This window comes from Meles meles, chromosome 3 (assembly GCF_922984935.1).
Source record: "Meles meles chromosome 3, mMelMel3.1 paternal haplotype, whole genome shotgun sequence".
Taxonomy (NCBI): domain Eukaryota; kingdom Metazoa; phylum Chordata; class Mammalia; order Carnivora; family Mustelidae; genus Meles; species Meles meles.
In genome coordinates, this window is record NC_060068.1 from 142,358,984 (window position 1) to 142,502,325 (window position 143,342).

General features: G+C 46.1%; 1 protein-coding gene across 7 annotated transcripts; it reads left to right on the forward strand.

Annotated features, from left to right (window-relative positions):
- Window positions 1-17,354: 17,354 nt before the first annotated feature.
- CSNK1A1 (casein kinase 1 alpha 1) lies at window positions 17,355-63,119 on the forward strand. 7 transcript variants are annotated; one of them, XR_006817666.1, is made up of 12 exons: window positions 17,355-18,277; window positions 18,904-19,010; window positions 38,270-38,396; window positions 41,333-41,431; window positions 43,834-43,917; window positions 47,988-48,127; window positions 49,869-49,947; window positions 51,146-51,220; window positions 53,700-53,806; window positions 55,036-55,184; window positions 58,911-59,172; window positions 59,913-62,272. XR_006817666.1 is itself a non-coding variant. In XM_045999036.1 (11 exons), the coding sequence occupies exons 1-11, from the start codon at window positions 18,155-18,157 to the stop codon at window positions 59,000-59,002; spliced, it is 1,182 nt and encodes a 393-aa protein (XP_045854992.1). In that variant the 5' UTR covers window positions 17,355-18,154; the 3' UTR covers window positions 59,003-59,173. The 7 variants fall into 7 exon arrangements, 5 of the variants coding, with proteins under 5 accessions (XP_045854992.1, XP_045854993.1, XP_045854995.1 ...); XM_045999036.1 differs by lacking the exon at window positions 59,913-62,272 and having other exon boundaries at window positions 58,911-59,173; XM_045999037.1 differs by lacking the exons at window positions 58,911-59,172; window positions 59,913-62,272 and adding an exon at window positions 58,773-58,892 and having other exon boundaries at window positions 17,356-18,277.
- The last annotated feature ends 80,223 nt before the right edge of the window (window positions 63,120-143,342 follow it).

Below are 143,342 nucleotides of genomic sequence, written 5' to 3' on the forward strand. Positions count from 1 at the left end.
TCTGTCTTCCTCTGACAAATAAATAAATAATCTTAAAAAAAAAATTTTTTTTTAAGTCAGCATTCAAGCAGAGAGGCTTCTCAGAAATGCTTCAAAGAGGGGCGCCTGGGTAGCTCAGTGGGTTAAGCATCTGCCTTCAGCTCAGATCATGATCTCAGGGTCCCGCATTCGGCTCCCTGCTCAGCAGAGAGTCTGCTTCTCCTCCTGCCAACCCCTACTCATGCTCACACTCACGCTCTCAATCTCAAATTAAAAAAAAAATAATAATAATAATAGGGGGCACCTGGGTGGCTCAGCGGGTTAAGCCTCTGCCTTCGGCTAAGGTCATGATCCCAGGGTCCTGGGATCGAGCCCCATATCAGGCTCTCTGCTCGGCGGGGAGCCTGCTCCCCCCAACCCCCGCCTGCCTCTCTGACTACTTGTGATCTCTGTCTGTAAATAAATAAATAAAATTTTAAAAAATAAAAATAAAAATATCCCTAGGTTTCTTTCCCATTCTGTAGGAATTCTAAAGAGAAATGGAATCCTAGAGTGGCTAAGTGACCTATCCAAAGCCCCCTAGGGGATGAAGACCTGATCCCAAAGCCAGGCTGACTTCTTTTTTTTTTTTTTTTTTAAAGATTTATTTATTTGACAGAGAGAGATCACGAGTAAGCAGAGAGGCAGGCAGAGAGAGAGGAGGAAGCAGGCTCCCCGCTGAGCAGAGAGCCCGATGTGGGGCTTGATCCCAGGACCCTGAGATCATGACCCGAGCTGAAGGCAAAGGTTTAACCCACTGAGCCACCCTGGTGCCCCCAGGCTGACTTCTAAATCGATTTCCTTTTTGTGGGAAGGGTCTTGAGTGTTCAGCGTCAGCACCTCAGTTCTGCTCCTGCAAAGTGTTTGTGGGGGGGTGGGAGGTGACCAGCATTTTCTCCGGAGTATGGAGTCATCTGCTCTGCTTGTTTCACTTTATATTACTGATGTGTGCCCTTCTTCCTTGCTTGTGTTGAGTAGTCTGTGATTTCAGACCCAGGTGCCAACAATCCCTGGGCAATTGTTGTATTACTGGGGTCCCAGAGGTAGCAGGGTTCCATAGCCCCAAGAAGTATTTGTTTGTTAACTTAAGGAAAAGGAGACAAGCTGGCTAGTGTTTTCATTTGAAACAGATGTTTCTTAGATTCTGTTTGAGGGCTCTGGGTTATCTTGAATTAAATTCCTAAAGTACTCACTCTAGTGCATCACCTCTTATCCTAGTCATAAATATTTTGATGGGCAGCAATTTAATGGCCAACTTCAAAAGAGTCATTCTTTTCTCAACTCCGGAGAGCTACTTGTTTGTTTTCAACTGGAAACTGTTGTGTAACAAAGCAAACCAATTATTTTGGGGGGGACTGATTTCTAGAACATGTGCAAAGAAATGGACTTACCCTTGCCCCCAGTGACACTAACTCAAAGGCAGAGTTCCTCTTCACTTCTACCCTCCACAGAGTGGATCAAGTTTTAAATTTCTTTTTTGAGGGCGCCTGGGTGGCTCAGTGGGTTAAGCCGCTGCCTTCCGCTCAGGTCATGATCTCAGGGTCCTGGGATCGAGTCCCACATCAGGCTCTCTGCTTGGCGGGGAGCCTGCTTCCCTCTCTCTCTCTCTCTGCCTGCCTCTCTGCCTACTTGTGATCTCTCTCTCTCGCTGTCAAATAAATAAATAAATAAAATCTTTAAAAAAAAAATTTCTTTTTTGAAAAGAAACTACATTTACCTGGTTCAAAATTCTAAAATATACTGTGAGGACTACAGCTTATTGACCTTTGGGTGCTTTTAAGTGTCGGGCATCCTGCCTTGTATACAGTAGGGACTGTATACGTTTTTATGGACTGGGTGGGTGAGTGAGTGTGAATTAAGAAGTTGTGGGAGACACAGGAAGAAGGGGCTTAGAATGGGGCAGCAGACATTGTGCCTGAGATGTATGGACTTCAGGGGAGCCCAGATGAAACTCCCAGGCCAGTTTCAAATTTGACCACGACTTTATCTAGAGATCTGGACTAAAAGCAGTGACATCAGGGGCACTTGGCTGGCTCCGTTGGAAGAGCTTATAACTCTTGATCTTCGGGGTCATGAGTTTGAGCCCCACATTGGGTATAGAGATGAGTTAAATAAATAAAAACTGAAAAAAAACTAAAAAAAAAAAAAAGCAGCAGCAGACTCTTGAGTTAAGCTTTACCTAAAGACTTTGTGCCCCTCACCCCCCCCAAAAAGATTATGTACCAGCCTGAGTCTTGGGGATGCAAACAATAAAAACTAATTTTGATTGACTGAAACAAAGAAAGGAATTCATTGAAACAGTCTTGAGCTCAAAGAATCCATGGACAGGCTAGACAACCAGGCTAGAAATACAGGCAGACATGAAGGGAGACTGGGGGGCCAGACCCCCCAGAGGACACCACACCACGGGAAAAGTGCTGCTGCTGGACACTGGCAACATATGGAGGATGGGGGCCGTGGCTGCCCCAGCTGCCCCAGCCGCGGCCACATACCGCCTGCCACCGTTCCCAGGGTAATTTTTGCACATTGCCTGCTTCTCTGGCCTCCTGTCTCCTGATCACGATCCAGATGGGACTGACTGGGTCCCAAGTAGTCAGTAATGAGGGAAAACTGCTACTTGTGCCTTCTGGCTTCCAGAAGTGAAATGCAGGCCCTGCCTCACACGGTGGCCTGTTCTCCAAACTGATAAAGGCAATTTAGAGGCTGAGTAATTGGGAAAAGGAGAAATATCCATGATGCAGTTGTCTACTAATAATCTGTAGGCCTTGAACAGAAAGAATTAAAGAGTAGAATCTGTATAAAGTACTGTATAACACAGCATGGGAGCGGAACTCTCCCACCAGAAGAGGTAGCTCTTACACTTGCTATCCAGTGTCTGCTGCAGGAGGAAATGGGCCATTTACAGGGAAGATGGGGAGCCATCTCACTTTCTTCTGAGTCTTTATTTTTTTTTTAAAGATTTTATTTATTTATTTATTTTTATTTTTTTTTTTTTAAGATTTTATTTATTTATTTGACAGAGAGAGAGAGATCACAAGTAGGCAGAGAGGCAGGCAGAGAGAGAGGAGGAAGCAGGCTCCCTGCTGAGCAGAGAGCCCGATGCGGGACTCGATCCCAGGACCCTGAGATCATGACCTGAGCCGAAGGCAGAGGCTTTAACCCACTGAGCCACCCAGGCGCCCCTCTTCTGAGTCTTTAAAGAGAGAATTCTTACCGAGCAGATAGGCATGGAAAGCTATGCTAGGTAGAAAGGACTATGTGCGCATCAAGACGCAACTACCTTGCGTTTTCAGAAAACATGATCACTTCATTGTAGCTGGATTGAATGCTACACGTTGGGCTGTGCTGTGACAGCTGCTGGCAGGCACCACATTGAGGAAGGCACGCATGCTATGCTAAGGAATTTAAACCACTTCTATAGGCAATGGGGAAGTCATGGAGGAATGTGGATTGTGGGAGATTATTTGAATTTTTAAAACATCATCTAGTAGGGGTGCCTGGGTGGCTCAGTGGGTTAAGCCTCTGCCTTTGGCTCAGGTAATAATCCCAGGGTCCTGGGATCGAGCCCCGCATCAGGCTTTCTGCTCGGCGGGGAGCCTGCTTCCCTCCTCTCTCTCTCTCTGCCTACTTGTGATTTCTCTCTCTCTGTCAAATAAATAAATAAAATCTTAAAAAAAAAATCATCTAGTAGTAAATGGATCCCAGAACAATATAAGGATGAAGGCTGGGAGACTAGTTAGAACGTAGTATTCAGCCAGGGGAGAGGTAATAAGGCCTCAGGTGAAGGCTGCAGTAATAGGGAAGTAGAAGAGGAAAAGATAAGAATAAAACGTTGAAGGAATATCTGATGACCTTCAGGATGTAAGGGGATGGAGGGTCTAGGCCAACTCAGAGATTTTTGTCTTGGGCGACTAGGTGCATGGTGGGATCTTCACTAAAGAAAGGGCATCCTAGGGGTGCCTAGGTGGCCCAGTGGGTTAAAGCCTCTGCCTTCGGCTCAGGTCATGATCCCAGGGTCCTAGGATTGAGTCCCGCATCGAGCTCTCTGCTCAGCAGGGAGCCTGTTTCCCCACCCCACCCCCACCTGCCTCTCTGCCTACTTGTGATCTGTCAGTCAAATAAATAAATAAAATCTTTTAAAGGGAGGGGGGGAATTCCTAGAGAAGGAACAGGTTTGGGGCAAAGCTTTGGGGAAAAGTAATGAGATCACTTTTAAACTAGATGACACCTGGAGCAGATCCAAATGAAGGTGTCCAGTGGGGAGATGGATATAAGGTTCTGGGAGGGGGAAGTTGGGATGGGTAACCCAGATTTGGAAGTCACTGGGAAACCTGCTGTACATGAAGCTGTAAGAGTGAATGAGGTCGACCGGGGAAAACAGGAAGGACATGAAGAGAAAAAGGCCAAGGGCAAAGACCTGTGAGCACAAGCAAGGGGCAGGCAGAAGAAGGGGAGCTGGCCAAAAAGACGGGGCCGGGGCAGGCAGATAGAGTGGGGAGGTGAGCCGGCCTCTTACTAAACTTCCCTGTGAACAATTTCTTTCGATTCTTGTGCTTCAGTCTGGTCCCACACCAAGTCAAACCACGGTTAAAATATTTGGCCAGTACCTTTTCATTCAAGTATTGTTTGAGTTATTTTAATATCTGATTTTTATCTATTGTTTTCTAGTTGGACGTTCCCTCGGTCATTGCAATGCTTCCCTGGAAACTGCCTGAGGGAAAAAAAAAAACCTTTTAAGGATCTGCAATTGTGTGCACAAGTGTGTAAATAACTTGTAAGGCCGACTGGAAGTTGATAAAAACCTTTGTGAATTTCACTTCTGTTCATTTATGTTATAGAAATCCATACATAAGTGTACAAAGACACGTGCATAAAATTGTTTATTGTGACTTTAAAAAAAAAAATCAAAGAACTAGAAATAGCCCAAATAACAGTCAGCAGGAGATAGTTAACTCAATTCCAGTGTGTCTACACCATGGACTACTATGCAGCCAAGAAAAAGAATAAGGTTTATCTATAGGCACCAATATGTAAAGATGTCCATGTTACGGATATTGTTATAGGTGCCTTATATCGACCGGGGAGGGGCAGGTTTCAGAGCCATGCACTTCACATGTACAAAGGTAAATCTATGTAATGCATTTATGTAATCCATTAGTCATTCAAGCGATACTGTTGAGTCAGGCACTATGCTGGGGATTCACTAGTGAATAAGACAGAAAACATTCCTGTCTCAGTGAGGGACTTTTCTAGTGAAGGGGGTCAGGTCAAAAGAGTAAAACAATAAATATATAAATTCACACTTTAATCAGTGTTATGAAGAAAATAAAGCAGGGTTAAGACCTGAAAAGCAGCTAGGTATGTTGAGGGGATGTGGGTAAGAGGTTATTTTATTATTTTTTTTATTTTATTTTTTTTTAAAGATTTTATTTATTTATTTGACAGAGAGTGATCACAAGTAGGCAGAGAGGCAGGCAGAGAGAGAGGAGGAAGCAGGCTCCCCGCTGAGCAGAGAGCCCGATGCGGGACTCGATCCCAGGACCCTGAGATCATGACCTGAGCCGAAGGCAGCGGCTTAACCCACTGAGCCACCCAGGCGCCCAAGAGGTTATTTTAAATAATTTAGTCAGGAAGAGAGTGTTTCTCAGGAGAGAACATCTCAGCCGTGATCTGAGTGTCCTAGAGTGTCCTAGACTTCCCCAGAGCAACAGAACCAATAGGGATGTGTGTATGTGTGGAAACGGGGAGAAAGAGAGAATGAGAGAGAGACATCTATTTTAAGGACTTGACTTATGTGATTGTGGAAGCTTAGTAAGTCCAAAATCTGCAGGTTAGGCAGCAGAGTTGCAGTTAGAGACCAAAGGCTGTCTGCTGGCAGAATTCCTTCTTGCTTGGGGGAGATCAGTCTTTTTTCTAGTAAGGCCTTTAGTTGTTTGGATGAGAACCACCCACATTGTGGAGCACATTCAGCTTTACTTAAAGTTCACCCATTTAAATGTTAATCTTATCCAAAAAATCACCTTCACAGAAACATTCAGAATAATGCTTGACCCAATCTCTGGTCAAACCACGACCCAGCCAAGTTGGTACCTAAAAGTAATCATCACGAGTCCATCCCTTGTCAACTTGTTACCCACCTGCATCTTCTTAAACCATACTGAGTCTCTGAATAGACAATAACAAGGGTCATTCTTCCATCTAACAGGACACAACTATCCTGTGTATAAAACCACAAAAGGATACAAAGTTAATAATAATGCAGGGTTTGATCTTGTTCAGAAAGCACCATAGGTTCACGTACCCTTGACACTTGCCTAGGCCCTCAAATGTCATCCTAACCTACCTGATTCCAGCCCTTTCCGGGGCACTTTACATTTGACTGTTCAGATTCTGCTGGGTAATTCTGGCCATGCATTATGCTAGGCCACAGAAGTTGGCTAAAGTATTAGAAAATGACTCCATCCACAAGGTGGCAGTATTGTATAACTGTTGAAAACCATGACACAGCAAGGGCTCTTGACCATCCCCTTCTGTGACTTATTCTGTGATCTATTAAGTGAATGTCTGTTTTTATATCTTCTCTTAATCTGGAAATAAATAAGCAGTTTCCTTCCCAGGGTGTTTTAAAGCTCTGAGATGCACTGACTGGAGATATAAAAAAGCAGGGTTTTCTGGACTCAGGAAAGTCTGAGTTCAAATGCAAGGGACATCCTGGCTTATTGCACTTGGTCGAGTTAACTGAGAGCTCAGGTTTACAGATCTGCCTCAGCTGCCCTATCTAAAAATTCAGAACAGTTGGGGGCAACTGGCTGCCTCAGTCGGTAGAACATGCAACTCTTGATCCTTAGTTCAAGCCCCATGCTGGTGTAGAGCTTATTTAAAAAAAAATAAAAATAAAAAAGTAAAACAATGAAGGGGTACCTAGGTGGCACAGTCAGTTAAGCATCTGTCTCTTGATTTCGGCTCTGGTCCTGATATCAGGGTCAGGATCTCTGAGGTCATGAGATTGAGCCCTCTACCAGGCCCCTCATTCAGCGAAGACTCAGTTTGGTTGAGATTCTCTCTCTCCTTCTCCCTCTGCCCCTCCACTCCCTCAAATAAATAAATAAATAAATAAATAAATCCTTTAAAAAAATAAAACAATGAAATTATTTCCTCTGTGAAGTCTTTTTTTTAATGACATGAGATAACATAGGTAAGAATACTACTATATAAAATGCCGTATAAATGTTAAAAGTAATTATCTTAGCATTGGAAAATCAATCAGGGTAGATGTCATCTGAAAGCTCAGTATCTTCAAGTTGATTCAAAGCAAGTTTCTGAGGCCTTTAGATTAGCCTAGAATATTTCATTTCTCTTTCCTGTGACACGTCTTAGCCGGTGATAACCTTGTCAAAAGTTATCTTCTACATGAAGAGATCAGTTTTGTTACCGTAATTATTACACTTCTCTTATTTCTGGCTTTGGACAAGAATTGTGAAGTACCTATTTCAGCTGACAACATATCTCCTTCCACGGGGAAGGTTAGCAAAAGTCACCTCTGGCTTGAATTACCTAATATAATAGCAGCAGAGTATATTTGTATGAGGTTAATGACTTAAACGAAGTGCTTTTACATATCCTATTTCAACTAGGGCAGAAGCTATGGCAATCAATGATACAGTGGGAGATGAGAAAATATAGGCTAAGAAGGTCAATAGGATTTGAAATTCTAAGCAGCAACAGAAAATATAAAAATAATTGAGTCTTGGGGCACCTTGCTGTAGGTTAGAAGGAGCCAGAAGTTAAGTAGAAAGGGTCTTAGGTCTATCAATCGCCTAGCATAGAGAACACGGAAAAGAAACAGTCATGGGAGCTCAGATCAGGTTCAGGGAACAGCAGGAAGTAAGGAGGGGCTGGAAAGACTGGTAGATAGCTAAGATTAAGTAAGTTAGTTGGCTTGAGAAACTGAAAGGGAAAGAGGCAGAAGAAATTAACACAGGAATTAGGCAGAAATAAACTGTGGTTTAAGAGGGATGGCTGGTGGGGATAGGCGGATGGAGGTAAATAGCTGAATTCAGGTATCACCAGGTAGAGAGCCAGGGATTACTGGGCATGGAGGAGATGGGTGTCAGCCTGCAAAAGTGTGGGAGCTGAGGCTCAGCTGAAAGTCAGAAACCCCACCTATAGAGCACTCGAGTTGCAAGTTGCTGAACTTCAACACTGAGAGGTCCATTGATGGGCTGGGCCCACCTGCTGGAGGGGGACGGTTTCAGTCAAATGTGGGTCTACTGAGGTACCTAAGGCTAGTTGCTGCCTATTCAGATGCAGAGCAGACTCTGGGGTTTGGACCCGTCATGCTAACTGTGAAAGTGAACAGGCATTCATCCTAGAACAGTGGTTTGGATTGTGGGCGGTTCTCAAAGGCTGGTGGTGTTGGGTAAAAGGCCAGAGCTTCACCTTCCTCACAAGATAAATATAACAATGAATGCTCTGATATGGATCATGAAAAGCTCAAGTTAGTGCATCACAAAATACTTTATAAACTGTAAATGCTATATAAATATAATTTGACTTGCTCTGCCCTACAATCCAGAGTTCTTTTTTTGTCCAATCACGCACCTGGCTCTGCTTACTGCAGGAAGTCCTTTTGCAGAGGTCTTGGGCTTCACCAGGATGAAATGTAGCAGCTAAGCCATTTTCTATGATCGGTATCAGTACTTCCTGGCATTAGCACGGGGAGTTGAGAGTTAACAGGATATGTTTTAGGACCCGCTCTCCTCAGGAATGGCAACTCAAGCATCTTCCAAATTTAGTCTCACAAAGGAGAGTAGATTACTATAGTGAGTAATAATGAGTCACTGGGAGCACAGTTTCTCGTGCCCTTGCCAATGAACAATGCAGAGGAAGAGAGCAGGGGCTGAGAAAAGGAAGGGACAAAGAAATGGCAGAAACTCCAAGCACAAAATTCTTCCCAATAAAAATAGCCAACACAAATATCCCCAAAGGTGGTGCATGACAGCCCATTTCCAGGAATGACTTGTGTGATTAAAAGAGAAATTTTGAAATATAATTTGATTTCCAAAATATTGCCAGGTCAGACCCACTTGACCAGAATGAGATAACTCTGGTGGAATGGGGAACTTGAGGGAAACTCAGACATTTCATCTCTTCCAAGTCCTGCCCTTAGTATGGTTTCCAAAGAGTACATGGAACATCAGTGATTTGAATTTCCTCCCTGTTGGACATATCCCTTGCATTTAATGACACTGCAGAACGTTCATTGCAGACAAATGAGTTACAGCCTCAGGCATTATTTCAAATCTACTAGGGGAAGAAGGGGTGGGACTAGTGAAAACAGTATTTTAAGAAGACAGGAAACAAGCTTTGCTTGATTTTCACTGTTGAATCTTATTCCTTGCCAAGAATAAGACTGTGTTGAAGAGTAAAATCATTTCATGATTTTCTTCTATGAGAATCTAAGTAAGGATTTTTTTAGGTCCAAAAAAAAAAAACCCACCAAAAAACCCCAGCACTTACAGAGGTCCTTCACTGAGGCCCTTCCCCTACCACTAGTGAGAGCTATACCTAAAACTAAGATTCAGTTTTTGCCTTTCTTAAATACCTTAAAAAGAAGATTATTTCCCAATGAAACAAGATGGCACCAGGGAAGGAAACAAACCATAAGAGACTCTTAATCTCAGGAAACAAATTTAGGATTGCTGGAGGGGAGCGGGGTGGGAGGGAGGCAGAAGCTGGGTGATGGACATTGGGGAGGGTAGGTGCTATGGTGAGTGCTGTGAATTGTGTAAGACTGATGTATCACAGACCTGTACCCCTGAAACAAAAAATACATTAGTGTTTTTAAAAAAATTATAAATTAAAAAAAAATTTTTAATTTTAAAAAATTTGAAAAAACAAAAAAAAGATTATTTCCCAATCTTTTTTATTTGGGAGCCTCCTCTAATTTCCATCCACGTATCTATAGCTATGTCTCATTGTTAGAGAATCTGATTTTCCTGACACGGGTTAAGGAGCACAGGTAAGGACCTACCCATCCAAATTTTATGTATTATCTGAATTTTAAGAAGCTTTAAAAGAAAAAGAACAAGCAAATTTCCTTCTCCTTTAAAATATAGGAGTCATTTCAGTAAATAGCACAATACATTTAAAGCTAGGAAGAACCTTGGAATCTGACTTCTTTTTTTTAAAGATTTTATTTATTTATTTGACAGGCAGAGATTCAAGTAGGCAGAGAGGCAGGCAGAGAGAGAGGAGGAAGCAGGCTCCCTGCTGAGCGGAGAGCCCGATGCTGGGGCTCCATGCGGGGCTCCATGCGGGGCTCCATGCGGGGCTCCATGCGGGGCTCCATGCGGGGCTCCTTGCGGGGCTCCTTGCGGGGCTCCATGCGGGGCTCCTTGCGGGGCTCCATGCGGGGCTCCTTGCGGGGCTCCATGCGGGGCTCCATGCGGGGCTCGATCCCAGGACCCTGGGATCATGACCTGAGCCGAAGGCAGAGGCTTTAACCCACTGAGCCACCCAGGCACCCCAGAATCTGACTTTTCTTTTAAAAGATTATAACATTGAATAAATAAATAAAATCTTAAAAAAAAAAAAAAAAAAAAAAAAAGAAGGGCACCTGAATGGCTCAGTTGGTTAAGCCACTGCCTCCAGTTCAGGTCATGATCCCAAAGTTCTGGGATCCAGTCCTATGATCCCAAAGTTCTGGGATCCAGTCCTACCTCTCTGGCTCCTTGTTCGGCGGGGAGCTGTTTCTCTCTCCTCCTCTGCCTGCCACTCTGCCTGCTTGTACCCTCTCTCTCTCTCTTTCTTTCTCTCTCAATCTGACAAATAAATAAATAAATAAAATCTTAAAAAAAGATTTAACCTAGGCCTAAAACACCCTACTCTTTTTTCTCCTCTCCCACACCAACTACTTTTTGAGAATAAAATTATAGAGTAATTCCATTACTCTATTATTGCTTCCATGGGCTTTTGCTTAAAGTTAGGGAAACTTCCGGGTCCTCTACTACTCTAAACGTAGATGGCAATGATTTACCTACATAGATGAAGAAGGACACATTCTCATTTAACCAGTTACACTGAAATGCCTAATTTAAGCATTTAAAAGGTATCTGTAGTAAATTTCAGATTAATCTTTAAGTTATAGAACACCGATGACTTGAATTCTTCCCCATCTCTAAGACTTTGTGCACTTATTTTTGTGGGAATACTTGAGCTTATGCAAAATATGAGAGATGTGAAAACATATGAGATTATTCTGTTTTTCCTATTTGGTCAACTCCAGTCTTGATTTTGAGAGGCCTTTGACCTCATTCTCTCTTACTGGAAACTAATCTTTCCCTCTCTTCAACTAAATCTAAATATCTGTAGAATACAATTGGCTTCACTAATGGCCAACAAATGTGTCTTGTTAGCTATGTCCATAATAGAACCATTTTCAATTGTATGAGCACATCCTTGTAAACCACAGACTTGCAAAATTCTTGACATTTTGTAATGGGTGGAGAAGGGAGCTAGAGAGCTGCAATGAAAAGATATCTTCTAATTCAATTTATTAGGTTTTACGACAACAGGTGGTCAAAAAAGAAAACCTAACAAACTTTTAAGGACCAGTTGAAAAAAATTAAGGTTGAAATTTGTAAAGATAAATATAAGAAATCAGAGGATAGCTCATGATTATGGGTTTCATCATCACAAACTGTACCAAGACAGACAATTTTATGATATAAGGGGTTTTAAGACTCCCCATAGCATTTCTAGAAATATATCATAACCAATTAATTTTAGATGTGAGCAAGGATTTAGCTATATAAATATTCATTAAAGCATTGTTTATACTAGCAGAAGTTGGGAAGCAACCAGAAAACTCAACTGGGATTGGACAAATGTTGGTCCATCAATACAATACATATTTGTAAGTTTACATTAAAAATTATTCTTTGGGGCACCTGGGTGGCTCAGTTGGTTGAGCGACTCTCTTCGACTCAGGTCATGATCCCGGACTCCCAGGATCGAGTCCCGCATCGGGCTCCCAGCTCCTTGGGGAGTCTGCTGCTCCCTCTGACCCTTCCCCGTCTCGTGCTCTCTCTTACTCATTCTCTCCCCCCCCAAAAAAAAATCTTAAAAAAAAATTATTCTTTGGGGGAACCTGGGTGGCTCAGTCGGTTAAGTGTCCTAAGTGTCCAGACACTCGGTTCTCGGTGTTGTCAGTTCAAACCTTACGTTGGATTCCACCCTGGCTGGATATGAGCCTACTTAAAAAATCATGATAAATAAATTTAAAAAAAAACGAGTCTTTGGAATATTATTTATTTATATGTGTTAAAAAACAAAATTCGGGGCGCCTGGGTGGCTCAGTGGGTTAAAGCCTCTGCCTTCAGCTCAGGTCATGATCCCAGGGTCCTGGGATGGAGCCCCATATCGGGCTCTCTACTCAGCAAGGAGCCTGCTTCTCCCTTTCTCTCTCTCTCTCTGCCTGCCTCTTTGCCTGCTTTGTGATCTCAGTCTGTCAAATAAATAAATAAAATCTTAAAAACAAAACAAAAAAACAAACAAAATTCAACCCAGTGAATGAAGATCTAATTGGCTTTATTAAATGACTCACGAATTGGGCGGCATCGCATCTAGCAAGCAGAGGGCAGCTCCAGCAGTTGTACAAAATGGAAGGTTTTTATAGGAACAAGGGTGGGGCAAGAAAATTACAAGCAAAAGAAAAGAAAGGATTGTTTCAGAAGGGATCACCTTCCTTGAGTGGGGAGGGCAAGGGGTCTTATTATACAGATTACCTCATTACCTCACCTTCCTTTGGGAGATAGAGGAGGTCCAAGAGACAGTTTATCTCCTTAGCGGTGATCAGAAAATTCCTGACTGACGGGTTCAGACTTAATTTCTGAGGGAGGTTGAAACTACAATTAGATTAGGTATTAAGCCTTGGTTTATTGACTTGGGGACTTAACTCAAGAGAGGCTATTTTGAGTCTGTGGTTTTCCTTTTAATCTATGGAATTGTGTCCAATAATTTATTAAGTGGGGGGAAAAAAAAGAAAGCAGGTTGCAAAACTGAATGTGCATTATGACTACTTGTAAATTTTAAGAAATTAAATATATGTATACACATATTTGATATATATATACATACACCTAACACACACATACAATATGCATAGAAAAGACTGGATATTTATACATAGCAAAATGTTAACATTTGGTGATTATCTCTTAAGAGATTTTGGATTTTTTTTATGATTTATCTAAACTTTCTAAGTTTTTCAAATGAGTATCTGTCATTTATTAAAGTTTTTTGGGGCGCCTGGGTGGCTCAGCTGGTTAAGAGTCTGCCTTTGGCTTGGGTCATGATCCCATGATCTTGGGATCCAGTCCCACATTGGGCACCTTGCTCAGCGGGGGGCCTGCTTTTCCTGCCTCTGTACCTCTCGCCACTTGTCTGTGTGTGTGCTTGTGCGTGCTCTCTCTCTCAAGTAAATATATAAAATCCTTTTAAAGGTTTAAATTTTTAAAGATTTTTTTTTTTAAAGATTTTATTTATTTATTTATTAGACAGACAGGGAGAGGGAGAGAGCACAAGCAGGGGGAGGGAGAAGCAGGCTCTCCACTGAGCAGGGAGCAGATATGGGTTTGATCCCAGGGCCCTGGGATCACGACCTGAGCCGAAGGCAGACTTTTACTGACTGAGCCACCCAGGCGCCTCTATTTATTTATTTAGAGAGCACCCGTAGGGGTAGAGGCAGAGGAAGAATGAGAGAGAGACAGAGACAGAGGCAGAGACAGAGACAGAGAATGAATTCTCAGCAGGCTTCAATCTCAGCACAAAGCCTGATACGGGCTAGATTTCATGAAGCTGAGATCATGACCTGATCTGAAATCAAGAATCAGAGGTTTAACTAACTGAGCCACCCAGGTGCCCCAAATATTTGTCACTTATAAGAAAAAGAACACAGTCATTGGGTAGAATACAATGGAACTTACAATCTTCAGAATCTTCAAGTCACATGGGTGAAAAGCATAAATAAGTTCAAAGAATGAAATTAATTGAAATAAACTTATGGCTAATGACCCCATTGAAAGTAAGAAATGTTCACAGACTGCCTCAAATGTGGCTGAAGTAGCTATGGTAGGTAGCTATCATAGATAGCTACTTCATAGGTATCATAGGTGCAGCAACCCCCTTTTATAAAACCTCATGAACAGTGCAGAGGGAGAAAAGAGGAGTTGAGACAAGAAAGGGACACAGAAATTGCTGTCACTGTCAAAGACTGGAAAAGAGACTAAATGAATTATCACTCTGATCCAACAGGACATTTCTGATGGTCTTGTTTTAAAGTACTTCACTCACTCACTTACCTGATCCCGATTGTGCACAAGGCAATATAACAATGGAACAACACCTAAGAACCTAACACAGTATTTGACATCATCTAAGACATTCCATTTTTTCTATTTATTTGTACCAAACAACTCTGAGATGGGCAGACCATCCTTGTTTTCATTTTCCTCCTTACAGCATCTGTCTATAATTGTTGTGCTTGTCTTTACGATCTTACTCAAAATGCACTCTGGTTACCAGTGAACTTTCCTTGGGTAAATACTGTGGCTTTACAAAAATGTTTTCAATTCATCTTGACCTCCCTATGAACATAGATGTAATCACTAAGGCGTGATTGCCCCAGTCTCCATTCTACTCCCTTTTCTAATTCCTTTGGTTACAGGTTGGGGTTCTAGTTCTTTTTTTGCTATGAAGACTGGTGTGATCTTGGACAAGCCTCTTGTGTCCTAGTGGACACAACTGATATGTGTGAAGCCACTCTGTACATTGCAAAGCATTTCAAAATATGATCATTGAAGCAGATGATCTCTAAGTTTCCCTCAAGGTCTAAAATTTTTAGTCTATATTTTTGGTTATATTTTTAGTGAATTCATGTGATCCAAGAATTGCATTTTGGCACATTTTAGAAGACTCCTTCCATTACACCAAAGCTGCTGCTGATTCAATAAGTACAGAATGATTTGTAACTTTAATAGTAACACCAAAAACAGGTAATTCTTCAATTGCTGAGGTTGAAAATTACCAGAAATGATGCATGATTTTAAGAAAAAGGTAGAAAAATGCACACAGTCTGTGCCTAAAAACTTTATTTTCTATGTTAACCACCCTTCAACTTTTGCCCTTCTAAAATCTGATAAATTTAAATCTTTTTTTGGGGGGAGGGGGACAAATTTTAAATCTTAACATGGAGACAACCGAAATCACATTTGAAAAGGGTATGACTACTCATGCAGAATTTTGGAGCATTTTGCTGGATATTGTCAGTGTTGGAATAGTGACTACAACAGGCAGGAAAAAAATGAGGAGGCTCACCCCATATACACATAGAATCATCATCAAATCTCAGAGGTGGAAGGACTTCTAAAAGTCATTTAGACTGGTGGGTCCCAGAGGGTTTGATTTCAAAAGCTTATAAAAGTTCAAAGCAAACAGCAACAACAAAAAAGGAGGGCAAACATAAAAATGTCAGTTTTTAATTTGACAAATAAGTATACCAACAGAAGAATAAAGTAACCATCTATCATCAGTGCCATCTTATAAAAAAGGTCGCTTTAATGACATGTGTAGGACGATAAACTCTCAGAAGACAGTACGATTTGAAATTAAATAAATGAAGTCTCACCTGGGTAGCTCAGTCCTAAAGCATCTGCCTTCTACTCGTCATGATCCTGGGATTGAATCCCAGGTCCAGCTCCCTGCTCACTGGAGAGCCTGCTTCTCCCTCTGCCCCCACTCCCTTGTGCGCTCAATCTCTCTCTCTCTCTGTCCCTGTCGAATAAATAAAATCTAAAAATAAATAAATTAATTAATTAAATAAATGAAGAAAAATGCATTATATGGCTCATAGTTTTCTAAATCTTTATGTAAAACTGTTAGACTTGCTCCTCTGTACACATACCTTTGAGAATCCCTAATCTAGTCCATTCTATGCATACCTCTACCTCCCCACCCCATCCTATCTCCCACAATGGAGCAACTGTATCCTCACTACACCAAAAAAATCCCTTTAAATGTATACCCCACCCACTGTGGGGAACTCCTCAAGCTTTGTAGTCAATGCATTAAGTTTTGGAGTCTGTGGCAGAAAATCAGCATAAGAGCTGCTATCCCTGGGAACTTCAAGATGCTTACACTTGGCTTTTTTTTTTTTTTTAAGCCCAGACTCTAACAGCAGAGAATTTTAAGTAGGACAAATGTGCCTTAGAGTCACTAAACGAAAATGTCTAATAGTGCTGATTTGGGAGTCAGGCAGCCTGGGTTTTGGTAGTGCATCAAAACTCCATTCTAAACCTTAGGGGATCCGTTTTCACATTCAACACATTTGGATTAGAGAGAGCTTTATGAATTAGAAGTATTTAAGTCGGCATTAGAGTAACATGGAGGAATTTCTCAGGATGAACTCCACTAATTATTCGATAAGCTTTCAAAATTGCAGTTAAGTCTACATTTTTTTCCACTTCCATTTTAATTAAAGTATTTTGAGAGATTCGTTTAAATTTTTACAACCGAGGTTTGATTCATTCACCGGGGTTTGATTCATATTACAGACGACAGCATCAACTACAGAGCTTTCTTTTGTTATCATTACGACCAGGCCGTTTCCTCAGGTCAAATTTTGTAAAGCAAAATGTGGTCAAGATTAATTTTTTTTATCGATCTTTAGCAAAAAAAAATTACCGTATAGAGGCTTTTAACGTTTACTGCTTCAAACGTTATCAATTTTATTTTGTAATAGTTCCTTCCACCCTGTTTTTTGGATCAGTACTGCAGTTTTCAACATGACCAAGATATGATTATTATAGAGGTTTTTTTGCGGGGGGTGGGGTGGGTGGGAATAATTTCCATTACGGCTTTTTCAGGGTTGTAAATTTTATTCTGTTGAGACATCTGCTACTAAAATAATGGATCGGGCATTAGGGTTTTTTTTTCCCCCTTGGGGACCAAATTTATCAGTGGAACAACAACACAAAGGCATAGAATAATCCCTGCTTTCCCTCTTTTCCCTTCCGGTAAAACGATTCTCCTACACTCTGTGGAGCGCGGAATCCTAATGCTTAAGACTTCAACTGCTCTCTGCTAAAACCGGGAGCCAAGACTAAACCGAGCCCGGCCAGGGATGCTTTTCTCTTCCTCTCCACCAGAGGCGATAGCCTCTCGCAAAACAGAATTGGGCTGGAACAAGCTGGTCTGAGGGAGTGGCCCAGAAAAAGATCAAAGGTTAAAAATCGCCTTAAAGAGCAAAGGTCAAAACTCCCAAGGAAGCCAGAAGTTCCCATCCTCCACGAAGAATGAAGGTGAGTCCTCCCTAACGTGCTCTCCGGCCCGAAGACGCGCGGCCTTGCAGAGACCAGGCGGGTCCGACTTGACTAACAGGTAGCTGGAACCGAACAGCCAACAACCGGAAGTGGAAGTGAGCCCCGGGCGGGGGAGAGGAGAGGCTACCTCACGCCTGCGCAATCAGCAGGTTTGCAGTACGCCTGCGTGGTTGGGCGGTGACGGGGTGACGCTCGGAGCGTGGGCCGCGACTCTCACGGATCCGGTTCCGCCCTCCCTCTCGTTGCCGACCCTCCGGGGCTAGCGTCCGAGATCCCTTTCCCAGAGTGCTCTGCGCCGTGAAGAAGCGGCTCCCGGGGACTGGGGGCATTTTGTGTTGGCTGGAGCCGGAGGAACAAGATGGCGGCGTCGGCGGAGTGACAGGGGTCCTCCGGGCGGGAGCCGGCGGCAGTGGTGGCAGCGGTATCGCCGCCCTAAACCACCGCGCCCCTTTTCCAGCCCGCGACGTCGCCGTGAAAGCGAGCCAGCGGCGGCCGCCCAGAAACAAGTGGCCCAGGCTGGTAACCGCGAGAACCCCCTCACAAACTGCGGCCTGGCGAAAAGAAGCCCGAGTGAGCGGCGGTGATCAGGTTCCCCTCGGCCGATTCTGGGCCTTGTAACGCCTTGAAAGAGCCAACGTTTTCCGTTTCCTGCCGCCCTCCTCCGCAGCCTTGTTCCGCGGACGAGCCCCAGAGGCCTCCGTCCCCCCCTCAGAGGTGTCGGGGCTTGGCCCCAGCCTCCATCTTCATCTCTCAGGATGGCGAGCAGCAGCGGCTCCAAGGCCGAATTCATTGTCGGAGGGAAATATAAACTGGTACGGAAGATCGGGTCTGGCTCCTTCGGGGACATTTACCTGGCGATCAACATTACCAACGGCGAGGTAATCACTCGGGGTGGGGTTCACGACCACGCTGCGCCAGTCCTCACCCCCCACCCCAACCCCCGAAGTGCTCGAGCTTTTCCCCATCACACGCACGTACTGGGGAGGGGAGTCCAGAGAGAGGGAGCCAGTTTTCTTGGCTTTAGGAGCCTCCCCCGCTCTCTTTCCCTAAAAGGCAAAGAACCCGACAGAAGGGTTGGGAGAACCCCTGAAGTTTCCCAGCTTGTTAAAAATGGACCTTAGTCGAACTTTTTAAGCTGTCGTTTAAGGTGAGATCGGCAAAATCATATTTCTCTAATCCCCATGTTTCCCCACTGTATGGATTTATTTCATTGGGGTTCTTGATTTCGATCGTCAGTTTCCTTCAAAACCTCTCATTACGTTTTCTGGGTGAATCATTTTCCTGCACCTTGGAGGACGTGCCGATTTCGTCACTACCCCCTGAAGAGGCCTTTGAGGTTGGTTGCCTCGTTTTACAATTACAAAGAGAGTTTCTCTTCTGAGCCTCTTATTTCTTCTCCTAGTCTCGAGTTTGAGCTTTGCTAATGTCTCCCCTCCTCCCAAGTGACATTGAATCATTGAATCCTTAGGGATGTTGATGCCATCATCCCCTTTCTCCCCTGCAGGAAGTGGCAGTGAAGCTAGAATCTCAGAAGGCCAGGCATCCCCAGTTGCTGTACGAGAGCAAACTCTATAAGATTCTTCAAGGTGGGGTGGGCATCCCCCACATACGGTAAGAACCCGTGAGCACACAGGCGGTGCACCGAGGGAAGTACGGCCTGGGGGAAATGGGTAGAGGCAAGCAATAGCACCAGCCGAATCCGGACCTTGGTATCTTAATTACCTGGGTTTACTAGCTCTGGTGGTTTTCTGAGAACCGAAAGACACCACAGTCACTGAGTCAATTTTTAGTTTGGCAACTTCGTTTAGAATTTCAGTTGGTTACACTCTGCTCCTTGTAGCTTCCGTCATTCTTCTCGAGGCTTTCATTTGCAGTTAAGTATGCGGGTCATCTTTGATCTCTGCGCGGCAGGGTTGTCTGCTGCTTTCTTTACGCCGGCACCTCTGATGTTCTTAGGTTTATCCAGTGAAGTGGATTTGAGGGTGCCAAGTGACCGGGTTCGGCCAGTTCGGGTTGCTATTGGAGGTAGCTTGGGAAATGGCTGCTCTTTTGTTGTGTTTTTGTTCCAACATGTCTTCCTCCTCCGCTTAGAAAATGGCGGAACGACGTGACTCAACCGCATATTCCTGCCCTTTTCTAGGCTTGGGTTCACAAGTTAGTCTTCCTTGATTGGCCCTTTAGCAGCTCTGAGTGGATTAAACCTTTGAAAAGCCAAGAATAAAGGTGCGGGCGGCGGTGGGGTTCAAGGAAAGAGATGGCATAATGACAGTCTGTTTGTCATGTCTGCAGCAGATGCGACGTGAAATTGTTAAATTATACTATGCAAAATCCTTCATAGTTCATTTAAAAGTGTTAATTATTCTTTCTTGAAGGGTAATGTTGGCTGCATTTCAGCTTGTGTACTAAATTTTTGTGAGTAATGGCAGAGGCAGTTTGACCATTACTATGTTGAAATTGACTCAAATCTGATGTATTAAAAAGATTAATCACGTAACCACAGTGTGATAAGTAACTTTAACCTGTTGAGTTACTTGTTCAGTAACTCCTCTCCTAGGGGAAATTGTGGACTTTTGGGGGGATGGGATATTGGTGAAGGCACACAGCAGTAGTAATCAGTATAAAAGATGACCACATAAAAACATTGTGGTTTGTTAAATGGTTAACTTTAAAGGTTGTTAGTTTGACTTTGAGATTAGAAAGCATCTTCCTTGAATTAGGGGCTAAAATGTACTGTAAAGCCAAGCAGTTTTTCAACACACAAAAATAACATTTGTAAAAAAAGAACCAGAGACAGTTAAGAATTAAGTGGAGCAGTAGTTATCGTAATCTCTATCTGCTCGAGTTATGTTTCTAAATCTTGAGTTAAGGACTAAATTGCATATATTAATTCAGATGTGGAAACAACCAGAGTACAGTGCTGATAAATATTTTTAATGGAGAAGTTGAATGATAAAATATTCTGTTGGTTGTGAGAAATTATTTAGAAGAAACTTCCAGGTTTATTTTGTAAGGTAAATTAATGTGAAATCCAAGATGATGGGAGATTTTAAATGATTCCTATCCCTCCATCCCACCCCCCAAAAAGCTGCTGGGAAAAATGAATGTCATTCTGGGAGAATGAAAAAAAATTTTTTTTTAAAGAATGGAAGTCTTATTAAAATGTCTAGCTTTTTATTCCTTCAAAGTAAAAAGTCCATTGCATTAGCCAAAAAATTAAAAACGTCTTTTCTTTTGCCTTTAAACATATCTCTCCACCCCAGGCCCTCATTGATTTGCTTTCCATCACTAGTTTTTCCTTGAATTACACATAAATACAGTCATACAGTATGAGGTCATTTGTGTCTGACTTCTTTCACATAATGCTCTTGAAATTCATCCTTGTTGGGAGGTTTTAGAAATTTCACAAATCATGTTGAATTTAATGTATTAGAAATAATTTTCAAAAAGCATTGAAGCATCTGGCATTTTCAGTGCTAAACCCTTTTATCTGGTAGCTTTTATTTAAAGGCAGTGCTGATACAGACCAACAAGAGCTGTAGTTAATCCACTGAATAAGCATGAATAAATGAAATTAACTTGTGAGCAAAATAATAGGCATCTATAATAAGATGTTGAGTGCAGTGAGAGTTGTAGTTATAAACTGTGGGTGGAGCTAAAGAGAGATTAACCTGGCTTTCAGAGTAATGCTTCCTGGGAGAGGAAATGGGTTTTCAGGATCAGGCTTTAAGGAAGAAAGCTTGGTTGAACGGGTTGGGGAGGGCAGCCAAGAATACAGCGTGGCTTCCTGGAGTAGTCTCTAATGCGAAAGGTAGTAATTGCATGAGGGTGGGGAAAGAGTAAATTTGCTTTAGGAGTGGTAGAGTATGGTACACAGAAACAGTAGTGGTTCATTGGTTGTAAAGTGTGAGAACTGTTTTTCTGCTGAAGTGAAAAGGGTAGGAAGGACTTTACATAAGCATTCTTTATTTGGGTGGCAACGTCATCTTGTCCCTTCAGTTTGTTCTCCGCTATTTCCATATCACGTCTATATAGCATACAGGTAAATATTTATTTGGTAACTACTGGACTAAGTTGACTTTAGTTTATCGAGATTAAATGAAGCAGTCATGGGTTATTCATTGTTTTAGGTGGATATAAATATAAAAATTTTAAATTTGGGGTGCCTGGCTGGCTAAGTTGATAGAGCATGTGGCTCTTGATCCTGGGGTCATGAGTTCAAGCCCTGCGTTGGGTGTAGAAATGACTTGTAAAAAACAATTTGGATTTTGCTGCAATTAAACTTAACTCCATCTTCTCCCCTGCACCCCGCAGCCTCTTGAATTTACTAAGGTACTTTGGGATATCCTAAAACAAGGGCTGAAAATGATCTGCCGGCATAGCCTAGCTAATCTTTACTTGGTAAGGGATCTATTGTTACGCAGAAGCATGGCACTTAGTGTAGAGATCCGAGTAAGGGTGGTGTTCAGACTCCATATTTTTAGGAAACTGAGGACATTGTTTAGTTAAGAAACTGAAATTGTCAGTTGACTTCTGGAAGCTCATTAAAAAACCTCTGTATTTCTGTTACAACCTTCTCTATCTTTGTGGTGCTCAATTTGAATTGAATTAATGTGATCTCTGAAGAAGCATTTATGATAGCAAGCTCTAGATCTGTCATATGGTATTGACAATGAACTTGGGTCAGTTAGTCCTTCAACAATTCTTTGGGCCTATCAGTTAGTTTGCTGATCTGTTAAATGCAAAAGGGATTTTACCATGTTACCAATTTTCTAATTCTTATGGAATAGAAAAGAAGAATACTGGACGGAAAGGTTTAGAGTTTCCTACTCTTCTAAAAAAGAGTTTTGTATACTGAGCTTTTGGGTAGGGTTTTATTTGAACAGAGTTCCCTACTTTAGTCACTGGCCTACTTGATCTCAGAACTTCTGGCTCTGAAATTTTGAGACTACTTTTTGGATGATAGTAGCTAGAAAGCATTTCATCACAGTTTAATGTTAGGTCTAGATCTTACTTTTAAATCTTATATTTTAGTACAGAGACCTCTCTCAAGACTCTAAAAAATGCCATCTGCATCAGATAAAGTTACCAGTTAACATTTAGAAGGAAGTAAATTAATGGAATACATTTTTATAGGGAAATGAATAAAGAAGATGGGAGGGGGAATGGGAGAATTGTTGCCTTCTTTTCAGCCATTTTTTTGCCTTCTCAATGTGAAATATTATAGAAGATATTTATAAAGTACTCGTTAATCCTTAACTTTTAAGTGTTAAAAGCAGCTTAAATTTTAATATTAGCTTTTTGGCACTGAGCATATATCTTGCAGATAAGTTACAATGCTTTTATCAGAGAACAAAGATGACATCTGCACTGGATATGTATTTATTACAGATCACTGGGTCCATGAGAAATGTGATTCTTAACTCTGAGTAACCCTATAGATCTGCTGTATGTAGTGTATATATATACACAGTATGTTAACGGTGCTTTATATTGGCATGCAGTGGATTTCTAGTTATGGAATAACGTAACGATGCTTAAGTAGCATTTGTGAGCTGAATGAATCCTGAATAAAATCTAGTATCTCACAAATTAGAATTCTGTCTCTGAAGGGTTACTAGAGTCTCCTAACTGCTCATCTTCTCAGCCATTTTCACCTTTCTGTCAAGGTCAGCATGCCTGCTCACATACCCCACACCTTTTTATTTGATGCTGCAGAGCCATACTATGCCTCCTTCACTTAATGGCATTTGGCCTCATTCAGAGAAAATGAAAAACTCTTATGTAAATGTAAGTAACTTATTGTTTGTATTATTATTTAATTGGATGCTTGTAAGTTTTTCAATGAATTTGTTTTTTAAAAAGATCCATTTCTTTTAGAGAGAGAGCAGCAGGGAGGGGCAGAGGGAGAGAATCCCCATTAGACCCCCTGTGGAGTGGGAAGCCCACTGTGAGGCTCAGTCTCACAATCTCAAAAGCCATGACCCTAACTGAAACCAAGAATTGGACACCTAACTGACTGAGCTACCCAGGTGCCTCCCTCTAATAGTTCTCAAAATATAAGTCAATACCTGGTTAAAATGAAGGGTTTTGTTACTGTTTTTGTTCCCAAAGCAATCGGAGGTGGCTCTTGAAATTTAAATGACCAGTAGTCACATGACATGGACTAATGCATGTTTTAATGTTTTTTTTTTAATGAGATGTAATTTATATATAATAAAATGCATAGCTTTCATGGTGCCATCAGATGAGTTTTGACAAATGTCAAATGTATACACTGGTATAGCCCACACTCCCTACTGAGATAAAGAATATTTTATTTTTTTGAATACTACTAATCCATGGTAAACTGCATTTTGTGGCAAGATTTTTTTTTTTTTAAGTTGGTCTTTTTGATCATACTTACATGGGTTTTTTTTTTTTTTTTTTTTTTTTTCCTTTCTGGATGTGATGTTGATTTGTCCATATGCAAGACTGTAGGTTAATAATGTTTCTGTCACCATGAAGTATGCTCTACGACTTGCCTAATAAAATAATCAGGTGGGGGTGGTGAGCAATGAGTGGCAGTTGAGATCTTTGCCTCATTTTCCCTTGTAGAACAGGGATACTGCCTTTTCCTAGTCTGAAAGTCCTCGGTGGGGTATGTTTTATGGGGACTTTGGAAGTGTTGTACAAAAAAGATTTAGCTGGAGAGTACATTTTGATCTCAGTATAAAAGGAAATGGTAGGAGCATTGTATTAGAGTCAAGAGTTAGGGATCCGCCTGCATGTCATCTAGATTTCAACCTAGAATGAAATTTAAAATTTGTAATGTCAGCTTTCATTTAGGAAAGGGATTCTTAAGATCATAAGGTCTTGGGAAATTTTTTTTAAGCTTTTATCTATTTATTTATTTGACAGAGATAACCCAAGTAAGCAGGGGGAAACGGGAGAGGAGAAAGAAGCAAGTACCCCACAGAGCAGGGATCCCAGGGAACCTGACTTGGGACTCAATTCCAGAACCATAACCCGAGCCAAAGGCAGACGTTTCACCAACTGAGCCACTAAGCGCCCCTTAAGAATTTTTTTTTTTAAATGCATTATATAAATTGATGAAATTGGGGCCCTTGGATGGCTCAGTTGGTGAAGCATCTGCCTTTGGCTCATGTCATGATCTTGGGGTCCTGGGATCAAGCCCTGCATCAGGCTCTCTGCTTGCTCAGCTGAGAGTCTGCCTCTCCCTCTCCTCTGTGCTCTCCCCTGCTTTCTCTCAAAATTTTTTTTAAAGATTTTATTTATCAGAGAGAGAGTGCTTGCACAAGCAGGGGGAGCAGCAGGCAGAGGGAGAGGGAGGAGCAGGCTCCCCGTAGAGCAGGGAACTGATGTGGGGCTTAATCCTAGGATCTTGGGGTTATGACCTGAGCCGAAGGCAGATGTTTAACCAACCAACTGAGCCAACCAGGTGCCCCTCAAATAAATAAAATCTTTAAAAAAATAATTGATGAGATCAGTAGGATAAACTGGCTCTTCATTCTCTGATATGGTAACAGTTTGTTATGACTTGAATATATAGTTGTCTTTTATTTATAATGTTAGTACATAGTACTGAAATAAGTGAGTAGTTGGTTGAATACAGTGTGGCTAAACATTCTTTTTTCCATATATGTGCAAGGAAGAAAAGTAGAATTGACATTTCAGACATTGCACATGACCTTAATTTAATCATTACAACAATCCTGTAAGTTGGGGTTTCATACAAAGTGTGAGAATCAGAGTGGTTAATTTGCCTAAACCCAAAACATCTATGTTGTTATCAGTGTGTTATTTAAATAGATCTTAACTGCGTCTTCAAACTGTACAGTGGTTCCCAAACTCTGCTGCCCATTGGAATGACATGGAGTAGTTTTAAAAATGACACTTGGCTCCTAACCTTACATACTTGAATTTAATGGGTTTGGGGTAGCCTTAGGCATCAAGTGTTATAAAACCTCCCCCAAGTGATTCTGATACGCTGCAGAGTTAGGGACCATTTTACTGTTGCATATTTCAAGGTTATAATGGTGCTTTCCTGCCCACACCCACCACCTCCCATCTTTTCTAGAACTATAATTTGGTAAGGCTGGTTTCTTAACCTGCTGTGAATTAGGAGGTAATTCACGAAATCCTATACCAGGAAACATGGCACTGGAAAGTACACTGTGATCCCATATAATCAAATGCTTTGATTTCTGGATAGTATCTAACACCAATATTTGAAACCGTCCCAGCTGCATTCCTGTAAGAAAGCATTCTGGAAATTCCTTGAGGAGAAAGAACCATGTCTTGCTGATAGAAGTATCTTTTATATTTCTTGGCATAGTGTTGCGTAAAAAGGAACTAATGATTCATAATAAGGAAGTTCCGCCTTTATTTTAACCTTCATTCATTCATTCATTCATTCATTCATTTTTTAGAGAGAGAGTGAACGAGTAGGGGAGGAGCAGAGGGAGAGAGAATCTTAGGCAGACTCTGTGTTCAGCGTGGACCCCAGAGTGGGGCTCTATCTCACGACCTGAGCCAGAACTAAGAGCTGGGCACTTAACTGACTGTGCCACCCAGGTGCCCCTGTTGTTTTTAATGGAACCCTGTAGAGAGTTAAGCGTCTACTACATGCTTATAGAACTTTGGGGATACCTGATTTATGCATAGTTCCTAATGGGAATATTTGTCATCTCTGTAGTGCTTAGTTTTTTGTTTGTTTAATTTTTTTTTTTTTTCTAAAGATTTTATTTATTTATTTGACAGAGAGCACAAGCAGGGGAAGCAGCAGGCAGAAGGAGAGGGAGAAGCAGGCTCCCCTACTCAGCCTGAGCAGGGAGCCTAATGCGGGGCTGGATCCCAGGAGCCTGGGCTCATGACCTGAGCTGAAGGCAGACCCTTAACGGACTGAGCTGCCTGGGCACCCTGGTGTACCCATTTTTGATCCTCTGTGATATTAATACATTGTATCCCTCCGTGAATAAGGTTAGCTTCTACTCTTCAAACAAAAGCTCAGATGTTCAAAAGTATCTTAGAAACTTTGTACAGTACCTCCTACAGTACTTTCTGAAGGATAAGCAAATATTTCTTTTATTCAGTCAATAAACCTATATGAGTGTGCCTGTTATGTGTCAGGCATAGTTAAGATACTGGGCATATTTCAGTGAACGGAAAAAATTTTGTGAGACTTTTAATTCTTTTTTTTTTTTTTTTTTTTTTTTTTTTTAAAGATTTTATTTATTTATTTGACAGATAGAGATCACAAGTAGGGAGAGAGGCAGGCAGAGAGAGAGAGGAGGAAGCAGGCTCCCCGCCAAGCAGAGAGCCCGATGCGGGGCTCGATCCCAGGACCCTGGAATCATGACCGAAGCGAAAGGCAGAGGCTTTAACCCACTGAGCCACCCAGGCGCCCCGAGACTTTTAATTCTTTTTGAGCATATGCCATGCATTTGGCAGGTAGTTGTGAATTGGTCTCTTTTGCTGAAAATTAGGAGGAAACGTATAAATCTCAGATAGTGTGAGGACATGTTTCCTTAACATCAGAGGGATGAGTATTGGCCCTAAACAGTACCCTGAACCATCTAGAGAATGCTTTGATTGGTTAGGTTAGTGGAACCCTCATTAGGGTTCCCTGTAAATCATACTTAGCATTTCTCAAACATTAACAATGCATAATAATTACCTACAGAGCTGTAGCACTTATTTGCAGTTGTCAGGCACATAGTAGTTCAGTAAGTATTGAATCAGAGATTGGAAAAACAGATTTTGGGAAAAGGTTGTGGGGTTTTTTGTTTTGTTTGTTTGTTTGGCCTTTTTTTTTTTTTTAAAGATTTTGTTTTTGGGACGCCTGGGTGGCTCAGTCAGTTAAGCAGCTCTTCAGGTGTCAAGTCCTGCATGGGGCTCCTTGTTCAGCGAGGAGCCTGCTTCTCCCTCTGCCTGCCACTCCACCCTGCTTGTGCACACACATGTTCTCTCTCTCTCTCTCTCTCTCTCTCCGGCAAATAAATTAATTTTAAAAATCTTTTTTTTTTTTTTTTATTTATTTATTTATTTATTTATTTGACAGAGAGAGAGAGAGATCACAAGTAGGCAGAGAGGCAGGCAGAGAGAGGAGGAAGCAGGCTCCCCGCGGAGCAGAGAGCCCGACGCGGGGCCCAATCCCAGGACCCCGAGACCATGACCCGAGCCGAAGGCAGCAGCTCAATCCACTGAGCCACCCAGGCGCCCCAGAAATCTTTTTTTTTTTTTTTTAAGAGATTTTGTTTTTAAGTAGTCTCTGTACCCATTGTGGGGCTCAAACTCGCAACCTTGAGATCAAGAGTCTCATACTCTGTTCTGACTGAGCTAGCCAGATACCCCTGGAAAGGGATTTTTTTAAAACAGCTTTAAGGAGATAATTGACATACATAAATTGTCACCTATTCAAAATGCACAGTTCACTGGTTTTTAGTGTGTTCAGAGTTGTGCATCCATCACCATAATCTGATTTTACAATATTTGTTAACTGGTAAACAAGAAAATAAAGTGATCTTGTTTTACTATGCCTCAAACATGCTGGCCTTTTTGTAAGTTTGTTGTGAATACCTATTTCAGGCACACTAACTCCCATCCACCCCTCTACCTGGCCATCTTCCATTTTATACTTTCAAGAATTAACCATGCTGCTTCATCAGAAAAGCTTTCCTTAATGATTCTATCTAAAAGATGGATTGGGTTGCCATAATTTGGACCTTCTCAGAACCAGTCTCTCCTCCTCGCTTCTGTTTGCCCAGTCTGGAGCCCAATGTGGGGCTTGAATACAAGACCTGAGATTGAGACCTGAGCTGAGATCAAGAGTTGGCTGTGGGGCGTCTGGGTAGCTCAGTCATTGTCTGTCTTCAGCTCATGATCTCAGGGTCCTGGCTGGGATTGGGGCACCCCCCCCCCCATCGGGCTCCCTGCTCGGTGAGAGCCTCTCCCTTTCCCACTCCTCTAGCTTGTGTTCCCTCTCTCACTATCTCTCTCTCTGTCAAATAAATAAAATCTTTTTTTTTTTTTTAAGATTTTATTTATTTATTTGACAGGTCACAAGTAGACAGAGAAGGCAGGCAGGGGGGTGGGGGAGGCGCGGGGAGCAGGCTCCCTGCTGAGCAGAGCCCAATGTGGGGCTCAGTCCCAGGACCCTGAGATCATGACCTGAGCTGAAAGCAGTCTTAACCCACTGAGCCACCCAGGAGCCCCAAATAAATAAACTCTTAAAAAAAAAGAAAGAGTTGGCCGCTTAACCAGCGAGCCACCTAGGCGCCCCATCATTGGATGCACACACTGCTGTAAGCTGTGAGAGCAAGAATTACAAAGTTTTATCTTGTAAGATACTATAAATACTGAATAGATCAATAATAGTAGCTTTAGTACTGGATAGTGGTTATGCCCATATATAAAGCACATTTTTTGGTTTTGTGTTTTTATAATTTTTGGGGTTAAGGAACGGTTACATATCTTTGAAGGCAGAGGGCAAGGCACAAGGAGGCTAAGGAACTTGAAAATGTTACAGCATTACTTCAAGGCTGTATTGTGATCAAAGGATTAGTAGTAGTAGTTTTGGAGGATTGGGATGAAGAAGGAAAACAAATTCCCTTAGTTAGTATTGATGAATAAAACACACATTTGATGCCCAACTTTCAGATCTTACTCTGTGGTCTCTTCACCTTAAAAATTCGTTTTGAGGGGTGCCTGGGTGGCTCAGTGGGTTAAGCCTTCAGCTCAGGTCATGATCTCAGGGTCTGGGATCCAGCCCCGCATCGGGCTTTCTGCTCAGCGGGAAGCCTGCTTCCCCCTCTTCCTCTGCCTGCCTCTCTGCCTACTTGTGACTGTCAAATAAATTAAAAAAAATGAGTTTTGAGGATGGGGAATAAGTGATGGGGTTTAGAGAGTACACTTACAATGGAGAGCAGTGTATAGAATTGGTGAATCATATATTGTACACCTGAACCTAATACAACACAGTATGTTAACTAACTGGAATTAAAATTAAAACCTCAAAAAACAAAAAAATGTTTTGCAGCAGGGATTTATTTATTTATTTGACAGAACGAGATCACAAGTAGCAGAGAGGCAGGCAGAGAGAGGGGGAAGCAGGTTCCCTCCTGAGCAGAGAGCCCCAAGTAGGGCTCGATCCCAGGCAGAGAGGCTTTAACCCACTGAGCCGCCCAGGCGCCCCTCAAAGCAGGCCTTATTAACCTGGTAGGGATATCCCCCATTCTAATCTCACAAGGGGGGATAGGAAGAAAATTACATCTTTTTTTCCTTTTTTTAAAGATTTTATTTATGTGACACAAGCAGTGAGAACGGTAGGCAGCGGAAGAGGGAGAAGCTGAGCAGGGGGAGCCTGATGCAGGGCTCAATCCCAGGGTCATGGAATCGTGACCTGGGTTGAAGGCAGACTCTTAACTGACTGAAGCCACCCAGGCACCCCTACATCTTATCTTCATGAACTTCTAACTGAATCTAGTAAGATGGTCCCACACTAGGATGGTTCATTGTATGGCTTTTAGACTTTATGGTGCTGTGAAAGTGGTATGCATTCAGTAGAAACCATGCTTTGAGTTTCGATCTTTCCCCAGGCTAGCAGCGCTGTGGTATGACACTGGTGATGTTGCTGGGCAGCAGTTGGGGTCCCGGTCAGTCAGGTGATCACGAGGGTAAACACCTGGTGCATTTACAACCATTTTACACGCATACAACCATTCTGTTTTTTTTTCCCTTTCAGTACTGTGTTTAATAAATTGCGTGAATTACTGAACACTTTATTATAAAATAGGCTTTGTGTTATGGGGCGCCTGGGTGGCTCAGTGGTTTAAGCTGCTGCCTTCAGCTCAGGTCATGATCTCGGGGTCCTGGGATCGAGTCCCGCGTCGGGCTCTCTGCTTGGCGGGGAGCCTGCTTCCTCCTCTCTCTCTCTCTCTCTCTGCCTGCCTCTCTGTCTACTTGTGATCTCTATCTGTCAAATAAATAAATAAAATCTTTAAAAAAAAAGTAGGCTTTGTGTTAGAAGATTTTGCCCAGCTGTTGTCCAATTTTAAGTGTTCTTAAGTACCTTTAAGGTAGGCTAGGCTAAGTAGTGACATTAAGTACATCACGTGTATTAAATGCACTTTTGTCTTAGATATTTTCATTTAGGATGGGTTTAATGGAATATAACCCCATTGTAAATTGAGGAAAATCTGTATATGTATTATAAATGTTGGGTGCCTGGGTGGCTCAGTTGGTTAGGCAACTGCCTTTGGCTCAGGTCATGATCCTGGAGTCCCTTGATCGAGTCCCGCACCAGGCTCCCAGCTCCATGGGGAGTCTGCTTCTCTCTCTTTCTCAAATAAATAAAATCTTAATAAATAAATAAATAAATGTAGGCAAGAAATCTCCACTAGTTTAGCAGTACCTGTGGCTTTGTCACTACTAGAAATCACAGATATTTCCATAGCACGTTATTGTTGCAGATATCTCAGAATATTGTTTACACTCATAATTTTCATAATTAATAGTCCTAATTCGATCTGCCCCTATATCTCATTAATAATGAACATGTACTTTACAGTATCAAAATTAAGTAATCTTAGTGTGGCTGAATTTCCCTGTAATTGTTTTCTTTTTATAATGCTATGTATTTTATTTTCTGCATATGAAATATTCTGAGAAGGAATCTATACATTTTATTGGACTAACAAAGGTGTGAGATCTATGGTAATCTTTCTGAAAAGATTCAGAAATACTGGTGTAGGAGTACTTTACCTCCACTCCCCAAATTGTTCAGACAAGTTCTTTGTCATGACTAAATACATTTGATGCAAGTTTGGTCACTCATTTGGTAGATTTCCAATATTTATTTTCTTTTCCCTTCCTAGTCTTGTTTAAGTCTCAGTTACTTACATGCTTATTAATGCTCTCCCCAGGCATGTGAGATTGTAAAGATGGGAAAATCAGCCAGTTAAAAAAGGTTGAACAGTTTGAAGAAAGATTTAAAAGTGAATTAAAAAATGGGATAAATACATCTAAAATTTCTTGGTATCACATTTATCATCATTATTACTTTGATTGCCATCCCTACAACTCAAATTGGTCTTTTCTTGGTTGCTTCATCTCTCAAACAGTTGTCAGTATGGAGAAATCAGTCTGATCTGTATTTGGGTTTATAGTTCTAGGTATTCCACAGTGTCTGTTGATTAAACCTGATCCTCCACTTCCTTAGAATAGCCAGATAGCATTGAAGATGCCCTGAATCCGAAACCATTTCAGGGGTATTTCTGCAAGTTACAAATCCAGAGGATTATGGATAAAAATTATGTGTTAACTGACCTTTTAAAATCTGAAGTCTGTTTTTTGCTTATTTAAAATTTTTTTTTTAAAGATTTTATTTATTTATTTGACAGCAATCACAAGTAGGCAGAGAGGCAGGCAGAGAGAGAGAGGGAGAAGCAGGCTCCCCGCCAAGCAGAGAGCCTGATTCGGGGCTCGATCCCAGGATGCTGGGATCATGACCTGAGACGAAGGCAGAGAGGCCCAACCCACTGAGCCACCCAGGCACCCTTTTAAATTTATTTTTAATTAGGCTTCATGCTGATCGTGGAGCCCATTGCGGGGCTTGAACTTAACGATGCTGAGATCAGAGTTGGATGCATAACTGATTGAGCCATTCAGACGCTCCTGGGTTGTATCTTAAATGTGATGTTGCAGGAGAAGGAAATAGATTGATGCTCTTAAATTTTTGATGACAGGCAAAATCAAGTTTCAGTTACTAAGTTCTAGGTACCTTGTATTCAGAGTAAAATGGAGACCACAAATCTAAGGAGCAGTTAAGAGCAAGGAAACTTACGGAGAATGAGAGTTAACACAGCTGTCTTGTTTATTAATAATTAATAGAAAACCAAGAGGTAGCCCATATTTAGTGCTGTGTCTAGTTCTCTTTGAAAAGGGCTAAAGGGGGCACCTGGGTGGCTCAGTAGGTTAAAGCCTCTGCCTTCGGCCCGGGTCATGATCCCAGGGTCCTGGGATCGAGCCCCACATCGGGCTCTCTGTTCCATGGGGAGCCTGCTTCCCCCTCTCTCTGCCTGCCTCTCTGCCTGCCTCTCTGTCTACTTGTGATCTCTGTCTGTCAAATAAATAAATAAAATCTTTAAAAAAAAAAAAAAAAAGAAAAGGGCTAAAGATTTACCACAAATCAGAATGTACTTGAAGCTGTCTTGCATTGTTGGTTGTTTTCGTAATGAATGCCTTAATAAGATGGAGCTTCAGTACTGACAATTTTAGGTTACAGGTTACAGTGCCAAAGACTCAAATTCTTAGATTTCTGAGGCTTCCAGAAGTAATCGGATGAATGCAGTACCAGAAGGATTTGAGACTCAAGTATTTATTTATTTATTTATTTATTATTTTTTTTATAGAGACTCAAGTATTTAAGTTGAGAGTAGAGGGGTTCTGTTGTGGTTGAGAGTGGCCTTCTGTTAAAGTCTGGTAATTTAGGGGGTGGGGGGGCGGGTCTTGGTGGGGATCAGCTAGATTGTACTAGACCAGATCTTATTTTCTACCCTCATGAAAAGGAACATGATTGGATGATGATGGCTTGGCATGAAAGTAAGTTTGAGAGATGGTGTCTTGAGAATGGAGATGCTATTAGTGCTCTGATTCAGTGTTCCTTCTTTTTAGTTGTTCAGTGAAGACTTTGACATTAATGACCTAAAGATGGGAAGATAAGCGCACAGGTGTACCTGTTAAGAATATCACTTGTAAACTTTTATAATTACTTGGCTAATTTAAATCAAAGATGAGTAGATGCTTCCTGATGATTTTATACTTCAAACACTCCCCAGGCTGTTAGAGCCTCTAATCTGGCTTTTCATGCTTTAATTCAGCAAATGTTACTGAGTATTTCTCACAGGTAAGGCATTGTTCTGGATGCTGGGAATATGGAGTTGTAAACGAGACAAATAAAATGGATGCCCATGTTGTATTAGTGAGGACTCTCCAGAGAAACAGAACCAATGGGTGATTTATAGATAAGCAGAAAGAGATTTATTATGAGGCATTGGCTTACACCTGTGGAGGCAGAGAAGTACCATAGTTTGAGGTGTGCAAGCTGGAGGCTTAGAAAAACCAGTGGTGTAGTTTTGGTCCCAAGTCTAAAGGCCTGAGAACTGTAAGCATGTGTAACCAAGGCGGATGGTGGATGTCTCAGCTCTAGCAGACGAATTTTCCCTTCCTCTGCTTTTTAGTTTTATTTCCTTTTGTTCTGTTCAAGCTCTCCAGTTTGGGGTAGGTTATCCTCTTTACTTAGTCTGTCACTCAAGTGCTAATCTTTATTCAAATGCTGATATCTGGAGACACCTTCACAGACACCCCAAAAAAATATTTTACCAGCTATCCTATCCCAACATCCCTTACTTAGCCCAGGCATAAGATTAACCATCACACCTATCAAACTGACAGTGTGAGTGGAGGACCTACATTAATTAAACAAGTCTTCCGTTATTATCTTAGTCATAGAGATGAAAAACATATTTTAATGCTTTAATCTGAACTGCATACTTATTTAAGAGAGTGAGAAAGCATGAGCACGGGGAGCATTATGAGAGGGAGAAGCAGGCTCCCAGCTGAGCTCGATCCCAGTACCCTGAGGTCATGACCTGAGCAGAAGGCAGATACTTAACTGACTAAACCATCCAGGTCCCCTGAACTGCATATTTATGATAATTATACTAATTTATGGTTCTTGGAAGCCCTTAGGTCTCATAGTAGTACTTAAAATATTTCAGTCATTTCGTTTCTAAGGTTTTTTTTTTTTTTAATTTTCATAAAGAGATAGGCAGAGAAAAATCCCTAACATCAGATCTCCAACTGTAACACTTAAAAAAAAAAAATTTATTTATTTGAGAGGGAGCATATGAGAGGACTAGTGGGAGAGGGAGAAGGAGAGAGAATCTCAAGCAGACTCTGCTGAGCATGGAGCCAGAAGCAGGGCTCGGTCTACCATATATAGTTTATTTCACAGGTCACAGCCTGAGCCAGAACCGAGGTTTAGCCACTCAAGTGATGGTGCCACCCAGCACCCCTCCAACCATGACACTTCTAATTGGTCACCATGTCATTCTCGTCCTTCTCCCACTCCCCCATTTCTACAATGCGTATTGATGCCAACGCTAATCTTAAAATGTTGATTGAATTATATCATGTCCCCCACCACACTCTACTGATAGTTCACCCAGTTATTTAAAGAAGTTAAAGCTTTTCAGCTTGGCTTTCAAGAGTCTATAATGTAGCCTTGAATTATAAGTCACCTTGACTTTCTTCTTGATAAGAGCCTGGAGCTTATTCTTGCTCCTGCCTAGCATGCCCCTTTACTACTTTCCTTTTCAAAGTATTACCCCTTTGTCAAGATCTGACTGGTAATAGACCATTTTTACAAGGCTTCTTCGGATAAATTTAATTACTGTTGATCTTTTGGTTTTCTGAATTCTCTTAGCACTTTTTGTCAGGCCCTCTTACATTCTCTTTTTCATGTGTCTTAATTTTTTAACTAGGTTTAGTTTGGATATGGGTTTAGAGGAAGGGAAATAAGAGCAAAGAGGTGAACCTTGCCTTTTTTAGCATCCTCTTTAGAACTTAAGGTAGCTTTCTTATGCTTTAAGTAATGACAGTTATATAAATTTCAAACTCATTGTCGACTTTTGATTGGTCAGGCAACTCTAGGTCTGAAAGCGTTCATTTAAAACAAGTAAATGGGGGCGCCTGGGTGGCTTAGTGGGTTAAACCCCTGCCTTCAGCTTGGGTTGTGATCTCAGGGTCCTGGGATCAGCCCTGCATCAGACTCTCTGCTCAGTGGGGGGCCTGCTTCCCTCCCTCCCTCTGCTTGCCTGTCTGCCTGCTTGTGATTTCTCCTACCTGCTTGTGATCTCTCTGTCAAATAAATAAATAAAATTTTTAAAAAATAATAAATAAAACAAGTAAATGGAAAATGAGACTCTTGTACCTTTTTTTTTTTTACTTTCATCCATTAAATTACTTGGATTTTTCTGCTTGTTTTGAAACTTTGTAAGAATAAGGTCCAAATCAAACCATAGTCCTTTCTTTAATTGCATAGATATTTGAGTACTTATATTGTGTATGTACATCACTTTATAATATTCTAGCAACATATACCATACATTAAAAAGTCTAAAGATAATATCTGAGTTTGTATTAGTTGGTTTCAGATGTCTGCATACTTAAAAGATCTCAGAGAATGAGGTTAGTGCTTGCTCATTACCCAGGTTCTTTGAAGACAATTTCAAACAAACAGTGAGGTCTGTCCTACTAGGTATGGAGACAGAAACACCACAAAATGACAGCACCCGCATATTGTATTGTCAAGGGGTTTGATTGTATATACAAGTAGCAGTCAGTGGCTGTGGGAAGTCTGAAATGGAGCAGTGTGGAGTAGGCTACTTGAGGAAGCTTTCTTTGGTGTCTGGGTGTTAGGACTTTGGGGTTGAAAGTAGAGAGTTAGAAGCTCATTTAGAATAAGAGTGGAAAACACAGAGGTGAGGGTAGAAACTCAATAAGTAGGATTTGGATGAGTAGTAGACTGTTCTTGGCTCCTAATCTGTGTGTAATAATGTCTGGATGAGTTAGAGAGGTGGAAAGCACAGATGGGAGAGTTGTGTGTTAACTTTAGAGAAATAAGCTATATATTCCTTGAGACCAAGGAAGTACGAAAGATAGAAACACACCTGTCACGTAGGTTTAAGGAGTTTTGGTAGTAATCTCCGTACAATAGGAAGACCTAATTCAGAAATGCATGGTTTCTCTGTGGAGAAATTGCGTTTGAACATTTCTATTTTAGCTGCCTTTTATGGACTGTTTATTTATTTATTTATTTTTGACGTTGAGAATAGCAGATATGTCTTAGACACTTAATGCAAGTAAGGAGGAAAATGCCCAATAACTTTATTCTTTAGTGTGTTTCTGAAATTCATCTTTTGAGTTTCTAATTATTATGAGAATATTCTGTTAAAAGCTAATTTTGCAGATGACTTCTCAGTTGTTTATGAAGTCCCGTGTAATTGCATGAAGAAAGGAAATAGGAATTTTTGCCTTTTACATTTCAGGTTGGTAATTGGGTTAGGTGGATGGTTCTAAAATTTGCTCAACTGCTTTAGTTTTCTTAGTGAGACATCCAGTGGAAATCTGTCGTGGGGAGATGAAATATGGTCTAAGGAGAGTTGATTTTTGCTTTCCCCTTTTACCTTTGACTTTTTGTGCCTTCGCACTGCCTTGGCTCTTTCTGGATTTGGTGGTGTTGTTTTGTTTTGTTTTTGATGCAGAAAAATGGTTTCTTAGAGCACAGGGACAGGACCCTTGGGCAGAAAGAGCTGCTACCTGGATTTGGTGTTCTTGTGTGGAATATTTCTATTTCTTTAAAACATAGATAAATTGGGAACACCTGGGTAGCTCAGGTCATGATCCCAGGATCCTGGGATCAAGCCCCACGTGGGGCTCCCTGCTCAGTGGGAAGCCTGCTTCTCCCTCTCCCACTTGCCCTGGTTGTGTTCTTTCTCTCTCTGCCTCTCTGTCAAATAAATCTTTGAAGAAAGAAAAGGATCTTTGCTTTGTAAGATTGGTAGTCTCCTTCATTTCTTTTTAGGAAGTACTATCAGGTGAGATTAAGGAACTTAACAGAGGTCATAGGGAATCAGTGGCAAATGGATATAGAATTCAAATGCTTTGGTAAGAGGTGTGTTAAGGTGACCATGCAGGTTCTGTATTCTTTTTTTTTTTTTTAAGATTTTATTTATTTATTTGACAGTCAGAAATCACAAGTAGACAGAGAGGCAGGCAGATGGGGGGGGGGGGAAGCAGACTCCCCGCTGAGCAGGGAGCCCAATGCGGGGCTCCATTCCAGGACCCCGGGATCATGACCTGAGCTGAAGGCAGAGGCTTTAACCAAACACTGAGCCACCCAGGTGCCCCTGTATTCTATCTTAATATGGCAGTGGGACTGCTTGACAGAAGAAACTCTTCTTACTCTTATTTTGTGTTGGGCAGTATAGTCAGTCAATGGACTCATCATCTGAATAGAGGAAAATGTAATCTTTTTTTTTTAAGATTTATTTATTTATTTGACAAAGATCACAAGTAGAGAGAGAGGGAGAAGGGTCTCTGCTGTGGGGCTCGATCCCAGGACCCCGGGACCATGACCTGAGCGGAAGGCAGAGGCTTTAACCCACTGAGCCACCCCGGCGCCCCGAGGGAAACTTAATCTTAAATAAAACCTAACTGGGGGGCCGCCTGGGTGGCTCAGTGGATTAAGCCGCTGCCTTCGGCTCAGGTCATGATCTCAGGGTTCTGGGATCGAGCCCCGCATCGGGCTCTCTGCTCCGCAGGGAGCCTGCTTCCTCCTCTCTCTCTGCCTGCCTCTCTGCCTACTTGTGATCTCTCTCTCTGTCAAATAAATAAATAAAATCTTTAAAAAAAAAAAAAAAAAAAAAACCTAACTGGGGCACTTGGCTGGCTCAGTCAGTGGAGCATGCCACTCTTGATTTCGGGTTTGTGAGTTCCAGCACCACGTTGGGTGTAGCGGTTACTTAAAATGTAGATTTAAGAAAATATATGGTACCTTCATTTATTTACTTATTTTTAAAGATTTTATTTTATAAGTAATCTGTTTACCCATTGTGGGGCTCAAACTCTCATAACCCCAAGATCAAGAGTGGCATGCTCCACTGACCAGTCAGCTAGGTGCCCCATAGTAACTTCAATAAAATAAATAGATAAGGAAAACTATTTTATTACTAGAGCTTTTTAGAAATTTAATGATAGTAAGTGCTAATCACCTTTTCATAAAGCTCTCCCTTTCTGTCTTTTGTTAGGTGGTATGGTCAGGAAAAAGACTATAATGTGCTAGTCATGGATCTTCTTGGACCCAGCCTTGAAGACCTCTTCAATTTCTGTTCAAGAAGGTTCACAATGAAAACTGTACTTATGTTAGCTGACCAGGTATGTGGAATTTTGATGAAAATAAAAATTGAGAATACTAATAATTTAACTGTAATGTAAATTTTTATAAACCAGAGTGTGTATAATCCTGTACTATGTAACCTTATGTTCAGCAAAAATAAAATAAAAAAAACATAATAGTAGGTAAACTCATTCAAGTGTACTACTTTAATACAGTTTAATAGAGGTGTTCCTGTGGCATAGGACAAACAAGGGTTATATTGGTTGCTAACCTGTAGACTAGTAGTTTTCACATTGTTTTATCAGATGGAATCTATTTTAGTGAAGAATATAGTGGGTTTCTTTATAAGATTTTTGAAGAAAGGGCTTGATATGTAAAAACGCCATGGAAGAGAAAAACATTTTTAAAATTTAGATTGGATGTCAAAATAAAATGAGATGATACACTGGCATTTGACGTAGAATTTTTAAAAGTATAAATTCAGGGGATTAGAAAATAGTGTTCATTCTCTGTAATCAGAGCCTGATATTCCAGTAAGATTAACATAAAAACACTGAGTGGCTCAAGGAAGTATTAGCAGATTACGTTGTTTTAATTGTGGAATGTTAAGAACTCAAACGTTGAAGGTTAAGATCCTCCTAATATGTTTTAACTAACATGTGAATGAATCCTAATTAAAGAGTTCATATTCCGTAGGTTCTCTAGCACACAGGTATACATAAGTGAGCATTTATTCAGGGCCTTCTGCTTTACTTAGAACCAGAGGGTGCAAAGAAGAGTAAGAACTCTAGTCCCTTTGCCCTAGGAGTGTACGGTTTAGTAGAGAAAAATGGAAAAGGTACAGTGTTCAAGGTTTTGTGATAGAAGTCTATACTGGGTACACTGTTAATAGAAAAAATATATTTCAGGGAAAGGGGTTGCAATAAAGCAGTGTGGTTTAAGGAGTTAGCTGCTAAGTCTTGGCTCTGTAGGTGATAGAGAACACTTGAAGGTAAGTAGTTTGTGCCATTTATTATCTTTGGCTACACCTTTTCCCAGTGAATCAATGATCCTGGTTTAATGATGGGTATCAGTTAACCTAGGACAACTAAGTACCTTAAGTGAGAGAAATGTTCTGTTTTTCTTCCTTTAATAAAGTACAAGTTGCTGCAATAACTAAATGTGCTGTTTGGACATTGTATATACATCTGCTTCCTTGAAATTATAGTTTAAACTAGAGATTATAGATTGAAGAGACATTTTGTCAAAGTTCAGAATCTGTATGGTATTAAAAGCTCTAGAGAAAGTGGGGACAGATAAAAAATAGAATCCTGACACATATACTGAGAAGAGCAAGAACATATGGGTAGAAAGATAAAGTTAGTCTTTGGTTATTGAAAACATTTTCAAATACTTTTAAGTGTCTTCCAGAGAAGATAGACATATTTGATAATTTGACAGTTAAAAACTATTCTAGAAGTGATGGGGGAAAAAAGTGATGCCGTAGTAACAAGACAGTTGTTGTTTTTTTTTTTAAACAAGACAGTTTTTTAAAATTTAAATTTATTTACATAACAAATGAGAGATAAAAAGATTGTTATATGCAAAGAATTCTTAAAATTGATTTAAAAAGGGACAAGCCAAAAGAAGAATGGACAGAATACAGATAGGCAGTTCCAAAATAGTAAATGACCAGACTTTCAAACTGTTAGCGAAGAAGTGAGGTCAATACCTGTCATTGGCAAAATACAGAAGGAACTAAAATAAGTTTGCCAACGGGAAAAGGAATACTCTGAAGTACTGCTAGAAAATGAATTGTTAGAGCCTATTTTAAGACAGTCTGGTGCCACCTATCAGAATGATAGCTGCATCAATCCAGTCACTCTCCATACAGTTGTATGGGGTTTATAGCCCTTAGAAATAAAAACACTAGTAGGTAAGGATGTATTTAATTTAAATATGTTAATAGCAGTACCGTAGAATATTTATGGCTGTTAAGAACTGTGCTAAGACCTATACCATTTAACTTCGCAGAATTTCAAAGAAATTAAGAAAAGGTTGTTAGAATGACACACTCTTCAAGTTTTGAATGTGATTACTTGTGTGGAGAAAAAAACATGGGAGACTTCAAAAAGCATCTAAGAAATAACACCTAGCATGTGTATGTCCCCATGTTTTATGTTTATGTTGTATGCTACTAACTTCCAGGAATGTTAAGTTAATAAAAAGAAGCAGACAAGAATGAATAGGATGCTTTTATTTCAGTTTAAAACAGGGGCACCTGGGTGGCTCAGTGGATTGAGCCGCTGCCTTCGGCTCAGGTCATGATCTCAGGGTCCTGGGATCGAGCCCCGCGTCGGGCTCTCTGCTCCGCAGGGAGCCTGCTTCCTCCTCTCTCTCTGCCTGCCTCTCTGCCTACTTGTGATCTCTCTCTCTGTCAAATAAATAAATAAATAAATAAATAAAAAATAAAATCTTTAAAACAATAACAGCTTATATCTTTGAATTGGTCAACATCTCCATTCCCATATGTGTGTCTTGAGTTCATCAGTGTGTGTAAGTAAGAGTGTGGAAATGGGTAATGCCATGCTGTTGTAACACAGGTTATCTCGGGGCAGAGAATTGGGTGTGGAATGTTGATGACTTAGCTCTAACTGAAACAAGTCTAAATTTACTACTTTTGTAATTTAAAAATTGCAAACACCAATCCTTCCTGCCAGATTAGATGCTGTTATGTTTGTAATCAGTACTAGAACATGCCAGAGAACAGGGCAGGTTTATACTTGAGTATCCATCAAACTAGAGATAAATGGAGAGCCTATTTTCCCTTTACACAAAAAATTTTGTTAAACAACTCTAAATGAAGTTGTTAAAATATACATGTGATCTCGCAAAATAATTGAGTTATTGAAATAATTGAGAAATAATGTGTTGCTTTCTTGTATCATAATTCAAATTATATAATTATCTCTCACCCCCTCTTTTTTTTTTCCAGATGATCAGTAGAATTGAATATGTGCATACAAAGAATTTTATACACAGAGACATTAAGCCAGATAACTTCCTAATGGGTATTGGGCGTCACTGTAATAAGGTTAGTCAAATGTTCTTTGCATGAAAGAACAGAGTTAAAAACTCCCAAGAATTGCTTTGGTAAACTTTCAGTCTTTAAAAAGTCATAGGAAATTGTATTTACTGTTGATGATTGCTTTAAAAGATTGTGCTAGAAGGATAACAGCTAACTCTATTAACTTAGTAACTTGAAGTAAATTTTCTCCCAACTTACCCAACCAAGGTTAATTATCTGTATGGAAATAAAAAATTCCCAAGGGCTTTATACTGAAATGTAATATCTCTTATTTAATTATTAAACAGTTGTATCTCTTTTTCACTCATTCAAATAGTAAAAAACCCCATATTCTTTTTTTCCTGAATGCTAAAATCAGATTTTAACCTTTGTCTCAGAAGTGTGGGTTTTTGTAATATATGTGCTTGTTCCAGCGTGGGAACCACTGACCCATCTGTCACCATGGCGTTAACATTTGCTGACTGAGCATGATCATAATGAGAATTCTTCAGTCCTTGGATTTATGTATTCAAAAGGATAACTTTGGGGCCTGCTTCAAAAGTAGTTGACAGTTTCTTACTTGGGTGCCAAGTTGGGTAGATTCTTCACCCCACCTTCCCCTTTCAAAGGAAAATATATAGTCAAGTGAAACGAACATTCATACAACAAAATTAGTGTTCATTGGGGTCTCAGAATGGTTAACGTACGGGGTGATCGGGTTTTAGCTAGTGACGCATGACTGCAGTTAGAAACTAACTGTGTTGAAATTTTTTCTGCAATGATTAGTTTTATTGAGTGAATTGCTTTTATTTATCGATTCAATGTTGAGCTCGGGCAGACAGGCAGCATTGGCAATGCACTAAGCATGTTATGATCTGATGATCTGATAGAAATTCTCAACTTCAGGACAACTTGGGGCTTTTTGGTTTTTGTGGTTTTTTGTTTTGTTTTTGGAAGGAAGATTCCCATTTGTTTTATTAAATAACTAGGAAATGTTTGGTGTTTTTAGGTCTGGCTATAAATGTTTACCTTTGTTTGCCTGTATGAATGCCAACTTGTAGCCATTACCATTAGAACTGGTGTTATTTTTTAATGTGTGAGACATTAATGTTGATCTGACCAAGTTTTAGGAAATTAAATTTTTTTTGTTGAAAGCTAAACTTTAAATAATGAAAGGTGTATATATCTACATATAACTTATCTTGCCATTCCCAGATTGCTGTTGCTGCTTATTTTTTTTAATACTATGTAGCTTCTGTCTCTGAAGCATCCAGGTTCTTAATTATAATATTGCAAAACCTGGTAATTAAATTGAAAAAAAAAGACTGGTCTTAATTTTTTGGGCAGTTTTGTTAGTTTGACCCTGATCTTTTGGCCATTTCCCAGCCCTCTTTCCCCATTTTCTTCCTGCTAAAGACCCGTTATCCTCTTGTGGTCTGTGTTCTGCATTTCTACATTGCAGTACATGGTTTTTGTCTTTAAATGACCTAGATAATACCTCTTTGCTCCCCCCCGCTTTAAAAATAGCTTGTTAATTACATAGTTGTGTTAGGATATCCAATTTGCCCTGTGATGAAAACGTTTTTAGGATCTTGTGTCCTCTCGAGAGAGAGAATAAAAAGAACCACTGTGGAGCTGCTTGCTGTTAATACAGTTGAGAGAGACCCTAGAGTAAAAGTGTAGTTTCACTTAACTAAGATTCAAATTCTAAATGTTGTTCTTGAACATTTTAGATTAGTGTTTTGTTTATGTAGTTGGTTTTTAGTGTTTTCTTTCTGTATCGTAGTTTGAAAAAAATGCCAGTTTTATGAGACTGGATTCTTTGGTTAGCTTGTAGTAGTTTTCTATTCATGGGGGAAAAAAGAGTGGGGGGCTTTTGAGGTGTTTTTGTTTTTGTTTTTTTAAGTCAAATTTCTTACTCGGAAAATTGTTCTGAATTTGATATTTTAGGAGTGACCACTCCAATCTTAGTGAATTTGTTCATCTCTTCCAGTAATCAGCCCTGCATGCTTATGAAAACCAATTTTGAGGTGACTAAATGCCTTCTACCTCTTCCTTACTGAAGATTTTTTTCCCCTGTACAATCTTTTTTGGGGAAGGGCAGATTGTGATACCAAATATTACAGAGCCAAATTCCCCATTTTTGATTAAAAAATTAAAAGAGCCAAATGTCACCATTGCTATCCCTGATTCAGGCAGTGACACAATATAGTGGCATTAAAAACTCGAGTACTTTCCAGAATTCAAATGTTCTTGAGCATGTGATTCTTATTTGGAAAACTGAGAAGCTACAGTGCTTGGTGGAAGAAGGATGGCATTTGGCTACCCTGTTCTTTCTCTAATGCCTCGGTGTTGCCTGTCTGCGCCGGCCATTGTTGCAATGTAAGCAATACTGTTTGATGCACTGCCACCCTCTATTGTCTGTTTAGTGTTTAGAATCTCCAGTGGGGAAGAGGAAAAGAAGCATGACTGTTAGTACTTCTCAGGACCCATCTTTCTCAGGATTAAACCAGGTCTGAAACTGTCTCCTATTCCAACCTCAATCCCAAATTCATGTGCTTTTCTTTTTTATTGTTTTATTTTGATTATTTTTGTTTTGTTTTAATTCTGGAGAATGTAGATCTTGCTCAAGCATCTCTTACGTTGGCATTATTCAGACATACTTGGCAAACATATAACATTACTAAGATTTTTTTTTTGTGGCTTTTGCTTAAAATTTGTAAAGTTTAGAGAAAACCTAAATGAAAATAGGATTATGTTTAGATCTCTAACATCCTACATGAGGAAATGATATGTTGGTCTAGTATTGAAATTCTTTGTCTAATGGTAAACTGAGATAGACTGTTTAGTTTTTAAAAATGTATTTGGAGTTGAAGAACTTAATGCATGAAATATATCTAAATTCAGTGCATCAATGCTGTGTGATGAATATATTCTGCCTCAACTCTCTTCCCCTTCCCTAGTAAACTTCAGGTAAGTGTAGATCAGATTTGAGATCTAGTGTTTCTAGAATTGATTTTCCTCAATCTGTGAATTCTCCAACTTAAACCAAATGGCATGAGATGATGAAAGAGCATTATGTGCCCTGGAACTAGGAGACATTGCAGTCTGACAGTATAACAGTAATATCATTGAAGCACTTACCAAATAATTACCAATTAATAACACATAAGATAAATTAAAGGAATGCATAACCTGATGATTTAGTGTTTGGCAAGCTAAGTAAACACCCTAGCAATTTTCTTTAAAATATTTTTTATGTAGGTGGAACTCTTCACATTTTCTTTCACTTTCATAGAAGTTAGTGAGCTTTGTTAACTTCTTGAGCAGGTGAATCTTCATCATACAATTTAGTGTATACTGAGAAGGAACTATGTATTGGCATGAGGAATCAAAAGAGAAAAGTTGTACCTGGTGTATGAGCATACTTTGTAGTTTCGAAGTATGTTCTATACTTTGTACCACATATATCATCTGGGTTACCATTTAATCCTTTTCCATACTGCCCAGCATTATTTCAGGTACCATCTTCTGTTGTTAAATAGGTTTCTGAAATTGAAACTGAACTTTCATTCACAAAGAAATAATAATTGTGACTGATTCTTGATTGGAGGTAGGGAGAGGAGTTGCTGGGTAATTAGGCACATTATAAAGCACCTAGTGCCCTATGTTGCTTATCCATTCATTCACACATTTAATTTATATTTTGTAGTATAATCATTTAATAATTTCCATAAAATTGAATTGTTTATTTTCTCTACATGCAGGTTAGCTGAGTTGTGAAGAAAAGTGATCTTGTGTATGAATTTTTGGGGAGGTCAGAGAAATGTGACCCCTGGTTAAGAGAAAAATTGCTTGATATACTAAAAACTAAAATTAGAGATAGTGTTTCTGAGAACAGTGCACCTCTGCTGGATGGAGTTACCCCAGAAGGTCAAACATTAATTCATCCCCACATGCCTTGCATTCTATAAGACAGGCACAGATTTTACTTGGCACACTAAATACAAATGCACAGAAAAGCAGCTTGACCTACCAAAGAAATTAGACTTCTTTTGCATATGCAAACCTATGAAAAATACATTATCTTACAACTTACTGAATATTGACTTTTCCTTGTTTGGTTCTTTATATATTTGCGGCTGTTTGGTTGTATCTGGTGGTGTCAGGTAAACACTTCCATTATGTTTATATTCATTTTAAAATTCAAAGCAGAGAGGGCTGCTAAAGAAGCTTGATAGTACCAGATGATGAACTACCGAGAGATTTAGATTTTTTTTTATTTTAAATAATCTTCCTCTTCAGTTGTTCGCTCTTAAAATAAGATAGCTCTGTTTTAGCAGTTTAATTCTTTTTCCTGACTCATTCATTCTCAGTTTTTATAAGAGAAAATTTAGAGTTGATTTGGTTTGTAGCTTTTGTTTTGTAATAAAGTTGGAGATATTTGAGAAGATAGTGTTTGTTTTCTTAATAAACTACATTTCACCCTTTAGAGTCGTGGAAAGAAAGAACTCTAGTAAATGCTGAGTTTTCATAAAATAATCTTTTATAAAGTTGTGAGAAAATGTCTGGTTACTGAGGTTGCAAATGGTGCTGCCGAATATAGACTTAGACAGGAATGAAACTATCAGGTATAATTACGTGAGAGTTCTTCCTGTCTTTTCCTCTGCTTTGAAGTACTAAAATAAGCAATCCCAGAAAATATGCTTTAGAGGAGAGTCTATATCCTAATCATCTTTTGTTTAAAACCCACATAATTCTTAGGGGTATTTTTAAAGATACTGTGAAGCTGGATGTCCTTTTGTATTTCTTTTGCCGTGTTTTCTTTTCAGTGTGAATCTGGAGAATTAAGTCATATTTTTTGGTTTGCTTAACAGAAATGTATTTTGCTCATTTTAATATTTGTATGCTGAGCCCATGTGAGTGTGAGCTTTATTTCTCTTTGTTTTGTAAGATTTTCTCATAGACCTATAATAATGCAGTTGCTGAGGAAGTGAATTTAATCTTACTAGAGAGCGCTCCGTTTAAATTTTATTAAAAATTTAATCTTCATTCTTTTGTAGTAGACAAGGTGAAAATAAGTATCTCCTTGTTAACACTGGTGACACCAGCGCAAACCTCAATGTCTTTCCCATCCCGATGTCCAGTTAAGGCTAGGGTACAATGACTGCCTGATAGAAGTGTTTTTTTCCTCTTTACTCCTCCGCTCCCCTCCCCTCCCCTTTCCTTCCTTCCTTCCTTCCAGGATTTATTTATATTTAAGTACTCTTTTTATGCCCAATATAGGGTTTGAACAACCCTGAGATTGAGTCTCATGCTCTTACAACCGAGCCAGCCAGGAACCCCTTGATCAAAGTGTTTTTCATCCTCCTAAGAGAGGCAAAAATTTGATCACATATTTTCTCTAAATCATCACTTTATCTATTCTTATACAGACCCTAGTAGGCTAGGTAACAGGTTTCCTAGGACATCACAGTTTATAAACTGGGCAGAAGGGATCCAAAATTTACTTAATGGAAAGAAGAACTATAAAATGTAGGTGTAACTAGGGAGAAAAAAGTCTAGGACTGTATACAGTAAGGCCACATAGACCTGCCTTGTTGGATAATTTTTGTAAACATAACTTTAATAAGTGAATTTATGATCAAGACTAAAAATTGAAGATTATTTTGCCTTAGAAGGTAGGTAAATATGAATGTGTTTTGGATTTTTTTTCTTTTTGATCAAAACCAGGTTTTTTCCTCCTTTTAAAGTGTTAATCATGAAGAATAAACTTCAGTTACTTTTAAAAATTAGCTACATTATCAATGTGTATATTATTCCCTGTGTACCATAGAAATAAGACAGCACTAAACATTATTTTGTTCTAAAATACTAGTCTGGTTTTTAGTTATTAGCTCCTTTAAACTAATTTTAAGTTATCTTGATATAAGCAAATACTAAGTACCTCTTAAAGATTTTTTATCAACTTATGTATTTCCCAGAAGGTTAACTTGATACATGGATAAATGTCAGTGAGAAGTTGTAGAATGTAATGCATGCTTTTTTTTAAAAGTCCTTATTTTTTGTTAATAAAAATCTTAGCTTTGTTGTCAGTATCAAACTTTGAGTTGTCTAATTTTAAATAATGAATATTCTGTTGGCATACTGAGTGAAGAATGGCCTTTGTAAAATGGAAGAATTCCACATAGTTTATGGTTAGTTTTTGAAACCTCATGCTTGTTTACCAACAGTAACAGGATGACAGATTGCATCATGGCACATAGCACACTTCTCAACTCTATCAAACATGTATATATTTCTCCACTACTCTTCTAAAGACAGGCTCCTGAGTGTGTAGTAACTGGGCCTGTGATGTTGGTTCAGCTCACAAGGATCAACCACTTAACTGTTTTCTTTTAACTTGTTCTGTTGATGAGGACTAGTAGAAGCCTGTTGAAGTGTTAAGTTTATTCATGTTTTCTGCCTGTGATACTTTATTTTGATACAGTTGAACTAGATAGTATAAATGCCATTTAATGACTAAAAAGCAGTTCATTTGAACAAGATTGGAAGCCTAATACCTCTTTATTTTCTTTTAAAGTTATTCCTTATTGATTTTGGTTTGGCCAAAAAGTACAGAGACAACAGGACAAGGCAACACATACCATACAGAGAAGATAAAAATCTCACTGGCACTGCCCGATATGCTAGCATCAATGCACATCTTGGTATTGAACAGAGGTGAGTTTGAAAAATTAATGTGTTAATCAGCTCCATAGCAATAGTCACTAAAGGGTTTTTGGAAATATTTTAACCAGTTTCTTCTGATATATAAAAATGTCTCTTGGCTGAGGATTTGAACGATGCTTGTTAATCCTTTTACCTGTTGGCTTTAGTCTCTGCTGAGAAGCCAATTAAATCAGAGACCTTTGTTTTTGTTAAAGGTTGTCCCTTCGGGAGAAAATATTACCTGATGGAAAATTAGCATACATGCAGTTTTATCTTGATGTATATTTTCTTCTTGTAGCTGAAGATAGTACTTAACTTTCTTAATGCTGATCTTGGACTTTCTTAATGTTTTTGTAATATAAGTTAAGTTTTGGAGAAGAATGTATTAGTTTCTTATTTTTACAAGGAAAATGTTATCTGAGTTCTAATGGACCAAGAGGGGTGGATGGGCCATCTCGTGTTTTACCCTTTCACTCCTATGTAAATTAATAGGATCTGGATTGAGGTAAACATTGTCATGATCTCTTGCTTTTTCTGTCTTCTATTTTCTATTTCTGGTTTTTCGTCATCGTCCTTTATCAGTCATTTTTTGCTCCTTAAAACAAGCATAGAAATGATAAATGATAGGCTTCCAGGTTAGGGAACTTGAAGAGAAGAATTTTAAGCTTAGGAAATGTTCAGTGTATGTGGGTATATATATTTATATAGATGTTTAATTTTATTTTATTTTTTAAAGATTTTACTTGTCAGAGAGAAAGAGCACAGGCAGGGGGACCTGCAGGCCAAGGGAGAAGCAAACTCCTCACTGAGCAGGGAGCAGGATGAGAGACTTGATCCCAGGACCCTGGGATCATGAGCTGAGCCAAAGCCATGCTGAACCACCCAGGGGGAGCCTCTCCCTGTGCCTTACCACTCCCCCTGCTCGTGTTGTCTCACCTCTGTTTTAAATAAATAAACAAAATGTTTTTATAAATAAATAAAATGTTAATCTATTTCAGGATTCCTCAGGGTTTGTTTTTTTTTTTTTTTTTTTTTTTTTTAAGATTTTTATTTATTAGTGAGAGAGAGCATGAGAGGGGAGAAGGTCAGACAGAGGGAGAAGCAGACTCCCCGTGGAGCAGGGAGGCTGATGTGGGACTCCATCTCCGAAATCATGACCTGAGCCAAAGGCAGTTGCTTAACCAACCGAGCCACCCAGATACCCCCTCAAGTTCTTTTTTATAAGCTTCTGCAAAACTTAAAAGTGTCCTGCTACTCTGTTCTTCCATCTTCATTAGCTTCATTTAGAAAGTTGTTCAGCTGAATCCTCTGTTCTTTAGAAATCAAATTGCAGGGCACCTGGGTGGCTCAGTGGGTTAAGCCTCTGCCTTCGGCTCAGGTCATGATCTCAGGGTCCTGGGATCAAGCCCCACATCAGGCTCAGCAGGGAGCCTGCTTCCCGGACCCCCACCTCTCTCTGCCTGCCTCTCTGCCTACTTGTGATTTCTCTCTCTCTAATAAATAAATAAGATCTTTAAAAAAAAAAAATCAAATTGCAGGACTGTTGGATTTTATGATTTCATGTTCTGTGAGAAAATTTTGTTTAGAAGTAACTCTTTATGAACTTTTTTTTTTTTTTTAAACTTTAAGCGCCTTCTTTCACAAGTCACCAAATTGCTCTTTCTCCTCACTTGGGAAAACTTCTTGCGTACCTGCCTTTCTTTCACATTTTCCATAATAATTCCAACTCATAACTTTACATTTTCTTTTCTAGTCGCCGAGATGACATGGAATCATTAGGATATGTTTTGATGTATTTTAATAGAACCAGCCTGCCATGGCAAGGACTAAAGGTAAATGAGACTCTCATTACTTGTTTTTTGTTTTAAGAATAAAAATACATATCGGAGATGAACTTTAAGATCCCTTTCAAACATGAGGCTTTCCAAGAGTGAATTATCTTTATTTTTTATCTTTTGGGAAAATAAAATATGATCATTTTAGCAAGAATAAAGTTAATCGAATCCTGTAGTCAGGCCTAAAGAATAATTTCCTTTAGAATAGTAAGTTGCCATTGGTAACCAGTAGTTTTATCTGAATGGAAATTGACATGGACTAATTAAAGGTAGAGATGCCTCATTTTGATGTCTTGCCAGTATGTTGAAAATGTATACTTTTATGTGTAGTAAAACTGGTTCTTCCAGTAATACTAGCTATCTTACTTAAGTATTATAACATTTGTTTCTATTAATTAGGATTTTCATCTTGACTTTTGTGAGTGTCTGTTAATGATAACCGTGTCCTAGAATTTCAAGGCTATTTTGACACTTTGTTGCTCCTTTCTTTTCTTTCTTTCTTTCTTTCTTTCTTTCTTTATTTATAAAGACTGATTTTATTTATCTGAGAGAGACACAGTGAGACAGGGAATCCAAGCAGGGGGAGTGGGAAAGGGAGAAGCAGGCTTCCTGCAGGGCAAGGACCCTGACGCAGGGCTCCATCCCAGGACCCTGAGATCATGACCTGAGCCAAAGGCAGGTGCTTAATGACTGAGCCACCCAGGTGCCCCATTTTATTGGTCCTTTAAAGGAAAATGGTCCTTTTTTTTATTGAGCATCTGTGAACTAGACAGATGCTCCATGCTTGTGTGGGTAGCTCTATCCAATATGAAATTATTTTTACATTGGAGAATTATTTTTCACTTCACATAATAATATTACTAAATGATGGGCACTGTTTTTGTTATTTATCTCCTTCCCTCGTGTTGAATATGGGTTGTGAAAACTCATTTCAGATTTAACTTCACCCATTAAATCATGTTCTTATTAACCCACTCTTTCCTAACAGCTAAAAATGTTTTTAAAGTAGAAACTCACATAAAACTAACAGCTTAGGGTTGGAAAATTTTTGTATATTGTATTTTGATTTCTTTTTTATTCTAGGTTATGATTTCTCTTGAGTCTCAAGTTTGCATTTATGTCTAGTGGGTTAAACTCAAAAGGTTCTTCGCAGTAGTAGTAAATATGTTTCTGGTTTGATTGTTTTTTTCCACAGGCTGCAACAAAAAAACAAAAATATGAAAAGATTAGTGAAAAGAAGATGTCCACTCCTGTTGAAGTTTTATGTAAGGTAAGTGTACATAATGGCTATTTTCTTTTCTTTTTTTTAAAATATAAATAATTCCAAGAAATCTGGAATTTAAACATCCTATTCGGTACCTATTTGCTATTTTAAACGTATGTTTTGGTAATTCTAAGTATCATGGAGTGGCTTGACTATATGGGTCATTTTAAATAAGCCTTTTATGTTTCTCGTTTGTTTCGACCCTATAATCTGTTAAAAATTAGAGGAAGAAGAGGGCAGGTAAAGTTTTCTAGTGGAACCTCACCAATTTTTGACAAAATTAGGAAATACTCTCCTTATCCCTAAACTGGTGCTAGCAAAGAAGGTATATTGACAGTTGTCAGGGACATCAAGGAGTAGAGAAACAAAGGCAGATAACAGCAATCCAAAATAGCCAGTTGTCCAACAGTATAGATGACAGTTTGAGTCAGGCTCATTTCCCTGAAATCTCAGACTTTGTTAGAGAAGCCTGTAAGTTGAGAATGGAGAAGGAGCTGTGTCATGATGAATAACCATGGTATTTTCCATTGAAAGAAAACCACACGGTCCTCTCTGAGACAATTGCATACCTGAAATTATTAGGAAACAGGATATAATTATATAGTTGGGTGTTAGAAGGGGGAAGTGAACATGGTATTGAAACAGTACTTTGTGGAAGGGGGAGAGGTGATGTTTTTATGTCTCCCTGTTCACAAATTTGCTTTTCCCTTCTCTAGATCTATAGTAAAGGAGGAGGGGTTGGGGTGGCTAAGAGACTGTCATCTTTTCTGAGTACCTTTGGGGTTTGTTTTAAATTATGAAAGACATTTTAGGTCAATGAATAAAATGTTCATGTGTTGTATTACACCCATTTAACTTTAAAATCTGTATAGTTCAGGAAGCAAAATTTGTTTTCTATACACTACTATATCTGTGCAACATCATAATTCATTTGGATTACTGGAAAAGTCAGACATTTTTACAGGATAAAAGGGAGGGAGGGTTAGTACATTGTGTGCTTCTGGGTTATGTCTTAATTTTGATCTAGAAATAAGGAACTAGGTCTTTACAGATTGGCCACATACTATTGATTGAGGGTGCAGTGAACACATAATTTTAGTGTTACTATAAAGTAGTGAGATTATTTTCAGTCTCATAGTTCAGTGGTAACTACATATTTCATATCTGTAATAACCTATGATATTGGTAGTTTTCTTAGTTAATAAGGTTTTGTCTGTTTTCATAAGGTAGGAATGCATGAAGTAAACTAACTTGTAGTTGTAGTTGTTTAGTTGTTTGTAATACACATAGAAGCAAATTCATTTGGTATATGCTGCTTAACATTAACATAGACCATGAATGTATATTACACATTTTAAAGTCATGTTAAGAGTTTAAATAAAATGTACAATATATTTATCACTTCAGCTGTCTACTCTTGGAGCAGTAAAGTAGCATAAAAATTAAATCTGTTTATGTCAATGCAGTGAGTAAAAGTAAATACTGCAAGTATGTCCATTCTATCCCACCTTAACCTCCTGTATGTGAAAAATTTCTCAGAATTGGAAGGTTGTGGGAAGAGACTTTTAACTTAAAACCCTTCACGTGAACATATACTCAAGGCAGGGTGTAGAGATTTTTGTTTAAATTTTTTTTGCATTTTCTACATTCCTGCTGGCAAAAGCTTTTTGGCGGTTAATATCTGTAGGCTTATAGATGTGTTAAATACATTTTTGAGAATCTTTCCTAAGAAGCTGAGCACATAAACAGTTTATGCCCACAGCTGTACTTATTAAAAATGTTTATGAAAGAAAACCTTTAATTGCCTAAATGTATAGTTATAGGAAACAATTATGATGTATTCACTGGTCTAGGTACTATGCACCCATTCAGAATCTTGTGAAGAGGTTGGAAATAACACAGAAGTACAATTGCAGTATGTTAGTGGGAAAACAGAATATGTTATGTATACATTATGATAACGTTACGGAAAAAAAACAAATCCAAACCCAGTCTGTTCGTGATTGATCTGTATGACAACAGTGGTTGTGCTGTATGTTTGTACTCTTGGTGATTTTGCTTTTCTGTTTATATAGGTATATACAGTTACACCAAATAAAGTAATTACACAGTTGGGGAGAAAGTGCCAGTTCATTGACCTGTTGTGGCTTTCATTTGGTCATTTCTTCATTGTTGCCATTGAATTATTAGACAACTGATAAAATAATAGCAAGTTGGATATCCAGGTTATTTAAGAATGTTATACTGTAGGGAAAGGATCCATGTTTCCCCTGCCAGTATTAAAAGATGTACATGATCAAGTGGTCAGGATTTAGAAGGATACCAAGTCCTATTATAGTTTAGTTCTCAGATCTTATGGCAAAGTAGTGAAACATTCTCCTCAAAAACACTTTTTACTTGTATGTAAATATTTATTTTCCTGTCTCAAGTAAACTTTTTCTTGTTTTTTTTTTTTTACTTTGTGTTTTAACTCTTGAACTTGTAGGGGTTTCCTGCAGAATTTGCCATGTACTTAAACTATTGTCGTGGGCTGCGCTTTGAGGAAGCCCCGGATTACATGTATCTGAGGCAGCTATTCCGCATTCTTTTCAGGTCAGTTTTTAAGGTGTTTTTAAGACTGTAGACTCTAGTGAGGGAAACTAGTTGAATCCACCCAACACGTCTGTTCTGACAAGTAGCAAATTAAAAGCGGGCCTAACCCAAATGAATAAAATTTTAAGAAACTGCGTTTGGATAAAACACTAAAAGAAAGAGGGGCACCTGGGTGGTTCAGTCAGTTAAGCATCTGCCTTCAGCTCAGGTCATGATCCTGGGGTCCTGGGATCAAGCTCCACATTGGGCCACTTGCTCACTGGGGAGCCTCCTCCCTCTGCTGCTCCCCCTGCTTGTGCTCACTCATGTGCTTGCTCTTGCTCACTGTCTGTTAAATAAATAAATAAATAAAATATTTTTAAGAAATTAAAGAGACTGAGTTTGGCATGTTCCCATTTGTGGTGCAGATGTGCTTGGAATTATTTTAGTTTGGGATGGAGAAGCTGTTGACTCAGACTCAAAGTAGAATCTAACTTTTCCACAATAATTGCCATTCATATTAGAAGTGATTATTGGTGGCCCTTGGAACTCTCCAGCCTTGCTACAGTTGTTTTGTTAATAAAAATAATACTACAGTTTGTTTTGTTAATAACAAAATTAACTAATTAAGATAGTTAAGGGGCCTGTGATTGTGTGGAGGCAGGCCTCAGACTCTAGGGTTCCAGTGCAACCCAGAAGTGGTCTTGAGCATGGGGGAATAAAGTACATGTGCCCCAAGGTCTTAGTTGGAAGAAGGTAAGAATTGGGGGTAATTCTCTAACCCCAGAAAAGTCATCTTTCCAAGCCACCAGCATACACAGCTCCCCCACAAGCTTGTGTTCTTAAACTTATCTGATTAGTTCTTAGGAGGTACCTCCTAGTTGGGTGGTTCCCTAGATAATTGACAGCTTGACTCCATGTTTTTATTGTTCATGCTGCGGTTCATTCTCACTCCTCTGCCTCTTTCAAGAAAGTAACAAAGGTGGCTTCTTTTTGAAAAAGATTATTTTTAATGAATACATCAGACTGAAGTGGTGACATCATTCTCCTTCAGTTGTGACTTGTAAAAAGTGGAATTAATGAACTGAACAGTTAAAAAGTCATGTATATGGAATGAAATCTTTTAGAAGTTACCATACCTAAGAGAAAATACTCTGATTTCCTTAGAAAGTGCCCTGTCTTGAAAGCTCAATAGAGTATTTAACTAGACTATTATTAAAGGATTGACATATATCATTTTATGTTTCCAGGACCCTGAACCACCAATATGACTACACATTTGATTGGACAATGTTAAAGCAGAAAGCAGCACAGCAGGCAGCCTCTTCAAGTGGGCAGGGTCAGCAGGCCCAAACCCCCACAGGCAAGCAAACTGACAAAACCAAGAGTAACATGAAAGGTTAGTAGCCAAGAACCAAGTGACGTTACAGGGAACAAATTGAATACAAAATTGGGTAATTCATTCATTTCTAACAGTGTTAGATCGAGGAGGTGGTTTTAAAATAAATAAAAATTTGGCTCTTTGTTTCTAAAAAAAGACGTCCTTGGAAAATTTGACTACTAACTTTAAACCCAAATGTCCTTGTTCATATATATATGTATATGTATTTGTATATACATATATGTGTGTATATATTATATCATTCTCTTGGGATTTTGGGTCATTTTTAACAACTGCATCTTTTTTACTCATTCATTAACCCTTTCCAAAATAAACATTTGGTGTTGGGAATATGGTATAATCAATCAATCCAAAATCCTAGACCTAACACTTGTTGATTTTTAATAATGAACCTGGTTAGTTTGGGTATTTGGACTTTATTTCAGACTAACAGTGTTAAGAATTTTTTTCTGCATGTTAATGTTTTAGCATTTAAAATGGGAAATTGTGAACATGATCTAATTTCTGGAGGTGAGTCTGGCATTGCCCCCAAAGTTTGTCTATCTTCTCAGTTTCAGAGCATCTCCTTTGTGCTCTTTAAATGCTCAAATAACTGAAAAGCTCGACGCGTCTTTCCTAAGTCGAAAACCAGATGTCTCTTTTAGTGGCTATTTACATAAGGTTCTTAATGTCAAAACGGTTGTTTTGTTTTGGACTCTATTTTATAAAATCTTGGAAATATTCAGGGTCTGGGGGTTCGTTATGGAATTGAATTCTGCTGTTAGCCTTTGTAAAATGAAAAGAAACTTGGGGCAAATGCCACCAAACTACTACTAGTCTATTTCCTATTTGTCTCTGGCACTCTCAGTGCTACTAAGGAGTGGAACTGTTAGGGCACAGCTCCATTCTTGTCACTGTTGCCATACAGTTCGACTCCTGAGTTTCATTGTTTTTGTTTTTCTTTCCGCCCTTTCTGGGGCTTACCTCCTGATACCTGCCTACTTTCTGGAAGTGGTGGGCAGGTAAGGTTTGGTCTTTGGTTTCTAATTATTTAATTTCTGAATGACTGCTTTAGTCTGAACTTAGTCTTTGGATCTATATTTTTAGTATTGTGTTTTTTAAAAAAATTCTGTAATTTAAAAATAGACAATAACCTGAGGATACTGTTCAAGAAGTATAATTCACTGATGTCATCCTCATCCCAGCAGCTCATCTATTAGGAATGAAGTTGTGATCTTCTCTTCCATGTGTCTGTATTTGGGAAGGATTCATAGTTGAAGGCTTAATGTAATGGGGGTTCTTAGATGATGAAATTTCAGCTCAGGATAGCAAACACTAATGCTTGCCTCTGCATCTCAGTTGGGACTTAATTGTCCCTTTTGAGTGTTTTAATCATTGCGTGACTAATCACAGTGCCAAGCTCTTAATGAGGTAGGTTGCTAGGTAGTATCTCTTAGAAATGGTCATACCAGTGTAACATTGTAGACTTAGGACTTGTTACACCTGATATCTATAGGGTATTTGCTTTTTTTCATAAAAGGAAACAAATTTTTGCCTAAAGCTAGCTGGGATAATAGGATCATCACGAGTTGTAGTTTCTAGAACTAAAATTAGATTGAAATTTCGTCTGACGTAGAACATTTCACTTCAGGCATTCAGCAGCTTTCAGAAAGAATTCCCTTATTTTGAGTTAGTTCCATTGTTAGTTTACTGTGTGTGTCTTTCTCAATAAATAAGGAGAATTTTTGTCCTACCTTATCTAGGTCTTAAAGATGAGAAGCTGGATCCACTGAGTTAGTATGTTTCCTTGGAAAGAAATTGTAATTAAACTTAAGTTTAATCCTTAATTTTGTATTGTAACTATTTTTCATAAAAGCAACTTAAAAATCTTATAGGATGTTTGGGGTGCCTGGCTGACTCAGTCAGAGCATGCGACTCTTGATTTCAGGGTCATGAGTTTGAGCCCCACATTGGGGGTAGAGTTTAATTTTTAAAAAAAGAAAGAAAAGAAAATCTTGCAAAATTTTTGTAGCAGTGTTAGACCCAGGGTTTATACAAATTATTTTTCATAAACATCAACCTGTAAAATTTTGAAGAATTGACTTTGCAGAAAATCTGTCACTTATTGACTACTTTCAGAGAAACTTTTGAAGTAGTATATTTTGATTTCAGTGAAATACTGCTTGCTGCTAAAACATGCCATGCCACAGAATACAAACAACAGAGTTGTATTTGATCTTTTACTTCTTGTAAACATTTATTTTGGTTATAGAGCTTAGTGTCCCAAACAACTATCACATGAAAGCCCCTATGTATGAAGCTAGGAAAAGTATAGCAGGTTTGAGAGTGGCATGGAATGAGAATGGAAAGCCCATTTCCTTAACTCAAACCCCAGATCTTCTCTGAGGTCTGGAGTTTGAAGACATTCACTCTGGATTACTTATTTCCTGATTTCAATCTCTAATTAATAAGAGTGGTTGAAAGCACGTTCTGTCAAGGTCCAGTACAGTAGTTTTTTATTCAAGGAAGAGCTCATTCAGCTCAGTTATTTGCTGATTCCAAAGAAATCTGCTTTCAATGATGATGATAACACCATAGTACATTTTCTAATTAAAATTTTAGAAGATGCTTTTTAAATACATCATACCAGTTTCCATTCATGGTGTTATAGTCTCAGGTTTTCCACAGAGAATTGAGTTTCTTAATGAATCTTCAGTAAGTAGGGCTATATATTGCAGGAATATGTATTCCTGGAAAAATCCCCCAAATGGTGGTATTGATTAACATTTATATTATTTCTATTTTTTGATAAATTTATATCAAATGTTTCTTCCATCGAAAAGTGTAGGTTGTTTCAGCAGTTCACTAACCTAATAAGAATGTCCAAAGACTCTTTAAAGTCTGCCTTAGCTGAGATGGGCTTGTTTTATGTAGTAGACTTCTTCGCTAATTACTTTTCTAAAGAAAAGATCTTTTGAAATATCCATTCCAAAGCCCATCAAAAGACTAAGAATTAACAAGGCATTTCTTGTAAAGCCTACTATGGTCTATACTAATCTGAAGTGCTCATGTGCCTTGAGATTATAATTACTGTTTTTGTACATACTAAGGAGAAAAATAAAAGATTCGTATCTGAGGCACTTTCAAATTCATTTCACTTCCTTCAACTATATGTGATTATCAGGAGAGTCCTTTCAAGACATTAAGAAGTACTAAAGGAAAAGGAAATATTTTTAGGACATTCAGAATCCAGTTAAATCCACCATTTCTTTAGTTGAGGTCAGAGATGGGGAGAATTTCGGAAGGTAGTGAAGCCAAGTTGGTTCCTCACATTCCTTTTCTCATCGTCTTAATCCATCTGTTCACTACTCCAACCATTGATATCAAGTGTAGTTTTATCATAATATATATGGATGTCAGATTGCTGATAGAAGACAGGAGTATTTTTCCATCACATTTTCCTACCATGTCTGTGGTCTTTCGTATTTTTCCATCACATTTTCTACCATGTCCGTGGTCTTCCTTGAATTGCCTTCCAGTATTAACTGGGATTCACCTACCATTTATGTCTAGCTTAACTTTTCTGACTTCACCAATTGCTGCTAGGAACGTGGCTGGTCACTCAGCAACGTAACCCAAATCACAGGGGAAGACCTTGAAATATCTGGAAACTGATCTTCTCTGAATACATTCAGTCTAAAGAAATGCCAGGGAGCTACATCTGCTTGCTGAAATTTTTGTCAGCTTTTTCACTGTGGACAGTACAACTGGAGAGGAAAGAGCCCAGTCACCCAAGAGGAAGTGAAGAGAAGTGTGCAAGAATTGATTTGTGGTGATCTGAAGCCCACATCTCCAAGGCTTGCTGGACCTATCAAAAACTTCAACTTGTCAGATTGGCCGGATGGATACCACAACAGTTGGAAGATGTAGAAGAGTAGTGTTGCTGTGACTCAGTGGTGTATAATGCAGACCATCTACCAGTTGAGGAAGGAATCAGTTATAACAGGTATTTTAAAATTCAACAACTTCAGAATTCTGTAATAGGGAAGACAAAAGAAATCAGATCGTTAGTCTGTTTTTTTTTTTAAATGCATTTTAGCAGTAATGTGTATCTTGTGTACTTAAGTAAAGTCTATCTTCTATCTTTCCCAACTTTTAATACATTTTTAGTTTAGTTAGGAAAAGTTAACTCTAGTTGTTTGTTTTTCTTCTTTAACTTTTATAGTGCCAGTCTGATTCAGAATTGTCCAGGCCTGATTCTGGTTTTTGTGCAACCAAAAAACCCACACAGGCATGTTGTAGAAAAGTTGACTGATAAATGACATTGCATTTTAAGAATGGATCTTGTCTTCAGACTCCTTTTAAAAAATTATGTTTTCTAAAAAAAAAAAAAGTTTTCTACTGTGAAAGGATCCCGAAATTTCAAAGGTCCATCACAGACTTCCAAGCCATACTGTTATATGAATAGCTCTTTGAACTAGTTTGTGGTTCTATTTTAAAAAAAAAAAAAAAGTCAGGGACATCTGAAGTGAATTTGCAAATAAAAGCCAATATATACTCTTTAGATTTTGGAGTAAGGGGTAGAAGGGGAGAATCTCAGTAGTGAAATAAATACAAACATTTTTTTCCTTTTGCAGATTTGAAAAGAAACTTAAATGTAGCTATTAACTCAGTGGTCCCAGTTATCATCCAACTCTGTTTTAACTTTGTTTTTTCCTCCTTTTTTTTTTTTTTTTTTTTTTAAAGGAACAAAGGGATCCATTCCTTATTTTAACTGTCGTTGCAGTGAAGATGGGTTTTGGGACTTTTAGAAGCCAGAAGCCAGGAGAGACCACCTAAACTACAAGATAAAAACCAAGGACTCATGCACACTGGAAAAAAGAATACCAGCACTTGAAGATTAAATGTTGAATACCTGCTGAATGCTCCCATTGAGATTTTTCTTAAACTTCAGTAAACATCTTAGGACAGTTCACTGGAGAAACATTGATCCCTGGGTGGAGTATCCTACCATTGGCCAATCTGAAGAGTTAAATCTGCGTTTGACTGTTCTCTTCTACCAGGAATATTTTTAGGCTAGCCTTTATCTGATCCCCTAAGCAATTGTAATCATTAATTGACCCAGGAATCTCTAAAATATCAGATTAAAAGATGAACAGTATAATTCTTACCTAGATATAATTTTTATCCCTATTAAAGACGAGAGTTTTCTAATATTTTGACTGACAGTATAACTTAAGCCTTCTTTTTAGTGATGGTGGTTTCCATTTTAAAGCTGTTTGGATATTCAACATAGTAATTAAATTGCTCAGTATAATGTAATTGCATAGCTATGATAAATCATTTTCGTAGTTGCGTAAACATTTTTCGTTACCATATTTAAGAATTGTAGGACTTAAATGCTCATCTGGGTAAGGGTCATTTCTCTTTAGCTAATTCATAGTTTTAATCTGCTTTATAATACTCTCTCTTCTAACATTGGCATTAGGTTACAGAATATGGTCTTACTTTAAAATTTAATCAGGTTTGGTTTGACAGAGTTTTCTTTTTATGCTTACCTTAGTACTTCTGTTTAGTGATAATCACCAAATAGATAATATTCCTTGTGGCAAAGTACATTCTTAGAAAGTTTCACTGTTTTTCATTTTTGGCATTTGCTTTATGAATTTAGTACTTGGGCAGGCAACAAAGGTCTGTTTTGTATCAACTCCCATTAGTTAATGTGGAGAGAGAAAGAAGGGTTTTGATACTTGTTTGTCATCAGGTCTTTAGCCCAATATATTTTTAAGTGGATGAAGAGGACTTTCTGCCCTCAGATGGGAAAACTTAAGTTACCAAGTCAGACAGTATTAACAGTATTAACATTAATAAATGTCTGATGTTATCTTGGAAGAGGGGCCTACATTCATGCAAAGTAAATTATAGAAGCATATTATTTTTATTTATCCAACAAAGCCCATTAGAGATTGTCCAACAAATGCTTAAAAAGCACAAAAAAGGGGGAACAAAAACATGGTGTCAGTGCTGAAGAAGTGAGAGATCAAAGTGAGCTACAAGGAACAGTAATGAGGCAGCTGTAGGAGTTTGCAGGGGGAGGGTGCACCAAGGGGCACGGATACCTAGAAGGATGGCTGTTAGAGGAGAGGTGGTACTGATGGGATTTTGAAGTTGGTGAGAAGTGGGCATATTTCCTTTCTGCCTTAGATGGAACTTGTAGGTAATAGAGATCAGCATTTACTCTAGTAGTCTTTAGCCACAGATTGAATATGGAACTATTACCTGAAGGTGTTTGTCTATTCAAACCTCTCTGGATGTGGAAGTCTCAGAGTCTAATTGTGTGGGAGGAGGGTATTGTTTATAGGGTGGGAAGGCTTTAGTAAATAAAGACACGCATGTGCGCGCACACACACACACACACACACACACACACGCTTATTTGTGTATAGGTTCAAACCGGGACAAAACCTCACCTTTGTAATGTGATTGACAGAAGCAAAGAATTTCGAAAGGTACATGGTTTCTGTATAAAAGTCATATACTTAACAGGATTGTGTTCTATGGAATAATTCGGTTATATGTTGAATAACATTTGTTATTAAACCTTATTGTTCCTTACTTGTATCAGAAACAATGTGCAGAAAGTTTCCTTCCTGCACATAGTATGATTAAAACATTACATACTTTCTGGTTTTAAGGCAAAGCTATTTTTCATTCATTTGATAGATACTTGAACACATAGTTAGTAGAGATAATGGAAGTAAACAAAACAAGCTCATTGAAATCACCAGTAATTCCCTAGCTTGAGAATTACATGCTGACTGGGAAGACTGACTCTATACCCCTTCTACCTAAAGGCATCCAGAACAGAAAAGGGCTTTTTGTTGTTTTAAAAAAATTGAGCTCTAGTCATCTTCAGATAGATGAAAATGTAACATGAGTCACCACTCTAAAATAATTATTAGCTCAATTTCACCCAATTTCCCAATTTTGGGTGTAGTTTTTAAATATATATATTTTTTTTAACTTGGAATTTTAACATTGTTTTTTCTGTTTTGATTTTTTTTTTTTTTTTAAACAGGTTTCTAAGCATGAATTGAGGAACAGAAGAAGCAGAGCAGATGATCGGAGCAGCATTTGTTTCTCCCCAAATCTAGGAATTTTAGTTCATATGTACACTAGCCAGTGGTTGTGAACAACCATTTACTTGGTGTAAAGAACTTAATTTCAGTATAAACTGGCTCTGGGCAGCATTGGTGATGCCGTGTCCCGAGTTGTAGCCGCTGTAATTGTGAATATTAACTGAGTGAAACATGGTGTCCAGTTTTCTATTGCATTTTTTCAAGTGGAAAAGTTAACTAAATGGTTGACACACACAAATTGGTGGAGAAATTGTGCATATGCCAATTTTTTTGTTAAAATCTTTTATTTTGAACTATACTGCTTTGAGATCTCATTTCAGAAGAACGGCATGAACAGTCTTCAACCACAGTTGTGATGGTTGTAAATGCTCACAATTGTGCATTCTTAGGGTTTATCCATCCCTGGGGTTTGCAAGTTGTTCACTTAAAACATTCTTAAAATGGTTGGCTTCTTGTTTGCAAGCCAGCTGATATGGTAGCAACCAAAGATTCCAGTGTTTGAGCATACGAAAGACTCTGCCTGCTTACCCGTGCTAGAAATAACAGCATCTAAAGTGAAGACTTTAAGAAAAACTTAGTGACTACTAGATTATCCTTAGGACTCTGCATTAACTCTATAATGTTCTTGGTATAAAAAAAAAAACATATTTGTCACAGAAATTTAGTTAACATCTTACAACTGAACATGTATGTATGTTGCTTAGATAAATGTAATCACTGTAAACATCTATATGATCTGGGATTTTGTTTTTATTTTGAAATGGGAGCATTTTTTGTTTACAAGTTCATTAAAAACTAAAAACTGTTTCTGTAAGGAAATGAGATTTTTTTTTTAACAAAAATGCCTTGCTGACTCACTATGAAATCAAAATCTCCCCAATTTTTTAATAGACTACTTCAAGCCATTTGTTACATACTATTCCTTTGCAAATCATTTTAGATTTAGTGTTAATAACTTTTCCTCAGATTTTTTTTTATTTAATTTTTTTCTTTCTTTTTTTTTTTTTTTTTGGTCTCAAGGGGAAAGGCATTCTTCCATTTTTCTTTTTTTAGTGACTTGCAGGCACAGTACCTAGTGCTGCAGTGGCCAGGGCTTGGTGGTGGTAACTCCTGCAGCCTCAGACTACACAGCTGGACTGATTTTGAGTAAGAATGAAAGCGTTAAAGGGTTTAACTACCATTTTGTAGTTTTTCTTTAAATTCTGTGTTAATTGGAATTGAGCAGATTCTTAACCTTGGAGAGCATCCCACAGGGTGAGGTTCATGTGATTGCTGACCCTCCCTGAGCCCCTGTTCTTTTCCCTCAGTTATCTGCGCTTCCTCTCAATCTTAAATGCACTCTTTTCTTGCCTCTCTCTGACACAAGAGAAAGAAAAACTTACAGTAATTCTTTAAATAGTGTAATTTATTCATTTATAGCATGTCAAGATAAATTAAAAGAACCTTTGTCTGAAAATGCTGCCAGAAGCCTGTTGTGTAAATGTAGGTATTTTGTAAAAATTATCTTGAAACTGTACATTGACACATGTTTGCTCAGATTGTGTCAGGTTTAAGTTTTATTTTTTCTCTTTTAAAACTACTTTAGCAATAATCCCGTGATTACCACATTCTACTATTAAAGGATCTGTTAGCACCATCACACTGCAGAAATCTTAATGAGTGCGAACTTTGGGGGTAGGCAGCTTATTTGTTTCTTTTCTACCCACCCGTGTCAGTTAAGGTATTTTTTTCTTGACTAATAAACCCTTTGATACTTTTAGCCAGAAATCAGTCTCATAAAGCTATTTTTGAGTATAGTTTGTGTAAAATAAAAATGTTCAGCTTTGGTAATAACTTTTCCAAGCTGAACTCCCTCTAGCAAGATATTTTTCAGTGCTTTTATTTACTATGCACTTAGACTATGCACTTTTTCTGAAATATTTTTGTAACACTTAACTTTTTTGTATTTTTGCCATTTGAAAAGGTTGTGGTGTAGTTGGTCTGTAATTAAGTTGCAGATTTAAAACTGCTGTTAGCTTTGTAAATCAAAATATAGGTGTTTTTGTCCTGGTATATCTTCATTCCACCTGCAGCTGGAGCTGGAATCCCATTGATCTTCTAGCTACCATTCATTTTCTTCACAGTTCACAAAAGAAGAATGTGAAATTCATTGAATGCTGTTACTAATCCTGTCGGGAGATGAATCTCATTTCACCAAAATTAAATTATGTTTTTCCACTAAAATGATACAAGTTGAAGACACATCACTCTGAAATTGGAAGACCTCACCACTTAAGGCTCCGCAGTGGCTTACCCAGCTGAACTCTAGGTTACTACTCTACTTTGTTCACCCATTGGGGGGTGCAGTTTTTTTTTAAATGTTGGGAGATGGCCATTCTAACTACTGTTGAATGTCTCTGTTTTGGGAAGGTATAACAAGAAAATAAAAAAGAATATATATGAAGGGAGAGACTGGTTATCTCCTCCCATATGGTTGTGCTCATGCTCCTATGGCCTACAAATGACATTTTTGGAGGTTTGCATTAACTTTTTCCATCAACAAATAGCAAGAGATTTTCCTATTTCTACTAGTCCTTGCAACACTATTAAAATGTTTCAAGCAGAGAATACTGTAAAGATTATAAACTGAATTCTATTGTAGTAATAATAAGATTTAGAACCCAAGGCAGTAAGCTAGTGTTCCCTAACATTTGCTGAAATAGAGAGGGGGTTCTTCTAGCTTGAGTAGAATGAACTGTCAGACTTCAAAGAAGGGTGCCTTAGACTCCCAGCTCTTGAAAATTGAGTAGTCTGCTATAAACTCTCCTGAGCAAATGGGTATGTAGCACCATTTTAGATTTTCTCTTGGTTTTTAAATGGATAATTTGATCAAAATGTGGGTAAGTCTGTATGAGGTATAGCGGAGTGTCCGTTTAGCTCAGATACACTGTCCCCTTTAAAGTGAGACAGAGACTGTACCTTGACAGAGTTGGCTTGTGTATTTTTTTGAAATGGCCACAGATGGTAATGAGTCGAGAGTAAGTTGATCTAATCAGGCTGTGCATTACCAAACAGTACACTGTTGAAGTGAAATGACTTTGTTTTCTGAAATGGCTTGTTAGGCAAGTTTTGAGGACATAGGCAAAGGTGCTGAAAATGTTGAGCAATAGGAGAGTTCTTAGATTTAGCTGTCTGAGGCATGTTTCAAGTTGTCGTCGAATGGCATTGTGTCTTGCTGAGGCTGTGGACCCACAGTAACTAGAATTTGATAATGAGAAGGAAAGCTCATCAAAGCCGTAGAGACGTGGGAATGTTCAGTTGTTTGGTCTCTGCCCTTCATCAGCCTGGCAGGGTGAACTGATTGCTTCTGCCTTTTACCTTTACCAAACCAGATCCCTCGGAGTTTCTTGAGGAACTGCTACTATTGGCTACTGTGTACACCTATCTGGATCAAAAATTAGGAAGACATGTTTGTAATGGTGATGGTTTTAAGTACTAGGAGCAATTTGTTGGTATCAGTACCACGGGAGACATGAGCCAGAGCTCCTGGCTCCCTAAGTGACTTCTGAATGGGGAGAAGAGTTAGGTGGAGATGGATGACGTGTTTAAGTGACCAGTAAATGGGATTTATGTCCTTCATAGTGGGGAGGCCAACCAGAGTATGCATGAGTTGTAGTTGAAAGTAGACGTGTAGACAGATGTGGGAGCCAATAGATGAGTGGGGAGGAGCAAACGAAAAATCTGAAAGATGGGACTACAGAAGGTAGAGAACAGCTACAGGACTGGAAGGGGATGGGTACAATTCAAGTGCTCTTTGGAAGGATCACAAAGTACTCTGAGGAGTCAAGTGGAGGTTGGCTATGCGATTAAGCTCTAGTCTAGAGACCGGGCTGTTCGTGAAAGCAAAAGGGCATGGAAAACCTGCAAGTAGGAAACCAACCTATTCAGAGTCCACGTAAAGACACCTTTATAGTTCATTTTAGTATAGATATAAGCGGCGGGGGAGGGTTGGTAGTGAAAAAGGATAGTGTGGAATCTGCAGGGTATACCCTATTCTGTCAAAATGATGAAAAATACTGAAGCATTTACTTACCGAAGGAGACTTTTTAGAGGAATTTATGGTTCAGGTCCAAATCTCAAGTTCTCCCAATATAGTATCTTATTTGGAAGAAGTGGGGAGAAATTCCATATTAGGATGAAATTTAGCAGCTGTATGAAACTACTTTCAGTTACTGGTTCCCCAAAGCCACTTTTGTCTGTAACGACATATAGGTGTTTTACATATACATTTCTTTGCTATTAAAGATTGATTTATTTTAGGCAGGGGGGGAGAGAGTCTTAAGCAGACTGGTTGAGCGTGGAGTGTAATGCTACACTCAATCTCATGACCCTGAGATCAGCATCTGAGCCGAAACCAAGAGTAGGATGTTTAACGAACTTGGGCACCTGGGTGGCTCAGTGGGTAGAGCACGTGGCTCTTGATCTCCAGATTGTGAGTTTAAGTCCGTGTTGGGTGTAAAGCTTTACAAAAGTTAATATATGTAGCTTTATTCTCGAATTAAGAAAATTTTTGTTCCTTTTCATTGACAAAAGCATGACTTGCACAGCTACCCACGAAATACCATGGTTCAGACATTAACAAGGCCAGAGCTGGGTCATCTCGGTGAACTGAGTCAGTACCTGCAGAAATAGTCTGTGTTTTATGTAGGCCTTTAGTCTGCAAGGTGCTTCTTAAACTTTTTATTTTTGTTACTTTGGTATCATTTAAAGGGCACCTGGCTGCCTTGGTCCTTAGAGCATGCAGTGACATGAGATCAAGAGGGATCTCAATGGTGTGAGTTCAAGACTCATGTTGGGCATAGAGTTGACTGAAATTACAAGAATAGTACAGTGGTTTCTCCTTTGTGCTCAACGTTGTTTATGTTGTTTCCATCGTGCCCCTTTGTTGTCTGTGCGTCTTCTCTTCAAACATGCGCTTTAAGACTTCGTTTCTTAAAACCGGGTTGGGGGGCGCTGGGAGGGAGCATGAGGCTCTGGCGCAGAGGGGGAGGAAGGGAGAGGGCGTTCTAAGCATGCATGATGCTTGGCGAGGAGCAGGATGCTGCAGAGCTGGCTGCCGGGCTCCATCTCACAACCTGGAATCAAGTCAGATGCTTAACTGATTGAGCCACCGAGGTGCCCTTGTGCCTAATATTTTAATGTAGGTTTTTGTAAGAATAGACATGCTCGGGGTGCTTGGGTGGCTCAGTGGGTTGAGCCTCTGCCTTCGGCTCAGGTCATGATCTCAGGGTCCTGGGATCGAGTTCTGTGTCAGGCTCTGCTCAGCAGGGAGCCTGCTTCCACCTCTCTCTCTGCCTGCCTCTCTGCCTACTTAGGATCTCTCTCCCTCTCTCTCTCTCTCTGTCAAATAAATAAAATCTTTAAAAAATAGATTGCTCATACTAACCATGGTACAATTATCAAAATCAGAACATTTTAAGATTGACCCAGTTTTCTAGTCCAGCCTGTTCATCAGTTATCCCAAGTGCCTCTTGTAATACTTCAAATTGTCCAGGACAGAACACAAGGGCCATTGATTGTACTTAGTTGTGTCTGTAGTGTTTTTTTTTAATTTGGAACAGGCCCTCACCGTTTTGTCTTTAATGACTCGTGTGTGTGTGTGTGTGTGTGTGTGTGTGTGTGTGTGTGTGTGTGTGTTTTCCAGCTGTGTTCACCGAGGGCCTGGAACCTGTGCTAGGACAGTAGCAGTGAGCACACTTGAGCACCAGATCTTCATTTCTAAATACTGAAAGGAACCATGGCTCCTTGGAGAAATGTTTAGCTTTAGGGCTGGGGTGAAAAAAATACAAGATGAACCTGAACATTCTGTTGTGCCAGAAAGAGAATCCTCAAAAAATGATGAGAGCACTGGAGCCTCTCAAAAGGCTCTTACTGGCCAACTGTGTATCAAGTAGGTTTTGAGAGATTTGATTACAATATGACACTAATATCCATGATTTCTGTATTCATATAAAAATGGGGAGAAGGGAAGACTTTTAAAGTATCAGCTAAGAAAAGTAATGCATTTGAAAAGTCATTTTACTAAAGAGATCGCAAGTTTGATGAGCAGGACATTTACAGTGTCCTGAAAATATTACTTGCCATGCAGTAATACGCATTTCTTGCCAGGCGACATAAAAAAACACCTAACCTTGACACTCAGTTGGAAAGGTGGTGTGATCATCCCCATTTTAAAGATTGAAATACAAGTTTCATAGACTGTCTTGTAGATTTAAGGAATTTGAATCCATATAGAACTTCACAGCTGTCACAATTCTGTGCATCATCCGACTTTATCCTTCTGACATGGAACAGTTACTATTCCTCCCATTAGAAAAGAATTGAGAAGGAACGCTTGGGTGGCTCAGTTAGGTGTCTGCCTTCGGCTCGGGTGCCCCATCAGCAGGAAGCCTGCTTCTCTCTCTGCCTGCCGCACCCTTTGCTTGTATCCTCTCTGGCAAATAAAATTCTTTTAAAAATTGAGAAAAGGATTAGTCAAGATGTGGCATCTATTAAGTTTTACAGAGCCAGAACTGAAAACTGATTTCCTTTAGTTTTTATATGGTTAGACCTGGTGTCCTGTCCTTTTTAAATTTTATCACCATTTGAGAACCAGAGGTTGCTAATACTAACCATTTTTTGAATGCTTTATGCCAGGCGTGTTACATGTATTAATTTGCCTAATTGTCACAACTTCCCAACAAGGTGAGTCCTGACTCCCTTTTACTTTTGTGGATCCTGAAGCCCAGGGCTGTAGGGGGGTACTTCCATTCTCTTGGATTTTCAAACAAGAACTTCCCCCTTTAGAATAATTTTTGTTGTCTATGTATCTTTAAAGTAACATCAAATAGGATGGCAGCTTAGGAGTTTAAAAAGTCAAAGACAATGTCATAATAGATTTTCATAAGTCATCTCTCAACTTGGGATGTTAGTAGAGTTTGCATTTAGGACCAAATACTAGATCTTGTTTTCTTCAGTCTCTTGAAGATAAGTTGATGGAAGTGAAGCCCCAAAAGATGTACAGATGCGCTGAAATTACCAAAACCAAGACTAGAACCCAGGCCAAAAAGAGCTTGTTTCCCCTGGTGGCACTGGCCATTGAGTCAGAGCATTTATCAACCAGCTTTTTTACCTAGTTACAAGGACCTCATTTGCATGCTAGTGATAGCAAGAAGGTATCAGTCAATCGTGCTACTCTCCAGTCTTAACTAAAAATTGAAATTGGTTTTTTGAAATCACCTTAAAACGATTAAAATTTAAAATTAGGTATCAGTGTTGGGTAGTGTAAGATAGGCTCTCCATGTCTAGTCGAGAGTGGAATGTATTAATAAAACTGCATTCTGCAAGAGAAATAGGAAATTATTTTTCCTTGGGGTTGTGAATATTACCAGCACATTTTTGGAGTATTTTCACATAACCCGGTTTGTGCAGGTCCTAATAATACTAGTACATTAGGGGCACCTGGGTGGTTCAGTGGGTTAAGCCTCTGCCTTCGGTTCAGGTCATGATATCATGGTCCTGGGATCAAGCCCCGCATCGGGCTCTTTGCTCAGCATGGAGCCTGCTTCCCCCCCTCTTTCTGCCTGCCTCTCTGCCTACTTGTGATCTCTCTGTCAAAAAAATCTTTTAAAAAAGTAATACTAGTACATTCATTGTCACCGAAAAGGGTCTTCTCCCCCCTGTTCTGTAGTACTTTTATAGCCCTGATGATGACGTAGAGGATAATGTCTTAGGTAGAAAAAATGTAGTCGTTTCTCAACATTACCATATTAAGTTTGAAGTGTTACTGACCCAGAGAAGTAAGTAGTTCTGAATAACCATTGGAAACAATTTCTGTGGGATGTCAGGCAGCCATACATTGGTTCTCTGCCAGTGGACAGTGGCACAAATCTTTGTGGTGATAAAGTGCCGCATTAGATATTTAGGATTGGAAGAAAGGGGGGAGGGGCTATTTTTAGAAACTGCTCTCAACTGTTGCTAAGTAAATATTTTTTATTAATTGCAAAACTGGTTTGCACTGTGGTGACATGCAACTCCATAAAGAGAGTAATGTTTTAGTCCAGGTTTAGAAACACAGGAAAACCAGTAAGCCTCTAGATGAGGTGTGTGTGTGCGTGCGTGCACACGAGTGCTCATGTGCAAGTGTGAGTATAAAGACAAAACATGAAAACATTTTTTTAAAGATTTTATTTTTTCATGAGAGTCAAAGGGAGAAGCGGGCTCCCCACTGAGCAGGGAGCCTGATAGAGGGACTCGATCCTAGAACCCCAGGATCATGACCTGAGCCGAAGGCAGACGCTTAACCAACCATCTGAGCCACCCAGGCACCCACATGAAAATACTCTATTTTTAACATTTTGACCAGCCTGCCCCTTGCAAAATGGTGAAGCAAGTGTGAACTGCAGCTGCTTTATCTTGAATTTTATATAACAACCATGTATGGGTTTTTTTTTAAGCCTGTGTACAAAAGTGCAAGTTGTGCACAAATAGCAATAGGGATTAATTTTATTCACAAATAGATCAGCAGTTAAAGAGCATTTACTGAGTCCTTAAGTGCCAGGCGTTGGCTACTCCCTGCGAATTCACGACAGCGCTTTAGGAGACAGTTCACATGAGATTGTGTTGCCAGAATGAGTGCGCACCAGTGAAGCAGATGGAAGTCAGAGGAGATAATCTCTGAATTGCGTTTTGAAGGATGAGTAAGATTTCATCAAGCGCAGGAGACTCCTCACTTTGAGAATAAACCTGGAGGAATGGCAGCAAAACACCCCCACGTGAATAATTTAGTCAAGCTGAATACCCAGCCCTTTAGAACAGAGTCAGATGAGTGGTTCAGGCTGTGTGCCTGCTAGAGGTTTGCATTCTTACAATGAGGTTACCTGAGTAATACATAAGCTGTACAGAGGTATTTACAAAAAGGTGAAATAATTCAGAAGTAAAGGCAGTCTCACTGGAGTACAAGTCCTTGCATTGCAGTAAAGGAGGACATCTGAGCACAGGAATAATGAGAGAAAATGACCTAGGGGCAGAGGAGGATGACAAGGTGCTGGGAAATCAAGCAGCAAGCGTAACCTGAGGTTTCAGAACGGTGTTGGGTGTGGGTAGGTGGGGGTGGAGTTAGATAGTTCTCGGAGCAGACAGCAGAATATCCTGATCCCTTGCATCCAGTCCCATGCCTGTCTACAATGTCATGCTCAGGGTGCTAAGAGTTGCTTCAATTACCTCCCAAATTGGGGGTGATGATTAGAAGTCCTTGGGTCCTGTTACATACTGAAGCAAGTCTTTTGTTGGGTTTTAAAGCTGGTAATCTGTCCCAGTGGGATGATAAATGTATTCAGTGTCATTTGTCTATCTTCAAGGTCTGTCTTTAGAGGAAAACATGCTGTGCTATAACAACATCAGGAAGGACAATATCCTACATTAATTTTACTCTGAATGTGTATTGTCACCAGGAGAATATTAAGCCGAATGGGGGATTTTTGCTGCTTGCAAAATCTGGAGATACCCAGTGCTCTGTTTTTTTTGTCTCCAAACACTATATATGGAATGGTAACAGAATAACAGTACAGGGAAAGTAAGCAAGATCATTGAAGCCTGAAGCTGTGATCTTCCTTTGGAATAAAGCCGTGTTCAAGGTCACAGAGCTAATTAGTGGCTGGTCTAGGAAAGAATCCGGCTGGAAACTTTTTGCCACTAAACTGCTACTCCAGGCACAGGACAGTGATTGTCGTTCAGTATAGTTCCGGGGACCAACAGCAGTATGTGGGAACTTGTTAGAAATACAAATTCTCGGGCGCCTGGGTGGCTCAGTTGGTTAAGCGACTGTCTTCGGCTCAGGTCATGATCCTGGAGTCCCGGGATCGAGTCCTGCATCGGGCTGCCTGCTTGGCAGGGAGTCTGCTTCTCCCTCTGACCCTTCCCCTTCTCATGCTCTCTCTCAAATAAATAAAATCTTAAAAAAAAAAAAAATACAAATTCTCAGGCCCTGCTCCAGACCTACTGAATTGAGCTCAGGATGGAGCCCAGCAGTCTGTGTTTTAAGAAGACCCCTCAAGTGATTCTCATGCTCACTGAAGTTTGAGCAGCACTGGCAAAGGAGAATGAGACCAAATGGGAAGGAGAGGAAACCTAGAAAGGCATCTGGGTGTAAGATGTATGATTTGTTTGTTCCTTTACCTATAAAAAGGGAGTAACTCCTAGAATGTCACCCTGCTGGTGGCTGTGAGCATGGAGTGAAGTCAGAAACAACGTGTAGGTATAAAGATTTGCCCCAGCAAGGGAAAGCTGAAGTTGTGTGCGTCTCTTTCCAACTCCACATTTGGTGGCGTGTTGGTAGCTAGGAATGAGCTGTGATGGGAAATTGGAAAACCTTGCTCAGGACTTTACAACAGGTTCCAGATTACGAAGCTCATCACGTTTCTTTGTCCTAGTTTGTAACCCTCAGAACTTGAGTTAAAATTACTTCTTGAATGATTGACATAAAATCCGTTTACGTTGCAAACTTTTAGGAGGGAAGCCTGAGTTCTACATCTTAACAGGACTTTATTTTCTATCAAAGCCCGTTATCCATGAAGCCCCACATTTTGCATAACTTTAAGGAATAGGGTCAGAAATACCCAAGGCAGAGATGTCGATTTGGAAGTTGTCACCATAGAGACTGTAGTGATAGTTGAAATCCCAGGACTAGGTGAGTTTTTCCAGACCCCATTTTGATCTGTATGAGAAGAGTGTTCAATACACAGCTCCAGGGGCATACAAAGGTAATGGGTCATGAATTACCGAGGAAGAACGGTAGTTGTCACAAGGGCATCCTGAAAGACAGCAGTGCCATAAGGAGAGGTCAAGAAGGAAGCTGCCTGGTTTATATTCGTCAAGAGACCTCATGCTAATTGTTGCAATGGCCAACCTTAAGAATAATGGATTTATGCAAGATGTAACTCTCACATTAAGGAAAAATACATCTCTGCCTTCCAGGCTGACTCAGCAGGGAAAGAAGATGCTAGAAATGCGTCAACAGTGAACGGGGTCAGAGGGAGTGACGTATCTTTTTTTTTTTTCATCAACCATTGGCCAGAACTAGGCAGGACCGCTCTATCTGCAAAGGAGACTTACAAATGTAGGGGAAAAGATAGGTGTTTGGGTAGCTCTAATTTTCTTGGTCCCATTGTTTGCAAGTACTGTTGTGGAAGAAGTTGGATGTGTCAGAAACAGCCTCTGGCTGTTCCTACTCTCAGGTATCCAGGCTAGGTTTTCCAGGAAGGCAGAGCTCGGAGCCAGTAAACTCCCACGGCTCTCTGGCATAGACTCCTTGCCTCTCAGGGCTTGTCACATAGGAAAACAAGCATGCAGTCCCCGTTGCTAGGAAATCTATAAACACAGCAAGAAATAATCTGCTGTCTGCTGAGGGTTTAGCGTTGCAACTCTCCGGTAAATGACCAACAGTTGTCTGACCTTTGGTGGAGGGGGATAAGTTGGCATAGAAATACGAAAGGAGAGAGTGTGTATCTGCCCAGCCGGAAGAGGAGTTTCTTTTAGGATAGAAGCCATAACTATTTTTTTTTCCTTTGTGTTCAGAGAGTCTAGCACAAGACGGTGACCAGGAAAACTGCTGCAGAATATTAACGTAGACCAGGGTAGTAGTAGCTTTCTCTCGGCAGTGGTATGCTGTTGATTTATTGGATTTGGGGTCACTCAATTAAAATCCTGAATTATCTCTTTTTAAAGATCTGTTGCCGGACCACATCTATCTTGAACCTATGCAAATAATAATAACCATTAAAAAATAACTTGTTTGTCTATATGCTGATTTTATGTATTTTTTCCTAAGTGAGCTCATGTTCAACGTGAACCCACAACCCCGAGATCAAGAGTCCCAGGCTCTACCAACTAAGCCAGCCAGGTGCCCTGTCTGTGTGTTGAAAATCAAAGCTTTAAATGTCTCTCCCATCAGTCAGTACTACCCCCAAAGGAGATCAGCAAAAGCTCCACAATTTCAGCTTCTGAGAAAACAGAATTGTAATTCTATCCCTAACTATAAAAGGGATTTTATCAATACTTGCTCGAGGTTGTGTGTGTGTGTGTGTGTGTGTGTGTGTGTGTGTTGCATTGTGTTTAAACACGCTTTCTGGGGTGCCTGGGTGGCTCAGTGGGTTAAAGCCTCTGTCTTCGGCTCGGGTCATGGTCCCGGGGTCCTGGGATCGAGCCCCACATCGGGCTCTCTGCTCGGCGGGAAGCCTGCTTCCTCCTCTCTCTGCCTATCTCCTCTGATTACTTGTGATCTCTGTCTGTCAAATAAATAAATAAAAATCTTTTAAAATATTAAAAAACAAAACAAAACATGCTTTCAAAAGGTCAGTGTTGCAGGCCTCCCTAAATCTGACAACTTCAATGCTTTTTCTTCCTCCAAACTGTGCTGATCCTTCAAGAAGACTCCGAAGTTGAAGTACTTTCTTACCCTCGCCTCTTGCTTCAGAACCTGCCATCTCTTCTGCTTCCCCCAAATTCACAGAGGTTGACTTGAACACTTGTTTGAATCCGGTTAAAAGCTGACTTTGGAGCCCACACTGGAGGTGACTCGTTGCTTTGGTTACACGGAGTGCCCTGTGATTAGCCACGCACAGCGTGTGAGAAATTCTCAGCTCTGGCTGCTGTGCCGCTGGAGCGCCAAGGCCCTCACAATGGCTAGCTGAGTGTCATGGCTCACTTTATCTCCACATGAGTCTACTCTTTTGCTTCCCTAAACCTGCTCTTCCTCCTATAATTAATTCTCTCTTGAGGAATGGAAACTTCCAAGCTGAACACCTGCGAGTGATCCTTGACTCTTTAACAAAGTCCAACTCCTCACTGTGCTTACTGGTTCTGCCGTAGTTGGGCCTTTATCATCTCTTATCTGAACCACACCAGTAGCCTCTGATCTAGTCTTCTTGCCTTGGTTCTAACCTCTCCAATCCTTTCTTGACTTCATTCTTCCTGGATGTGTCCCTTTCCCCCTCCTCTCAGGATAATGACCAGACTCCATGATCCATCTCCTGCTTCGCCAACCTATCCCAGCTAATCCCTTGACTTCTGTCCTCAGCCCCAATCTCCATCCCGACTCTCTGCCCTCCAGATACACTCTCAGTCCCCAGGACTCACTGTGTCATCATGCCTTCGTACACTTCTCTGTGCTAGAAATGCCTTCCACTTTCTCCTCCAGATTGCTCACGGGTTCAAGTGTTTCTAGAGTTTCACCAGTCCCACCAGAAGAGTCGACCACTCCCTCCCTCTGGGCCCTCATCGCAGCACCTTCCTGTGTTTGCATTTGTTATTTCTGTGATTACTCAGCCACACATTCCTCCCTCACCAGACCCAGAGCCGGACTCTCATTTCTGTCCGTAGTCTTCATGCTTGAGGAATGGCGCGTGAGTAGTAGATGCTTAGTGAATAGTTCTTTACCGATGGGTGCATGGACAGCACCAGCTCAGAGCTAAGACAAGACTGTCTGGGGGATAGGAGACAAGGGACTTTGACCCAGACAGAAACAGAGGATCTATAGGACACAAGGTCTCAAAACTGGCATATGTTTCACCCAGAGATGTGTTCGTTCCTCAGGAGCAGTGGGGAGAGTGGGAGAAAACACGAGGTTTAAATATTAAATGATAGCTAAGATTCTAAAAATGTTACTGTATTTTTTTTTTAATGAAGGAACATTCATGATCATAAACCTTTAGTATAAGATTGTGCTTTTTAAGTGTACATTTTAAAATATGATCCAGGGGTGCCTGAGTGGCTCCGGTGGTTAAATGTCTGACTCTTTGGTTTCAACTCAGGTCGCGATTTCAGGGTCCTCAGATCGAGCCCCGCATCAGGCTCTGTGCTCAGCTGGGAGTCTGCTTGTCCCTCTGCTCCTCCACCCACCCTCTGTCTCTCAAATAAATAAAAATTTTAAAATATATGATCCAGTACTCTTTGCAGGGAGGAAACTGAGGACCAGAAAGGAGGAACTGGGGCGCCTGAATGGCTCAGTCAGTGGATCATGTAACTTGATCTCAGGGTCATGAGTTCAAGCCCCATGTTGGGTGTAGAGTCACTAACAAAAAAAGAAAAGAAAAAGAAAATAACCACACTGTGAGGCCACAAAGCAAGTTAGTGGCACAGTGGTTTCTCCCCTCTTAATCCTGTTTTCTGGTCACACTATGCCAGAGTTCTGTTTTTTCTTACTTTCTCCCCCCCCCCTTTTTTTTCTATACCACAGTTCTTGGGTGCATTGGGTTTAGATCAGAAAAGGGGGAGAGCAAATGGTTCTTCTCGCTTCTCCCAAGATAAGGAGCTGGAAGTTAGGTAAGAGTTTCTTTCTCCTTTCTTTTCTTCTCTTTTCATTTTCCTTTTTCTCTTCTCTTCTCTTCTCTTTTTTCTTTTCTTTTCTTTGTAATCTCTACACCTAATATGGGGCTTGAACTCACAACCCTGAGATGAAACGTTGCGTGCTCCACTGCCTGAGCCAGCCAGATGCCCAATAGATAAGCTTCTTGAGCAAAGTGGAGTGTGGATGGTCATCTTGATTGCCGCTGCTGACTTTGTCTTTATATTCTTTTGCTCCATGTCTCCTAAAAGACATTTGAAAAGTGGTGTATCCCTTTGTAAGCTTTTAAGCGGACATCAATTTTTTTTATTATAACCATAAGTAGCTGCAAAGGATGTACCTGGAGGGTTTTTGCAAGATGCTGCACATCGGCTCCTCTTTTTTGAGCATTAGTAGAAGGCAATTTTGAAATTTTTATCTTCAATTCTGTCCCAAAAAGTTGCGAATAAAGGCATCTACAATGTGGGCTCCTTTCAAGTACAGCTATGTTGGGCCGGGGCATTTGTTGAGGAACTGGCTGTACACCTTTCAGGGGTAGCCCTGCTCGCCATCATCTTTTGAAAAAAGTAAACGGACAAATTCTGGTCAGAAATTTTACATTATTCCTCTCTCTCTTTCCAACTCCTATCTCCATCCCATTGGCACCACAGGATTTTATCCCACATCCTATTCATTTTCATGCCCTACTGTCTTTCAATGATTGCCATATTATACTTTTTTGAAATAAAAATACGCACTTAAATTCCAATGTTAATTTTTTAAAAGTAAGCTCTGCGCCCAACGTGGGGCTCAAACTCATGACCCTGAGACCAACAACCGCATGCTCCACTGACTGAGCCAGCCAGGCGTCCCACTAACCTTAATTTTCTTGTGACTGTAAACCTTGGAGTGTTGTTTCTTCTGGCCAGTGATGCCGTTGCAGTCATTATACCTAACTGATCAAAGCCACATGAGTGCTTTACAGATATTGATAGCAATTTGAATATGGAGAGTTAAATTTTATTTAGATGGATTTTAAAAAAGATTTTGTTTATTTATTTGACAGAGAGAGAGAGAGAGAGAGAGATCATAAGTAGGCAGAGAGGGGGAAACAGGCTCCCTGCTGAGCAGCGAGCTTGATGGGGGGCTCGATCCCAGGACCCTGAGATCAGGACCTGAGCTGAAGGCAGAGGCTTAACCCACTGAGCCACCCAGGTGCACCTAGATGGATTTTTTAAAATGCACATTCACGTATACATGCATCCGTGTTATTTATTCCGAGACAGAGCTAGGAATAGGAATTCAGTACTACCCTGAGTACATTTTAATCCATGTTTGAGTTTTGAAGCCTGGCTCACATAATCAGAGCTGGAAGAGGTTTGGTTATCGCAATGTCACTCAATTCTCTGATTCTTTCCAAGATATATGCCAAAAATTACTTAGAGATCTTTTATAAAAATCAGTGAACAATTCCATGAGATCCTCCTTCAGTGCTGTGCCATGGTGACCTCTTTGCTTTAAGGCTGTTTCCCCAAAGGAGCTTCCAGAACAAGGTAGAGCAGTTGACAACAGACCCCTGAGAGCAGAAGCTCCTTGGGCGGAGCTGCCCGCAGGCCTCACGGTCGTAAGCCTCCAAGAAGCCTCCAGTAGTCCTCTTCCAGCTCCGACTCACCCCTTTCCCTCCCGGGTGTGAATCTCTGGATCTGGGGCCTGAAACTCCCTGGAGCTGAAAACCAGGGCTGTTTTCTGCATCCCACTCTAACAAGTCCTCTCCCTGAGACTCACCCTGGGTAATTAGCCCATCAACCCAGGGGTCTAGAATGACGGTGCTGCTCTTGAAAACAGCATCAGCAGAGAGATGGCCTCTGCAAGCTGGCCTGCCACAGTCACCTCCTGGGTTCGAAGTGATGGGCATTTTAAAAGGCCCATTTGCGGAAAGCTTTCGGTGTCAGCTTTTTCAACCATTTACAATCAGCTCCCGTGCAATGTCGGTGACGAGCCGGCTCTACCCCCAGCTCGCCTGCACTAGCATTTCTAGTTCAGGGCATTCACTTGGGTAGCTGGGCCTGCTTGGATTCCTGCCTCTTTCTGACCGCATTCATTGTCTCAGTTTCACCCGGGACCCTCCGCCTGTCTTGCTCCCACGTCTAATAAAGATGAAGTCACAACATTAGAGCTGTGCACATATCCGTAACTTCTTGCATTATTAACCTTTGCTCTGAAACAGAAACGGAATCCTCTTTGCTCCTGGAAGGCAGCTTGATGCCTTGGAAATAGAGCGCGGGAGCTGGTGGAGGCCGATGCCAGGGCGACCCGACTTCACTCTGGCACTGCCAGCGAGTCAGCTTCGCTCCCTTCTCCACCAGTGACACTCTGTCGTGCCATGTACACAGTGGGACACAAATGTTTGCTCTATCTTCTCCTCCTACCCAGGATCACGGGAAATTCAAAAGCTTGGTTCTGTTTAGATAGTGCCAAGGATATAGTTGGCTGTTGACGAATGTTAGCAGCCATTGTTAATATCCAAGAGGACGATATTGCCCAGAATCGGAGGCCTGTTGAAGGAGGAAATCTTTCTCGTGATTTCAGGGAACATGGAGGATCAGGTAGATTTTTTTTTTTTTAAAGATTTTATTTATTTATTTGAGAGAGAGTGAGAGCTAGAGAGACAAGTATGAGCACACACAGAGGGAGAGGGAGAAGCAGACTCCCCCGTCCCCCCTGCCGATGAGCAGGGACCCCGATGCGGGGCTCTATCCCAGGGCCTTGAGATCATGACCTGAGCCGAAGGTGGTTGCTTAACCGACTGGGCCCCCCAGGCGCCTCTGGATCAGGCAGATTTTGATGGAGGAAAGCTCTAACTGGTAAGTGGACCTGGAGGTTTGAGGACCTTATCTCCTTAAGCCCATCGACCCAGTGGGAAAACCGAGGGCCACACTGCGGGGACCCGAGCTGGCAAGGAAAGTGGGTGGAAGGGCTGCTTTGCAAGCTTGGTCCGCTCCGGCTGGTTTCCACAGCTCTTCTCCAGGTGAGTGGCGCGGTGCCCAGGCTGTGGTGAGTCATGGGAGCCGCATGTCTGGGCGGCAGTGAGCCCTACCTGCCCAGTGGAGGGAGCGCTGGGGCACCTGGGAGAGCAAGGCCTGCCCTGCGGTGGCTGCTGGGAAGAGCCGGCTCTCCCAGCCCTGAGCGGGACAATAGGAAATGCTCCCTATTTCCTACGGGGACCTGGACAACCGCGGCCCATGCCCGGGAGCCGGAGGCAGCCCAGGCCCTGCCCTCAGACAGCTGTGGACCACCCCGAGCAGAGAGACCCGCCTGGAGACGGGGGTGAGGGGGAGAGAAGCCCTGCGAGCAATCCAGGTCTCAGCCCTGGAGCTTCCAGAGATCTGGGTGTGATTTCCAGCCGCCTCACTGGCTGTGTGACTCCAGGCAAATCCCTCAACTTGGCTCCATGGGGTTTTTATAAACATTTAGTGTTTCATAAACCACAGGTCAATACAAAGGACTCTGCAAATGGCTAGTTGACAGACCGAGGGTATGCCAGGCAGAGCCCGGTCAGGGCCTGGGCTGGACAGTAATGTCCCTCTGAGGTCTGACAAGGCTGCGGAGTGGTCCCAACGGCTGAGTGCCTTGACGACGAGGGTCACAGAGACCAGATGGTAGAGGCAGGCAGTTGCTCCTTAAGTCCTGGGGAGCCTGTGACTGTGTCTGAAGCAGGAGGGTGACTTCAGGTGTCTGGAAGGCAGAGCTATACTGTGTCTTTAAACCTAAGTCTTGGCGGGACTCAGTTGGTTACAAAAAGAGAAAGAAAAAGAGAGAGAGAGAGAAAGAAAGAAAGAAAGAAAGGAAAAACAAAAAGTATAAGGCTTGTCATGTTTCCTTGGTGAGGCGACATGGGCAATGAGGACAAGTCAAACGTCAGCCTGCCCGGGACACACTCGCACTTCACCCTTGGGGAGTTAAGAAGACCCTGGCCTTGAGCTCCTGGACGCCCAGGCCCTCGTGCCGAGTCCAGGTGTGCTGACAACAGTTCATTGTAGAATGAACGAAAAATCAGGAGGGACACCTGGCTGGCTCAGTCCCTAGAGCATGGGACTCTTTCTCAGGGAAGGGGAGAGGCGGTGCCCGCCTGCCTGGGATGGTCCGGTCTCCACCTCACCTCACCCTCTCTGGCCCCAGGCAGGAGCTTCTAAGGAACCTGGCTGGGCAGCCTTTGCCTCCTTGGAAAACCTCCAGAGGAATTACAAGGCAACAGTTCTTGTCTGCAGTCTTCAAAGGCCCTGGCACTCCCTGTCCGGAAGGGCTTGGGCTGCCTCTCTCCCTCTCCTGGGACACCAGGGCCCTTCCCCTTCTCTCCACGGCAGAGGTGCGCCTGTGGGAGAGCAGAGGCACAGTGCCCTTGAGTGACTTTGCAGAAACAGTCCCTGCCAAGTCATCCTTCACAAATAAGCCACCAGGTTATGGCAGTCCTCTGTCTAAAACCCCTCCTGGGTCCAGTAAAGCCCAAGTCTGAACAAGCCCCGACTCTCGAGCCTTTGTCACCTCCCAGACTGCAGCTCTGTGGCTCTCCCTCCATCACTCCTCCAGCCAGCCTGACCCCTCCCTGCTTCCCTCTCCCCAGAAATGGCAGCCCAGTGGCCTCAGGCCATTTACACTTGCGGCACCCCCACCAGTCCTCCTGATCTTTGCTGAAATGCCACCTAAGGGAGGCCTTTCTGGCTCACCCTGTTTGAAAATGCCACCTGCCCTTCACTCCTCACCTCTTTCCTGGTTTTACTTTTCTCCAACTAACATACTGTGCACTTTACCATTACTTTCAAGTCACAGTCCTCCCCTATGCCAGGATGACCGCCGCAAGACAGTAGATGTTTTTGTCACTCTGTTCACGCACGGTTGGATCCTTGAGATGTCACATAGCGCCAGGCACACACCAGGCCCCCCACAAACCCTGGGGAACACTGATAGGATGATGAGAGAATCACTAAACAAGTGGAGAGAGCAGTGGAAGCTAGCTTGCCCCCTGGGCAGGAGACGTGCCCGCTTCCCACTCTGGAACTCCTGAACAGTACCCGACTCTCCAGATTTTGTAAAGAGGGAATGGACCAAAACTGGGGTCCAGATCTTGGCTGTTAACATCCCCTGGGGCAATCACCACCTCTACCCCACTCCTCCAAGCCCATCTTTTATTTTTTAGACACCTTTGTCTGCCCTTTTTACCGCAATCAGAACTCTCTGGTTTCTTCGCATCTGTTTTACTCTCTGGAGGTACAAATCAGATATAATAAAAGGCACAGAGGAAGCCTGCAGGTTGAAGACTTTTTTCATCTATGGCCACTCTGGGCCGCCTCCCCCAACTACGCCCCCACCCGCCCCCTGCAATCCAAGATGAGAGCCATTTCTACCCGCTGGGGAGGCTTCCCAGAGATAGCTGCCCTCCTGACTTGACCCCCGCAGGACTGGCTGTGTCTGTGTCAGACCTTCACCTAAATGAGGAGTATAGGCTGTGTGCTGTCGTGTCTGGCTTTTCTTGCTCAGCCCTGTGTCCACGAAGCTTCCCCACGTGGCCCCAGATCCCCAGATTTTGTTCTTTTTCACTGCTCTACGGATTCCTTTTCACATCTTCTTGAGTTGCGATTAGGTGATGGGAGACAGTTCCTTCATCAGACCTAACAAGGAACACGCGGAGCCCCCATACTTGCTCAGCCCTCCGGTCTGGCTTCTTGTGGACGCACAGGCTGGAGAGGGACTCCGTCGCTCTGCTCCAGACTTGGGGAGGTGGACCAGCCCTTGGAAGGTGGACCAGTGTCCTGGGAAAGGACAAGAATCAGGCATTTGCCACTTCTTGGCGAGGCGACTCTGGGCAAGTTGGTAAGCCTTCTTTCCTTTGACTATAAAATGCAGATACAACGATACTACTGACTCGGTGCGTGGCTGGGAAGAGGAAAGACAATGGCCCACGAGTCTGGTACTTGGGGCAGGGGAGAGGCTGGGTACATGCTTGCTCCTTCTGTTAGGGCTAAGACTGCCATACACTCATCCAACATTGTCTTTACCAGGATCTTTGCCCAAGGGGCCAACCCATAGCTCTGTCCTGGACTTCTCCCCTCACTCCCACGGTGCTGCCTGCTTGGGCCGTGATTTCCTTGGCTTACGTAACATTTTGTAAGGAGCCCAGAAGAAATACAAGGAAACACACCTAGGTAGGGACCATTTACAAGCACCATAATGAGAACTTTGTATCCTCATTAGATAGGATTCATGAATAGACCTTCGTTCCCGACTTTGAACTTGAGATTCATAAAGTGCTGAGTGAAGACGTAGTTCTAAGTGCGGAACGCAGGCACCAATTTGAGATTCAATCTGCTCTCCCAGATGGAGGAGACTGAGCCACTCACGCCCACTCATCATGGTCTGTTGCCTCCCAGCTCGAAAGCTGCCATCCCCACAATGAGGCCACGTGTGAGACACGGCCCCACTGAGGGGGCCTGGGCACATTCTGGGAACACCAACGTCACTCCGTGACTCAGCCCCTCAGGACTATCAGCCGCAGTGACGCAGTGACTGTATCAAGGGGTGCCTTGGGAGACTCAGAGAGCCCTGGCGATGACCATCCCCTCCCCTTCAAAATGTCCGAAAACACTGACAACAGCAGTCCTAGTATTTGATAGGGTCACACATTAAATGTGTCGGTCACACATTAAATCGGACTCTGAGGGGCACCTGGGTGGCTCAGTGGGTTAAAGCCTCTGCCTTCGGCTCAGGTCGTGATCTCAGGGTCCTGGGATCGAGCCCCGCATCGGGCTCTCTGCTCAGCAAGGAGACTGCTCCCCCCCACCCCTCTGCCTGCCTCTCTGCCTACTTGTGATCTCTCTCTCTGTCAAATAAATGAATAAAATCTTTATAAAGAAAAATAAATAAATAAATAAATAAATCAGTCAAACTCTAAGCATCTGGGGAGCCACAGCTGCCCTTGCTGACGGGTGGGGTGATGTGAGGTCTCGGGACTGGAGGGAAGCGCCCGCCTCCACCGCGGTCTCTCCTGACGCTGGCCACACTCAGGGTGTGCACAGTCCCCGCCGCAGTACCCCCGCCCCCACCGCCCAACCCCTGGCAGGCTGCGACACTCCGGCAGGGAGACAGCTGTACACCCACGGGGACGTTTGTGGCGTGATTACTGTGTGGCAGGTCCTCATCCACTGGCTCATTGAATCCACTCAGCAAGTCTGGGGGGGCGGGTTATGGGTTGAATTCTGCGCCTCCCCCAGAGCAGTTGAAGTCCTCACCCCGAGACCTGTGAAGGGGAGCTTCCTTGCAAGTGGAGTCTCTGCGGAAGATCAAGGTCAGATGAGGTCATTCGGGGAGGCCTCGACCCAGCAGGACTGGGGCCTGACGCAAAGGGGAAATCTGGGTGCGGAGTCAGGCATGGGGGAAACTTGGGATAATGGGATAGCTGTGGAGGGTCTAGAAGGGTCCCCGAGAGGACCTTGGCTCCCTGACAGGTGGGCAGGAGCCCTCCCAGGCTGCAGGTGTCCACACCCACTCACACTCACAGCAGCCTGGTGGCTTCCCCCAGAGAAGGAAGTGCTGAGTCAGTGGCTGGGGGAGGGAGATACCAACCCAGGCTCCAGGCTGCGGCGGGGAGGGTGGGGGACTGCATGGAGGCTGGGGGTGCTATGTTGAAGACGGAGGAGCCTCCGGAGCAGCCTGTGCCCAGAAGTGGTTCCCACCTTCCCTCGTGGGCCCTTTCCTCCTTGAGGTCCTCCAGTACCCCGGGCCAAGTTGGGGACCCCACCAAGGCCATAGAGTGGAGCAGCCCGGGGCCAGCCCAGAAGGGAAAGGGTGGCCATGGGCAGAGTATGCAGACGGGGTCAGGAGAGGGTAAGGGCCAGTGGGCCTGGCCTCCCACTCTGTTTTCTTCACTCCCTGGCTGGGTGCATTTGGTCTGACCTCCCTTGGCCTCAGTTGCCCCAGGTGTAAATCGGAAATAATAGTAATATGGCCTTACCTTAAAAAGGAGAGGCAATTTTTTAAAATCCCTCCCTTGGCACAGTCCCCGATGTATAGTAAGGACTCCATAAATGTTAGTGGTTGCTGTGATCATTGTTAGGGGAGTGTCCTGGACTGTCCTGAGAATTAACACGGTATGGAGGGAGCATGGTCACGTGTGTCCTAGACAGAGAGGTGCAGCATGAGGCAGTCAGCCATCAGACCGGGTCCCCGCCCAGCTCTGCACGACTTCCCTGGGTGAACATGAGTGAGCACAGAGGGACAGGGGTGACTCTTGCCGTCTCCCTGGCAGGCGGCTGGGAGAAGAACAGGACCCCACCGGGAATGTGGCTTTAACTAAGAAACCCCTTCAACATCTCTCTCTCTCTCTCTCTCTCTTTTTAAGATTTTACTTATTCATTTGAGAAAGAGAGAGCATAAGCAGGGGAAGAGCAGGCAGAAGGAGAAGCAGGCTCTCCGCTCAGCAGGGAGCCCTGTGTGAGGCTCCATCCCAGGACCCTGTCCCATGACCTGAGCCGGAGGCAGACACTTAACCAACTGAGCCACCCAGGTGCCCCTCTCTTTTTTCTTTGTATCTTCATTTTTCCCTTTTCCTTTTTTTTTTTTCTTTTTCTTTTTTTGACAGCAGCAGAACTCTGTCTAAAAGAAATCTTGGGCAGAAACCCAACAGCTGACACAGACCCCGGCAGCGTACCAAGTGGCGGTGGCCTAGGGCCCCAGAGTCCCACCCTGTCAGCTCTCCCCGCTGCTCCCCACTCGACAACACCCCAGGCCTCCTCAGGGCAGCCCATAGGCTGAGTGGAGGATCTCCTGGCCCTAATGCCCCAAGTCTTCCACGTAGAAACTCATCAGCCCCCTCGCTGGTCTCTTCCAACATGGAAGAAGTTGCCCCGTGCTGCCTGTACTCTCCTCGCTTGCGGGGCGCTAGCCTGCCCTGCCCAGGAGTCAGGGCGCCCCTGTGCGGATGTGGAGGAGTGGGGCCATCTTCCTCTCCTTCACATGAAAGCCACCGGGGGTGACCTGCCGTGAAGGAGTTAACAAGTTAAAGACAGAGGTCGCTTCTGGCTGGCTTCTTAACTGGACCATCCTGGGCTTGCTCACTTCCAGGAGCTGATGGATGACATTCCAGCAAGCACTCGTCCAGGGCAGGGAGGGAGTCACCTGGCTTGGTCCACACCCGGCAGACGCCGTGGCGAGCAGTGTCTTTAAGCCTGAAGCCCCTGGAAACAAAGGGTGTTGCACAGGCCTCACTTCTAAATTGTCCCCCTCACACTCTCACGGGAATTGCAGGGCACAGAGAGAGATGCTCCCCCCTCCCCCGCCCACCCCACTAGAGAGCTTCGCTTTTCCTTTATCCGCATGGCTTGCAGGGTCAAGAGCCAACCAGGCATCCCCTTTGCGCCCGCAGGTGGAATTCGCCAATGGTGAGGACCAACCCCAGGGGCTCGGGGAGCTGCTCCCTAACAGGCAGGGCTGTCCTTGCCTGGCTTGGTGGCGTGGCTTGGGTCTAGATGCCCTGCGTGCCGGCCCTTTCAGACCCGGCCTTGATTTTCAGCTCTGTGAAACCAGGGTAATGAGCAGTGACGTCATGGATGTGAGAGAAACATCTCCGGAAAGTGGAAGGGCTATGGGGGCTGCCTAAGCAGAGTGCTGCGAAGGCTGCCTCATCTCCCATCCTGCTCCTAATGACCCCCCCCCCCCGGGGGAAACACACCTCATCAGTGGAAGGGCGGGCCCTGGTAACTTCTCGGATGTGCAACCCTGGTGCCAGGGCTGTGTGGGCCCCCAGGGCTCTGAAGAGAGACTTGGCTGCCAGCTGCGTGTGGTGCCGAGGCTCTCTTGGATGCCAGAAAGTTGGGGCTTCTGACTTGTTCTCCAGATGACTTGGGGTGGGAGGGGCTAGACTTGGCAGGCGACAAGGGCCCTGGTCCTGGCTCACCCTGGACTCACATGAGGACCCTTTGGCTCTCTGGGCCCCCGTGTCCTTACGTGTAAACTAACAGACTGTCCTCACCATCGGGTGATGAAATTCTGGATTCTCTCTCCTACCTCGAATGACAATAGGTGCTTACTGAGGGCCAAGGCCTCCCTACACTGCACAGCTCTGGAGGGAGCTGCCCTCATCCTCCCCACTCTACAGAGGAGGAATCTGGGGCTCTGAGAGGCAACGGGCTTCCCTGAGGTCACACGGCTGGCAAGTGGAGGGGATGGAATTCACGCATCTGTCGTTTTGTGTGAGGACGTGTCCCCTGGCCCGGCCCTCCCCACGCCCCTTGCTCACACACCACCCCTGGGCGCGCAGGGTGGCGGGACGCCACTCTCCTGAGCACATCCTCCACAAGGGTTTCCTCGTCAGCTGACTTTTGAGGACGGCGTGGAGAACAAGATGAAGCGGTGCCAAAGCCAGACTGAGTCATGGAAGCAGGCTGTCACGGGGCGGCACCGTTTTAACAGGTATGCTGCCTTACCGAAGGGAGCGTGGACGCTCCCTCCGTCCCTTCCTCAGCCTCCCCCTGCTGGGGGGACCTGGCCGCCACGCTGACCATTGGGAAGGGACGCGTCTCTGGCTGTAACTTGGGGCCCTCCCATGACCGCGGTCAACCCAGTGCTCCACCCAGGACCAGGCATCCCCAGGAATGAGGCCCAGCTGTGTCAGTCCCAAGCTCCTGTTTGCCACCTTTGTTGCCGGAGGTCTGGTGCATACCTGCCGCCAGGCTCTCCTGACAGTCTCTCATGCCATCAGGTGTGGGCCTTCTGGACGGGACTGCCTGGCTCAGGGGTGTGTCTGGGGTCTGGACTTGCAGTGTTCAGTCTGTCTAAGGCAGGTTCCCCCCAGTTGGTCGAGGGCTAGTTCCATAGGCCAGGTCTAGAGCCCCCCTTGTCCTCCTGCTCCCCTGTGCTTGGCTCTTGTTTTGACTTACCAGAAATGCCATGAAGTATTGTAAGTGACCGGTACCCTCTGTATGGCCACATGCCACCCTCTTCCCGTGCCCCTGCTTGGAGCCTCTGACCCAAGGGGATGCATGGGCATTGTGGCTGGTCTCTCAGGAATCTGAAAATACCGAGAAGAGAAGAGACACCTGGGCTTAGTCAGGAAATGCCTGGTTTCTGTGATGACGAGGTGGGTGGTATTGGCGGCTGTGAGCATCTGGCCGAGTGCAGCTCTGGGAAAACCTCTCAGGTCCTCGCCTCACCTCATCCGCGGCCCAGATGCCCGGCACAACTCAGAGGTCTGGGCAACGTGTGTGAGAATCTGCTGCCATCTGGAAGTTTGGTTTCATGGAGCTGACGTCTTCAGCACTCATCCCGAAGGTAGCTCATGGAAAATTCTGGAAGGAAAATCCTGGGATTCTTCCTCCAAGGATAGTAAACATGTACAAATCAAATGCCTCAAGTGAAATGAAGGCACTGAATTAGCTGCCACAATTTAAAATTAAAAGTATTTCAGGGCGCCTGGGTGGCTCAGTTGGTTAAGCGCCTGCCTTTGGCTCAGGTCATGATCCCGGGGTCCTGGGATCGAGACCTGCGTTGGACTCCTAGCTCAGCGGGGCGTCTACTTCTCTGCCTGTCCTCTGGCTCATGCTCTCTCTCTGTCAGCCAAATAAATAAATAAAATATTTTTAAAAATAAGTAAAAGTAAAAGTATTTCACATAAAAATCTGGAATTTTGTCTTCTGTTGAAAAATTGGAAAACCTGGCAAGACTGGGGCCAATGTTCTCACATGGAAAAATCTGACAGGAAATGGGGGTCCTACTCCTGACTCAGCCGTAAGCTCCTCACTCGGGATCCTTCTCACCATGGCCTGTTTTCCTTACACCCAGCCCCCTTCCCTCATTTCTGTCTCCTTCCACAGGTAGATCAAGGCTTTTTAAATTTTGTTTTGTTTGGGGGATCTTACATTATTTTATTATAATAATGCAAATCTGTTTTATGTACAAGGATTTGTTCTATCAGATAAAGTTTTTTCCCCTCCCATATAGTCCATCGATCAAAGTAAGTCCCATAATTCGAGAGAGCCTGCACACTTGTGCTGCTCTTGTTGATTCACAGACCACATGAACCACATGAAGGCCATCTGAGGGCTCTGAGAAGTCCAGTGACTTCCCAAAGCATAATGGTCCCCACGTGATACAGTGGGCGCCTTCCCAGGCAGTCTCTGTGCCCTGGGGTGGGCCCGGAACTGATGCTTTGGTGCCCTATCAAAGCGCTGGGCAGGTCTCAGCGAGCTGGCAGACAGACACCTCTGTGATGTGGGGGAAGCTGCCTGTTTGACTCACAGAAGAGGCAGAGACAGAAGAAGATCAGATGATGAATTTCAAACCAGGGCCAGTGAGTCAGCGTCCGGCCCCCAGCCTTGCCCCCGGCCTGGGTGTCCCCTCACAGGCCTGGCTGAGGCTGCCATCCTCAGCGTTGGCGTAATCGGAACCTCCACCCAGGACCGCTGACCGTGGGTCGCAGCCCCTGCCGTGGGTCCCCTGCCCTGCTTAGGCAGGAGCGCTGACTCAGACCGCCACGCCAGCGCCCCAAGCCGCTCCAGAAAATGGCCCGACCTGTCCAGTTCTTTCCTGCCAGCTGGGATTGCTTGGGGATGGCTCCCTGGAGCACGCTGCTGATTCTGAGTCCGATTCTGAGCTCAGCGAACGAAACGGGGGGTTGGGGGGGAAGTGCTGCAATCAGCGGGAATGCCTGCCACGGTGGGAAAGGAAGGAATAGAGAGTTTGCCCCCAGGTGACATCCTGCCTGTATTCAGTGGGTCGGTTCCTGGGGTTGAGGGGAGCCCACGAGAGGGAACGGGGTCCTCCAGTCTGAAGGGGAAACTGAGGCATGAACGATATAGATGGTACCACCTCTTGGTTGTGCTCTGTCCAAGCCAGCCTCAGCATGCCTGCCCCTTCCCATGGCCTCCTCGGAAGTAGCCATGTTGGTGTCACAGGACCCCCAGCCCCCCGGGCTCAGGACTGTGTCAGGGGAGGGGAGACCCAGTCTGGTGGCTGCCTCACCAGCTGCTGAGGTGGCCCATTGGGAATAGGAACTGAACCAACGAGATCCTCTTGCGGAAGGTGAAAAGGAGGCAGAGAGCAGGGCCACTGGCTGAGTAAAACCAGTAACAACAGAGGTCGTAGGATCAACACACAAGCGGAGAGAGAAAGACGACAGGAGCTGAGTGGGGTTCATGACGCGACCACCCCCAGCACCCGCAGCCGCCACACCAGCCGAGTGTGGGAGCGCACGAGTGTGCTTGCTGGGTTGTCACTACTCGGTGACCGTAATCCTCTGAATTTGTTTCTGGCGGAAGGGATTTCTCCTGTGCTGAGGGCCTGGGCCTTTTGGGCTCACTGGGGTCTTAGCCACCAGCTGAGGACGTCAGGGTGGGCTCCTGGGGGCACGCAGGCCACATCGTGGCGGGGGCTTGGTGAAAGCCATAGTTCTGTCTTTGGCTAGAACTCGTGCAGTACTCACTCCTGGGCCACCGTGCATGGAGCGTGGCAGCCTCTCTGGGGACGGGGCTCTCAAAAACGTGTGTGAATCTGTCAGGAACGGCAGCCCAGCTTTAGCTTTTTTTAAGATTTTATTTATTTATTTATTTGAGAGAGAGAGTGAGAGAGAAGGAGGGAAAGAGAGCACAATAGGGGGAAGGTCAGAGGGGGGAGAAGCAGACTCCCCGCTGAGCACAGAGCCCTACACAGGGTTTGAGACCAGGACCCTTAGATCTTGATCTGAGCCATAGGAAGATGCTTAACCGACTGGGCCATCCAGGCGCCCCTAGCCTTTTGTTAATTCAATAAATATGGATGATGAGGAGGTAAAAGCCTGGGTTCGTCAACCACACCACCTGCGTTTGAATCCCGGCTCAAGCATGTTCCAGTCAGGTGACTTTGGGCAAGTCACGGAGCCTCTGTGTGCCTTAGTTTCCTCAGATGTGGCATGAGCACACATCACAGGACTGTCGTGAGGGATAGACATGAGCCCTGAGAACGGGGCCTCACGTCCTGTGAGTGCAGCTAAACATCAGGCCTCGTGCCAGGTGCTGAAGGGACAACGTGGACCCGCCCCTGTCCTGGCAGGCTCTAGAATTCGGGGCCACCGAGGGCCTGTGCCTACCTTGGTCTTCCCTGCTGTGGGAGAGCCGGTCTTTTCTGGGCCCGATCTCAGCCAACCTTGGTGAGACTGACAACCGCCCCACACGTCTCGGCCTGCCTCCACCCTTCTGCGCAGTCCGGGCTGACTGGCAGAGCTTGTGCCGGGGGATGGGGGGGGGTGGGGAGCAGTCGGGGCTGGGAGCCAGGAAGACCGCTGTGCTCAGGGAGGGGGGTACGGGGTTGGAGGGGGGAGGCCCGGCCAGGAGCAGTTGTCCTGGGATGCCCTTACTGAATGGCTGCTGTGACAGACATTTCCTAGGGCTGCTGCCCCAAATCACAACAACACAACTGTCTTCTCTCACAACTCCTGAGGCTGGAGTCCAAAATCAAGGTGTAAGCTGGACCATACTTCTTCCACAGCGAGGGGAGGAGAACCATTCCTGGCTTCTTCCAGCTTCTGGTACCTTCCAGCATTCCATGGCTTGGGATAGTATCACTGCAATCCCTGCCCCAGTCTTCCCATGGCTTTTCTCTGTGGGTATCTCCATGTTGTCTGTGTGTCCAAATTTCCCATGAGGACCCCAGGCATATCGGATCTGGGGCCCACCCTGCCCCAGCAAGACCCATCTTAACTTGCTTATACCTGCCAAGACCCCAATTCCAAAGAAGGTCACACTCACAAGTTCCAGGTGGATGTGGATTGGGGGCGGGGGCACTAATCAACCCAATAAAATTTCTTAGCCATCACCTATCCGAATGAGTTCTTTCTCCCATTTTACAGAGGAGAAACTCCAAAAGGACCCTCTGACCTACTGAGCCCTCTTGGGGTCCAGACACCGCGGCGCTAGAAGAGGGACAGAAGAAGGAGAAGGGGAGCAGCAACAGGAAATTCCTTCTCCGGGCAACGTCCAAGGCTGCTTATCAGTGCGGACGGACTTCAGCCTCCCAGCCCTGCTCCTCTCATTCTCTAGCCCAACGCGCTCAGCCCCTCCCGGCAGCAGGCCAGAAGCAGCTTAGCCGCATGCTTGCAGAGGCCTGCGCTCTGCTGACCTGGTCAGGATAAGCCAGCGGCAGCTCGGGAAGAAAAGCAGTGGCTGGAACAAGCTGGAAAGAATGTTTATCTGGGGCCAACAGAGGGTAAAGGGCTGATGCCCGTAGCCAGAGGCCCACTCGTCTAAGGGCCCTCATCTCCTCTGAGATGCGGGGCTCTCTCCTGTGTGTGGTGATCAGAGGCTTGCAGTGGGGTGGAGGGTGCGACCAGGGGGTTGGGGGAGAGCCAGCCCTGTTGTCTGTCTTGGGGACTTCCCGATTCAGATCACAGGAGTATCTTCAGCAGGACAGGGAGGGCCCTCAGAGACACCCAGCCTACCGGTATCAAGTAAGTGTTAGGTCTGCTACCAGACTCCCTTCCTCTGAATCCTCCTTAACCCAGCACCCCACGTAGCCACTGTTAATCAGCTGGAGCGGGCACAAGAGTTGAAAACTGCCCTGTGCTTCTAGCTCTAGACCCGGGACTTCATGTCTTGATGATATCTCCCTGAGGGGCAGAAGATGTCCATCCAGGTCCCAGGGCCCAGAAAGAGGCAGATCAGGACGGGCTCTTCCAGTCCAGATCCTAGGCACTTTGTGGGAGGCACTCAGACTTTTCTCACAGGGGTCACACCCAACCCATCCCGTCTTCCCACTCCTGTGAATTGGTCCCACCTGCTGCCAAGAGCCAGGATTCCCCGCTGCTGTGACTGTCGGCCTGGCACTGGTCCCCCAGCATGGCAGCTGCAGGACCCACCCTGTCCCCAGGCCGGCTGGTCTGTGAGGCTGGGAAGCTTGGAATGGTTTTGAAAGACAGGTAGGAGTTTGCCTGCTCCAGAAAGGTTGAGGAGGGAATTCTGGGCAGAAGAATCAGTGTGCGCGGAGGGCCAGACAGGGCTGAGGGGAGAAGGGGGCCGGGGGAGGGCTGAAGAGGACGGGAGGTGGCAGGGACACGCATGCATGTGGACACACACACACACAGACACACACACACACACACACACACGCAGAAGCCATTGTCCACAGGACCTGGGTTCTGGTCTTCACTAAGTCCCTCTCCTTTCTGTGCAGCTGGGCCCTGCCCTCTGGGCCTTGCTTTCCTCATCTGTACAGTAGGGAGGCAGGGCCAGGTGCTCCCTACAGGCCATTCCTGCCTTGCAAGGGGGCCCCAGTACCCTTGTCACAGTCCTCACCAGTGGAGGAGACCAGATGCTGATCCTCAGAGAGCCCCCCGCCCTGGGCCGGGAACTAGCCCAGCTGTCCCCAGGCCTCTGAGCAGCCCTATCCAGGACTGCGGAAGGGAGAGATACACTATACTATGTCCTTTTCACCTCTGTGCTCTGGGGCAGGAGGCTGCCGGCAAAGGGTATTAGCCGCTGCTTACTGCTCTGACCCTGGGTGAGTCACTCACCCTCCCTGAGCCCTCCCTTCCGTACCACACAACAGGCCACTTAGCCAGGGACCTGAGGCCTCGGCAGCTGGTGGGGTGGCGCGGGCCGGCCAGTGCCTGCACAGCCTAGGAATGTGTTTACTTCCCCCGGAGCTGGGTGGAAACCAAGCTGGGCCCCTGCTGGATTCCTTCCCAGCCAGGCCGGCAGGCCTCTCCGCCTCCTTCCTGGGTTGGCCACATTGTTTTAGGGAGCCCCTCCTAGCAGCCGCTTTCGGGGGCTTTCCACCTTACTCCCTCCCTTCACAGATACAAACCCGGCCCAGCTGGGGCTGCCCATTGGTGTCAGGCCCTCGGCCCGGAACCAGGACCCTGCTGTCCCCCCGGCTCTGTGTCTAGCCACTGAGGGGCCCTGACAAGTCCCTTGCCTTCTCTGGCCTTAGTTTCCCCTTTTCTAGGATGCAGGGACCCTTCCGTCTCAGGACTTAGAGCCTCCATGTGGCCTCCTGGAAGGATGGCCACAGGCGCCAGCTATGGTCCGTTCACCCTGATTTCAGTGTCGGGATGTGCCGGGCCCTGTTCTAGGTTGCAGCTGACCCAGCCGGGACCGACGCAGAGGCAATCCCTGGCCTCACCGGGCAGCCAGATGGGCGTTGGACAAACGCCTCATTCTAAACTGTGGCGTGTGCTGAGGAGACTTCCTATGAATGAACTCTCCGAGAGGGAAGAGATCAGGGGTCGGGGAGGCCTCACCCGGGAGGTGACTTTTCAGCTGAGATAGGGAAGAGCTCATGCCAATGTCACCAAGAAAGGGGCAGGGAGGCGTGTCCCAGGCTGCAGTGCAGGTCTGCCTGAAGGAATGGACGGAACACTGCGTGGGGAGCATGGGGTCAGGAAGCCGACTCCACCATTAGCGCCCAAGAGACCTTAGAAAGGGCCCTTAACCTCCCTGAGGTTAATTGTCATCATCTGCAAATTAGCAATAACAATATTTAACTGGCAAGAGACATGTGAGAACGTAGTCACGTAGCGCCCCTGTTTATTTCAGGACCTTGTGAAAAATAGACATTCAATAACGGTCAGCAAAGCATTTGGGTGTACTCAGGTCCTAGATGATTGATAGCTACTGGTCTCATTATAATTTACGACCATGTCCTCTTTCTTTATTCTTCTGCTCTTTTTTTTTTTTAAGATTTTATTTATTTATTTGACAGACAGAGATCACAAGTAGGCAGAGAGGCAGGCAGGGAGTGAGGGGGAACCCAGTGAGTGGGGCTCGAACCCAGGACCCTGAGATCATGACCTGAGCCGAAGGCAGAGGCTTAACCCACTGAGCCAGCCAGGTGCCCCTGCTTTTTTTTTTTTTTTTAATAAGCTTTTATTTTCAGGTAATCTCTACACCCAATTTGAACTTGGGGGCTTGAACTCACAGCCCTGAAATCGAAACTCACACGCTTCACTGACTGAATCAGCCAGGTCCCCCATCCTGCTCCTCGTTGTACTTTGCATTTTCATGTTACATTTTAGGTATTCCTTTAAATTTCTGTAAAGAGGATGTTATTATTACTATCCCTAGTATGGCTGTTACTATCAACTGTATGAGCTGCTCAGCAAATGTGAGGACTTCTTTTTTTTTTTTTTTTAAAGATTTTATTTATTTATTTGACAGATAGAGATCACAAGCAGGCAGAGAGGCAGGCAGAGAGAGAAAGGGGGAAGCAGGCTCCCCGCTGAGCAAAGAGTCCGATGTGGGGCTCAATCCCAGGACTCTGAGATCATGACCTGAGCTGAAGGCAGAGGCTTAACCCACTGAGCCACCCAGGCACCCCATGTGAGGACTTCTTATCACATATTCCAAGTATCTCCAGCTGCACTGATCTAAAATATACTGCATCATAGGATCAAAAGCTCCTTGCAAACCCAAAGCCTCACACGTGTGCCTGGGCACTGTGGACATGGGCATCTTTTCCCGTGGGGCTCTGGCAAATGGCATGAGGAATGCGCAGAAAGTAGGCAGGCCCTGTGAGGAAGGAAGAGAACTGGAGGACAGAAGTTCTGGGAGCCTGTGAGCACCATCAGCAGGACACTGACTGGCCTTCTGAGGGAGAGAACTTGGTGGTATGCAGATGGGATGAATGAAGGTGAGTAAGAATTTTCTAGCACATCCCCAAGAATTCTACTCCAGAGAGGAAATGACTGTGAGAGGTAGCAGTTGTGTGAGCTATACGATTATCCTTTAAGCAATGCTTTGGAGAGAGTTCCGTATATTTGGGGGATGGTGGTAAGTGACATGGGAAAGTCTGAAGAGAGAACGTCATCGATGAGGTTTAGATTTGACTACAAGAAACCTAAGTACGAAACAATAATGGCTTACACAACATGGATGCTTATTATCCCTCCAAAAAAGTACCAAGATGGGTGGTCCCGGGCTTCTTAGTGGCTCTCTAAATCTTTCTGGTTCACATCCACCTTCCCTATGGTGTGGCCCTATCCCTCATGGGACAAAATGGTGGCCATCATACCCACATTCCAGGAAGATAGAAGATAGGACAGAGTCAGAAGGATGAATGGACGGGGCACTTGGCTGGCTCAGCTGGTGGAGCGTGAGACTCTTGGTCTTGGAATTGTGAGTTTGAGCCCTACATTGGGTGTAGAGATTATTTTTAAAAAATTTTAAAAAAAGAAAAGAAAGATGAAGGGACAAAGATGGAAAGGGCAAAAGAAGATCCTCAGGAGCTCCCAGGTGATACTGCATCCCATTGGCCAGAACTAAGTCACATGGCCATGCCTAGGGGCAAAGGAGGATAGGAAATGTAGTCTTCATGTAGGGAGCTACCATACAAGCTAGTAAGTCCATCTTTGTGGAAGGGGAGAATGGAAAAATTAGCATGATATTTCTGATCTCTTTCTGCTCTAAAAGTTCAGTAGTTTGTGATTCTTGACCCTCTATCACTGTAGTAGGTCTGAAGCCTTGCTCTCTTTTCTTCTTTTTTGTTAAGATTTTATTTATTTGACAGAAAGAGACACAGCGAGAGAGGGAACACAAGCAGGGAAGCTGCAGATGGAGAAGGCAGAGCCAAGCTCTCCGCTGAGCAGAGAGCCCAATGTGGGGCCTGAACCCAGGACCCTGGAATCATGACCTGAGCTGAAAGCAGATACTTAGTGACTGAGCTACCCAGGCACCCCTGAACCCTTGCTCTTGATCCAAAGTGGGTATCTGAGTGGCACAGGACACACTGAGATTGCCGAGGGAAGCCGGGGAAGGCTTGCAGGGTTGCCGGATGTGAGAGGGGACAGCCTCTCTGTTCTTCAGGATGACTGAACGCCACCCTGATATTTGGAAGCTTCTCACTGGGAACCTGTGAGCTCAGCAACCTACAACATTGCCTTTCCCTGAGGCAATGAAATGTTCTGTTGTTGACTTTCACAGGTTGGGAACCTATGAAAAGCACACTTGAAGGATATTTCCACATCTATGCAAAAACGGAGGTGAAGCTGTTGTCCGCCATGTCGGGAAATGTTCTGGATTGAACTCCTACAAGGACATCCGTTCTGGAATTCAGAATCAGGAAAATACTATCTCCAGCTGGGTTCCTGTGATTTTCTTTCTCTGCTAACAAAGTGGCCCTCTGTTGTGTTTGCGCTCTCAGCAGTATGACTCCTCCTCCTATGGTAACATCACTTGCTTTTCTTTGGCTTTCAAGTTCTTCTGGTTGGGCTAATTCCACCCGTTCTTCTCCTTTAGGGGGAGGGCGCCACACCCAGGCCTGCCAAATAGAGTCACGATGATTGTTTCCTAGATTGGCTCATGGGGAAGCCTGGCTCCTGAAATGATGCCCTGGGGCTACCGCTGAAATACTGAGGGGTGGAGCGGTGGGGGATATCATTTTTTCCCATGCGAGGTACAAAACAAGACATATATCTGAAGTTGATGGTGACCATTTATTTTATGGTGACCATTTATTTTATTTTATTTTACTTACTTACTTACTTAATTTTTGAGTAAGCGCTATCCCCAATGTGGAGCTTGAATTCACAAGAGTTGTATGTTCCACTGACTGAACACGCCAGGCATCACCCCCTTTAAAAAAAACTCTCCTCCTCCTCATCCTTCTTCTTCAATTTGCTGGTGAGCATCTTTGCACCTTGTAGAATGACCTTGCTTGAGAATAAGGGGAAAAGGCCAACACGAAGGATGGCCGAACAGGGATGGAAAGTGCGACATGTGCCCCATGACATGATCTGAGCTTCTGGATCCAGCCATCCCAGAATTTCCCAGCATATGCGTCAATATGTTATCTTTTTGGCCCAAGACGGTTGGAGCTCGGTCCCCATCAATTGCTGATGGAAGAGTCCCCCATAATACACTAACCGAGAGGTAATTCTACCTGGAAGGGGAGATAAGAATTTTGCTGAGGAATGCAAAATCATCCCCAGTGTGATACACGTGCTGCTCCATTGCTTTCTCAGGAAACGTGTTGGGACCTTAATGCGCATGCCCGCTGGGGTGGTGTGCCTGCAAAAGCGGTTGCCAGGGACTCTTCTCACCTCTGTGCATGCGTGACAGGCCTCCCACTGTGCGGTGAAGTCCGTTTTTCCTGCCCTTCAATTGTGAAGCTTGGTTTGCTGTATGACTTGCTTTGACCAGCTGAATGGGGCTTCAGGGACCCTGTGCTTGTTCCAACCTTTCGTCTTAAAAGGTTCGCAGCTTCTGCTTTTGCTCTCTCAGACCCTGAGCTGCCATGTAAAGAAGTGTGGCCACGCTACTGGAGGGAGCATATGAGAGATGAGGCCGGCGCAGCCTCTGGATAATTCCAGTCACCACACGGAAAGCACCAAACATGTGAGAGAAGCCATGTTGGATGTCCTAGTCCCAGCCACACAGAGCACAGGGGTCAAAGTGTGCCAGTTTCCTGATGACATTACCTGGGCCTTTGGATCCAGCCACGCCTGAAGCCAGCCCAGCTGGAAGCCGCTGAAGCCAGCCACCTGAGGGCCAGCACCACGTGGAGCAGAAAAACTACCCAAATGAGCCTGGCCAACCCACAGAATCATGAGAAATAATGAATTGTTGTTTTAAGCTACTAAATTTTATTTTGTTTTTTTTTTAAGACTTATATATTTATTTGAGAGAATGTGGGCTTGTGCGTGCATGAGTAGGGTGAGGGGCAGAGGGAGAGAATCTTCAAGCAGACTCCCTGCTGAGTGTAGAGCTGGTCTCCGGGCTTGATCCCATGACCCATGAGATCATGACCTGGGCTGAAACCAAGAGTCCAGAGCCTAAAGGACTGAGCCACCCATGCACCCCTTAAGCCTCTAAGTTCTGAGTTGGTTTGTTCTACAGCAAGAGCTGACTGATCTCCCCCCTTGAGCAACTTTGGAATGTCTGGATGTGTCACTGGGTAGCTTATTTGAATTCCGGGAACTTATCGCCTCATTGAGAAATGGTGTTGGGATGTGCCAGGACCGAGGGTCAGAAGAGCAGAGCATGAGGACTGAGAATCTAGCACAACCGGGAGCCCACGCGATGGTGAATGACCGACATCCTTTGGGAGGAAGTTGTTCCAATGTCCTCTAGTCCAGCAGCCTTCAGCAGAGCCTGGTGGTCCTGGCAGCCCAGGCCGTGCTGGCTGAGCTGCATGGAGTAGGGACAAGTGGGTGGAATAACTTGGTGCAGTGGAAACGTCCCCCCCCGAGGCAGGCTGGGCCCAGGGCAACTGCAGATCTTTGGGTCCTTACAAGGTTAGAAGGCCCAGGGCCTGGAGAAGCAGCAAGGGTAATGATTTTGAGGCGCCTACCCTCCTTTCTGGGGACAGGATTTTTAACCTAAACCATCTCAAATCCTTTCAGGAAGTGGGCTGGAGGAAGCAGTGGGTCATAGATGCCTGAGAGTGGGGACGAGCTCACAGAACCACCCCCCTCCCGCCTGCCCCACCTGCTCATCTCTGGGCAGGGCCCAACATGTGTGAACGTGTGTGTGACTTAATACAGGTGAGCTGTGAACGTGGGCACTTGTGGGAGCTGTGTGAACATGGGTGTGTGTTTGCATGTGTTTGAGAGTGAATGTGAGAGCTGAGTGTATACACCAGTGTGAGTATGAACATGCTGGTGAGAGTGCAAGCTGGGTGTGCATTTACATGTGTGGGTGTGTTTGTGTGAAAGTGTGATCAGGAAGCATGTGTTAGTGTGTACCTGGATGCGTTCCTGGGTGCCCATCTGAGCTGTGAGGATGTGTGTGTCAGTGTGAGTGTGTCTGAGTGTGCAGGTGTGGGCATGAGAATGGGAGTCTGTGTACCTGTTGAGTCTGTCCTCTCAGCGCCCGCAGGATCTTTAGAAAAGGAGGCAAAGACCTGCAGGGTGCCGGAGCTCCCAGGGCGAGCCCAAGCCCCAGGGGGCACGGTCACCCCGCCCACGCATGACCGGGCGGGGCTGCCATCCCTGGCCTTTCCATTGGCCCCTCCCGGGTGTGGTCCCAGCTGGGCATTCCTGCCTCGCCCCTGGACTGCCCACCCGAAGGCTGCCCTGGGAGGGACTCCTGCCAGCCCTGCAGAGTGTGGGGGTGTGGGCCGCCGGCCCGGAACCAAGAACGCTGTGCGGGAGGCACTTGTGAAACTTTTTCCTGACAGCAGTGAAGCTGAAAATCCCCAGGCCTCCGCCTTCGCGGACTGCCAAGGTCACAGGCTCCCTATGGCTCGGAGCCCGCTCTCTGTCGCCCTCTTCTGGCCGTCTGTGGCGGCAGATGCTGCGGGAGGCCCCCATCCTCTTGCAAAAGGCAGCTCTGCCTGCCCCCACCCCCAACCCAGTGTCCCCAGCGTCCCGGGGCTCACAGAGAGGGTAGGGAGGCCGGACACTTCCCAAGTCCTGGGATCTGGGTTCACTGTCTATTGGACGGCACCTGCAGGTCTGACACTCAGTAGATGTCCCACGTTGGGGGTGGGGTGCGGGTATCGTGGCAATGAATGCATAGATTGGGTCAGAAATCAGAGAGCAAACTGAGGCCCAGAAAGGAGAACTCAGTTAGCTAGTGGCATATGCGGGATTCATCCCAAACCCTCCGAGTGAGGGGGGCAGGGCTTCTGCCTCAGCTTCATGGTGGAGCCAGTCTTGGCCTTTTCCTGCTTCGCATGAGCCAGACTTTCCCGTTTGACTGGGCTGCCCCAGGAGAAATAGGCTGTCCCCAAATTGGGGCAGCCGGGCCAATGGAAGCGGAGGGGGCAGGCGGCCAAGGCCTGGAACTCGGCCTGCCTCGCTGGGCACCCTGCCAGGCACCCCGCAGGATTGTGCTGAGCTGGCCCATGCCTGGGGGTGGGGAGATGACGGGGACACAGACATGCCTGGAGCCAGAGGGGCTGGAGGGGTGGCCCAGACACCTCCACTCCACCCCCTGCCTCCACCATGGTGTCCCTGTCCCCTGGGGACATTGAGGGCACTGAGTTTCAGAGGGTCCAGGCTGCCCGGGCTCTTTCTCTGGCCCCTGGAGCTCATCCCTAGTCCGGCTTGTTCTCTCCCGTGGCCCTGAGCGGTCCCCTGCCCTTGGGTGACACAGGCCACCTGATTCCCTCCCTGGGGCTCCCAGACAGTGATGGCTTGACCCCTCTCCTCTAGTTACTTAGTGTAGAAGAGGGGAAACACACAAAAGCAGAAAGAAAACGAAATCACCTGAGATGCTGCTCTAGAGATCGGTCCCTCCCCAAGTAGACCCCGTAGCTCCACCTTCGCCTGAGTCTGGACTGATGCCTCCCCCGCTGCTTTCTCCAAGATCAAACACCTCCCCTACCACTCTGTGTGGCCTCACCCAGTCCACCTGCAACTCTCCCTCCAGCCCCCCGGGGGGGCCTCGTGTCCCACCCTCTTCCCTCACTGTTCCTGCTTCAACAGCTCAGAAGCCCTGCAGGCGGCAGGCACCAGGACTCAATTTCCAAAGGAGGTGACTGGGTCGGCCACTCCCCTGCTCTAAGACCTTCTATGGCTCCGAGGCAGACAAGAGAAGGCCCAGATGGTTTAGTCTGGCATTCAAGGCCCCGTATCATCTAACTCGACCCTCACCATCATTCTTCCACATTGTAAGTCCCCAGGAAGGGTGGGCTTCTTTCTGGAAGGCCAGCCTCCTCTGATGGCTGGTAAGGTAAGTGAGAATAGGAACTATGTCCATCTTATCTCTGTAACCCCAGGGTCTGGCTCAGAGCAGGCTCTTAGTAAATGTTCGCCAAAAGGAACTGAACAGGTTCGAGCAAATCAGTTCGCTCACCAATAGCAAGAAGCGTTTTTGAGCAGTATTTATGTCCAGGGGTCATGCTGTTTGCATCACAAGGATTCCTCACTTCGTCCTCAGAAGGATAGTCTAAGGTTCTGCTGCTATAATGTACATTTTCCAGATGAGAGAACTGAGGCCCAGAGGTACTAAGTGATTTGCTCAAAGTCCTATGCAGCATCCTGCCCCAGCCCATGGCCTACCCACTCTCCTAGATGGTAGGGTTTGCCTGCTCCTGTCCTATGAGCCCATGGGCTGTCTGCCACCTTTCCTATTGCTTTTCCCACCCTTCTCCATCTGGGCCCAACGGCCTTCCGTTCTGCTCTCACTTCAGGCTCCTTCTGGGACCTGAGCAGTGCCTGGCAAGGCTCTGTCTGGTCTCAATTTGCCTGGCTGTGACTGAGCCTGGAGTGTGTGGGTTCTTTAGAAAACAGGAGCACACCTGCTCTTTTGTGTGTCTAAGTGAGATTCAACAGGTCTATTTTAGGTCCTGAGACTCAAGTTCCCGACGTGAGCTTGAACCCGATGCGGCATTGGTGAGGCTGGCCTGGGAATTGGGGCCCACAGACAATAGCAGACTCACTCTGTGGCTTTGAGCAAAGGAGCTGAGTTTTGCTGGGCCTCAGCTGCCCCATCTGGACAATGGGCATGAGAATATCGACTTCACAGTGTCACTGGGAAGATTAAACATGAGCTAGCAGGGGAAGGGACTCCCTAGACGGCAGAGTTGCTAATGGTGGGTGAGAACCCCATGGGCTGGGGTCATCAGTGCCTGGTTTCAAGGCTGTGAAGGGGAATGGCAGGATGGATGGTGCCAGGGCCAGGCATGGGCTCTCCAGTGAGGATGTGTGCAGTGGGGGTGGAGGGGGACAGGAGGAACATGGGCTTGTGAAGTTAGGCAGGGCCCCTGCTGAAGCTGCTGGGGATCCCACAAGAGCTGCTGAGTCCCTTCTTCCTCGTTATGCTTCTTTTTTTGTTAAGTCTTAATTGCTCTTTCTGCTTATAAAAGCAGTCTCTGCTCACTGCATAAAGTTCAAACACTACCAAACTGTATCGTGTAGGAGGTAGACAGTTTCCCAGATTCATGTGCCACAGATGTAACTGCTGTTGATGTTTCCATGAATGTTCTTCCAGATTTTTGATGACTAGATGCATATTTTGTAATTAAAGTAGCATGTTCCGAAGAGGATTGAAAGCAATGCAGAATATATAATACATACTCCCTCCCACTCCCTTCTCAGACCCTACCGGTATTAACAGCTTTGGAGGGATCTCCTTGCACTTTTTTTTTTCTTTTTAAAGGTTTTATTTATTTATTTGACAGACAGAGATCTCAAGTTGGGGGAGAAGAGGCAGTGAGAGAGAGAGGAGGAAGCAGGCTCCCTGCTGAGCAGAGAGCCCAATGTGGGGCTCCATCTCAGGACCCTGGGATCATGACCTGAGCTGAAGGCAGAGGCTTTAACCCACTGAGCCACCCAGGCGCCCCATCTCCTTGCACTTTTAATATGCCCCCCTGGTCCACAAGCGGGCATAAATGAGGAGGGGGAGCAATGATTATAGACACCAGTGAAACAAAGCTGTGCTCGGTAAAATATGTCAGTGAGGGCTTGTGATCATTCTACACACACATACAGAGAGCTGTTGCTCCCTCCCACAAAAATGGAATCACACCGTGCATATACTGCCCTGTCTGGTTTGGGAGGCAGGATTATGTGGAAAGATTAGTCACAGGGATCCCGAAATTTACATGAAATTTACACTGGAGATGGGAAGTCTTGCATTTAGATGAAAAGAACTGTTTGCGAAAGTGTAGGACGGGAGAAACCTACATTCCCAGGCTGAGTCACAGCCGCCTGTGGGACGTGGCTGCAGCCCAGGCTTGCATGAGTAGATGCTGAGCTTTCAAAACGAGGGAGGTGATGGGGTTTGTGTAGCCTGGGCCTGTCCTCTGTCTGCCTGAGGCTTCCCTTCCCTTAAAGGCTTTTGTAGCCTTCACCACTGTCCATCCAGTGACCTATGGTATCTTCTCTTGTGAAAAGTCTGAAACTTCTCCCTTCCATGTCTTATTTCCCACCTCCCTGGAGCTCCCATGTCCTCTCAGCTTCAGTGAAGGCAACAAAGTCTGCCTATTTGCTCAAGACATCCCCAGGAGGGTTGGGGTGGGGGGAATGCTGCTCTCTGACCTTCCCTCCCTCCCACCTCAGATCCCTCTGGAGTCCTATAGGCCTTTGCTCCCACACATACCCATCTCTCCCCACCTCCTTCCTCTCCTGCTGTCTCCACCCTGACATCTGACAGTCCAGTGGCCACCCCAGAGCCAGAACAGAGTTTTAAAGTCGACTCTGATCTTTTCGAATAGGCATTGTGATGAATGTAATGGCGTATCCCAAAAGCTACGTTCAGATCTGTTCTTAGAATCTGTAGACATGGGGCGCGTGGTGGGCTCAGTTGATTAAGCATCTGCCTTTGGATTGGGTCATGGTCCCAGGTCCTGCGATTGAGCACCGCATGGAGCCCTGCATCAGGCTCCTTGCTCTGAGGGAAGCCTGCTTCTCCCTCTCCCTCTGCCCCTTACTTTACTTGTATACTCTCTTTCTCTCTTTAAAATAAACAAATAAAATCTTTTTAAAAAAATCTGTTAATAGGAACTTATTCGGAAAGAGGGGTTTTGCAGGTGCGATTAAGTTAGGATCTTTTTTTTTAAAGATTTTTAAAATTTATGTATTTGACGGAGAGAGCGAGCACAAGCAGGGGGAGCAGCAGGCACAGGGAGAAGCAGACTTCTGTTGAACAGGGAGGCAGATGCGGGGCTCGATCCCGAGGCTCTGGGATTGGGACCTGAGCCAAAGACAGACAGTTGACCGACTGAGCCTCCCAGTCACCCCCAAGTTAAGGATCTTGAGATGAAGAACTCATCCTGAGTTTTCCGGATGGGCCCTGATTCAGTGATAAGTACCCTGACACGAGACAAGCATGCGCAGCGGAGATTGGACACACAAAGAGGAGGAGGCAATACTGGGCAGAGATTGGAGTGATGTGGCCTCTGGCCAAGAAAACCACCAGAAGACAGAAGAAGCAAGGAACAGGAGCTTCTCTAGTGTCTTCAGATGGATCCGGGCTCTGCGGAAGCCTTGATTTCAGATGTCTGGCCTCTGGAACCAGGCGGGAGGACATTTCCATTGCGGTGGGCCTGTCACCGCAGGAATGCAGGTGATACACACCTGTGGTTACAATGCTGTAAAATGTAAATGCTGGGGGGGGTGGGCTCTTGCTTTTCTAGGTAACCCCTGTTCCTAGTTTCTTTTCTATTATCCTAGGATTTCTTCATAGAGACAGGACTCTGTGAAAGGGGAGGGGCGCCTGGCCGGCTCAGTCCATGGAACACGTGACTTTTAATCTAGGGCTTTAAAAAAAAAAAAAAAAGAAAAAGGAAGTGGGAAGGGGGAATGCATTTTGATCCCTCCCTCCCCACCCCCACTTAAGCATTTAAGAGTGACCTTTCAAAATGTATCCCGCTGTGCCACTCATTGCACTTAGGTGCAGTGGCCATACCCCCCCCCACCATGCCCCTTGAACCCCATCTCACGCCCCCTCCCCTCCAGGCTGCAGCCTCCCTGGTCTCCTGGTGTGAAGATCCCACCTCATTCTGCCTCAGGGTCTTCACACCCATCCTTGCCCCTGCCTAACCCCCAGGCCCTTCTGTCCCCATTGTCATCTGACCTCTATTCAAATGTCACGCCCCCACCCCCAAGCCCTCTTTGGCAGTCCTCATCCTGCCACTTGTGATTATACCACTCCATTTCATTTTCTTCCTTGAATTTGTCACGATATAAAATTGACTTGACTGTGTTGGCTTCCTTGTTTTTGTCTATCTTCTGCTCTAGACGGGAAGTTCTCGGAGCTGTGATTTGGTGTGTTCACACTTCCATTCTGGGCACCTGGAGCGGTGGTGCCTGGCGCGTAGTAGGTCTGATGGGGGAGCAGGAGGCCGGCTGAGGACAAAGCCAAAGCTGGCACCTTGCACCCCCTCTCCACCCGCTCCCCTCGGTAATATGTGTGACATTCCTCAGGCACCCCTGACCGCCATAAAAGAGAAACAAATAGTTAACTTGCAGAGATTACAGTCCTGCAAGATAGGAGTCTCCCTTGGGTTACCAATGTCCTGGTGATTTACAACAAAGAAGCTATTTTAACAATAGCACAATTTCCAGAGGCAAATAACTCAGTTCCTCAAGCCCTAAATAAAGTTAAATTTCTTCTAAACCCAAATCTCATGAACAAGGACACTTGATGGGAGAAATGTGAAACTTTATCTCTAGATCTCCAAGATAGTGTTGAGAATCATTCCCAAGCATATGGCCCACTGATATGCATCTAAAGGGTCTCACAAGAAGATTTTTATTATTGGTAATGAATAACCTTTTCCCCAAACAACAGCTAGCCCCTCGAGGTCCTGGAGACCTTGCTTCTAAAATTCCTTAGAGATTAACATCATCCCCTTTGTTCTCACCTACCCAACTCCTGTGTATATAACCAACCACTCTTCACATCCCCGGGGCAGCAGTTCTTTGTGTTCACGGGTCCTGTCCCCGTGCTTTAATAAACCACCATTTTGCACCAAAGATGTCTCAAGAATTCTTTCTTGGTCATCGGCTCCAGACCTCAGCCCACCAAACCTCACCTAGGTTCTAGAACTTCATCAGGCCCTCCCTAAACATTTGTGAAATACATAAATTAACCCTGAAGGCCAACCACTTTCTAGAAACTATGACATTAAGGAAAGGGTTCTTAGAGTCCATGGAACACCTAACATAATACTTAACATTTTGTGTGAATGTGTATTATTTTCCATGGAGATGGTTTGACAGCTTATATTAGATTCTTGAAGGGATCCTGATCCCAAAGATGTGAAGGGGGTCTTAAAATCAGGGCTTGATTGTGCAGGAAGAAAAACAAAGTTAAATTCAGTCGCCAAGGTCCACTGGGAGCCCTGGGCATGTTTAGCCTAGAGGAGAAAAGCCCAAGGAAGCCAGCTCCATTGTTCGTAAATCTCTGTAGGCAGTGAAGAAACTGGGAGAAATAAGAATCTCTCCCCAACAAGGGAAGGCCCTTCTGACAGTTAAAGCTGACTTAGGGCTGACTGTTGAGGTGATGAGGTTCTTAACACTGGAGGTATGCAAGGAGATGTGTATACCCCTTTGTCAGAAATTGTTCTGGGATGAGCAGGCCAAGAAAACACATAGTTCTGGGATGCAGGAGTGGCAGATGGCTTGAGTCAGAGGGGAAAGTCTCTAAATTAATGTCGCTGTGGTTCCTTCTAGCCTCCCACAAGCTGGAGTGCAACTGACATGCCCTTGCATGTCCCACAGTGAGCCACCTTAGTGACATCCCCATATTCCATAAGTTGGTGTCCACTGTGCCTGGTCCCATGACCCTGAGAGGGGCTGTCTGGATCTGAAATGCAGAGACAGGCCTAGGTGCCCTCTTCACAGCAATGACCTTGGCCTGTACAGGCTGCCAGCCAGGATCACAGGACTGCTGGGGTGTGTGCAGCCCAGACTGTCCTCCTCTGGGGTCCCTCAAGCTCCCTCAATCTCCCTCAGGGTCAGCAGCATTCTTTCAAGCCCTTTCATTTGGGACCAGAGCATTCCATTTCACTTCCCTTGTCTTGATCATCCAATCACCTCCTGCAGCAATTTCGGGGTGACTTTCTGTTGTCCCCATAGGAGAGAAGCAGCTCTCAGGGAGCCAGGGATCCCTTCTCCTCGAAGCAGGATGTCAAATCTCTCTTTGTGGAGCCAAAGGTCAGTTTCCTCAGGGCACACCAGAAGGCAGACCATATGGTGCTGCAAGAAGGGCTCTTGGCTTCAAGGTCAACAGGATGCCATTGGAACCAATAGCATGTTGGGATCTGTAGCGGGGTCAGTTCTGGTGGGCAAAGTCTCTCAGGGCTTTCTTCCCACCGTGAGGCAGCTGGGAGCTGGAAGACCAGATTGGACACTCCTCTCTCCAAGGTTATATAAGAAATGGTTGGCCTGGCTGTGGGGCAGGTGCTAGATGGTCTCAGGTCCTGACTGAGCTCTTTCCCGGTTATAGGGCTCTGGACACGTGTCTAATGCTTGAAACCTGTTCTGTGGCTGTACTATAAGGGACCATCATAAATCTCACAGATGTGATAACACGGTATAAAACAAATTCACAGGGCCCAGCACAGAGTAAGGGCTCGATAAGCCAGGTGCTATTATTCTTATTATTGTTAGTAATAGTACTCTTTTAATAAGGATTGTTTAAACTTTTTGGCCCTCTGTGAAAGTGAGATGACAACATGCACCTCATTGCAAAGATCAAATGAGGTCATGGAATGGAAAGTGCATTTTGAAATGCAAAATCCGATGTAAATGTGTCATTGATAATTGAGCTAATGGTCATTGAGAATAAGTAGTAACAGAAGTCCTTCTAAGCAAGGAGGCCTGTCTTTCCAGAGTAGGCCACGAGGAGGCACCCTCTCTCCCTTGCCCCAGTCACACCCCCTCAGCCTCTCCTCCAGGAGGGACCAGGTCCAGGCTTCCCAGCAGGAAAAGGAGGTGTAGACTGTCCTGCCGGAAGAGCCTGAGCCTATAGTCCTTGGAATATGTCACCAGACTTGTCCCCAGGGGTGCCAGTTCCATCTCCTCACAGGATGGAGGCCTGTGGCATTTAGGGATGTGTTAAAAGCTTTTGCTGCTTGAGGGCAGTGTTCAGAAGTGGTCTCAGCACTGACCTTCTGCGAGGGAAGGCGGGATCTCATACTTCTGTGTGTGTGTGATGGAGTCTGTCCTCACAACGCGGGAGTCCTCTGGTTGCCTTGTTGGCTGCTGTAGACCCCGCGCCTGATGCACATATGGGGCCTCCCAGGGAAGGATGGCAGAGTTTACTAAGGTGAACAGAGAGGGTCGTCCTGTTGGATACTTGCTGTTACTCCTACGCACCCCCAGCACCTGGCCACCTCAGCCCACAGTGTGCGACCCTGTCAGGAAGGCCCAGCTTAGCTGGCGATAAGTTCCCCGGGGGGTGCTGTGGGAGTTCTAGAAGGACCCACCCCAAGAACAAGGCCAGTGAGCATCTGACTGAGTCCTGTTTCAAAGTGAACAAACTGGGGGTGTATGACAGGGTTGAGGAGAGTGGAGTGCATGGCGACAGGGGCTCGCCCTCGGCCTGCCTCTCCCGCCCCTTCTCCGCGGCTCTCAAGTGGCCACAGGGACATCCGGTTCCTCAGAAGAGGGGTGCAGACGTGCAGGCGCTCCTCCCAGCCAGTGCTGGAGGGCAAAGGAGAGACATGGGGAGGCCGTGTGCGCCTGGGAATTGTCAGGTAATTGGTTGTTTGTCGGGTGGTTGGACTTGTTTTCCCTCCAAATGTAGCAGAGCTTGGAGGATCGTTCCAAAGGGGAGGCGACTGCATTTAGAACGACGCCAAGTGTTGGCGATGATGCCCATACAGCTGGAGTCCGGAGTTCACTCTGAACCCTAACACTTCTGTGAGGTGTGATTTCCTATTTGACCTGCTCAGTCACACCTTTGGGACTAAAGGGGACAGGTTGCCGCATGGCTAGGCTCCTCGGCTGGTGCCTTGGTCCCACCCCAATGGATCTTACCTCATGGGACTCTTTCCTTCCCTAACCCGCCATAGCCGGGTGTTTCTAGACATGGCACGAAAGCTTCCTGGGGCTTCTGACTGCCCTGATGCGGGTCCTGATTGGTATCTCTGCTGGCCCCTGGAAATGGCTGGCAAAGTGAAGGCACTTGGGGATTACCTCAGCTGGGGTTTCGTTCTGGGCTGAATTGTGTCCTCCCTCACCCAATTCATGTTGAAATCCTAACTCCCAGTAACTCAGAATGTGGTTGTGTTTGGAGAGAGTCCTTAGAGGTAATTAAGGTTACACGAGGTCATTGGGCAGTCTCTGATCCTATAGGACTGGCTCACAAGAGGAGGACATTAGGCCACAGACACATAACCGAGTGAGGACACAGAGAGAACACAGCCGTCTACAAGCCAGAGAGAGAGAGAGAGAGAGAGAGAGAGGTCTCAACCTTGCCGACACCTTGATTTTAGACTTCTGGCCTCCAGAAGTGTGGGAAAATGCACTTCTCTGGTTTAAGACCCCCAATCTGTAGGGGGTCTTACCGACGGGCCAAACAAACTAAAACAGGCTGTCAGGTTCTCCTGTGCCTTCTCCTCCTCCCCCTTCCCCCATGTTCCCAGGAAGAAACAGGACACAAGGCAAGGGTCCATCACTTTATTAGAACCACAGGGCACAGGATGGACCCCTTGGGTCTCAGTGAGGGATTGTTTTACCCTCTCCCCCATGGGAAGCCCCAGGCAGACTGCCTGCCGGTAAGACTGCTTGGCGATAAGTTCCTCAGGGGGTGCTGCAGGAGTTCTAGAAGGACCCGCCCCAAGGACAAGGCCAGTGAGCATCTGACTGGGTCCTGTTTCAAAAGTGAACAAACTGGGGGTGTATGGTAGGGATGAGGGGAGTGGAGTGCACAGCGACAGGGGCTCATCCTCGGCCTGCTTCTCCCACCCCCTCCCTGTGGCTCTCAAGTGGCCGCAGGGACATCCGGCTCCATAGAAGAGGAGGGCAGGTGCGCAGGCACTCCTCCCAGCCTGTGCTGGGGCCAGGCCCATGGGAGGGAGGGCATGAGGGCCTCAGTTTAAAAGCTTAAACACAGACTTGATGTGATTCCAGCTTATTATTAGGTGGGTGACCTGGCAAGTGTCTGAACCTCTCTGCGCCTTGGCTTCCTCGTCTTTGAAGTGGAGTGAGTGATGGCAGCTCCCTTGCTGGGCTGTCGTGAGGACTGAATGAGATGGTGCCTGGGAAATGTCTACCACAGTGCCTAGGAAATTGTAAACACTCAACAAATGGACGCCATTATTATTATTATTATTATTAATCAAGAGCAAGTCAGCTGCCTCTGTGGTCAGGCCAGCTCCACTGTTTATAGGAGGAGGCAGGGACGTCATCCTTCATAAAGGTCCTCAGTATGGTGTGCTAGGTAGACAGCTAGAGCCCCATGTGAGAGCCGTCTGGTCCTTTGGAGTATGGGGACCAGACCCACAGGTGAGCATTCTGGGGCCATGGCACCCGCCTACCTACCAGCTCCATGAAAGCACTAGGAAGGGTTTGCGAGAAGGTCTAGTGCAACGGCAGGACCACCTTGGTCTGTGGCATCGAGTCGTCAGCATTCCCTGTGTCTATTCAGACAGTTTGTTTGCTTGTTTGTTTGTTTTGTAGTTTTTGCTTTTGGCTAAGGAATTGCCACAGGCCACTGAACTTGGAATCAATTCTGGCTCTGCCTTTGGCTGCCTGGGTGACCCTGAGGTGGTCACTTCACCTCTCAGCCTCACCAACCACACTGAGAGCTGTGAGGACAGAGCCAGGCTATAGAAGCCGGACTGAATTCTAAGTGATGGAGGCATCATAGGTAATGAGATGGTGGGTGGGAGACCGCGTTCACTGGCGCAAAGTGCCTGGGGCAAGAGGAATGGGGTATGTGTGTGCTGTGTGTGTCCGAGAGGCTCCGGGGCTCCTGGAAGGACGTAGAGGCAGGTGTCACCACAAGAGGGCGCTCTGAGCTTTTTTTGTCTTGGGGATTTGATGAAAAAGTTATTCTCATTTTTTGTGGTTGCATTGCAAATTGAGCTAAGACTTATGGTTTTTAGTTTATCTAACTGATTTAATAAACTACTAAAATAAACTCGCGTGTGTTTATTAGTTTATCAATAATGTAGATACCATATCCTGTCCCCCGCCGCAGGGCATGCTGGGAAGTGGGGTGAGGGAGAGGGGTGGGGACGGGAAAGAGCACATACTTTATGGTGACCTGGTTCAAGCACGCCTCAGCTGAGTGCCTACACAGATTTCCCAAGAGTACAGCCGTGGTGAGGTTCCCTCATCCAGTCTCATAGGAATGTTACGAAATGGACAAAATGGAAAGAAAAAGCAGCTTAAAGGTCAAGAACACCGTGTGCAAGCCCTCTTACCTCCAGTGCATGGCCTCTGCTTGAGCCTCATCCCGAGCTTGAGCTGAGGTCCCTCGGGGACAGCTCGGGTGGGGGGCAGGTGAATCCAGCTGCTAAACCATGACCTCAAGAACAGTATTTCCAGGAATCCCCATCTTAGCATCTAAGGGATTCCTGGGAAAACTGGACCGTGAGGACAAGGTGAGAGAGGGGCCTTCAGCACCAAGGCACTGCCGAGTCCCTAAGGACTGGCGACAGTCTTCTTCTGTGCCCAGCCCCGTCTGCAGGAGTCAGCGTGGATGCCACGGGGTGCAGGACCGGCTGATTGCTCCAGCAGGAGCACTGACTGGAACTTCAACGCCCTGGAAAGTACCTTTCCTGTAGTCAGAGGACGTGTTGTTGACCAGAAACCATCTGGTGGCATCCCAGCCCCCCGCGTCCCCCATGACTGCTGGGACTGTCTGTGTTCTCGAGTCTCCAGCCAGAGGGAGGGTTTGAGTCTAAACCCTGGGCAGATCTGTTTGCAGTGTCTGGCAGCTTCCTCCCTGGGGATCTCCAGCAAGCCTCTAGCCTCAGCTTTCCTCAGCTGTCAAATGGGAGAGGAAAGGACCTCCCGGATAAGGTGTGACAGATACAGTCTGGAACAAGAGATAGGAATAAGGCTGTCCGTGGGATTAGTGGAAACTCCCTAGATCTGTCTTTGTGAAAAGCAACCCAAGATGAAAGGAGAAGACCAGATTTATTTAGTATGTTCTCCTCCTGCTCTCCCCCCTCCCCGGTTCTAAAATCATATGCAGTGGACTGGGTAAGAACACAAACCTGAAAGCAGGCAGGTTGGCTATAACTCTGGCTGACACAACCATAATGGCTTTGGGTGAATGGCTTAACTGAGCCTCAGTCTCCTCATCTGTAAAATGGGTCAATAACACTGGCCACCTTCCAAGCTCGTAGGGAGGTTAAAGAAGATGGCACTTAGCCTGGTGATTCTCTGCTATTCCTTGCTTGTCGGAGGCCTCTGAGACAGGCCGGACATTTGTGTAATGTCGGGACTGGCTCAGGCAATAGCCTGGAGCCAAGGTTAGGCACCCGAAGAATGAGGAGGCCGACTCAAAGCTTAGGACTTTTGTCTTTAGGGACGCAAGTGTTTTTAGGAATTGTCCAATCCACAAATGACAAATGAGTTTCAGCTCTGAATCATGAACAGCAGCTCTCCACGACTTAGTGTCGAGAAAGATTCTGAAGGTGCCTCTGAGTTCTTCTAGAAAGGATGCTGTGACTGATGGACAGGGTCCACCATGGGCTCAGAAAGAGAAAGCAGAGGCAGGGTGTCGCATATCGGCCACCGCAGAGTCCCTCAACACCTCAGTTACAGATGGACCCACTGGGGTGCCCAGAGGAGTCAGGATTCGGCCAGAATCATGAAGCTGATCACGGCATGGGTCAGACTTGAGTCCAGAAACTTCCTCGGCACGAGCGGCCGGCGGTGGCAGGGAAACTGGAAAGGCTTCCATCCTTCCTAGTGTCCCCAAGCAGCGTCACCACTTACCACATCCAGGCTGATGGTGGCAGACCAACTTCTCCCTTCCCGAGCTACAGTGCTTCATCTCAGACTCCCAACTGACCAGAGATGCAGCACTGCACCTCAGGCTGGGAGACAGGGCGCGCCTCAGAGCTGGGAGCTGCTGGCGGGGTTCCACCCTAGGCAGGAGAGGGGGTGTCAGTGGGGCCACAGCCCCACTCTTCCCAAGAGGGCTGTGACTGTCCCCGCTGTCTCCCTCCCATGCTCAGCCTGGCTTCCCAGTCCTCTGGGACCAGCCCTCCACCTCCCGTTTCTTTTCTTTTGCTAAAAACCAGCTTTACGGAGAGGTAATCCCCCCCTCACTCAAAGTGTACAATGAGACGGTTTTTCATACGTTCACCACTTGTGCAAACACAGCCACAATCAATTTGAGAACACTTCACCACGCCAGCCGGAGACCTCTTATCATTCGTTCAGCCCCTCCCATCTCCCATCCGCCCCTCACCCACACCACCCTCGGCTCTGGGCAGAGGGCTTTCTGTCTCGAGAGCAGCCTGTTCTCTCTGACATTCCAATAAATAGACTCACCCAATATGGTGACCCCGTGCCCCTCCTTTATGGTCCGTATACTCGAGTCAAACAGCACGTTCACGGTACTTGATAGTTTACACCATCAAACCTTAGCCTTGGCCTCCTACCTGGTCTCCCTGCTTCCACTCCCAACACCCCCCCTTCCCCCCCCCCCCCGCCACCGACTTCCCACCCATCCTTCCCAGACACCCTTCCAGAGTGATTTTTCAAATCTAAGTATGGTCATTTCTGTTCTAAGTATGGTCATTTCTGTTCCATGCGTAAGATCGTGAAAGTGCTCCTCCTCCTTCTGGCTCATTTCTAAAACTCTCACCAAAAACCACGATGCCTCTTCCTCTTCCCCCGTACCCCTGCCTCTGGGCTCTCAGGGGTTGTGCTGTACCCCCTTGTGCCCCCTGCCCGTCTCTTTGTGAGCTCAGTATCTACTCAGAAGGCCACCTTTTCTGGGAAGCCCTCCTTGACTTCCCCAGACATCAGGACACCGGGGTCCGTGTCCTCATGCAGGGCTCTCTTTCTAATCCTGCACTACACCTGTGGGCTGCATGACCCCTCTGGGAGGGAAGAGACCTGGCTGCTGGCTGTGCTCACCTCTGAAAACAGCTTCCAGCCATATCCAGGTCTGACTTGTCTAGTAAGCAGTTCCCTGGGGATAGCGCCCACATTTGTTAATTTGGGGTGTCCTTGGGGCTTGCTGAGGTCTTTGTACATGGGCCCAAGGGAATGCCTTTCAGTGGATGACTGAATGGCCCATGTAGATAATTCATTTTCCTCTTGAGACCTGGCTTGTGTGGGAACCTCTGAGTGAGCAGGCAGAGCTCCCTCTGCTCCTCCCGCCCCACCAAGCTCCCAGGGCACCCCCGGAGAACCTTCCTGCTTTGCTGGATGTCTACTGCTATGGCCTTGATAACAGACGACAGATACTTTCAAAGATATCTGAAGGCCTAAGGCCGGTGTGTAGACTTTCCCTAGGGCTGGAACAAAGCAAAAACAAAAATAAAACAAAAAACAAAAAACAAAACCAAAAAAACACCTCTTTAAAAAGAAAGCATCTCTTAGGCCTCTACCAGAAATCTGAAATCTGGCCTTGATCCGAAGAGTGTCTCTCTCTCTCAGGTCTGCCACTTGGGGCAGGTCAGTCCCCATGGCCCCCTGAGCAGGACAGCCCCTTCCTGAGGTAATCCCAGCCAAAGAAATGCCTTTCTCTAATATGGAATTCTCTTGTAGGAAATCTTTCCAAACTGCATCTGTCTGGGGAGTGATTCCAGTGTCGGGACCCACCAGGCCCACAGCCTGTCCTCTCCACTCTCGGATGCCCCCCACCAACAGCCGCGTGAGAAAAAATGCTCAGCCTGCCCCACTCGGAGGCTTCAGTAAGAAGCCGGGGTTGGGGGTCCTTCCGACAAAGTGAACTTTCATGACCAGGAACAGAGCTGATAAAGCTAGTCCTGTATTCCTTAGCGCACAACTGTCTCCAAGGCCTTCCCCAGCCCCACTTTGGCCTCCCCACCCCATGGGGAGGGAGCAGCTCTGTGGGGTACTTGGCGGGGTTGGGGGGGGCGCTCAGCACTCACTGCCTGTGGAAGACAGTGACCCGAGTTACTACCTGTCGGTTTGCTTTTCCGTTTACCCCAGGGACAAAGCCTGTTTGGTGCTCTCCTCTCCAGTCTCCGACACTTTGCTCGCTCCTGCTTCTTCCCCTCAGGCCTCGGGCCTCGGGCTCAGGACCTTCCAAGGCCCTGGACTGGGAGAAGTGTGGTAACACCGCTCCATTTTCGCTCCATTTCTTCTAACCTTCATCTCCTCATGATGGGCAGTGTTACAGGTTTTCATGGACAGTACAAATGACTCATCTTAAATGTACAGATACTGGGGTGCCGGGGTGGCTTGGTGGGTTAAAGTCTCTGCCTTCCGCTCAGGTCATGATCTCAGGGTCCTGGGATCGAGCGCTGCATTGGGCTCTCTGCTCAGCGGGGAACCTGCTTCCTCCTCTCTCTCTGCCTGCCTCTCTGCCTACTTGTGATCTCTCTCTCTCTCTCTGTCAAATAAATAAATAAAATCTTAAAAAAAAAAAGCTGTTAAATGTACAGATACTAAGACTGTTTGCAGAGAGGGGAAGAATATGGAAGCGGATGTCTGAGAGGCGGCGGTTGGGGAAACCGTGCCCCGCTGCGTCTAGCCTTCAGCTCAGCCAGGGAGGCTGCTGGGCAGTGTTGTTACCTCCGCGTGGAGGACCGAGGTGGAGGGGGATGGTGCCACTGTCACAGCCTGGCTTGAAGCAGGGGAGTTGAGGGCTGTTTCCAGCACACTCCACCAGGCTCCCGATGTTGTTGCAAAGACGGTGCCTCTCCTGGCTATGGCGATGGGAAGTAGATGGGGGAGGCAGCCCCACGGTCCTGTGGGCGAAACTCTGATGCAGACACAGGGGCTTGATGAGCAAACTTTGACCTGGAGAATATTATTTACCTCCCTCTTCTCTGGCTATAGGCTGCACCGTCCTGTTCCCTTGTATCTAGAAAAATCTGGGGATGCTGACGGTCATAAGAACAGTCATTTATTGACTGTTTTAATTGTGCTAATCCCTTGTGTCTCCAAGTCTCTGTGGGAAGGGAATTTTCCAAGGCCATGGAGTTAGGAACTGAGCTGGGTTCCTAACTCAGAACAGCCACCCCCGGCGCCCTCATTTTAACCCCTATGCTGAATGTCTCCTCCCCCAGCCACGTCACCAATCCTCTGGGTTTGGGACAGGGTCTAAATATTTCACTGGAACATTCAGCCAACCTAGGGCGTCTTCTACCTGCCAAGGGGAGGTGGGACTGAACCTGATCGGGTCCTTGCCCTGGAGGAACGCAATCAGGCTGAGATGGAAGGAAAACGTCCCTGGCAAGGTCAATAGGGGGCAGACCCAAGTGGCACAAGAGAGAGCCTGAGAAAGGACTGCCAAGGTCTTAGAGGACAAAGAGTTTCCTGTCCCAGGGGGAAACTGGGAGGGCTTCCTGGAGGAGGTGCTGGTGGGCTGGGAGGAGGGGCAGAGATGCAGGAAGGGTGTCCTCTTGGCTCTCTTTGCCCTGGGAAGTCTTTCTTTGAGTATTTCTTACATGCCCAGCAGGCAGACAGTGCTAGCCCTGCCCCTGGTCTCCTTCAGATGAGAAGGGGGTAAGTAGACCTCCTATCCACTTGCCCCACGAGAGGCTCCTGGTCCCCAGTCAGAAGATGGGGGGCCACTTGGGAGACCTGAGCTCTGTCACCAGCTGGTGTGGTCACTTCTCCCAGGTGCTTCCCCTCTCTGTGGCTCCATTTCCCCTCTGTCAAAGGAGATGGTCAAACAGGTGGCCTTGGTCTCTTATAGGGCAGATTCTTACCTGGTGCTGGCTGGTGGCAGGCTGGGGGGTTGCTCCCAGAAAATGGGCCATTTTCCCCTCCCTGCTCTCCACTGTCTTCAGGAAATATCGCTGAGCCCAGCCGGGAGAACCTCTGTCTTCCTGGGAAGCTCCGGGAGGCTGGGAAGGAGAAAATAAACAGTGGCTGTCTGGGTTTTCTCGCCAGGCTGAGTGAGGAGGCCTCCTTGGCTCCTTCCCTTATATGGCCAGGCCGCTCTGGGCTGGGAGCCCGTCCCTGTGCTTCCCCACCTCCACCACCACTGAGGGCTGGGGGCCACGGCTGGTCACCTGGGACTCTGGTGCTGCAGAGGCCAGGGCAGGGCTGAAGGTATTGGGTGGATCCCAGGACATGTCCCCAGAGTTGCCTATATAGGCTGGCCTGGCCTCTGGGTTACTTGGGGTGAAGCCAGTGGGGAGGATTTATACTGGGAGGATGGGGGGGGAGGGGCAGGGGGAGAGGGGATCTCAGCCTGGTCCCGACTTCATCCCCAACTCACTGTGTGACCTTGGCCAAGCCACGTGGGGAGGATTTATACTGGGAGGATGGGGGGGGAGGGGCAGGGGGAGAGGGGATCTCAGCCTGGTCCCGACTTCATCCCCAACTCACTGTGTGACCTTGGCCAAGCCCTCTCCCTCTTCTACCTCTGTTTCTTCCCGTGTCGAAAGGGGGTATGGAAAAATACTCATTAATCCTCATGGTGGGTCAGTCCCACAAAGGGGGAGTTTTGTACTTCATCTCACAGAAGGGAAAACAGGCTTGGAGAGGCCAGCTGGACCACAGCTATCCAGCTAGAAAGGGAGCAAGGCAGGGTTTGAACTTGGGGCTGACTTTGGGGTCTGTGTTCTGATGGGCTGATTGCTGAGGCTGCTCTCAGTGATAATACTCAGGAGAGTATGTCATAGGAGACCAGGGGGCCCCAGTGTCCCCAGCACCTCACACAGGGCTGGAAAGCAGACTTGGCTCAGGAAAGGGAAGTCGTGGAAACATTTAATAGCAGACCTCAGTAGTCAGAACTGTGCCATGGGCATCTCCCAACTCCCACACCTACTCTGAGGATTGAGCAAAACAATGGATGGGAAAGCAAGGAGATGTCCCTATTATAATTGGCATTGTCTGTCCATTAGTCCCTTTTCGCTGTGAAGTGCCTGCCTTGTCTCATCCCCAGGCCAGTGTCTCCCAAGCTGAGCCGTTCTCGCTTGCCCCGCTGCAGGGCTGAGGGCTGAGGGTGGATCTGCTCGGGGCCTGGGCTCTGGGCCCTGGCGGCCAAGATCTCGGGAGGGGCCGTGGGAGGGGAGGTAGGGGTGGGCTGCTGGGAACAGCTCAGAAATGAGCCTTGCACAAGCACTGACATCCTGTGTGCTCTTGAGTAGCCCATCCATCATCCTGGCATCCTGTCCGACCCGAGGCCCTCTTCCTGGGGCCCGGGGGGCAGGTCTCCGGGGCTGAGGCCGGGCTGTCAGCGTGGCCGAGAGACCGCAGCTGGCAGCTCGCAGGCCTGCTCAGTGTCGGGGCTGGACAGTGGGAGCGGGGGGGGGGGCAGGGAGGAGCAGGGGGGGCGGCGAGGTGTCTGCAGCCCTCTTCATCCAATTTGTTTAGACCCAGGCTCTGAGGCTCGCTGGCTAGCGAGGGAGCGCCGCGTGTGTGCGCTGTGCTTGGAGGACCCGCTTGCTCACAGGTGTGGGCCAAGCTGAGGTGAACAGGTGTGCTGCATTATGTAAGTCAGGCCTGGGCCTCGTCACCTGTCCTAGAGTGTCAGCTTCTTGCCAGAGCCATGTATCCTCCTCCCACCCCCAGATCCTTGTCGTCCATGCTTTTCACCCTCAGGAGATCTGGTGCCGGAACCCCACACTGCAACTGACTGTCCGTGAGAGAGTTCCTTCACTTACTTCCCTGTGCCTCAGTTTCTCTACCTGTCCTACGGAGACGGCACCTCACCCTGCCTGCTCCACGTGCTAGGGACTGGAACTGGCAAGTACAGAAGAATGTGATGGATCGTGGGGCGGGGGTACTGCTCCAGTTTCTTGAACCTCACTGTTGCCCAGCGCTACACACCCCAGGCTCCAGCCCGAGCTCCCAGACCCTTCCTAACCTCTGGGCTCTGGTTCTGTTATCACCAGGCTGACCGACCTTGGGTTCACCTGGTCCTAGAGCCTGGCCCTGTCTACTCCTTCTCAGGGAAACTTGCTGTCATTCTCCATGTGGCCCCCAAATCTGTTCTCTGCAGCACACAGGCTTTGCCTTGCTCTTTGGTTGGGAGCCTGGGGTGGGGTGGACTTTTGCCTCCTGGTTGGTTTTCCCTTCTTTGATTTCATTTCTTTTCGCCCACAATGCACGCCTAGCCACCTTGAATTGCCAGCACCCCCTCCGTCAGCAGGGGACTTCCTTCAAGTCTTCCCATTCCCAAGACCTAGTTTCTCGGTCATTCTGAGGGCTGGGATGGGGAGTGTGTCCTAAGAGGCAGGGCTCCTGCCTGGGCCTCCAGGGGCAGGGGTGGGGCTGTAGAGGGGGTGTGGGCTCTGGGTGGGGGTGGGGGAGGCACTCACGGTTCTGTTCTCGGGGTCCCTGCTGCCGCCCTCCTCTCTGGTCCTCAGGAGGGCTCACCAGCCAGCGCCTTGCCTGTGAAAAACAAAGACACCGATGGCCTCTCAGAAGGATGCTGGGGTGCCCTCCGGCCAAAGCCTGCCCTTTGGGGGTCCTGACTGGGCTTCCGGGCCCCAAGGTCCTGAGGATGGGCCTGGCCTCCCACTGGGTCCTCAGAAGCCGCAGGCTGAAACTGCTGGAACCTTCCAGGCCCCAAAGAACCTGCTCCCCACGCCCTAGGCAGCCACGGTGCCACTTTGCTTGCCTGGTTTTCAGTGGGTGTCTTGTGAGGGGCAAGAAGCTCTGAGAGCAGGAAGGGCCGCTTTCCCTTCCCTGAACACTAAGGCCCCATCGCAAAAGAATGGGTCTGGAAGGAAGTTTTCCCGTGGGCCTTTTGACAAATGGCTCCACCTCCGGCCTCACACATCAGAAAGGAGCCGGTTAGGGACAGGTCAAAACTTGGGGTTAAAACCATGGCCAAGGCCGAAAGGCTGGGGCCACCTGTGACCACTTCCAGCTGCATGAGGCTCTCACCCTGCCAAGGGCCTCCTTCCATAACTGCAGGTGTGCTCGCAACCATGGCCAGAGGTAGGACTAACTTTCCCGCTTAACTGGGCTTCTGAGCCGCCCTGCAACGTGCCCAGGCTCGTCACCGCTGGCAAGAACCAGAGGCAAGCTTGACCCTGGGGCTGCTCATGCTCCCTCCAGCTGTCTCTGGAGCCTGAGGGGCAGCTGGCTGGTTGACCCTGAAACAAAACTCGCATCGTTAAGGTCATTGCAAAAGCCGCTGTGCCCTCTGCTGGCCTTGCATTTCCAGGGAACACAAGGGCCTGGGAATGGGCCACATCTGCGAGCCAGATGGCACCATAGTGGGAGAGGGCTAAGGTCAGGGCTCTGTGCAGGCACACGAACCCATGCCCATAGTCGGCTCTCTCCAGAGAGGACTCCCCGCCCTCAGCTCCCCTTCCTTGGCTCCCTTGTGCGTGTGCATGTCCTACGGCCCGTGCTCTCCTTGGGCTCAAGGGTCCTGGGGTTTCCACCATTTACTCACAAAGAGCAGAGAAGACAGGCCCCAGAGCCAGGCGGATCTGACCTGAATCTCGCCCCCAGCTCTTTCAAGCTGTGTGGTTGCAAGCTGGTGGCTTCACCTCTCTGAACTTGGGCCCAACCTCAAGCTTGTCTGTGAAGGTCAGACAAAGTCAATGTCAAGCGTAAGTTCAGTTGGTGGCACGTTGTGAGCCCACTTATATGGCTGCGATTTCCATTATGAGCCCAGGGCTGGGCCCACAGCGAGACATAGGCATGGGAGAAAGGGAAGCAGGAAGGATGAGGGCAAAGGTCCAGAGAGGCATCCAGAGAAGATGTGGAAGCTGGGGGTGGGAGCTACCGTGTGGGGCCCCGTTGCATGGCCCCTCCGTTATGTGGCTTCTCTGGGCCTCTGTTCCCAGGACGCTCTCCCACCCCCTCAACACCCCAGCTAAGTTCACTAGCCTCACACGCTCCCTACTTCCTCCCCAGGGAAGGCGGCTGCTGGGGACTTTTGAGCCAGCCCTGGGAATGCAGTTGGAGGCGGAATGGAGAGTGATGGAGGAAAAGGAGGACAGGGAGAGGAAAGGGGCCCCCACCTGCCTGGCCCAGAAGATCAGGGCTGCCTCGAGATGCTCAGACTCTGGGGTGGGGGTGGCGCAGGCAGAGGATCCCCCATGCCTCTCCTACACCCTGACCTTTCAGTGAGACCAAAAACAGGGACACGCAGTGACAGTGACAATTGCCATCGTATCGTGACTTACACCGGGACATGCTGTAATCATAACAATAGCTTTCAATGTGCTAAACACTTGCCAAGTACTTTCTTGTACAGAGGCTTTCGCACAATCACTCGGGAGTTAGCTACCATTGTCATTCCCATTTTACAGATGAAGAGACTGAGGCCAGCAGAGGTTACAACACACCATCAAGATCATACGGCAAGTGAGTGTCAAGCTCGGGATTGGCTCCAGGCAGCCCAGCACACATTTCCACGGCTCCTGTGAGACCAAGTATTCCTGCTACCTTTTTTATAGAAGGACAACCTGAGTCAGTGTCTCATGGCATTGTGTCAGGCCTGTGTTCTTTTTTACGTAAAGGCGGTTGTGAGCAGAGAAAGCATTTTTCAGTGTAGATGGAGGCGTGTGGGCCCTGGCAAGACTGTCTCCAGAAGCAAGGAGACTTCTCATTTTGGTTTTTATTGTGCCTCTTGTCCACAGTACTTCCCCCTAGCATGCTGTTTTAAAACACACACACACACACATACACAGAAACATGACAAAGGGAATAGTTCTCTCTTCTGTCCTGTCCACTTCCCAAACAACTGAGACTGAGTGATGCCTTTTGGATGATACAAATGATGGTTTCTTCTGGAATGTGTTGGGAAAAGCAGCAGGTTAGACACCAGGTCACCTGTAGACAGGCTGAGGTGATTGTAGACAAGTGCTTTCCCCTCTCTGGGCCTCACTGTGATGTGGTGGGAGGGGTCTGGGCTCCATGGATAGATAGGTGGGGGGAAGGTTCGACCAGGCCATCCCTTCAGGGTTAGTGTCAGTGTGAAGGAAACTCTGCATCGATCTTCCATGATCTTATGGAATGAGAGAGAAGGAGCATCAGGGTGGAGACTGGCGCAGTTGCCTCTCCCTTTCCCCCATCCCACCCTACAGCTCAGCCCAGAGCAGGCCCCAGGGACCTGGACCAGGTGGATTTTCTGCAGCAGGACTCAAAGTCTCAGGACGTTAGTGCTGGAGGCTCTCGAGTCACGCACCCATTGCTCAGATAGGGAAACTGAGGTTCGGAGAGGAGAAGCAACCAGCTCAAAGGGACTCAGGCCAAGGCCCAGCTGGGACTAACCCTTTCTACTCACTGAGGGAGTCTAATCAGTTAGATCTTAGCAAAGGGGCCCTGGGAGGAGGGCGGGAGAGAGGGGGCCTTTAAGTTCCTTTGGCTTTGAAGATGGAATAATCATGACTTCCTTTTCTAAATATCTTTTGGCCCTTCCTAGAACCAGATGGCGGATGTTTGGAATTTATGTTGTAAATAGTGTTTAAGAAGGGGATGGGGGTGCAGATGTCTTACTTTCTCCATCCTCCCGAAGCAAGATCTGAAGGAGGGAGTTGGGGGAGGGGAGCTGGCTCTGAGACTGGGGAGAAGAGCTAAGCGAGAGGGAGGAAGAGAGAGGGGAAGGGGAGAATAAAGGAGGAGAGATTGACCGAGAGTGAGGGCAAGAGGGAGAGAAGCAGGGAGGGGGAGAAAGTGAGGGAAGAGGGGGTGTGGGGCGAGGAGAGGGGAAGAGGGAGAGAAGGTGGGCAGACGAGATGGGGAAGGGGCTCTCCAGCTAAAGGCTCAGACAGACTCCATCTTGAGTTCAGGAGCAAACCCTTGAGTTTTCTAAAAATAGCTCAGCCTTTCCCCCAGTGGGGCTGGCAGCAGGGACGGGAGAGAGGCACGCTTGCCCTTTTATGGTAAGAAAAATTCAGATCCTCAGAGGGGGAGCTGGGCCAGAGCCTGTAGTTCTGGACAAAGCCCAGCTCTGGGGTCTGGAGTGGGACAGTCTGGGTGGGGGTTGTGACTTGGTAGGATGTCCTGGCCTGGGTAGCTCCATCCCCTGTGAAGCAAGGACTGAGGTGACTGCCCTGGAAAGCCCGGGGTCCTGGTGTAGCGCTAGTGATGGGGGTGGAAGGGCTCATAGAGACATCTGGTCTACCCCATCTCCCAGTTTTTAGAAGAAACTGTATCCCAGAGAAGGGAAGAGACTGTAGGTTCCCTGTGTGGACAATTGAGGTGTCAAGGTAAATAGATCCCAGGCTCACATGCTCATTATTCTAACAGGCAGTGTGGCTAGTGGAGAGAGCACTGGCCTGGGCATCAGGAGACCCAACACCCACTTCCCTGTTTGCACACAGTTTACTGTGTGACCTTGAGTGATCTGCTGATCAGCTCTGTCTGATCAGGTCTCAGGTCTTCTCACTGGAGTAAACTGAAGGGCCTTCTTAGCTTTTGGCCTCTCTGGGAATTCCAAGGCTGGATGGCAGAGCTTGGGCATAGAATGCGATGCCCCAGGCAGAGGGGAATCTGTAGGCTGTGTTTTCTTCCTGGCCTGCTTCCTTTGCTGGGGCCAAAGCTCAGATGGACAGAGACAGAGACGAGGCCTCACGGGAGACCAAGATAGATCACGAATGGATCCTCTGACTGTTTAAGCTGGTTGGGGCCAGCCCCTCCCCAGACACATTAAGACTAGAAAAGGCCTCATGCTCATGGTCATGCACAAGGTTATGTGGAGGGTTGGGGCAGAGCCAAGAATAGAACCAAGGGCTTCCCCTCCCAGCCTTGGGCTCTTTCCTCTGCAGGAGGCCTCCCTCTGCAGCAGCCAACAGTTTGGGGGATTCTCTCTGGCCAAGAAAGGGCCTTCCTGGGCAAAGCAGCCAGAGCTCAAACACACCATCACCTTTTGCCTACTTTTTGGAGATAGTTACATCCTGGCGGGGCACCTCCCTCTCCTCTGACCCCTTCCCTTGGCTTTGAGGACCACACCATCGTTTCTGTCTCTGGAGAGAGGCAGGGAAGAGGCAGGGAAGGACGTACAGGGCTGGGCAGCCACTCCGGCAGTGTGATCTTGGGCCAGGCACTCCCTGCCATCCGCCTCAAGGTTTTGTTTGCATTTTTAACCCGAGGAGGGGGCCTGATGTTCTTGAAGGAGCCTTTTGGCTCTAACAGGGTTATGACACGAGGAGTTTAAAATTCCATGCCAGGAATGATTACTAAGCACCTGCCCAGATCAAGGAGAATGAGATGGGTTTAGTACTGCTCTGTAGTTTTATAGTCCTTTGAGATGGGGACCCAGAGCCTGAGGCTCCTGGGAGCCCCCATCCTGAGATCTTCTGTCTATTCTAGGAACCTGGGTTGATTCTCTGACCCCAGCTTGAACCCATAGTTCACGGAGCTCTGGTCTTGAGTGTCCAGGCATCCCTCGTGCTCACTGCCCAGGACACCGCCCAGGCCTGGCTATCCCCTTGACTCTTTCCCACATGGCCGTCTACCTCCCCAGGCCCTGTATGGTTCCTCTTCCCATCTGCCCACACCCCATCTCTCCACACTCATTCTTTCTGTGACTCAGTCCAAAGAGGAGGCTTGTTTTCCTCTTCCAGCCTCCTGCGACACCCCCACCCACTGCTGGGGGGAGAGGAGGGACAGGAAAGAAAAGGGGGACAAAAATAAAGCATCTTGTTCTAAATTGGAAGTTTCCCTGTGACCTTCCTGGAATTTCCATGTAGACTCTCTGGGGCGTGTGAACAGAGCTCCCAAGGACCCCGGCCCCCTCTGCCTCATTCCTGCTGGGGTGGAAGGCCATCGGCTGAGTGTCCCCCAGGGACCCAGTCTTACAACCAGGCTCCAGGTCTCCCTGGTCAGTGCTGGCGCTCCCTGGGAAGGGCAAAACGCAGCAGTGGGGTGAAAGGAAGTGGGAGGGAAGAGGGTCCCTTGAGGGCCCTTGTGAAGTCAGGGCAGAACTGATGTAATCCCTAGCTGGGAATTTGACATCCCAGGGGCAGGGGAGCTCAGTCCTGAAGGATTGTCCCAAGACAGCTAGGGCTGTGATGCGAACACCCAGACTGGTGGTGGGAAAGGCCATGAGGCCCCGACTCCTCTAATGTTTGATTTGTCTCCACAGTGTCTGTGCTAAGCTTGTATACCTCTGGTGATGGGGAGCTCACTACTTCCCCAATCACCTTATCTTTCTTTCGACACAGGATTGGAGGCTCCTTCCTAATATTCCACTGCCATCAGCCTCTCTGGTGCTGCATGTCCCGTCCTTTAGGGCTACAAGGAACAAGATCCTGTTCCCTAGAAAACTCTCCTGAGGTTTACAGATGGTGACAACAGCCCTTGGGCTTCCGATCCCTCTTGACCCCACCCCGAGGTCTCCTGTTCCATGATTTAACAACTCAGAGTCACCAATTCCCAAGTCCCCAGGTCTCTCCCCTGCGCTGGGGCTCTTGGCCTGGTGGTATGGGGCCCAGGGACAAACAGGCTAAGTAAAGAAAGGGCCTCCCTCTCAGAGACAGGCACCAGCAGGGACTTCCACTAGTCTATGGGGCTTGGTTGCAGGCTATTCAAGCCATTCCAGGGCCAAATCTTCTCCCACTTTGCCAGCCTCAAACCTCACTGAGCTGCTAGACCTACCCTCTGTTCCAGCCAAACGGGCTCGTTTGCTGTTCTGAAATGTCCTTCCAGTCCCGCCTCCACACTTTCGTACACAGAACTCTCTACCTGGAAAGCCTTCTGCTTTCTTCTCTGTCTATCCAAAGCACGCCTCTGCTGCTCTGACTGCCTCCACCCCAGATTTTCTCTCCCTGAGAGTCTGGGGAACCACCGTCACACGTGGAATGACCCGAACTCTCTCCCTTCCATCCCAAATCATGGACCATTACAGCCCGACAAGCCCACAGGGACAGAGGAACTTACCCGAGTGTGTTGGCTGTAGAACTGGGGTCAGAGTCTTAGCCTGAGTTTTTCCCTTTCTTCCCATCTTGCTCCAGCTTATCTCAGCAGACACCCTGGGACTCCATGAGGTTGTTGGGTCATATGCTCGAGGTCTGGCAGTCTCTGGGAAGACTGGTCAGTGCCCTCTGACCCTGGTAGAGCAGTTGGGGGGGGTGCCTTGGCCACTCTAGATGCCATCCTGCGATGCCAGCCTGCCTCTGGACACTTTGCCCCCTTCCTCGTTTGCCTGAATGAGGACGACGAGGAGGATGGTATGGGGTGGCAGCTAGTGGCAGCTGAGCTGTGTCCCTGTTAAGCTCACAGTGTATTTTCCAGTTTGGGGCTTTTCCATCTGCCTTGGAGCACGGTGTGGGGCAGAGGAGGGCCATTCAGGAGGGAACCTAGGCTTGTGGCCACTATGGGCACTTGACGGGGAGCCAGGGGAGGATGCTTCTTCCAGCCTTGGTCTAGCTCACTGCCCTCTCCTCAAATCTGTGATGGGCTGTGCTGGGTCGGCGTCATCCAGGACTGATGGGGCCCCCAAAGGTACTCAGCCCACACTAAGGGGTGCTCATTGGCAAGAAGTACTGTTTGGTTGAGGTTACATTTTTTAACAAGTGTGGGGAGGGAAGGCTCTATCTATCCCTTACCATAACAATACTTAGTCAAGAAGGAGGCACCAGGCTTCCAACGGTGCCCTTTCTAAATGCTAAGAGTCGGTCCTGTTAGACCACTAGGAACCAGGACCAGTTCTCGCTCACAGACTCCCTGAGCCGGTGCTGGGGTGTAAGTAAGGGCATGGGTTCCAGGGTCAGCCAGTCCTGGGTTTGAGCTCTGGCTTGTTCTCTAACAAGCTCTGTGACTTTGCGCAAACGACTAAATCTCTCAGCCTCTGGGTCCCCAGAGAGGGCATGGTACTTACCTCAGAGAGCGCTGGGCAGAGGGCCCGGCCCTTGGGAAGACTTGGTATTTGTTACTTTGGATAACAATTTGGCAATTGTTATTTTGGAGGGGACAAGGGTCACTTATCCTCCTGGGGGAAAGAAGAGTGGGAGCCCACTACGGCACCTCCTTCCCTCCTGAAGAAGCTGCCTGTAGTATAGCAGTCCCTGCTTCTCCACAGCTCTGGTTCTCCCAGAGAGCTGTCGCCCCGAAGCGGATAACCCACCTTCTGCATTAGCTTCAGGAAGTCAGGGATGGCCCAACGCTATGTCACGGTGCCGACGTGGTGTCGTAGGCACTTTCTCTCCCAGGAAGCATCACAGGGATAATGAGTGCAGCTCAGTAGGGGGTTTTGAGAGAGAGACCACGTTCCTATAAGTTTTATCACTGGTTGTAATTGCTCTATTATGTTATTAGTTATTGTTGATGTCTCACTGGGACGCATGTGTAAACGAAACCCTATCATTGGTTTGCGTGGATGGGGAAAAACATGGTACGCATAGGGCCCAGTCCTAAGTGTGGTTTCAGGCGTCCACTGGGGGTCTCAGGACTTGTCCCCTGTGGCTGACGGGGGACCCCAGTTATCACGTTTTAGCAGCTAGTGGTTGTCGAGCACTTCCTGTGTGCTAGCCCCTGTTCTGAGGGTTCAGGGCTCTTAACCTGTTCAATCCAGACAACCCAACTCCCTGACAAGGCAGGCATTCTCAGCATGTCCGACGTCACAGATGCTACGAGGAACATCTAGAATTCAAACCCAAGCGGCCCGATGGCCACTCGGCACCTTTAACCACCAGCCTCTTTGCGTCTTAGCCCCATTCTGGCAACCCTCGGGCCTACCATCCCCGTCCCTTCTTTCCCTAGGCGCAGAGTTTCATCCCACCTCTGAAAGCCTGCTGGCTCTGGCCTCAGTTTCCTCATCTGGACAAAAAGGGGCTGGATGAGTCGGTCTCCACGGGTCATGAGAATGGGAGACCGGTGCTGGGCACGAAGGCATGTTCTGAACCGGACAAAAGGTTTCTGGTGGAGAAGCCTGGCTGTCCACAAGCCTCTTTTGCAACAGGATGGGGGCCACCTCTGTGGGCTTGTGTGTGCGTGGTGAACCCCTGGGGCCTGTCTAGACAGGCCGTCAGGAGACAGCAGCCACCGTGGGCTCTTTCCCCTGAATTTCAGTGGATGATCTGGCTGGCGGCCTCTGCTTGGGACATACTGTGTACTCTCAGGCTGGAGATAGGCCACACAGGCAGTGCCCGCTCCTGCCCCCAGAGCCTTCCAAATGTTTTGCCACTCGGGGCATGAAGTGTGCCTATCTGGATACCCGTGTGGACCACGGTGAGCAGCATTGTTGTTTCTTCCTTCCTTCCTTCCTTTTTTTTTTTTTTTTAAAGTAAGCTCTATGGCCAACATGGGGCTTGAACTCGCAACCCTGAGATCAAGAGTTGCATGTTCGACTGACTGGGTTGGCCAGGCACCCTCCTGTCATTCTTTGTTATGCAAATTGGAAAGAGACAAAATAAAACATGTTGACATATATACCTCAAGGAATGTTAAGTGTGGCCAAAGATGGGGACACTCGGATGCACCCAGTAAGAGTGTAATTTAGCCACTTTGGAAAATAAACTGGCAGGCAGGTACCCTGGAACCCAGCAAGCTCTCTAGGTATCAATTCCAGAGAAACTCGGGTTCCTGGGCCCCAGGAGACATGGACAAAAATAGTCATAATAACAACAATCTGGAAAAGCTTTTATCATGGTTTTTGCACGACCCCATGGCCCTGAGCCCTGGAGACTGTTCTCTTGGAAGGCTGCGACTGAGGCAGGACCCATATGTAGCCCAGCGGGGAGGACCTCAGCGACCATCTCCCTAGCTCCTTGAGGCTCACATGGGGACTCAGATACAGCCCCAAGGGTCCATTGTAGCTCTGGGTCTGGAACTTTCTATTCCTCAGGGCTATGTGTACCAGCAATTCCCCACAACTGGCCAGTCTGGGTAAGGGCTGATTTTGCTCAAAGAGCTGCAGGGTGGTTCTTAGGGACCAGCGACAAGCAAGATCCTTTCCTTCCTGGGGCAGCAGAGGGACTGAAGGGAGAGCAGTGGCTTTGAAACTAATACAACATGGAGTATAACTTCTGGCCAGCTCATGCCCTTAGCCTTGTCTCCTCTCTGATATGGGGTTCCTCGTCACTGCTCTCAGAGGGGCCATGCTGGGCCGGCTAAGAGCAAACATTCTGGAGTTGCAGACTGGGTTCAAATCCCCTCTGCCACGTTCTCATCGTGTAACCTCGGGAAATTCTCTGTAAATTAGGGATAAGGGAACAATGCAGATTCCTGCCTCTCCGTAATCCTAGGGAGATTGAATGAGACCACAAGCCCTTCAGCCTGATACCTGGCTCCCAGGAAATCCTCTGTGTACGTTCACGAGTAATGTTGGAGGGTCTGCAGGCAGTTCTGGGGTGGAGTGGTTGAGAGGCAGGGCAGGGGGTGGGAGAGCCCTGGGGACAGAGTGGGGGAGGGGGGTGGAGACAGCTGGCACAAAACAGTGTGACCTTAGGCAAGTCGGTTCCCCTTGGTTCCCCCACCTGTACTGTGGGGATCATGATTACACCCATGTCACAGGGTCGTTGTGATGACTAAGTGAAGGAATTTCTGTAAAGGCCTTCGGGATTGCCCAGAAAGTAACAATCAGGGCCTGGCAGAGTGGCTACTTCCATCCCAGCCCTGGCATCTGCTCTCTGAGGGACCCAGAGCACCGCTCTGATCCGGGATGCAGTTGCTTCAGCTGTGTCTGGGAAGGACCCAGGCTGCTCGATAGCCTGGCATTCCCAAAACTCGGTCTGTGTGGGAATTCTCCTGGGAGCTGGAAATGCCGACTTCTGGGACCCCACCCAGACACCCTGTCAGTGGATGAGGGTTCGGTGGTTCAGACACCACACTGAGGGACACATTGCCCACACCATATGCTGTAAGTGCGGGAAGGGAGACCTCACCGAGCCTCGTAGGCATCTCAAGCTGATTCCACTTCCGTGTCCCTTGACCTCTGACCTTTGAACTCATGCCTCCTGCCTCTTTCCAGACCCCGTTCTCCCTTTAGCAACTCTGAGCACTGTCTGGGTCTCATTCCCACTTCCCTCTAAACATGGTTAAGGTCACCTTTCCCCTCAGGAGGAGTAGGGTCTGGCGGTAACCTAACACCCACCCCATTGACCCTGCCCTTGCGTGCCTATGTCCCTCACTCTCCATGACAACCGAGTGATGCTAGAACCAAGACCAGACGCTTTTTATAGAGGAGGAAGCTAAGGCTCAGGGATGGCAAGTGACTTGCCCAAGGCCACTTGTCTGGGAGGTAAACAAGCCAGAACTGGACCCCGGTGGTTGGATTCCAGAGTCTTTTTGGACCATTATGGCCTCAGGCCTTATGTGACCAGAGTGGGGCAGGTGAGGGTGTTGGGTGGGCTGGCGCTGGAGGAGTGTCCATGCCAGGCCCTAGATGCGGCCAGAGCATAGTCGCAAGAGCCGCGTTGCCTGCATGCCTCCCAGTGTGGATCCCAGGCCTCTGCCCCCACACAGCCTGCCTCCCACGTCTCCTGCCGGCCTCTGAGACCCCCACCACACTGCATCACCCCTCCTGAAACCCTCTGCTGTCTGTTCTCTCTTCATCCCACTCTGAGGCCCTGCACCCCCTGGTCGGCCCCTTCCCCACCAGAGGCTGTGGCGGGGTCAGGGGTGGGACAGGCTCATCTTGAGGCCTCAGGCCTGTGGGCTGGTCCTCCCCTGGCCAAGGCCCTAGTCAGAGACCATTAAGCTCCTTTCTGTCCCTTGAGGCTCAGCCTCCAAGAGCTTCTGTGGGCTTCAGGCATCTGGTTGGACTCTTAAGTCTCTGGTCAAAGGGTAGACTCAGCTCAGGGACTCTGGGGGAAACTTCCTGACACCAGCTGCCTCTTAGGCTCCAGAAGGACTCGAGAAGCCACATCCTGCATGGAGACCGTGTTGTCCAAAGGTTTCATGATACAGATGGCCCAGAGAGGCTCGGGTGCCTGTCCAAGGCCGCAGGGCCAGGTAGCGAGAGGCTGAGTGGGGACTGGAGCCCACGTCCCCGTCCCCAGGCCAGCACTCTCGCCTTCCTGCCTCTCTGCCTGTCTGCCGGAGCCCGAGCTGACATAGCTTTGCCTCCTGCTTTGCTTCTTGAAACCATTATTTGAAAACAGTTTTCCTTGCCAGGAGCCCCAGGCTCTCGGAGCTGTGAAATCAAACCTCACAGAAAAGGGAAGACGCAGTGTCTCTGCAGAAGCCGGGGAGACAGGACCCAGACCCGGGCATGGCTGTGAAGCTGGGGACGGCGGGACGTTACCACCCACCGCTCCCTCTGCCTCCACCGCCATGTAATCACAGCTGCCAGGAGTCCTCCCGGCCCACAGGACTGCAGGTCGGGGTGGGATGGGCACTTAGAGATCATCCAATCCAGCCCCTGTACAGATGGGGAAACTGAGGCCCAGAAAGGTGGAAGCACAGTGAAGGTTAGCAAGAGAGCAAGGACCAGACCCCTGGATATTGCATCCCCCTGGGGAGGATGCCCCAGATGCCCCCCCCATTTGCAGACCCCGTGTCTGCCACTGGTTCTTACCTCTCCGGGGGTCTGTTCCAGGTGTGGCTCCTTGCAGCCTGGATGCGGGGGCCAGCCCATTTAGGGGATTGTTGTGGGGGTGTCATTGCTTCTCAACTAACTTGACCGGGCCTCTGGCACCCCTCATTGCCACGGGGCATTTTTAAACGGCTGGCACGGGGCCCCCCTCCCCTTAGCCCCTTGCTTGCTGCTCCTTGGCCGCAGACACCCCTCTGCCTTTTACCTTATATGAGCTGAAGAGGCCAGCCTGGTGTTGGGGTGAGGCGGGTGCTGAGTCCTCCCGGGGCCCCCCATTGGCCCAAGCGCCCACCACGTGACCGCCTCGCCTTGACCTGCCCCCGGTGCCGAATGTTGCTTTTACCCCCTAAGGAAGGAGTGGTTGACAATTTTCATATTTCTTCTAAATTTGGAGATTTCAGACAATGCTGGGAGGCTTGGCTCCAGCTGCCAGAGGCCCATGTGGAAGTCATTAAGCCAGAGAAGGGGGGCCGGGGGAGAGAGGGAGACAGGGAGAGGGAGAGGAGGAGGAGGAGGTGGAGGAGGAGGAGGAGGAGGAGGAGGAGGAAGGGGGACGGAGTTCTGAGGGTTGCCAGTTGTCAGCCTGGGAACATGAGCAAACTCCCTGGGAGTTTGCTGTGTGTGAGAATTTCCTTCCTCTTTCCCAACCCTAGTGTCCCAGGACTGGAGAGGGAGTTCTGAGACTTTCTGGGAACCCCCAGTGGGGAAGACGCTAGGGCTGGCTCCTGAGGTCCTGTGGTCTGGTGGGAATGGCAGGGGACGGGAGACCATGAGGAATTAAATGGCCTCTCGGGAAAACTGGGACCCCGATAGACCAAACCTTCATCATTGTACAAAGGAGGCCCAGGGCCCCAGACTGGAGGGGCCGGTCCCGTCACACGGGAGGCCATGATGGCGTAGGACCTTGGATCCGGCTCTCCCCGCTGGGGCACTGTCCCAGTGGTGAGAAATGGCCGTCTCTCACCCTATGCCCCCTTTCTCATTATGCTTCCCGTGGATTCCTTAGCATTTTTCATGCCCGGGCCTTTGCACTTGCAGTTCTTTCTGCCAAAAACGCCCTCTCCCCAGAGTTTCCCATAGCTGGCTCCTTCTCCTGCACTGGTCTCAGCTTAAAATCACCTCTGGGAGAGACTTCGCTGCCCACTGCGGTACCCTCTACCACTCCCCTCGCTCGTTGCCTTGCAGGGTGCTGATTTTATACATTTCTTGGTGTAGGCGGCCCACAGTGCCCTTGGAGAATGGCCAGAAAGCTGTCTTCCGAGGGGTGGCTGCCATCATAACGTGGAAAGAGCCTCTCTGAGGCCCGTGGAGGCCTCCTGCCAGTGGTCAGCCGTGCCCCGTGTCGAGCACTGCCACCTCGTCCCTGCCTTTGTTGCTCAGAGCTTTCCCCTCCGTGGCCAGGCCGGCTGGACCCCAACTCCCTCTGTTCACATTCTCCTTCAGTCTCCCAGACCCCTGGCCTGTGCCCATCCTGTCTCCATTCTCGGGGCCAGGATTCTTTCCAGCACATGGCCTTGTGTGATCCCGTGTGGGGTGGCTGAGTGTCCCTGAGGCGGGTGGGGTGCTGAACCTGACAGTAGCCGTGACCTTCAAAGGCTCCTCATCTGGTAGGAAAATCTTCACCCCTGCCTCGTTCCTTCCCAGGGAAGAATATTTGCTTCATGTCAGGAGGCTTGTGACTTGCTGCCGTCTTTGCCACGTCTTAGCTGGGAGGTCTGGGTGCAGTTTTCTAACTGCTGCTCTGAACCTCCCTTTTCTCCTCTGTGAAATGGGTCAAGCCTGCCTTGTGGTGTTGCCATGGGGGTCAGGTGGAGGAGGGGGGCACCTGCAGGCCTAGGGGACAGGTCAGGCCAAGGCTCTGGAATCAGACTTAGACTCTGCTCAGCACTACGATTGCTGTTGCTGGAGAGGGTGGATGGGGGTGGACCTGGGAAAGTTATTCCCATCTGTGAACTTTGCTTTCCTCCTCTGTAGAATGGAGCAAGAAACAGTCCCTCCCTACGTCCCAGGGTTGGTGTGAAGACAAAATGAGACCATGCTAGGAAGGGGTTAGGCCAGTGCCAGCTTGTGAGTGAGGGCTCAGTAGATCTTAGATACTATTTATTAAGGGCTATGATGCCCGACCCAACACATGGCAGACCCGCCATGCCTTTCATGCCATCCCTTTCCTTCCCGAACCAAGCACACGGGTTCCGTTCACGAGCCCATCCCTGGACGGGGAAGATCACCGACGGGGAAGGGCTTGTGACCCTCCCTCCCCACCCTGCTGACTGTTCGAGTGCAGCGCTCCAAAGCACCACCAACAGATCCCAGGGTAAAGCTAAAAGCAGCCCAATAGAACTATCAAAATTAGGGAAAATCCTCTTTGAAGACTGTGAAACTTCAGTTATGCTTCTGTTCATCCTGCTACTGTATAAGGATCTAAGATTTTTCTTCAAGCCAGGAAAGAAAAACAGTAAAACTACCAGTGTAAGTGGCAGAGACCCACCATTTCAAAACCCGAGAACCCCGTGCCTGGCTGAGCAGGGAGTTGGCTGCCTGTGAGCCAACAGGCCCTGGTACCAGGAAGTCCATCACCAGAGGTCAGGACAAGGAATTGAAGTGACCTGGAGACAGATCCTAGGACAGGAGGTGTCCCGGCACCGCAATATTTTAGAAGGCTAACTAAATGGCAGCCGTTGGTGACTCAGTCCCTATAAATCTGTCTCAGACATTTTGAAGCCCGTTTCTATTTCCTTACACACACTCTCTTGGGAGTTATGAGTGCTTTATGTATATTAACCACTCTGTGAAGTGGCTTTTCTTTCCAGACTGTGGCAAAGCAGCCTTGAAATCCCCGCACTCCCAGAGGAAACAGGTCAATGAGACTCGGGCTTGGTGTATGTGAGTAAGGTATCCCGGGAGGGGAAAGGGGCTTCTTGTTAGGAGGTGGGAATGAGAATGTGCTTCATGAGTTTGCTGTCCTCAGAGTGGGGGGTGCAGCTAGGGGCAAGGGGAATCCCAGCCAGGACAGTGAAGGGTTTAGACTTAGACCGGAGACTCATGGGAATTGGAAGAGCTGCCTTTTCTCTTCAGGTGACCAAGGATGAGATTGAGGTGCTACAATGGGGAGCTTCAGGGAGATTGAGTTTGTACCTACACAGGAAGGACTTTTTAAGTCAGTGGAGGTACCCAAGGATGAAATGGGCTAATAATGAGCTGTCTTGGTAAAGGGATGAGTTCTCTATCACTAGAAGAATGGAAGCAGAGACTGGATGGCAAGTCTCTTCCATCCCGGAGATCCTCTGACCCCCAACCTTTCTCTATCCCCCCCAGTCCTGACTTCATTCTCATCTGACCCAAAAGGCACGTCTCAGAGGTGATTGGTTAGGAGATAATCATGGATTGAAAAGGGCCATAACCTCTGAATTCAAAAATCAAGGTTCAGATGTTTTCTTTGGTGAGCATAAGACTTTTGTGCCATTGATTGAGTTTGATTCTCAGAGGAAAGTACTAGTTAGTGAAGAAACGCTTAGAATTGTAATTAAGTCAATTTCTCGAAAACATCATTTCATAGACAGCTGTCCCCAGGGTATTATTGAGGGTAAAAATCCTGGCACAGAAGAAAATATATGGTATAATCCCATTTTAGTAAAATCATGTACTACAATGGGATATCACTTCACACCCGTTAGGATGGCAATAATAATAATAATAATAGCCCCTAGATACTTCCATACTTGTACTCTGATGTTCACAGTGGCATTATTCATAACAGCCAAAATATGAAAACAACCAACGTGTCCACCAGTGGATGAAAGGATGACTAAAACATGGCACATACACACAATGGAGTATTATTCAGCCATTAAAAAGAAAAAAATTCTGGTACTTGCAGCAACATGGATGAACCTTGAACACATTATGCTAAGTGAAATAGCTCAGACCCAAAAGGACGAACGCTGTGTGACTCCACTTCCATGAGATTCCTAGAATAGACAAATTCATTGAGTTGGAAAGTAGAATTGTGGTTGCCCCGAGCCTGCCAGAGGGGAATGCGGATTTATTGCTTAATGGGTATAGATTCCCTGCTTGGGATGATGAGAAAAGTTCTGGAAATGGATAGTGGTGATCCTTGTACAACACCATGAGTGTATTTAATTAGGTACTGAAAAATGGTTAGAATGGCCAATTTTATGCTATACTTATTTTACCAGAATAAAATAAATGATGTGTCCGTTGTTGGGGATAAGAGCGAATATAGCAAGGTGCCCGCTGGAGGCTGTTTGTGTTTTGTCTGTCTCTGAGGCTGCTGCACAGACAGACCAGGACAGAAAGTCACTGAGGAGTGCCTGAGAAGCATGTCTCTGGGAAAGGAAGGAGGGCGAGCTTCCAACCCCTGGCACATGAATGTTGACGGGATATGGGACAGGCTTGCGTTGAAGGCCCTGTATGCTTGGCTTAGAGCCCTTCCTTGGTCTGGGAGAACATCAGCTTCTACCTTTGTGGCTGCTTTGGGAGTGTGGACTTGATCCACAACTTAGGATATGACTCCCCGACACCAGCTTCTGCTGGATATTCATGTCTTTCTACCCCAGTCTGCATACCTGCCCGAGACACCTGTAAGGACTTGGCCCCCCTGGATGCATGTGAAGAAGGTGGTGAGAGCCTTGGAAAGATCAGCTCTACCACTCGACTGATCTCCTGCCGTTACCATCCTTTGGGCCTTGGACATTTGAGCCCTTGGGATCAGTTGGATCACACTGATCAATCACACCTTGAACCATGCGAAGGAACCCCTCCATAACATGTGTGAGTGTGCATGTGATTGCACGTGTGTGTGAAAAGGCACTGTTAGATGTCTGAGAGAATGTAGGAATTTGAGTGATTTTGCCTTACTTCATTATTGTTTTCTGTATTTGAGATTTCCCTGATTTATACTGAGCATTTATTGTTTTTCCCTATCAGAAAAAAAGGGGAATTATCATTTTTTAAAAGGCATACAACATGGAGATCCTGCAAAAAATTCAAAATAGAAATACCATTCGATTGAGGAATTCCATTCTGGTATTTATCCAAAGAAAAAGAAAACACTAATTGGAAAAGATACACACACCCCTATGTTTGGAGCAGCACTATCTACAAGAGCCAAGATACAGAAGCAACCTCCATAGATGAATGAATAAAGAAGTGGTACATTTACACAGTGGACTATTACTCAGCCATAAAGGAAGAATGAGAGCTTGCCATTTGCAACAACATGGAGGGACCTAGAAGGTAGTATGCTAAGTGAAATAAGACAGACTGAGAAAGGCAAAAGCCCTATGATTTCCCTCAAGCGTGGAATCTAAAAAAGCAAAACAAACGAATAAACAAACAGGGGAAACAGACCCATAAGTCTAGAGAACAAATGGATGGTTGCTAGCTGGGCAGGGTGGTGGGGGGGAGGGTGAGCAAAATGGGCCAAGAGGAGTGGGAGATACAGGCTTCCAGTTATGGAGTGAATAAGTCTTGGGGACCGAAGGCACAGCAGACGGAGTGAGCCTATGGCCTTCTAGCCGTGGTGTGCGGTGTGCGGGGACAGACAGCAGCTCCTCCCGCAGTGAGCGTAGCTGAATCACCGTTGGACGCTTGAACTAATGTCCCGTTGTATGTCAGCGATACTTCAATTTTAAAAAAAGGCGCACAAGCCCTCACCAACGTATTTTGTGTTACAACTTACAAATGCCAACTGGGCAAAATCAAAAATTGAACAGGGTGTGAGTCATCCAGGAGACTAGGACGAGTCAGGGAAACCACTCCTGCTCATTCCAGCAGAAAGGAACTCACCCCAGGGAATTAGGTGCTCCTGCAGTTAGGAAGGCTGAAGAAGCTTCCGGCAGGGCCTGGAAAAAGGACTCAGCTGACGACACCACAGGGCTGTCCCTCCTACTGCTGTTCGAAGAGCTGAGTCTGAAAGGGCAGCTCCTGAGGGGCCGGTCAGCCTGCGGAGGTGGGTCAGGTGGTCACCATCTTCTTGAGGAGTTTCACCTCCCCACCTGGTAAGTGGTTCTCCAGGTCACAGAAATGGTGGTCTGTGAAGCAGAGCCCATGGCATGCAGCTCCGGAAGGGCCTGTGTCAGGTTCTTCTCCAGGACCATGCGGGCCTCCGTGGTGTCCTTACACGTTGGAATGGCTCCTGCAGGTCCCGGAAGAGGGCACAGACAGTGTGCTGACTTTGCATCTTCAATAACTCCGTGCCCTTCTACTTTTTCTAGGCCAGCTCATGGAAGTAGTGGCCTGCATCTAGAGCCACACCGTCAGGGTTTGAAGCCGAAGCCCAGAGTAGGAGGCCTGCAGGTGTGTGTTGACTCAGCAGTTGATGGTGGCCCCCATCTTAGTGGAATATTCTAGGAAGCTCATGGCTCATTGGCAATAAGGAGTTAAGCTCGAAATACAGTGTTGGCTGGTCCCAGAGGCAGAGAATGGCTGTGAAGATGATCCCAAAGACTGTGGCTGGAAAAGAGGTTGGAGGGTGGTGGGAGGCTGAAGAAGGGGCACACTTGGGTTTGTTCTGTCCAAACACTATTGAAGCAAGAGACAGATCCACAGGCCCATTGGGTACAATGCCTGTATTATTTTCTTAGGGCTGCCGTAAGAAAGTACTAGAGCTGGGTGGCTGAACCAACAGCGTATTGTCTCCAAGCCTGGGAGGCTAGAAGTCCAAGAGCAAGGTGCTGGCGGGGCTGGCTCCTTCTGGAGGCTGCAAGGCACAATCTGTTCCCGGCTTCTCGTAGAGTTTCTGGTGGTTTGCTGGCTGTCTTTCATATTCTTTGGCTTGAGATGCATCGGCCCACTGTCTGCCTTTATGTTCACGTGACATTTTCCCTGTGGGTGTCTGTCTCCAAATTCCACCTTTTCATAAGGACACCAGTCAAATTGGATTAAGGTTCACTCTACTCCATCTTAACACCTCATCTTAACTAATTACATCAGCAATTGCCAAATAAGGTCAAATTCTGCCACATTGGGGGTTAAAACTCAAACCTATGAATTTGGGGGGTTACAACTCAGCACATCCGTGATAGAAAATTGCTGTGGAAAACCCATAGGGTGGTACTTTGCTTCAGCTACAATGAAGAAGCAGAGCTATGACGTTCATCTAGAACTCTAGGAGGTCTGGGAAATGTTTCAGCCTATTAGGTTCTGCATTAATGAAGGTACTCTCAGGGTAGGAATGCTGCTTGACCAACCCACCATATCCCGCACCTAAATCCAAGATCCTCCACCTGACTTCTCAGTCCTGATCGTGTTGCAGCTGGCAAAATTCACAGCACTGAGCCCATGAACCTGGGGTACTGAAAACAGCACTATCTTCAGAAACCAGGAGATGGGAGTCAGACCCTGGCCTTACTGACTTGTTGGGTGACAGCCACAGCTAATCAAAACCTACCACCATCCACAATTCACTCAACAAATGCCGCAGGGTTCACAGTCCTCACCACACTTGAGAATCTCGGGCCACACACTGATAATTCTTTGGTTCTACAAGACTATCCCACTCAAATTTGCTTCTTTATTCTTTCTATCCTGAGATTTTTAGACAAAGATTATTGTCTATTCCCAACCATGACTGATTTCCCGCCACCACCATTTTTCCTTTTTGTGCCCTGGTTATTGTGTGTGTGTGCAAGCCAAGCCCGACATTCTCCTTTGATGACGGGTAAATGATTTAGAAGGCAATGGAGGCAGGAGGTCAAGTTCTCCTCCAATCTGTGCCACTAACTTGCTGGGCGACTCGGACCCCAGTTTCTCCACTTGTAAGCAGGGTCATTACTATCTGCCTACCTGGCAGAACTTGAGCAGGGTCCCCAGAGCTTTAGGGGAGGGACTGTGGTGTGTGGGACTGCTCTGCTCCATCACTAGCCTCAGGGTCTGGGTCTGCGTCTGGTGCTTTCTGTTCTCATGCAAATATAGGTAACTATTGTATCCAAAGTGTTGTGGAAAGGGAGCCAGACCATGTGTGGTACAGTTTAGGGTGTTCCCACACAACACTCGTATGGCAAGGGATGAAAAAAACTCAACTCTTTAGTGGCTTCAAAACAAACGGGAAGTCATTCTTGCATGTGACTGAAAAGTCCACAGGTAGATCAGCTTTAGGCATGGCTGGATCTGGGGACTCAAACAATATTCCTGGAAACTCTCTCATTCTGAGGATGGATCCCGGAAAAGGGAGGAAGGGAGGCATGGAGCAAGAAAGGTGGCGTACAGAGCAAGATGGAGTCACTTACGTCAAGCAGTGACCCAAGCAGCCAAGGGCGTTGTAGCTAAAACCGGAAATGCCAAAACCAGCCCAGGCTGACCACACTCAGAACCTCTGACCCGCAGACCCAGGGGAGGTCTGCAAAGGCTCAACACTGATTGAATCCTTTTAAAAAGGAAGAATTTTTGCAGCAAGCCGTCAGACGTTCAAGATGCTGACCCTTTCACATCTGACCACATCAGAAAAGCAGTTGCCACCAAGGGCTCTGCCCAGTTGAGGTCTGAGCAGACCCGAGATCCTCCACTGCTCAGACGTAGTAAGCAGCATGCGCCGAGAGCTGCCCTGGGCAGACCGAGGCCTCATCCCAGCCGTGCACTCACAGGCTGACTTCCCATTTGGTTCGTTACCTTCCTTGTTGCAACTTGTCTGTTGGGAGACTTTGGTTCGCGTTTTGTTTTGTGTGATGTGTAAAAAGCCAAGTTAAACACGTAGTGAAATGTCACTGAGTTTGGAATCCTAACCTGCTTTATCATTGTGCTAACCTTGCTTTATGACTGAATAAAGCTGACATTGCGGAAAGAAGACACAACTTGTACATGCACTTTCATGGTGTGCTGGCAACAGACGGGTACTGCGAATGTGCCCAGAAATACTGACGCTGTAGAGGACATAGTGCTGAGTGATAGGAGAGGTCTCGGTGAAGCACAGGAGGATTTCAGAAGAGGGATGAATGAAAGCATTCATACGGGCTTTTACTCATTCATTCAGGTCGTCAGCACTAAACTCTCATGCTGGGCTTCACACTGGACCAGGCCTGGGGCTCTCAAGGAGCTCACACTGGCTAATGGAGAAAGCAGGGAGTTTGGACAGGACTGTGCACAAGGCACGCCTGGAGGTCATAGCCGGTCTGGGAGTCTGAGGAGCTTCTCGGAAGCAGGCTGTTGGACTGGAAGAGTGAAAATAAGAAGGGCATTTGGAACAGAAGGAACAGCATGAGCAAAGGCACTGGGGCTGGGTTCAGAACTGCGCGGAGGCTGACTTACTGAGTGGCACTAGCCACAGGATTTTCCTAAGCTGGGCCTCAGGTTTTCTCTTCGCACAGTAAAGGGCTTGGATAACTTGCTAAGGAGGTAGGGAGGGGGGGAAAGAATGACGCGTGCTGGTTGGGGCTGCTCCTCCCTCTGCTGGGAGAGACCGGACTCACTTCAGGTGGCTTCCCTGGCGTCCTGAAGGCCACACCCCTGGGGCCCAGCCCAGAGGCAAGGGAGGGAGCGAAAGGACGCACATCTGGAGTAACCTGTATTTACTCTTTGAATAGGGGGTATCTGCACATCGTGACCATCAGAAAGCTCTAGATGGCGTATCATAAAATGTAAGTGCCCTCCCAAGTCCACCTTCTCATCCCCCCCCAACTTCCCTCCCCAGAGCTAATCTGTTACTGAGTTTTGCTTATCGCGGCAGCAATGGTCTAGGCAGATGCTAGCAAGCTCCCCACCACACGTGCATCCCAGCCCTGGCGTGTTGTGTACACATAGGAGCACGCTATTCACACTGCTGGGCACCTGCCTTCCTTTCCTTAACCGCGTATCTCAGATACTGCAGCCCATCATTACAGAGAGGGCTGCCTTGTTTTTTCAATGGCTGGAAAGGGGCACTGCGTGGATGGGCCCTGCTGCCGGCCACCAGTCCTGTGCGTATGTAGGGGTGAGCCTTTTGAAGGGTTGCAATCCTTTGATAGCATCAACAATGCTACAGAGCCTGTCCTGGTACGCGGGGTGCTTTTGCGTGGGGGGGGTGGATTCTCTGTCACAAGAAGGCCTAGAGGAGCTGTGGTTGAGCTAAGGTCTTATGTGTTGGTGGTTCCCACATATTGCTTCAGTCCCCCACTCCCCCACAGAGGCGGTAACCGGTCTGTCCTCTCTGCAGACAGCCTCGGGGAGGGGCGGTGGGAGGTGTGGGACCCTGGGGAGGAGCTCGGGGCCAGCTCCCAAGGGGGTGAAATCTGGAACCGGAGCAGAGACAGGGCCGGTGAGAAGTCCCTGGGGTAATGACAGTGACGCAGGAGCTTGAAAAGCCCGGGGTGAGGTGTGTGCACCCTGTCAGTTGCCCTCCCTCCACCAACAGTTCAGTGAAAGGCCTGCTTACAACTGCAGCCTTGCATTTCCAGGAATGGCGCTCAGGCGACGAAGGAGTGGGCACCGGTGGTGCCCGGTGTGTGTGTGTGTGTGTGTGTGGACAGGAGCTCAAGTTAGGAGCTGGCGCCTTGGAGAAGCAGGTGTGCCAAGTGAGGACTAATTTGGGAGGAACTTAAGTGCCCCTAAAACTCAAGGGATGAGGGAGAATTCCCTACACCTGCCGGAAGTGTGGGTAGGGAGCTGAAGCCACTGCATCTGGACATTAAAGAAAAGTGACCCTGCGGTGCCTGAGTGGCTCAGTCGTTAAGTGTCTGCCTTTGGCTCAGGTCATGATCCCAGCTGGGATCGAGTCCCACATGGGCTCCCTGCTCATCAGGGAGCCTGCTTCTCCTCTCCCTCTGCCTGCCCCTTTGTCTGCTGCTCTGCCTACTTGTGCTCTCTTTCTATCAAATAAATAAATAAAATCTATAAAAAGAAAAAAGAAAAGTGACAGTGGACATGGAGAAGGGAGCCACTTGGCTGACGTGCCCAGTGACTGATGTTCTCAGCACCTCTAAGACTGGATGGTGTCCTCCTGTCCCCCTGCTGTCCCTCCCAGTCTCAGTCTGTCGGAACTGCAGTGTCTCCTTCCCTTGCCTTCCTGTTTTGAAAAGGCACGAGTAAGCAATGTGACCTTGGTTTCTGGGGGACGTGAGAAAGGAGATACTCCTGAAGTGTTTGGTGATAGTTGGGGGGGGGGGGGTTGCTTCCCTGCTGCCAGTCCATCACCAGCCCATCTTTTGACTTGGGCAGTAGAGATCCCGGACCCAACTCCCTGGGGTCTGAGACAATTGGAAAAACACTCCTTCCCCAGCACTATTTTTTTACCAGACCACCTGCCCCCAACAGCCCCTGCCCTCGACTCTGTCCTGTACTCTGTGGATCCTCCCAAAGATCCCCAAGGCAGGCAGACAGGTGGGACTTTTTGCCCCACTTTGCACAGGAGTAAACCTGGAGTCTAGAGAGCAGCCTCCCAAGGAGGTGCTTCCTGCCCCCCAGCATTGCCTCAGGGAACTTCCTGCCTCCAGGAGGGGATGTGCGAAGAAGCAAAGCCCGAGCTCTCTCACACCAAAGGGACCCCAGAGTTGGTGGGCTGACTAAGGGGACATTAGGAGACATGGAGGGTGGACTGGCCCTCTGTGCCTTTCATGCTGTTGACCCCATATTACCAACAGCAAGTCCCACAGCGCTGGGCCATGTTGTTAAGTGTTCTGTAAATGTGTCTGATGGTTATTCTGTGCAAAAGTACTGAGTGAGGGGCTGGAAGTAGGGACAACTCTATGTCACTAAACTGTGTGTCACACCACAGTGGTTGGAAACCAGCACAGCTCTGGAGCCCATTGGACCTGGGTTTGAATCCAGGATTTACTATAGTTTAATAATGAATTTAGGG

Bases quoted from the DNA above. Each gene is read 5' to 3' on its own strand.
- CSNK1A1 (XM_045999036.1), top strand. From the start codon at position 18,155: ATGGCGAGCAGCAGCGGCTCCAAGGCCGAATTCATTGTCGGAGGGAAA. The intron at 18,278-18,903 runs GTAATCACTCGG...TCTCCCCTGCAG, and splicing joins TCAACATTACCAACGGCGAG to GAAGTGGCAGTGAAGCTAGA. The intron at 19,011-38,269 runs GTAAGAACCCGT...GTCTTTTGTTAG, and splicing joins GTGGGCATCCCCCACATACG to GTGGTATGGTCAGGAAAAAG.